Source organism: Corvus moneduloides, chromosome 1 (assembly GCF_009650955.1).
Source record: "Corvus moneduloides isolate bCorMon1 chromosome 1, bCorMon1.pri, whole genome shotgun sequence".
NCBI classification, from domain to species: Eukaryota; Metazoa; Chordata; class Aves; order Passeriformes; family Corvidae; genus Corvus; species Corvus moneduloides.
The window spans coordinates 154,348,177-154,492,355 of record NC_045476.1 but is presented as its reverse complement, the minus strand read 5'-3'; the positions used below and the strand labels follow the sequence as shown (position 1 = coordinate 154,492,355).

At 42.9% G+C, this 144,179-nt stretch overlaps 4 protein-coding genes and 1 long non-coding RNA gene across 6 annotated transcripts in view; 3 read left to right on the top strand and 2 right to left on the bottom strand.

Moving 5' to 3' along the window:
- Nucleotides 1-29,744: 29,744 nt before the first annotated feature.
- FAM91A1 (family with sequence similarity 91 member A1) lies at nucleotides 29,745-57,977 on the bottom strand. 2 transcript variants are annotated; one of them, XM_032132808.1, is made up of 24 exons: nucleotides 57,802-57,977; nucleotides 55,963-56,047; nucleotides 55,121-55,272; nucleotides 54,271-54,328; nucleotides 52,607-52,674; nucleotides 51,276-51,389; nucleotides 49,297-49,387; nucleotides 46,901-46,963; nucleotides 45,707-45,813; nucleotides 44,912-44,950; nucleotides 44,695-44,807; nucleotides 43,671-43,789; nucleotides 43,137-43,249; nucleotides 42,853-42,939; nucleotides 42,297-42,429; nucleotides 41,458-41,606; nucleotides 40,865-40,999; nucleotides 38,618-38,731; nucleotides 37,622-37,694; nucleotides 36,248-36,397; nucleotides 35,661-35,768; nucleotides 35,281-35,404; nucleotides 34,165-34,234; nucleotides 29,745-32,843 (listed from the first exon to the last, which is right to left on the bottom strand). In XM_032132808.1, exons 1-24 carry the CDS (start codon nucleotides 57,871-57,873, stop codon nucleotides 32,667-32,669), a joined length of 2,514 nt encoding a protein of 837 aa, XP_031988699.1. In that variant the 5' UTR covers nucleotides 57,874-57,977; the 3' UTR covers nucleotides 29,745-32,666. The 2 variants fall into 2 exon arrangements, with proteins under 2 accessions (XP_031988699.1, XP_031988710.1); XM_032132819.1 differs by lacking the exon at nucleotides 57,802-57,977 and adding an exon at nucleotides 56,344-57,493.
- A 6,171-nt stretch (nucleotides 57,978-64,148) lies between these two features.
- ANXA13 (annexin A13) lies at nucleotides 64,149-89,507 on the top strand. Its single transcript, XM_032132797.1, has 11 exons — nucleotides 64,149-64,233; nucleotides 78,454-78,532; nucleotides 80,800-80,894; nucleotides 82,586-82,756; nucleotides 83,320-83,353; nucleotides 83,434-83,513; nucleotides 84,688-84,756; nucleotides 84,942-85,043; nucleotides 86,966-87,041; nucleotides 87,872-87,984; nucleotides 89,171-89,507. The coding sequence occupies exons 1-11, from the start codon at nucleotides 64,219-64,221 to the stop codon at nucleotides 89,288-89,290; spliced, it is 954 nt and encodes a 317-aa protein (XP_031988688.1). The 5' UTR covers nucleotides 64,149-64,218; the 3' UTR covers nucleotides 89,291-89,507.
- A 5,903-nt stretch (nucleotides 89,508-95,410) lies between these two features.
- KLHL38 (kelch like family member 38) lies at nucleotides 95,411-105,207 on the top strand. The gene is made up of 4 exons (XM_032132774.1): nucleotides 95,411-95,608; nucleotides 96,157-97,634; nucleotides 99,026-99,131; nucleotides 100,647-105,207. The coding sequence occupies exons 2-4, from the start codon at nucleotides 96,285-96,287 to the stop codon at nucleotides 100,931-100,933; spliced, it is 1,743 nt and encodes a 580-aa protein (XP_031988665.1). The 5' UTR covers nucleotides 95,411-95,608; nucleotides 96,157-96,284; the 3' UTR covers nucleotides 100,934-105,207.
- Nucleotides 100,212-122,854, bottom strand: LOC116455224. Its single transcript, XR_004244346.1, has 3 exons — nucleotides 122,731-122,854; nucleotides 113,650-113,819; nucleotides 100,212-100,289 (listed from the first exon to the last, which is right to left on the bottom strand). It is a non-coding gene; the product is annotated as an uncharacterized LOC116455224 (long non-coding RNA).
- Nucleotides 122,855-131,898: 9,044 nt separating this feature from the next.
- Nucleotides 131,899-144,179, top strand: part of FBXO32 (F-box protein 32) — a 24,148-nt gene continuing 11,867 nt past the window's right edge. Inside the window, exons 1-4 of the mRNA XM_032132762.1 lie at nucleotides 131,899-132,283; nucleotides 135,284-135,396; nucleotides 137,101-137,150; nucleotides 137,820-137,912. Of these exons, the coding sequence (XP_031988653.1) occupies nucleotides 132,168-132,283; nucleotides 135,284-135,396; nucleotides 137,101-137,150; nucleotides 137,820-137,912 (372 nt within the window). The 5' untranslated portion in view covers nucleotides 131,899-132,167. The remainder of the gene's footprint in view (nucleotides 132,284-135,283; nucleotides 135,397-137,100; nucleotides 137,151-137,819; nucleotides 137,913-144,179) is intronic.

Below are 144,179 nucleotides of genomic sequence, written 5' to 3'. Positions count from 1 at the left end.
TCACATGCATAGACCCTCCCTCCAGACTTACCAGTCCAGACTTTTTTCCCCAATGTACAATTATCCCAACAAAATCTATGGGAGTTTGGCCAAGATATCAGAGTGGATAGGCACAAGAAAAATCTTGCTTAGTTTAGTTCCTCCTACAGTTCAGAGTTATTGCTCCCTATATGTCCCAGACATACAAAAAAAACTGTTCTCAATTATGAGGACGGTAACAACCTGCTCAGAGAGTCTGTGCGAACTCTGTCCTGGCAGATTTTCAAAACCTGGTTGGACAAAGCCTTGGGCAACCTGGTCTGTACTCATGAATCTCTCTCCTCTGAGCAGGAGGTTGAACTAGAGCCCACCTAAGGGCCCTTGCTCAATTCTCCTGTGATCCTGTCCTGTGATCCTATATTCTGACACTGGGATGGTTGTGCAGGCATATCCAGATTTACAGCATGGGTTGAGGATGAAATCTACTCCCCATAGAGATGTTGGTCATACATCTTCTCTGAATTACAGCTTATGCAGCTGCTATATGGGAATCATTCTAGTTTCTTATTTCCCTGGGGCATTTGCAGGCATAGTATAACATTTTAAAATTATTCATATGGAAAATGATGTTCTACAGTGTCACAGCAGTAGACCAATGCAACGTTTCCATTAGTGCTTGAAGTGATGTAAGTGTAGACTTTGGGACAAAGCACAGGCATAGTTTAGGCAATATCTTGCTTCACCTAATTAAACTAACTGAACATCAACCTACTGACCAAATACAGAGGGTGTTAACTAGCTCATCATTTCATGTGTCATATAAAAAAACATACATATGCTATGCTGTGCTCCATGGTTCTGCCTCTTCCATGTATTAAAAAATGCATTAAATTAATAAAGAATAAAGAAACTGCTGTAATTAATAAGCACAAAAAGAGGGGACCTGTCTCACTGAGCAGTCCATTGCATATGCAGTCATTTTTCTACTCAGTGCAGTATCTCCGCAATTCATTTCTAAGTGTTGCCAAAGAGTAGTGTTGAAGAGTAAATGAGGAAGAAGAGAAAAGCCTGACTACTTGGCAAGAGGAATGTCTTAAACCATGAAGGTTAATTCAGGTCTTTCCAAACAGGAACTGCTCTCTATCTTAGTTAAGAACAGATTATGATAGATGGAAACAGTAAAGGGCATCAACATTTATTACTATTTTCTAAATTGATTTTTTAGGGCTTATGGCTGTTTTAGCACTTGGCTACTCACACAGATGCTCTCAGTGCTAAGGAAAACTCACAGGGACACATTCATATCCCATAGTGTAGACATTTGTCATTGATAGCTTTTCACATGGCAATCTGAGTCAATTTAACAGCTCTGTGCTGTTGAGAAGGGATGGGGGCATCACTCCAATTTACCAGTCCCCTCTTTGCTCTCAGCCATCTTTCTGATGCATATGTTATGCCAACTATAGCAACACTCCTCTGAGACAGTTTATCAACCAGAAAGCAGTGGACAGTTTGGAACTGTCTTCCAGGAGGAACCAGAGAGTCTGGAGCCCAGGAGGAAAGGAGGGAGAGCCATCATGCGGTTGGGAACAGGAGAAAGGACAGCAGGGAAGATAGAGCCATCAGGGTGGCTCAGATCCTGGTGAAACCACCATCTTAAGCGCTTTTTCTCCACTCACATGTTCCCTTGTGTGGCCTATGAAGGTGTCAGGTGAGCAGTTTCTTCATTCCTTCACCCAATTATATGTTTATCCTGACAAAGTAGTTCTAGCAGCTTTCTGAGGAAGGCTCTAGGTATGTTTAGGTGAATGCTCATCAGGACAGCAATAGGAAAAAGGAGAGGACCCAATCTTCAAAATAAGGATGCAAACGAAGCACTGCGGCTCAACAGAGGCAACCGGTGCCATCTGCAGTGCTTCAGGACATCCTGCTTGGTCTCCAGTCACTACTCCAGAAATAGGTGGGTGTCCTATAGATCCTGTGTTATACTTACCAACCCTTCTGTGTGGCTGGCCTCCATGACATCTCTAATGGCACAAGATGCCTGTTTTTATACAGTTCCAATTTGTCTTGTGACACAGCACTTTAGGAGCACTGAGTGTGATGCACTAGTTTTTGGCAGGTAATGCTGCAGGCCTCAGTTTTGAAAACTGAATAAAATAAAATAAAATAAAATAAAAGATGGAAACTCAATTATTTTAAAGGTAATTCCAAGCTATACTGGGTGATCTCAATCAGTCCAGCTCCCACACTCAAGAAAGTTTGTCTTTCATGGTGCAGAGCTCTTTCACTTCATAATTACTTCAGGCATTTTTCTGAGGCACAGTTAGTTCAGTGGATATTATAGCTGCCATTGATCATTACTTTACAGAATTGATGTCGTTTCCTTCACATTTAGGATACCGACCTTAAGGTGACAGAATCATCTCTCGTGTTGACAGACATCCATCAGGTATCAGCTGTCCTCAGTTCAGCAGTCCAGGGTGCTTTCTAATGTGCCTGTCCAGAGGAGGCCAGCAAAGCTGTGCCTCACTGCTCTGCATGAACTGGAAAGGGCCTATATGACATTAAGTGACATTAATCTCACCCTCAGTATTTTTATTTCTCTAATTCCCTCAAAGATGCCAGTCTCCTGGCTCTGTGGGAGACCACTGATGGCTCTATTGCACAGGGGGCACAGGGGAGTTACTATGAATTAGTATTTAAAGTGGACAAATTCAACTGCATTCATCTCTGTGTAGAGATGTGCTCTGAACTGCTATGACAGTAATTCAATTTAGTTTCCTTAAGTTTGGAAATGAAATAAATGAAAGTGAAATGAGGGACACTTCAGTGCCCTGGAGGAGGTCACCCAGAATTGCTGTGAGGTCTGTCTGATCTGCTTGAACACCATGGGGGCAGGGGAGGGTGCAAAATGTAACCGTGAGCTGAAAAGCAGTGACTGTAGTGAAGGTTTGCTGTCTGCAGGAAGGAAAGGAAGAGGAAAAATGTGTCAATACCAGGCTTTTAGTCTGCTGATATCTTAGGGTTAATACGTCCTCACAGAAATAGCAGGGTACCTTGTAGCACAGTCTTTGCAATGAGAGATAATGATTGATACCATTGGAAATCCAAAGTGGGGCTCCTCTTGTCCTCAGACTGTGGGATTTGGGTTGGTATTAATTGACACTAAAACCTCAAGAAGAACACGTGAACTTTTTTTTTCTCAACAGCTATCCAATGATTGAACGTAGAAAAATTTGCCATGTTTCAGTAGTGGGAGAAAAGTGAAATCAGGTCTGTCTGGACCCATCTCCAGCAATGCACTGCTCTTTGGAGAGACCTCCCTGGCCAAGGGATTACATAAACCTGGGCACTTTCCTGCTTCCCAGGAAGCTGTCTTCTAGAAACACCATGACTCATAAATGTTTACCCACCAATATCCCCACCTCTAACAAGGCAATTTGGTTGGGAGTTTAGCTGAGAGCAGCCACAAGGTGTGGCTGGTTGTCATTATATGGTTATCCTAATTAGTTTGAACAGTGTCATTATACCTGCAAGAGAGGGTTTGGGTAATGCAACGTAGTGCATTGAAGTGCTGAGCAGGATCCCCGTCTGGGTAAAGCACATTGCTGGACAGAAATGGGAAAACAGGCAATGAGGAAAAGGGCTCCACCCAGGCAGATGCAAAGCTGCCAGAGGTCTTAGACACGTCAGAAAGAAAGTACAAATAAAGACAAATTAAGAGGTTCATTTTGAATATTCATTCAGGCATTTAATTACAAGTACATTTTATTTATGCAGTGGCCATGTCCAGGAGTCCCTTTTGTGGATGAAGCATCTATCATTTCTTCATTTTGTGACAAAAAGGATTATGCCACTCTACACACCTAGTTTTACACTCTGTGCAGTCTAACACGGTGTGCAGTTCTCCCAAAAGAAGACAATAGAACGTCTCAGGGGACAGAGGAGAGTGACTGAGGTCACCAAGGGCATGGGGTGCCTTCCAGACAAATTACAGCTTGGACACTGATGCTTGGAAAAGGCAAATTGTGAGAAATGAGACAACTCTTAAAAAGATTAATTTATTGAAAACAGAAAAATTGAAAAATTACAGAAATTAGAAAAATATAAAAATTTGGGATCCTATGGCTCACTAGATGGTATGCCCCAGGAGCGCAGGGATTTGAGATCTTCTGGCTGAGACAGCACTAGACCTCAGGTAGAGAAAAAGAACTTGCAGTGCTGGGTTGACTTTAAAAAAATTACTAAAAGCCCCTTAAAAGGGGTAAGGCTTTGAATGCCCCAGCACCGACGTCTCCCACAGCTGGTCTGGAGAGAGCAAGAGGGGAAAAAGAGACCCCTCCTCTCCGCTTCATCCTTTTCATAGTTTTTGCTCCGCCCCCAGTCCGCCCCCAGTCTGCCCACAGCCCACCCCTTCGGTCCAAAGCAATTGGTGCTTTCCCTTTGATGGATCATCTCCGTCCACCAATGGCTCATTGTTGTCCGGGGGGGGGGGGGGGGGTATCAGTTGAGATAAGGGAATACAATGCCTTCATTAAAATTCAGGTGTTCAGGTTGCCATGGAGCTTGCCTGCAGAGTAATGGCCGTGGCTAAAAATAGCTGCTTGCTATTAGACTGGGTGGGGGTTTTTTTTGGCCTTGGAATCAGAAAGCAAGTGAAAACACCTACAAAAAAAGTATTAAAATACATCCAACACATCTCAAAACACTTGTAAAAGTATACAGTAAACACAGGAAAGGTAGCTCTTATGGTGTACCAGTGGTTTGAAGTTTGAAAAGGGCAAGTTTGTGATTTTTTAACTGGGAAGGGTGCAACTCTCTTAATAAATTACTTTAAACAAATGAAAACACTGATAATGGAACTGGATTTTTGTACCCGGGCTGATGGGTTAATTTTAAGATTCAATTTAAAAATAATTAACTCAAAATTAATTAATTAAAGCACTTAATATGCAAAGACCAAGCACAAATGGGGATTTCATGTATGACACAAATGGGTGGGATACTTTAGGGCTTCTAAAATCATCAGTGGAATGGCAAAGATGAGCCCAAAACACTTACAGTTTATCACTGAAGAAGCGTTTTGCATGACACATTGCTACAATGTGGAACAGATGAAGCCATTCAGCTGCTGCTACTTAGCACATGACCATGTAACATTGAGATATCAGAAGAAATTAAGGGTAAAGCTACTCCATTCAGAGCACAGAGTACAAGGTTCTCAAATACAGTTGGTTTTCAAATAAAAGGTTTTTTTAAAATTCACAATTAATAGATCATCTATTTGGCTTCTCTAGCAGTTCATGCTTCTTGGAAAAATTTGCTGAGTTTTCGTGAAAAAATCCAGTCCTGAAAAGGTGGTTATTGATGTAGAAGAATTGGAATAGACATGCACAGCTACTATAAAAAAAATTTCCATGCTCTGAAATGGAAGAAGAGTTCTCATGTAAATGAACTACAAGCTGCCATAAAAGTTTGATGGCCCCTTTCTCTCTGCTTTCAGAACAGGAACCCCCTGAGGCACTCAGATAAAATTTTATGCTGCCAACCAAAGCTGGTGTGAAGTCTGGAGCATATCAGGGAGGCTTTGGCCCATCCCTGGCCAGCCCCAGCCTGGGCAAAGAGTAAGCCTGTGACATCCTCTCCTGGAATGGCTTGTGCTGGAAGTTGCTCAGGCATGAGGCCTCCTGGAGGTCCAAGCCTTCCCTGCTTTTCTCTGAATTAGTTAATAGAGACAGCAGCAAGAGAAATATCTGCTGGGAAATGGAGGCAGGACACACTCCTAAGAAACCCTGATAAGGGAGACAAACCCCCCCCCAGAGATGGATTTTCTGGGTCTGCAGCACCTGAATTGGGAGGAGTCTCTCTTTCATTTTACTTCATTTATCAGCTTACCCCATCTTAAAACAATCTATTTCCCCGTTTAGCCACCAATCTAATAAAAAAGGTGCAAAATGAAGACAGTCAGGCACAAGCCAACTCCAACATAAAAGGAGGATCTTGAATCTGCTGTCAAATTTCTTACTTTTCTATTGCTGTTTCCTCTCTGCTTTCCTCTCAGAAGCGAGTTGTGCTGGAAATCACACAGTTTGCTAGGTCATAACCGAGCTAATGTGGATGACAGAGGTGAGATTCATCTCTCCTAACTCTACATGTCTGCAGACTAAATGTTGATGTGTGAAATAGTCACCTAGAACATCTTGGTCAGTGGAAGTAAAGAAACATTTTGAGACTTATCCAACCTAACACATTCTGGAGAGGTCATGCAGGTGTGGACATCCAGCCAGGGAACCCCCGAGTTCTCCTGTCAGGTTCAGGTTTAACATTTGCAGCCGTGGCCCAGGAAAGAGGGTGGAATAAATGACCCAAAAGTCCTTCCCAGTAATCTGGTACTGAGATTACACTCAATGGCATAACAAGAAGACATAGTTAATAACTAATGTCATGACAGGAGTAGCTTCTGTTCAATACCCTCCTCAAGCTCAAAACATCAGGCCACCCTAGTCTTACAACCAGCAAGGTCCCCACACCATATTAGCTGGCATTTCCCAAGAACTCTGCAATGTTTGTTTCCGGTATCAAGTAGAAAGGACATCACACAAATACACACCAGATTGACCTGTCCTGCAGTGTGATCACTGACACCTTGTTTGCCTGCTCCACAGGCAAAGCTTCAGCCATGTCCTTCACTTAGTCTGTCTTAACAAAATCAAAAGCAGCTTACAAAGGCTTGTATCTGGATCCCCCAATGCTTTAAATGAGCACCTTTTATTGGTTTGAAGGTAACATACAAAAAGCCATCTCTGCTCCGTATACATCCCTTTCTCCCTTTTACATATAGTATGAAGAGATTGAGATTTACACAGATTTATCCCATGTGAATCAAATAAAATTCTCTTCATTTATATAATTACAGCTTCCCATGCGGCTCAGTTATAGATGCTTCAGGTTCCCTCTGTGATACAATTCTGTATAAACCATTCAAACAGTTGTATGTTCACAACCATAATTAAAAACGTGGTAAAGTTGGTTTGCTTCCTTCCTCAGATGTGCTGCATTAGAAAAGGGAAAGAGTGTTTTTTTAATATGTGCACTTCTTAGTATTTCATACAGATATGCTCTGTTGGTTTATTTAATCCACAACAAGCTTATTCATTTAAATTGAATCTGAAATCCTGTGGGTGACATTTTCATGCCCGTATGTCAGCAGATGTCATTTTGGGATTGTTTCTTTCACTTCAACAGAAACAACTTTATACAGAATTTTCTCAGCAGTGTCCATAATTCAAATTCCACCTCTAAGCAAGCTTCCAAGCCTCAGTGGCTTGTCATATGCATCAGAGTGTGTTCTGTGCTTTAAAACCTCACACAGTATTACCCACAGCAACCTTCCATTCCCCTCTCCAAAATTTATCATGTTATTGTCTTCTGTTGACCCTGAACCTAATTTTCTACAAGCAAGTTACTTTAAAGCTAACATTGCCCACAGAATTATTTGTATACCTTCTCCCCTTCTGCAAGACCAAGTAGTTACTGCATCCATAACATCACGTTTCTTTATTTTGTTTAGACCTTATTCTATAGCATAGGCTTGATAAGGCAAAGACAGCTATACTTTTGAAATGATTTTCACTTGGGTGTGATTCAGACCAAGCCACTGGTCACATGATTTTTTTTTTATTTCCCAATTTCTGCATTAAACAGATTTCATTTCTTCTATAGGCACCTGTGAAACATTCACTTCTCCTTGTAAAGTTTGATTGCCATAAATTCTGATTTTACCATCTTTATATTTTTTTCTCTTTGTGTATAGCTATGGAGAATAGTTATTGCCAATGCCTTGCACAGCTCCCCCATTACTGTTCCAGCCTCAGCTTTGTGAGCATTGCTTGGAGAATGCATTTTTATCAATTTATGGACACCTGCCCACAAATTTCCATAATAGACGTGGGGTTTCTAAGCACATCTGCTGCTAATGGATTTGGAATTGCTCCATGTATTTTATCTGTATTGCTTTGCCTTCAAAATACTAGTGGTATAATTTGTAAAGCAGTTTTCATATTATCTCCTTATTTAATTTTCTTCTGTGATGTCTCAAACCAGGATGAGACCAGAATGGTGATGTCTTCGTATGGCTCTGCTTCAAAGCTGCATGCAGGTCTTAAAAAAGAGATCACAGCAGCAACAGGCAGCAGTCTCTCTTCCTGAACCCTTGCAGACCAGCTCCAGAAACCAAAATAGAGCAGAGGGCCAGTTGCAGACACGGACTGTCTGAAGAGCAGCCTCCAGTACAGGCACCACAGACCCTAAAAAGCCCAGTCACCCAAACACTGTAACTCAGCCTCAAAAATATTTCCCAATACTGTTGATAAACACTTTTCAGGTGTGGCCTCGTTTACCAATATGAGGTGCCACTCTCCCCCTCATTTGATTTTATAAGGAGGCAAAGGCCCCTCCATGAAGAACTCTGCCCATGTACTGACTGTCCTGGGCCAGGAAACACCAACTCTGACTCTTGAGCATCTCACCTAACAAGCTTTCCAAATGATTGTGTTAACTTTTGGGCACAGTTAACACCTTCACAAATAGCCACACTCGCACTTCCAAATATCTGATAACCTGGCCCTGATTTAGGCATCCCAGATGGTGTTCAGCTCTCATTAGTTCTTGCAAACCACTCAGTCAGTATTAGCTTAATTCAGTTAAAGAAAATGACAAACAAATGTCACACTTTCTGATATCAAACCAACAAGCTGGAAGTGGTTTTTTTTACTTAGTGGGTAGGGCACAAGATCATTACATGAACAGGAAAAATGCTACACATTTTTCACAAGTATTTCCATGACTGGGTTTATCTTGATTTTGTAATTATTTTTGTAATTATCTTGATTTTTGTAATCAGTCAAGATCTAACCAAGTATTGTAGTCTCCTTTTGCATCTTTTATTGTGTGTGGGTTTGGCTTTTTTTTTAAATAGCCTGAGCTGTTGGAATAATATCACCTGAGAATTTCAGCCTTTTCTTAAATACTCCTCTCCACCTCTAGTATGATTTGGCTGCAAAGTAAAACCCATCCACCTGTCCACCAAAACCACCTACAGGCTGAGAAATCAAGGAATAACTCCAAATCTTATCTGTTGGGGCACTCCATTCCAGATGGTCTGCAGTTTTTAATGTTCCCACATATCATGCAAATCAGTCTTAAGAGATCAGAGAATTTGACACAATTATTGTAAATTATTTAGGCATAGTAGATATCAAATGGCCAGCCAGGCACAAGTATAAAATTGGGCTATAACATGGAGTTCTGCCAAGTTGGTTGGTGTGTCAACACCCCTGTACACAGTGTGTTTGGACCAGGTGAGTCAATATTGAACAAGGAGCTAAATTTGAGGAAGTATCTTGTTATTTCAGTGCCACTTTTATGAGAATTTTCCTTGTGCTTTTGTCAAATGTGTGTTTACCTAGTCAGGATTTCAGGTGCAACTTCAGAATGGAATATGCAAAGCCAGGATGGTGGTTTCTCTGACTCTGAGAACCCACTTTCCTTATCAGGGCACAGAGGAGATGGCAAGGCTGGCAAACATGACCCAAGAGAGTCACCCTTGTGGATCTCACCGGCCTTGTCCCTGGTGGGTACCTCCTGGCTCCATGTTTGCACTTCATATCTTTTTCCTTGGTCACGCAAACCTCTTTCTCAGAGAGAGGCTGCTGTTGGCCAAACACAAGTATTTTATATCTCCCTGAACTGCCTCAGCAACTGCTAAGTAGTTGAGAGTGTCTCAGTTTCAGCAAGAGTGACAACTCCTTAAAGACCCCACTCAAAATCTGGGTGCCACCCTCTTAACACCTATTCAGACCCGTGCAGAGGAATAGTTCCTGCCCCCAAAAAATTAAAAACCTGAGCAAACAAGGTCTGCTTCTGTAAGTGCACTGCCCTATAAATAGATCCTGAGGCATAGCCTTCTCTTCATTGACTTTACTTTTCACATCATTTTCATATAACTCAAGTATAAAACTGATTTACAGAATGAGAAAATGGAAACAAAAATTGAGCTCAATAAAATAGGAGGTGGGTAAGGTCACACAGATTGAGCCCAGAGCACTCAACTCCCACTTTAGAGAATGAATGAGGCAGCCCAGAGCTCCATACTGAGCTGTAGAAGAAAGCAGAGTCACGTAGAGATGCCAGAAGCATCAGTGTGCCCCCAAGGCAGGAAGTTCAGCAGGGCCCTGCTGAGCCCTTGGAGGTGCCAGCAAGGGACAGTCAGCCCAGGCTGTGATCCATGGACGGTGGGACCAAGGTGAAGGAGAGACTGCCCCTCTGCTTTGCATTACCCAAAACCTGTCCCAAGGGACCCTGAGCCTTTATAGGGGTAATTGTAATAACCAGACTCCTGTTCATTCACACCCTGCATGCTTTTGTTCTCTCAGCTGGTGATGGTGGTCTTTAATCACCTGCACAGGTCTGGCTGAAACGTGGGTCCAAGTTCTTTTTGTGGCAGCACTTTCTCCCTACCAAAACTTCAAAGAATGGACAAGAGCATTTTGGTCCTAGGACTTTAATCAAGAGTTTTAAACCCAAACCAAGGGCTAAAAGGAGCTTGAATATGGATACACTATTCCATCCCTCTCCAAACACCAAGTACACAGTCTGATTGCAGGATAATGTGATTTCACAGTGCAAGTTTGGCATCTTCATTAAGATCACATCCTCAAACTGTACTAAAAATACAGTAAGCATGAAAGGCAAAGGTAAAAGTAGATGATGCTTTTTATACAAATAACTTCTATGCTCATTTTGTATCACTCTCTCAGACATTCAGGGCAACATTCCACTGGGCTCCATCTGACGGAGGCGGGAAAACATAGCTGCTGCCTCAAATCACGCATGACCCAGCAAAGAAGAAAGGATATGAGAGATGAGGCATCTCCCTAAGTTCCCAGTGATTTGACTCATTGTTTATCAGGAGGGTTTGATTTGTTAATGGGAGGCAATATGTCTCCATTGAATTGTCTTCCCGCACCAAACACATGCTGCAAGAATTATAGCCCTGGTTAAACAAGGAGGCACACACAAAGCTGCATCGCTTCGTGACAGTTATTCTGCCGAAAATTAAGTTAGGGATAATAGTTGATATTCTGAAGTGCCATAAGTCACAGCAGAAATGCCCAGTTACTGAACACACCAACACTGCCAGGATCAACACAAAAACAGCCCAACCTCCTCACAGCACCAGCTCTGGTGAGTAAGGCAGAAAAGCCAAATACTTACCTTTCTGATTTGGAAGCACATTTGTTTGCCTGCAAAGAGACTGCTTTATTTTAAATAGGAAAAATCCACTACACTGGGGACCTGGAAGCTAGATAAAATAAGCATCTAGGAATATAAATAAGAAAAAACAGACAGAAAGGAGATAAGCTTTTTTGTCATTCATCTCAATAAACGTGAATTAAGATTTTTTTTTTCCAAGACGTGTAATTCAGTTTTGTGAGAGGTACTGTGTAGGCTGATAAGCCACACTTTTCAATATGAATTTAGATATTAATATAATTGAAAGATAACAGAAATTTCAGATGTAATAAAATTTAATTAGTACAAAACAAATCCAAGCAGCACTGTGAAACCCATAAAATTAGAAATGCAGCTGTCCGTCACCTGTGATATAACTTACTTACATCAGCATTTGAGCTCATATAGCCTTTGCTTTTTTGCAAAATCTCTGTAAAACACAGACCTGGATTGCTGTCATACAGGGGTTTATATCCAGGGGTAGTATATCAAACCACTCACACCCAGGAACTGGGAATACTTAAGAAATTTATAGCTGCACCCAAAAGCCTGCTTCTTCTTGTTGCATGCCTCCTTTTAAAATAACTAGCTGATCCTTCATGAAAAAAAATTGTGTACCTAAAAACACTATCACATTTACAAAAAAAAAATCTGCATTTTTTTTGAGATGTAGAAAATTTAACAAAATGAACTTCAGATGGAACTGTTTTGGGTGAAAATTACTGCAGATGGAATAGAGGAAAATTCAGGATCTGTGAGATTTCTCTGAAAAGAGCCACTTGCAGGAATTTCTGAGTGCAAAAGTGAGCAACTGCACTTCGGAGTCATAGACTTGCAGACCTCGGTATCTGAAGGAATCTGCAAGAAAGTCTGCAAGGAAAATGCCAGACTTTGTTTTAACTCCTCTGCCTTCTCCACAGCTACCGTGGTTTATGAAAGATTTAGCAAAGTTCATTTACCTGTCATGTTTTCACCCAAACACAGAACAGAATTGGAGGGAAGAAAGCTTGATGCTTTTTTGCAAAGGATAACCAAGATCCTTTGTCACTTATTTTTTCTCTTTCCAGGTAAAGAACCCTTGGCAAGCAGAGCCCAGAGCCCATCTGCTCTCTCCCTTTCCCCTCAAAAGCTGCAGCAGCAGAACCCCCATCCCATTTCTTAGAGATCCATTTCCACCATAGCTACCGAAACTCAGCTGCAGCAGCAGGAACACACAGAGCTCTGACCACATGCTGCAAATAATGTCATATCTTTATCTATTCATTATATATATATATATATACATATATATATAAATATGTAGTTCCAGCTCCCCTGTCATGGATAGTGATATCTTCCACTAGAACAGGTTGCTCAAAGCCCCATCCAGCCTGGCCTTGAACACTTCCAGGGATGGGGCAGCCACAACTTCTCTGGACAGCCTGCTCCAGGGCCTCACCACCCTCACAGTAAACATGAAATGACATTTATTTCCAAAATCCCTGGGCATTTCTCCTGAACTGCTTGTATAGCAATTGAAACTTTCCATGATAAAGTCTTCCACTCAACAGCTACTAAGGTATTTCCTTAAAAAATTCCATTAAAATGTGGGAAAAGCCAGGTTAAGTCATTGTCTGATAGAAATTCAACAAGGAGGTTAGTCTTCTACATCCTAACTGGATGTGTTAACCGTGATACTATGAATTTAGGAAAAATGAAAAGAGACAGGAAACATGAGTCTTCGTCTCTCCTGAACCTGTTCTTCGGCATTATATAAAGCATCTCCCCTATTTGATGTGGAAGCAGGGAGAGGCTCTTTGAGCCAGTGTGCCCACAGTACAACCTGAAACTGCTCCAGCCACGGGTCCCCTGCCCTCGGCTGGGCTGGGTCCGGGCGGGGTCTCAGAGCCAGCAGACAAACATGTTCTCCAAATAGACCAAAACAGAAAATAAACAGACCTCGGGTCTCTGCCAAGCCCAGCCCTCGGGTGCTAGGCTGCCGCGGCGCAGGATCGCCCCGCCCTGGGGCAGCCCAGGAGGCGCGGTGGCAGCAGAGCACATGAACAGGCACTCGGGGGCTGAGTGCAGAGCAAATGCAAGACTTTGAGGGATCATGTCAGCGTTCCGTATTTTATTTCCAAGTCAGCTACCCTCAAGAACAGTTTGCCTGTAAGAACGATGAAATCATCTTTAATTTCTTCTGATAGCTGTTGCCAAGTTGCTGGAGCTTTCCCACTGCACAATTCTAGTCCCCCTTCACTAGCACAATTCTGCAGATGTATTTCACTACAGGCTGTTCCTATAAAGCAAACCCTTTGCTTGGAAAACCTTGAGCCATTGCCCGCCCAGTTCTCTTTCCAGATTTACTTCAGCTTCTGTTACCTGGTCTCTTGCAGGTTTAAAAAGTGCAGCGGATTTATAAGACAAATTCAGGCTTGAATCCTGGCAGCCAGTGCCTGAATAACTCAGGACTACAAAGGTCCCTATAGATACAGGTCAGAGGAGCTGAAGCCAGACCTTGTATTTCTTTTATCTGTCTGGTTATACTGCAATGATGGCAGCAGCAAATTCAACAATATTTGTGAGAACTTCTACCCTAATTCAAGTGTACAACAGGAATAAAATTCCTATTTTGGCTGACAGTGGGATAAATCTCTACTGCAACCAGCACTAGGGACAGGTATGTGGATCTTGGTAGTGTCCCTGCCTGTGGCAGGGATCTGGAACTAGATGATCTTTAAGGTCCCTTCCAACCCAAACCACTCTGAAATCCTATGATTTCAAAACATCCCATCATTTTGTCCTCTAACTTACAATGACAAATCCTTAGTGTCAACAACAGCAGTGCAGGGCACATTCCCAAAAACATCCAATTTAACCAACTATTTGCCAGAAAAGCAGGACATTGTGCATTTTGTGAGTCTGTTTAGAAATACTCTCTGCCAAAGAGCCATTCCAAACTACACAAAACCAGCTGTATTTGAAACTACCCTATGTAGGAATTTGCATGGTATTTTCGGAGCTAATCTGGTGCATTGAAAGCCAAGACCCTTCGGACACTTCACCTCTTTTACTGTCACAGATCAGATAAGGTGGGTTGCTCCTGGGGAACTTGCTATTGTGGTAACCATACTGGCTTTGGAGTGTTTCAGCAATCTTGGATTCAGCACAATTAAGAAATAAACAAGTTTTTCACTGCACTCCATTGTGATGATACAGATCTCCACTCTTTTCCTCTAAACAAAAGGAACTTTTTGACCACCACAATGCCATCCATAACACTGATGTGATGGTGAAGCTGATGAGTTAGTCCTAAGGGGGTGGTAGGGACGACTGTAATTAGGACATCCCTTCATTTCTGTCCTTCTATTTTCATCCAGCTCTTTACTTCTTATTCTGAAGTACTATTGTTTCAGGTATCAGCCACACAGACACAGCACTGCTGCTCAGCAAGGCAAGAAAACTGAGGCATTACACAGAGTTAAAACCTTTTTGCCCTTTACATCTCTCTAACAGATAAACCTATTGACATAGTTACAACCCCACTGCAGCACTTTGCCATCCACAGGGTACACACAGCAGCCTTGCAGCTGTCTCATGTTGTGTCGCCGACCAAAAGGAGAGGAGCAGTTTGGTTCAGCTGGTGAAGTGAAGAATATAACCTTGGTCAGTTTGGAATCGAATCAAACACCTGTTTTAGTATGATTCCGCCCCCTCCCCCCCCCCCCCAAGTTCAAACATAGGCAAAGTATCTCACAATGGCATACATTTAGATTAAATCTGCAAACAGTTCAGCAAAAAAAAAGCCTATTTCATCTGCATTTCTTTAACAGGCAAATTTTTTGTCAAAAAAAAGTCATTCAAATAGAGTGCCTCAGCTCCAATCTTCAGCTTTAACTGACTTGTTTGCATCAGTAAAGAAATGGGGTGATCCTTCAGCCTGAAGTTTTAAAAAATGCTATGATTCTTTCAGAGATGATCATAAACAACTACATCCCCCTGTAGATACATACTTTGATATTAGTGTGAGCATTTTTTTCCTTGCTTAGATAAAAATGTTTCATCAATTTTCTGTTTACTTTTGGTTTATACCTGATACAGGAAAAATCAACTCCATTTCTCCAGAAAATACCACTTATCTGTATTATTTGAAGCAAGTGATAAAAACAAATTAGAGCTTGGTGCAGGCATGAATCTTTTTGCCATCCTGTTCCTTGCACAGGACTGCAGATTGGTTTGCAAATTTTTTAATCAAGTGAGAGTGAAATCTCGAGATAAACTTGAGCAGCAGAACACAGACAATTAATATTTTTCCCTACTGCCTGCATTCACCCCAAAGAAGAGCTGCCAAAAGCCAGGCCTGTGGAGGACACTTGTGAGAGGTATGCAGCACAGCAGAAGGATATGTAGGGTATGGGTGCTGCATTTCTCCCTCCATATCTGGCCCGGAAGTTGCAAAAACTATTCTAGTCTTCAGAGTTTGAGATGACAGGCTGCAGAAGTGAAATTCTACCTTTTTCAGAATAAATATGGTATGATCAAAGGAAGACCTTCAAGTGATTTTTGTTTCCTGGAGCTCCCAGCACACTGAAATGAAACTTCTGATACTCCTAAGCACAAACTGTCTACTGTATTTTTCCTTAAAAAAAATTTCAGCCATAAATACCAAGGCAGGGAACTTTGCAGAGAGGAAGCTGTTCTGGTTTGGTCAAATTTAGAAATATATCCTCTGAGAGAAGGCACAACCACCCCTCCCCCACCAGGTTTGGGAAAAATAAATTTTCCTCGAAGGAAAGTGAAAGAGATAAAAACTGTTTATTTAACAAACACACAGAAAAAGGAAAATAATGCTAAATAATAAAATTTCTCTATGGAAAAAAAACCTGGGAAAGTGTTCAAGTCCTCCCTTTGGTCTCCTCAGAGCTGGGGCTTGGCCCAGGGCCAGGCCCTCTGTGCCCAGTGGAAAGTCCTCCCCATGTGTTCTGATATTTAAGCAGTCCAGTGGGAAAGGGAGAAAATCTGAAATTCCAGGAAAGGAAAAAAAATTCAACTCTCAGTCTCTCTCCAGAGAAAAAGAAACTGAACAACTGGCCAAAAGCTGACTGGAAAAAAACCCCTCAAGCCGAGTGCTTCCTCGCTTCCCTGCTGCAGCTGGAAAAAAAAGTCCCTATCTCTGTGTGACCTTGAACAAGCTGCAAACTGCTTTGAGAAAGTTTTGCTCAGTTTTTCCTTCCTCCTCTCAGGCTCAGTTTAAAGGCATAGAAAGGCACAAGAAATAATTTCTGGGCATAGGGCAGCGATATGGGATACACATCATAAAGTCACCCCAAGACAGAAGCACAGTTAAAAATACAGACCAGATGATGCAAGTACATGATGCTGTCCCATCCACTGCTCTTTCTCACCTGAGGATGCTAAAAAAACCCCCAAAGGGCATCAAATACAACACTAGCAAGAGGCCATGAACATCTTGGCCAATAAAATATTTGTGTGTTTTGCTCCAAAACCCACCAGAGAAGTTGGTTTCCCCTTGGCTTTGCCCAAGGCAGGCAGCAGCCTAGGCTCACTGCAGATTTGCTGCTGTTTGTGGCAGGTGAGGGCTGAACTGAGCTCAAAGCAGGAGCCACAAAACAGCATGTGGCATTCCCCTGAGAGGAATACTCAACACAGGACATTCTTTCTTACAGAGGAGCAGTCTCAGGCCCTGCCTGTACCGGGGAAGAGAAAGAACAGCCCCATCCCAGCGGGAAAGCCTCCTGGCTGCCACCTCTGTTCCCTGCCAGACACCCTGTCATCCCCTACACCTCACTTCTGATGGCACATGAAATCTGGGAAGCTGTGTGCTTTCCTCTCTGGCCACAGCATGAAACACCCTACATCAGCCTGACAGCCCAGCCTGAGGATGTTTTAATTACAGTTTCCAGGGCTGAGCTCTCAGTGACAAAGCATAGCGCTGCCATGGCTCAGCTCACACTGTGAGCAGGGTTTAACAGAACCGTCATGATGGATTTTGGTTCCAACATCATCACTCAAGACACGACACATAGGTAGTTAAATATAAGCAGAAAACCTCCATGCTGAAAATGGCTTTTCTCACCTTAGCACTCAGTGGCAGCAAATATAAAAGTATCACTGTTGCCAACAGACCATCGACTGCAACTCAGGTTCACAAATATATTTCTAGGTTTTCAGCACTGAGTATCTGCTTCAAACACATAAGAAACCACAGTTTGCAATTGCAAATCAATAAATTTCTATAGATTGAAAAGTTTGCGTCTAACTTTAAAATATTATTTGGATTTTTAAAATTTACTTTGTTCAAAATACAAAAACTGCATTATTCTTTAAATTTTCATCTCAGGTACTCGCCTTTCTGGAAAAAGTGAGCGTCACATTCAAATGATCTGTAAAACTAACAACAGCTCTTCCAGAGTCTAATTCAGTGATTTTTCAACCTCTTCAGAGCAGATAACCAAAATCCATTTACAGAAATCCCAGCACCCTGTACAAATCTTGAATACTTCGTAGAGGACTACAACACCAGCATCAGGGCAGTAGGTGTTAGGCAGGGATTAAATGCCAGGAAAGACAGTCACTTAAATAAAACTCTTTTAGCAGCCAGATACTAAACCCTCCAATCCTTTCTGCATTACATTCTCAGAGGTGCAACTCTATCCAGAACTGCTAACGCAACTAATATCAGTTAATGTTCCTGTGCGTAAAATAAACATACGAGCCATAACAAGTCCCTGTCTACAACACTCTAATAGGTTTTAAACGTATAAATTGTTATAGTATGGCTATGCTTCATATGTATTTGGGTTGAATTTTATTTCCCATTAGTCTTCTACCAGGATAGTCTGATAAAAATATCCAGTTGAGTGCAGGGCAGCTGGTTCACAAAATCATACTAGGAAGTTAAAAGCAACTATTAAATATGACAGCAAAAATGCCATGAAGCTCAGCTAAAGTCTGCAGGCACTGTGGTAAACTTTGAAAATACAATGTTCAGTGTAACAGCCTCAGACCCATATTCAGATGAGTGTTTCAGATCTGCTTCATGCTTTGAGCATTCATACAGCTCTTCATCCTGGAGAGTCCCAGCTCAGTTTTGGTAACCTCCTTGTTGCCTTCCTGAGTGCTTTCAACCAATTCCATGCAAAAGCTCAAAGGGTGTCTCCCTGACCTGCCATTTTAGGAATATCACACAGACATATTTGCAATTACTCACTTGTTTCTTCCAGGCATAATCGCATGGTTTATGCCATTACAGTCCCTCTTGGTAAAATGCCCACTTGTGTATTTTGCTGCTGAACCATAATAAATTGTTATAATAATAATTTTAATTGACTGTGCAAGATATTTAAAGAATTAGTGAGAGAAAGTTCTGGGGAACATGGGGAAGAAAAGGTTGTCTTTAAAAGTGTCCTGGGTTGCAGTGTATTCTATTACCATCCCCATCAGCTGTTGAAATCAGGTGGGGCAGTGTTTCCTTGCCTCCTCCCCCCAGACTGTCTTTCTGTTAATGGCCCATCATTGTCCTGCCACCTGACTCAGAGATAACTCCCTCCGGACTATCTTCTGTTAATGAGCCTAATCAACACTTGGCCTCATGACTCATTACCCCATTGTGAGATGCTCCACCCAGAGGGAGGAACCAAGCATCCCATCGTGGATATAATCTGAGGCTGAACACCAGAGACACTGGCTTCCCATTGGATTTCCAGAGGACAGGAGCTACACAGCCACCATTGGACTTCCTGAGGAAGAGCAGACTCTTTTACTACAGGATCACCGCTTCAGAGGACTGCAGCCACTATTCTACCAGGCTGCTACCACCACCCTGCCTAACAGGGTGTCAGGTTGTACCTTGACTCTGTCAGTTTGACAGTGTTTTCTTTTACCTTTTTTTTCCCCTTTTCTTTAATTTCCATTAAATCATTATTCTGACTTGGTTCCTCCCACTGGTTTGTTTTCAAACTAGTACAAAAAGTCAGTTCTCCTTTTCTTAAAATAATTTGTTTTCTTTGAAGTTAAGAGAAGAAGGATCTGAACTGTGGATTGATGTTTTGTAGCCTTTGCCTTTGCAATACAATTAACCATTTTTTATTGCTGAAAATTTCAGAAAGTTTTCTTGCTGCATAATTGATGCCACAGATAAAAAGGACTTGGGTGTTTCCTTCTGCAGTCATGTAACTATGCTTGATTCTCATCTTTGTGTTTTAGAAAACCTACTTGTTTCCCATAATCTGAGCATAAACTGCTGATTCTACAGTCAAAGACAAAAATCCCTTAGCATAAAGGTTTTTTTAATATTTTACGACTTTTTTCAGGTTGGGAAGACTCATGCTGGCTGGACATGTAAGTGCTGCATGTCTGATAGCATGTGGAGCAACGACCACTTTGGCCAAATTTAGTCACTTCATGAGAATCATATGCCTTGAAACAAGGCAGAGCCTAGAACAGAAAGTTGTGCTTTTTCCACAGTGTTACCAGATTAAGATTGTAATTAGCTGCAGCTCATTCATTAACACCTCTTTTTGTCTTTGCTCTTCAGGATTTCAGTGTAGGAGTTTAAATCAGCTTATCAAGTGGGACAAGGATGATTTGTTGCTATGAATTTCTATGCCTGAAATCTCTCTCTTAACAGCATCAGACAGAAACAGACAATGTGGATCCCGTGGGAGGGTGTCTGACAGGGTGATAAGGTAGGAGGCTTTTCACTCACAGACTCACCTGAGAGCATTTCCTCCTGACGCACTTGGCAGGGGAACACATCAGAGACGGGAGAGAGGGCACAGAAGAAAGGAACACATATGTGGCACTATATACACACGATGCACAGACACACACACAGCTTTCCAGAACTATCCATTAGACTCCTAGGTTTCAGTAGAAGCAGGCAACATTACATGGGAGCTCTTCACACCAAAGACAAAGGTGTCTCTGCCATGCAGGATGCAGAACAACTTTCCAGTACCTTTCTGGGCAATAACGTTAAAAGTTCAGTCAAGTTTGCATATCTACAGTATATTCATTCCTTTGAGACTTGGTGCTTTTTAGACACAGCCCAGTACAGAGGCAGGGCAAAGCTTGGACACCTCTGACTCATCTCCCTCCATTCACCCACAGCTGACCTTCTGCTGACTCGAGCTCTGGCAGCAGCCCAGGGAAGGGGTAAGTCAAGGGGAAAAGGTCTCCCTCAATTCTAGAACAGCAATGCGCTGTTCTGCAGGTACCATGCAAACATCACACTGTCAGCTGTAAAATCTCTCTGACTTTGTTATAACTCCTTAAAAATGCCACCTTCATGGGTGAAGTATATTTTTTAAAAATTTTGAGTAAGAAGGCTTATCGCAAAGTCACTGGTGGCCTAACTATTTTTATTTAAAAATAAAAAGGCATAATGCAATCACAGTCATTGTCTTCTATCCCACTTAGAGCAAAGATAAGCCTGCAGCAAAATAACTTGATACACAGCATTGTTCTGTAACTTTTGGAGCTAGGAGCTCTATTTCTAAATATTAATAAGATATCCCAAACCACAGAACACCTTCATCCATTTTCATTTGGTTTAAGCATTTTGTCCTTCCCTCAAAATACCAGTCCTGTCCTGAGCCTGCTCCCCACATCACCCATTCACAGGCAGCCTCACACAGCCTGAGAAGCCACTGAGCACTGAAGCCCCAAGCCCACGTGTGACAGACACACCAGGACAATGAGTTAACAGAGGGTGCCTGTGCTGTTGTAATAAAAAAGCCTAGAACTGCTAACGTGACTAAATACAGTGAAATTAGTTCTTCCTGAGCCTAACCTGTACCTCAGCAATGCAGATGAACTGTTGGCAGAAAGGGATAACCTTTTCTCACAGCTATAATTAGCATGACACCTTCATAATTACATGGGAATTTAGATGTGTTTGAAGAAAGAGATAAAAAGTCTGCTGGGATCCTGTTGACTGAACTTGTTATCCACAGAAGTGTTAGCATCTGGATCAGGGTTGGGCATAGACAGCTACAGGCAGTGGTATGGAATTCCAGAGCATGCTTCCTGCTCTGTACGTGTGAGACTGGGGACATCCCAGGGACAGACATGAACAAACTCCTCCAATTTCTAAATAGTCAAAGCCAACTATTTGTTTCTTTTCTTTTCTTTCATGCCACTGTAGCTCACAGTTAACACGACAGATGCAGAAAAATGAGGGTAATGAGCTATAGCTTGAGCATCCAGACTTCTGGGTTCCCTTCCACAATCATCACTGGGCTGTGCAGGGATACATGAGAGTGCAATGCAGTTTGGGGTGGCAAAATGAGAAAGCACCTGCAAAGGGCTGTGCTTGCTTGTTGCATCCACAGTGTTGGGATGGTTTATCAGTCACGCAACACAAGAGAAGCTGAACAGCAGGGTGCAAGATCACTGCAGTCAGGGGCTGGCTGTCCCTAACCCCAGGTAGTCCTGAGGAGCTCTGTGTTAAGTGTATTAGATACTTATTAAATAGGTCAGGGTGCTAAGGCATGCTGCTAAGGCCTCCAGCCCAGCCTTGCCAAAGTCCTCTGATGGAAAGAAATTGAACCTGGCATTTCCCCAGCAAAGACCTAGCCCAGATTAAGCTAGTGGCTTTCTTGCAGCTTAACCCTGGCAGAAGGGAGGTCAGTGCAGCTGGCCCATGGGACCAGCTGTGCTGAAGCATCCCCAGGATAGCAAGCACAGAACCAGTCCAGCCAGGCTCCCTCTGCTGCACTTGCAGAACCAGAAATGCTCTTACAGCACCCATCTCCTCTGTGAGAGCTTTTGCAGAGGTGATGACAGTAAGTCCTCACGGCCTCCAGCGAGGCCAGTGATGCTGCATTTGCACCTCTCTGACAAAAAAGAGGCAGAGAAACAGCTTGAAAAGGGCAGCAGGAGCTGGCAGCAGTGCTTAATGTCAGGAGTTGAGCTCCTGTGTCCTGTTGTTCTTTACCTCTGAACATAGAAGGGAGCAAAGAGGGGCTGTGAAAGATGTCACTGCTTCTCACTCAGTCCTCCACCTTTTCAGTGCTTTTTTAAAAAGACCAAGACAAAGAAATTAAAATATATTTGGTGATGACATCTTTCTTCCCAAAAATAATAGGCATGAATTTCCACAGCCTTTTCAAATGATCCAGTGCAAGGAAATTTACTCTTGGATCATTTTCCATAGTTGCTTCAAAGCATACGTTTCCAAAGGCAGCACCGTAGCCTCCCCCTACCCACTGCATGAAAAAGTAAATCTACTCTGGGGACAACATTTTATTTTTCTGCAGAGCAGTAAGTCAGCAAAGGAATCTAATTCACCCCCAGTATAAAACACCAGTGCCAATCTTTCACATCAGGGCAGGTAAAAATTGCACAACATTCCCCAAATGCAAATTTTGACCATTTTGTTGAGGGAAGACATGCTAAGGCTGTAATTGCTTTATAGTCCCAGATAATTCAAGAAAGCACTTTCCTGGACTGACTTCTGAAGCCAGGGGACCTTTAGGTATGTGGTTACAGGATCATGGCAAGGAGATGATAGATATATATCCTTACAGGGGACATTTTAAATATATATAAAAACCATGCTCAGAATTGGGATACACAAATTCTGCTGGGAGCTCAATGAAACCCAAGAGGAAACCTTTCCATCTCCCTGCTGTTGGCACGTGTCAGGTGTCAGAGAAGCGAAGACATCAAACTGGCTCACTGGAGCTGCTATAAAAAGCCAAAACCCTCAGGAAACATTCCCAAGTGGGAAGTGATATCCAGTATTACTTCAGTGTTGTATGCCATTCACTCCCTCCTCTTTTAAACATTTTTTAAGAGAAAATACTATAAAAACTGAAGGAAGAGGAACACTCCATGGAGCAGCTTTCCACAGTGAGCAAACTGCAGGGTGTCCAACCTCCACATAGGTCCCTGGGGCAGAAATTTACTGAGGAAAACAGGATGGAAGGCAGGAAGGGCTGGTGGTATCCCATTTTATCTGCTACAGTGGGGATTCTGTAACACAATGTATCAAACAAGGAGGCCATGGAAAAGAAATATATATGGACGGATTCTTGATAGATGTTTCAGAGATGTTTATTTCTCCAGCCGCATGGCCGGGGCTCTGCTGAGGAACTGCTCAATCCCGGGACCCGAGGGTCCTTGCCCACGCAGGGGAACACAAAAAAACCAATGGGGAGCGAGGCTGACCAGGGGCAGGGAAACCCCGTGCCTCCCCCCCCAGGGCCCCTCTCCCAGGGCCACATGGCAGGGGGAAGGGACCCCGACGTTTATCCACGTTTATCTGCAAAAGTCCAAACTAGTTTGGAGGTAGGAGCCTGGCTTTGCAAAATCTTTTTTCTTTTTTTTCCAAGCCAAGCCTGACCCTGGAGGATAGCTACAGTTTTTACCAGACATGCATGAGATTAAAAACACCCTTGATAGGTAAGCTCATCTGATAACTTCTTTGAAGCACTTGAACATTTTCTGTAATTTTTTCCTTCATGTGCATGTAAAGTGGGATTGGCAGTTTGAAGCTTGCTATTAATTTAGCTCCAGTTTTAAACCTGAGGGACCATAATGTATGACAAAGCAAAATTTAAGGATTTGAAACCTATAAGAAGACGTGAAGACAGAGGAAGGGGCAAGAAATGCTCCAGTAGAGCGACCAGCAGCTCAGGTATGGCAGTGTAACACCCCACAGGGACACCTAATCCCAGGTTAAAAATAACCCTATTTCAGACTGACATCTCCTCTTTCAAGAATAATTACCCTCTTCCTGAGATGCCATTCAATTCCCTGCTCCAGAAAAATGAAAACTTTGTAGTGATTATGATTGGAAAGATTTATTTCAGAGACACAACAATTAAAAAGGGTCCACAGAATTAAAAATAAGCTTGCTGCATTTTTTCCATGCATATAACCCCCCTTCTAACACTTTGCAAGGCTTCTGACAACATCAATCTTTTAATTTTTGTTGTGCACAGAACAATCTTTTCAAATGTAATGGCTACATAAGCTCTGCAGCTCTGAAAGCCTCTGTTCTCAGTGCACACCTTCAGGAGACACCTTTCTTCTTACAGAGACGCTACAGCTCTTTCAAGAGTCCTCTCTGCTGGTTATTTAACACACCAGTGGCCACAGCTGCCCAGGGGCCCAGCTGTCCCTTCCAGCCATGGGACCCCTGCACAGACCTTTCTGAGGCTATCTGAGATGACAAGACCCCAAGATGCTCAGGAGCAGTTTGGGACACATTTGCTGTCCATCTCTTCTTGTCAAGCAGGGTAAAGGCCCTGTGAGTGAGAAGGGGAGGTGAGCAGTGAGGCACAGGCAGGAGCCTCAGCTGACAAGACACAGCTCAACTCTGTCGTGGGGAAAAACCCTTCCCAAAGAGCTGTTATGTGCTGTAATACCAACACAGAGCAAGTCATGGGTTTGACAGCAGGGCCAGAGGAAATGGAGTGGAAAGATCTGCAAAAGCAGTGTTGGCCCACCAGTCCTGGCACAGAATGCAGCAGCAACAGCAGTAAAATTCCTGCAAGTCTCCTCAGTTGTGTGGTACCATCAATTTCTACTCTTCATTTCCTGCAATGCTGCTAAGAGCCCAGAGGTACCCCAGCATCAGGCTCCTTTCTTTGAATCATCTCACCAGTGCTGCTAACTGATCTCAGCACAAACTAGCTGATCTCAGGAGATTTTTTCCATCATGACAATACTTCAGCAGACCACATAGTGTTTAATCAAACTACGCTTATCATCTAAATATTTTAAGAAATCCACCTAAAGCTGTTCTCTACTGAAGCAAATGAAAATCTATTACGAACACTAAAAATTCTTGTGGTTTTTTACTAATAAGATCCTTGCACTAAGAATAATTTCTTCCCATCTCTCTCCTTCCCTCCTCCCACAAAATATTATGTGACTGTTAGCACACAAAAAAGCAAAGCATAAACAGGGGACACCCGTCTACAAATTACTTAAGGTAATCCATCAGGCTGTGGCACCAGCTTGGGTTTGGAACAAGCCAGCCAACCCCCACCCCACTGCAAGGGCAGCAAGGAGTCCAGCCTTATTTTTGCTAATGTGGGATGGTCCAAAGGAGTCAGACATTGCTGACGTGGTCCAGGGGTCCCTTTTAAGCACAGAGGGAGCGATGGTGTTCACCCAGTGGGTGTACAAACACCAACTGCAAAAACACACAGCTGTTGGCAGCTGGGCTCTGGGCGCTATACAATTGTCATTCCTGGGAAAAGGCAATTGGCCAGGTGGGGATACAGCTCAGGCTGCCAGGCACAGCACACTAGCACTTGCTGGGGTCCTCAGTGGGCAGTGAGGGCCCACTGCCAGCACACAGCAGGGGCCACATCAGCCCTGGGGCACTTGCAAAGATGAAGGAAAGCAAGACAAAGAAAAACCCAAGCCAAGAGCTGCAGTCAGAAATTTAAACCTCCACACTGAGCTCATCCACTCTGGAGATGGAGATGCAGATGAATAGAGATAGGAAGGGAGAGGGTCTTTTTAGAAAAACAAAAGTATTTTTCTAAAAATCAAGAGCTCCTGGGTAGCTGCTCTTGACTCTTACCCTAGGAGAATCAGACACAACAGCACTTCTCTGCAATAGATTAGTATCATTTTTTAAATGCAAGGCTGCTCCCTGTAGGACTGGAGAAGTCCTGCCTGCTGTTAGGAACATTTTAAAGCCCAGTCAGGCAGCAACTGGTGCTCTTCCAGTATCAGCAGCACACTGGTCCCACTGGCTGGGAGTTAAAAATCAGTTTATGAAAAAAGCAATAGATTGTTTTGCATCCTAAGAAAGCAGTAGCTGGATTTTCCCCTTGATAAACAAAGCAGCTGTTCTGCCGAACTCAGAGCTAGGACTATAAACAATTCTCCTACATGGAATGCTGATTATTTTTTTTCTAATTGCTGGCTTCAGAGTTTCATTCCATAATATGCAGCTATTTATATGAATTATACTAGTTACAGCAAAGATGATCATACTGCTTCAGAGTAATGGCACACCTGTTTCAAAGCAGGGACTGAGTACCCTGCAGACATGTCTCTGCTGCAGGGAAAAGGATCCATTGCACACATCCAGGCATATCAGGCCCATGTAGTTCCCTTTCAGCAAATCAGCATTTTCTATGCAGGACTGCTTGTAGAAGTTGGCTTGGGCACTTCATGTATTCATGCAGCTTCATGGGTCTATTTTGTAGCCAAGACCAAACTCTTCACTACTGCTGGCTTTGCACGAGGCTGGTTGCCTTTGCCCAACTCACCTCACTGAAAACAAGTTTAGTGACCTCTTCAGGAGCTCCTGGCTTCACCAACTCAATCTTCAGGTTTGACTTAGATAATTTAATTATTTCAATGCATAAGCTCAAGTATAAAGATAGTCTCCAAACTGTCTTGTCCAGAGGAACAGGCTCTATTTTATCTTGTTTCACTCCCACCTCAAGGCACCTTCACCTCCTGTACAGGCATCCTCAAGACAAGTGCAGAACACTTGAATTATATAGATCCTGCCATCTGTTCAGTAATGGATCTCAGATGCATCTGTGCTGAAGATTAGAGATAAAAATGGAGTATCACCTTCCCTCTTCTGAAATATTATCACATGTGCTACCATGGATAAACCTTCAGTTTTGTCACTGACATCCATTCAATCCCCTCAAAACATATTCTGCATAGTTGTGACATCAGCTCTCTAGGAAGAGGGCAAGAAGTGTTGGTCTAATGAAGAATATGAGCCAACAAAATCACACTCCTTAGCCAAAGAAACTAATACTTTAGAAACTGCCGTATGGAAATTCAGCTAATAATACTTTCTTGGACTGCCTTGGAAACAAGTGTCAAGGAAAAGAGCTCCTTAGTTAATTCATGAGGTCAGAAATTCAGAGACAGCCTAGACAAAATGCTAACCAGGATCAATACAGAGCAAGAAAAGCACAGAATGCTACAAAACTGAACTTCAGCAGTCTTCTAAATACTAACCCCAAATCTCTTTCTGAATCAAGTGGCTATGCTGATATCATCAGACTTGCCAGGCTGCTGAGAGAGTACCAAGTTCAAGAGAGAGGGTGCTCCATGCCTATTTTCTTCCTATGCATTAAAAAGAAGGTTTAAATTAACTCTTTCATCCTCCCAACCACAATTATAAAATAAATGTTCTGTAAGCAGCACTAAACCATGTTTCTCCTCCTTCTTCCAAGGTGTTTCAGACCCAAGTTCTCCATGTTGCTCAGACACTTGAGTCACACACATTTACTCATAACTGAATGACCCTTCCAGAGCTGGACTCCAGTGCTCCAGGAAGGCTGGGTTCAAGTATGCCTGCCCTTGTTGGATTTACAGCAGGTGAACAAACATGAATGTGAACCAGCTGCTTGTAAGTCCTATACCTCACACTGAGGTTCATGACTGCTTCAAAAGTCAGAACTCTGCCAACCTGGAGCTAATGCTTAACCTAAGAGATGCTGTCACATATGGCAGAGCACATTACAGCTGGTGAATGTCATTTGTTTCAATATTTTCCAAAGGCTTAGTCCTATTGTTTAGATAGTTTTATAAATAGCTATATGATATTCTGTATGTAGCATTTTAACCAAGTCAATTTTCTGAAGCCTCTTTATCGAGTAAGGAGAGCTGTGCCAGTTAATTATATAAAACTTTGCCTAAATAGTATTCACTAGCAAAGAACATCCACTTGAATACTTTTAATTTAAAAAACCAACCAACCCCTCCAAAAATCCACTGTTTTTTCCTGCTACTCCTGTTGCTGGAAGTCAGGAAAATAGCAAGAGACGTGCTGACACCTACAGGACACTTGTGTGTCTAGAAAAGTCCTACTACATCACTCACACTGTGGTACAGTTAAACAAGCAGATGGCTTCAGAGTACACAGCTACTCAATCAGAATTAATTTACAAATGACTGGAGTAATACTTCATACACTTTTTCAACACTTTAATACATCTTGTGAACATACAATCCAGGCCAATTCATGCTGATTTTTTGAAGCTCAGAAACCTCAAAAAATAAGCTATCAGAGTACTTTCCAATTCTGTTTATACTCCCTACTTCCCTGTCTGCTCACAGCCTTGGCACTTACCATTTTTGTGTCTAGATTATTTCCCTTTTTTTTTGGCAGGGGTGAGTAAGGAATGGTCCCTGAGCACAGGTAATTAAAAGATGTATTTCCATTTCTTTATTCTGTTAACAGCAAGCTCTATGACATAAGTCAGAAAGATGCTTCCCCCTTCTCCCAACACTTTTTCTAGACTATTATCCTTCTCCTCTCCTAGTCATTAGTTTCTTCTCATTTCCATTTTTCCCTAGCTGAATGTAATAATTTAATGTATCAAAGGTGTCACAAACTAATGCCTCCGTCAGTGTGATACTTTCAATTCACTTCTGTGCAATTCTGCACAATCAAGGACAAAGGAGTTTGCACAGAGGAGTCCTGTGCAGCCCTAAAGCCTGTGTAGCTGAGGGCAGAGACTCAGGTTGCGACAACCTGAGGCCATTGTGCCACCTCACTCAACTCTGTGTGTACCAGATGGAACCCTGAGCTCAGCACCTCACTGCAGCTCCACAAGGACTCCATGTTTCCAGGCCCAGCTCCATTCCTATACCCTGCCCAGCCCCAACCTGCCCTCACCAGGAGGACCATTTCCAAAAGATATCTTTCATACCAAGTAGCTCCTAAGAAAGCAATCTTGATTATCAAAGTAATCCAAAGCCATTTCCAAGAAGCGTTAAGAAGCTTGGCTTTGTTCCAGGGGACTGGGGGGAGGATTAACACTAGCTTCAAGTGCTGAACAATAAAACCAGATACATTTCTTTGTGGTGCAAAAGGAGCCTTGAGCTCTATCACGATGACAAAGTTAGAGACACGCATCAGGAGTTTTCCAGTGGAACAAATGGTGAAGAGGAAAAACATAGAAAAAGGTAGTTACATACACATTCTCAATAAATCCAGGCCAGAATAAAGGAAGGTTTAAGCACAAGGAGGAGGTTATTTGGTTTCTTTCAACATCTAGGTCTGTATTTCTTTTTTCATATTGACGCCAGATTCATTACAGTTATACTGCTAAAACGAATCCCCACCCTGCATGATCTTACATAAAGAATTTTGGTCTCATTTCTTTCAAGTTCCTAGTAAAAAACTGTCCATAGCCAAAGCAAACAGGTAAGACACCACATGCACAAGTGCCTTCAAATACCCAGCATCCAAAACTCCAGGTTTAGATTGTGGCTGGAGGAGATGCAGCATACACAATGCTCTTATCCTTCCTCTTCTCCTCACAGGTTAAGTACTTGGGATGGGAAAGACCACACTAGAAGAGAGGGCTTCCACTGATTAAACTGCATCTCTGCAGAACTGCTGGTGTACTGGGAAAAAGATACTTCAATGACATTTGGTGGGCTTGAGCACTACGGTGACAGAGAGACATTCTAGAGCTGTGCCCAAGAATAAAAGTACTGCATGAGAAGGATGCTGCACATGGTTTGACCTACACCACAGTTTATTTGTAAACATTTGTTACATGTGCCAATAATTTAACTGAACACAGACTTTGTACAATTCAATGTGTAATATTAACAATGTCACACTAGAGGAGCACAACTGTATTCAGTTACAGTTGTACTTAAAACTTCCAAAATACAAACTATTTGAAACACTGAAGAAAGTAAGAGAAAATTTGAGAACAATGAAGGAAAAGAAAAAAGTGCAATAAGTCATGATCAAAAAAACTGAAAACAAATGTAACACACTTCTTAGCTGGCTCCTGAACATCTTCAGGTATATCCATCTAGCTTCAGTACTACTTGGGTTGTGCCAGAGCATGAAGCCAAGCTGTCTTCTGCAAGTTAAAAATCTTGCTGAAACAGAAACTTAAAACAGCTTCACAATATGTAATGCACGTGATTTTCCCCACAGTCAATAAAACTACCTGAAGAAATTGATTTAATTTGTCTTTATTTGCAAAACAATATAAAATAGATTCTTTTGGTATGAAGATCTTTGAGACCTGTTGGGTGTTTACACTGTATTTAAAACAAAAGTCACATAGTTTGAAGCCTGTTGACCATCTCAAGCACTGGTGCTGTACTAGTGTCAGGAATTTCAATAGACTTCTTTGGTTGCAATTTATTCAGTAAACATCAGATATGCAGATTTGAATATTTAAGCTCCTAAACTAGTGTTGAAGCCCCTAAATTAGGGTGGCTTGAGTTCTAAGAAACTGCAACACATCTGGAATTCTCACCATTAACTGTAAGATTTATGGGTATTAACCAACTCTGAGGAACAGGCTACTTTTATTTAGAAACTTTACTTTAGACAACCTAATAACAAAGGATATCCTTCACTCAGCAACACTGAAGAATATGCAGTGAGAACAGTAAGTTTTCGTCTATTTTCAAACTTTTATACAACTTGCACTATCATCACTTTACATACTAGTATGGATAGTGCATGGCAAAATTCAATACAACATAGCAAACTAGCTCACCTACTGCAGCTCACAGTAGCACTTAAAGTAACATCTATAGCCCTGAAAGTGTAAGTCATCACCTCCTACTAAGTTCCTCCACAGTGCCAGGTACTGGCCTAATCTCCACATAACAGTTCTCACAGTAAAGGTTTTCTCAGCTATTTCTAGCAGATTGACATCCAATTCCTCTTTAATTTACTTTGGAGGAAATAAGGCAACTTAAAAACTGCTATGGAGAATATGCATGTCCAGTACAAAAAGTCACTGTAGTGTAAATGATCAACTTTATATGGATAATGTAACTGTGACATATGCAGAGTGCTACTAAGCTCAGCTGCTGCCGGTAAAATTCCAGAAAAAAACAGATGTAAGAAAGCAGCACTGAGCAAACTGAAGAACTATAGACTTTCAGTTTCTTACAGCACAAGTCCTACTCTTACACTTCAGGAATGCACGTGAAGCCAATGAAAAAGAATGGGATCTTCACAGTTGGAAATTAAGTCACTGCTTTATCCTATCATGGTACATTTGTCCTCTTCAAGCTTTTGACGTGTTTTTTTCATGCAGAACAGGACACAAACCCAAATGTTGCCATTTTTCTCCTTGCTGCTGTTCAGCACCATCTGTGCCACAGATCCTTGAGCTATTACGTGTAGCAGGATAGTAATGACAGGATGATAAAGTCTCACTTTTAGTTATGACTATTTAAAACAAGGCAGTTCTAGTAAAGAAGGGAGCTAGCAGAGAAGTCTTAACACACTGCATCGCTTGTTCTCCTCATGTGCTGAACGGGACAAACATTTTAAAGCTGGCAGTAAGTTGTTAATACCTAATATAAACAAAAGTAAAATCATGCTACATAAAGTCATCCCCTACAAATAAAGCCAGAACATTATTTAGATGAAACAGCTTACTGTTAATTTTTGTCATGATCAACAGCTAATAGTTCAAGGAACACAGATTCACTGAAGTTTCTGTCTTCACATCCTCTGCTGTTATCTTCCTTTGCTAATGACTGATGTGAAAAATCAAGACCTCTGTTCTTTCAAACATTAATCAACAGGACAGAATTAGTTATCTACCTTAAATTCAATTTATAACAACAGAAGTTTGCCCACAGGAATCATCACCAGCTTCAAATTACAGCAAAAGACTCCCAGTGGGATCAAATCTCAGACACTCCTGGTTTCACACCAAGAGGAGGATGAATCAATTATCATTAAGAACTCTGCGAACAGAGATAACCACCTCAAATCTTCCACAATTCCATACCTCCACCAAATACTGACAGGGGTGGAAGTGAACCACTCATCAGCAGTGGCCTTAGGTCATCAGCAGGACACTGAGTCTGCCCTAACTCAGCCTCCTCCTTCCATTGTACTGATTGGTCAAGGCCCCAGCATTAAGCTGAACTACAGAATTCAACAATCCTTAATGCCCCATATCATCATGATACTTTTATTTAATCAGTTGGTATCACTGAGCTTTCAGAGGAAGAATCAAATCTCTTACCTTTATACAGAAAGATTTTCAGTAATACAGTACAAAACTAAACAGAATTTATGTCTGAGTAACGAACATAGAAAACTACTATTGCAATTTTGTGGTGACAGCATAGAAATTTAACAATCATCAGAAAGCCTAGAAAGGGCATGTTTAGTTATAAAAGAAAGATTGTCTCAAGATAAAAATAGTGCTGACAGCTAAAAAGCTCTCTGTTGCAGCAAGATATGCAGTAATGAGTAACAAGTTCTAGACAGTTTAAGTACTTCCCCAATACTGCAACACAACACATTTTTGTAACACTACTTTTACATGGGTTATGCTTGCAGCAGCAGTACACTTCTTAGTGGTTGGCACTAGGAATTAACCGTAATAGGAGAAAGGCATTTAGTGATCAATGCACAAAACCTCTATTTGACTTGTTCCTTAGGTGTGGTTGAAAAAAACTGAGGAAGGGGCCCATCCATTCCATTCAGATAATACACCTTCCTTGAACATGAGATTCTTGGCAGGAAGAGGAACACCCATATCTGCAGAAATCGGCTGCAGAAGTGAACTTGAAGAACCAGCATCATGGAGCTGATCCAGCGTTGAAATACCTTCCTAAAAGCAAAAAGAAGAAAACCGTGTCTTCAAAGCAAAGAATATGACAGATTAATCTAATCTGCAAATACACTTTGAGTTTCTGAAGTGTGTTACTATAATCCAATAAATACCAAATAATTATGAAGTAAAAACAGAATAAACAAAATTAAATAAGCATACAGATGCCTCAGCTGCATCTGTGCATGCATAATTTGCCTTCCAACAAACCTCTAAGGAAAACTGGGACTTAAAACTGAAGACCTAGAAAAAATAAATGGAAATCTCTAAAATCTTCAGGACAGCTATCAGACTGCTATTTATCCTCTACCATGCTAAGATGGATACATGTATTTGGAGGCAATTACTTGACCATATGCTGAAGGTATTATTTCTCAGAAGTTTGGTTTTCTCATATTAAAACTCTCATCAGCACTTTTTTTTTCCCCCTTTCTACAGTCATCATGTAGAAAAGTGTATCTCAGAGATAACATCTAACACATTAGGACAGGAGTCACTTGAGACAGACAGTTGGTTTCAGGGCTTCAAACCTACTGGGAATCTCCAACATTCTCATCAAGAGACAGTTTCAGGATCACAGCGTCCATAACACTACCTGGTTAAATAACCTGCAAATTCATTATCTTATTGAAAACCCAGAGTTTTAGAGAAAAGTATCGTAAGACAGAGCAGCTAAGCAGATCCCATGTTACACATGCACATGGCTTGCTTCCATGCAGAATTAAGAGCAGGCTGCAGACCTGGCATTCCTCTTTGCTTACTACACAAGATCCCTATTTCCTACCTACACTCTTAAACAATCCTTCCAAGGTATGTCGTTTTATGTATTTATACTCATTGAACACTAAGGTCTAGAGGATCTTAGGACAAGTACAAAAATGAAATCCATGTTAATATATTTTTGTTTCTAAGGAAACACATTGACTTGAGAGGCAGATAAAATTAGCATCTCCCTGGTTAGCAGTAAATCTCTCCAACATATCCAAGCAGCCACCACATAACCAGCAGAGTAGGCTGTGTTACAGCAGGAGGAGTGAAGGACAACTCTGCTGAGCAAGTGTCCTAAAAAACAATGAAAATAATTACGCACCAGGAGCAACCACAGAGTTGATACAAGTATTAAGTGAGGCTAGAGAAGGGATAGAGAAGTACTTGCTTTGTCCTTCAAGTAGCACTTGAGTGCTTAATACTGGTACCATTTGAAGAAAAGACAAATAAAACAAACCACGGATGTTTCCATACACCCAAGAAAGGCAAGAGGGCAGAAAGGGATGACAGACCATACAGAATGATTAACATCTGGATTATTATTGCTTCTTACCTGGAATGAATGAACAAAATTAAGGACCTGAAGAGACAGCTTTCTACTGGAATGTAGGAGTTTTTGAAGGCTGGAAAAAACAAAAGAAAAGAAGCTATGGTCAAGGAACACAATTTTTCACTAGTAAAGTACCCATGTAGTAACTTGCTCACAAATAACTCCAGTAGTATCTAACATCATGTGACCAAGTTAAAAGCTTTCACACATAAAGCTTGATAATACGGTAATCACTGAAGAGGTGCTTGACTCATCTGCTCGAGTCTAGTCAGGTAAAAGCTATTTTCCACACTATTTATACTAAGTAAAATGAAACTATTGCAATTGAAAAATATTATTTTATGTAAGATACTAATATATTAGACTCATTCTTATATAGGACAGTCTGGTAACATGACTTTTATTAAATATATTAGTGACACACTGTTACAAGCAGGTCAACTACTGTAAGAACCTTAAGCTTATTTTCAAGCACCCTTACTTTTGATTTCCAGAATCATGCCTTAGGGGAAAAAAAAAAGCCACAAAAAATAATCCATAAAAACCCCCAATTCCCCACAAAACAAGAGAAACAAACCCCAAAACCCCATTGTTGAAAGAATAATCTTTCATAAAGAAAAGCTGCAGTAAAAAGCATTAGATAGCTGGATCATAAACTGTGACTAAACTTATCAAGTATGATACCAACAGTAAAGAAAATTTCTGTAAGAGCTAAATGCATTTTGCATCAAAGCATTACCAGCAAGCTTCCCTCCTCCACTACAGAACAATTAGGAGGAGGAAAAAAAGCCTGTGCTAGGCTAGGAAGGGAAAATGAGTAGGAAGGCACCCAAATTTACTTTTTTCCTGATCTGCTCATAGACAGTTTACAACAAAGAATTAATTTTTGCATTACAGAAACTATAAAAAAAGCCTAATCTTTATCTTACCACAACTAAGGACTACTTGTACTTATCTATGAGCCAAAAAACAACTCCCTTACACATCAGAATTACCTACTCTATAAACATAGCTCAGTTCTGCTTTATAGTCATGTAGTTGTAGGTATCTCTTCTTACAGAAGCTCCAGACATAATACACACTACCTGTTAAAGCTGCAGCCAATAAATTACAGCTCACCTTTCTTTTCTACATAATCCATGAGTAGCAATTTTTCTGCAGACTTTCTGATTCAACTCAGAGCTGAAAAGTGGAATGCCAAAGCATAATTCCAGGGGAACCCATTCCAGTTCAGTTGTGGGTACTACAGAAAAACAAGAGATAACTGAAGTGTTAGGGAAAAAAAGGCAAGAAAGCTCATTGGGGGGTCAACAGTCTTAGATCTGGATCCAGTAGACAGTTCATGCTTTTTGAAGACAGGTCATTTACTGAACTGCTCAAATATATAAGGGAATCTGAAGAGGAATTTAGCATTGGACTTGCTGCAGAGAATAATCAATGAATTCAGATCCCTAAAAACAAGGTAAATGTTTAATACAAGCCGTTTGTCATGTTTTTACCTTCAAGGCTTTGCTTGATTGCAGAATCCATTGAGGGTTCTTCTATTACCATCTCAAATGATTCTGTGCTCCCATTTACATCAGATCCTGATGCTAGTTCAGTCTCTCCTAAAGGCAAAGTAATTCTTACATAAACACAAACATGAATGTAAGTTTGGTTGCCTCTGCCCAAGGACTATAAAGCTATAAAACTGGAAGAAGGGATAGAGAGAAACATAGGGCCTGACTCATTTTGGGACTGAAGAGTTATTTAGGGATCCTCAACACTTATGAAAGATTAAGTTCTGGCATATAAAAATGACACAATTTGTTTGTAATATTTAAAAAAGTATTTTTTCCCTTCACTGACTGTTCTAGTTCAGCCATTTATCAATCTCTATTTGGTATTTCTGAGCTAGTCTCAAAGAAGAATTGGGAAGTAAGCCTACTGCCAATAGATTTACACTCAAAATGGGTTCCTATCTGTGTTGGATAGTATTTTGTAGAGTTATAAATCAAAGAATTTAAGCTTATGTTCACCTTTGCTCAAGTAACTGTATGTGAAATTAAGGGGACACAGACAAAAAAGACAATTATTGGTAACAAACCTCTTCCATCAGAAGCATCACTCAGCTTTCTGTTAGCACGTTGACTTGAAGGATTCAACATTGTGACATAGCCACAAAAATGCTGCAAGTCCACTTTGTTTCTCAGTATTTTTAAAGCCGTATGAATGCCCATGTTCACACGAGAGAAGGCTAAGGAGGAAACAAAACATACTCCAGCTTACAAGAGGTCTCCCCCATAACCATGTGGTTCCTCTCTAGGCCAGGTTAAGTTTTTTATTTGGATTTTTCCTGCTTGTAATGCTGCATCTTAGTGATCACATTGTTATATATGGGATAACAACAAGCATGACATGGTATTTTATAGTACAGTAATAGAGCAAATGAGAAAGAAAAATGCAAACAGAAGACAATCTCTCCCTCCTACATAGAGATATTCAGACAGCAGAAATGGCAAGGTTCAGCTAGGAATTGGGTGTCCAGCTCTTTCAGTGCCAGAGTCTTTTATGGCAAATTCAATGCAAGATATATGCTTCACATCTGAAATTCTGAAGAATTAGAATACAGCATTAGAGCTTAACAACAGATTTTAACACTGAGCTGTTCATGTCAGGACTTGAGAGATTCGAACTTCAGGGTTTCTTCCACTGATACTAAATGAAAAACCAGACATGTCAGAGAGTACAAACATAAAAGTAACAAATTTTGAACCTAGTAAAAACTAAATGAGGAAGTTAATTTTATTTCTAATTGTGCCAGACTTTTCTAAGTGGTAGCTTAAAAAATTTTAGATTTTGTATCTGGAAATTCACACTTTTATGGCAGCTCTCACTTGGAGAGGTTATGGCCTCAACTTTGCAAAGCTTCTGTCCTACTCATCAAGGAGTTTTGGGAAGATGTTAATTCCTGCCTTTCAAAATCAGTTGAGCTAGGCAGACTTTGAAGGCATAGATTTTGCTAGCAAAACTTTTCCTGGGGAAGAAACCTCCTGGTAGTAGGTTCCTGGTGCTAATAATCAAGGTTTGTTCAGTTATGTTTTCACCTAACAGTCAAGAAATGCTCAATGTAATATATGGAAGAATTATTTATGCAGTTAATAAATATGCTAGTTAATAAGTAAGTAGGCACAAAGAAAGATTTAGAGGTATTTGTGGAAGTTACTTCTTTACATCTGTGTTAGGAGGGAAGAGAGGCCAGAAAACAGATTCTAATTAGGTCAGAGAAGATACAAAGGGGAAGGTGATACCTCTAAGCTCAGAACAGACTTGTCAACCATTTAAAACTTACCATTTTCTCATATGACTCATAAGATCAACAAAATTTGTTTTAAAAGGATTATTACAACCTTACTGCACAAGGTGATGTGCAATAGATGTGTAATGTAATGTAGAAATTACACAGAAGATGATCAGTTACCTCCCTGTTGCTCAGCTTCATCAAAAGGGAAAGGTATGTGCATTGTTTCTCCCATTCCATGCATGCCATGCCCCTGAACATCAAGAAATTAAATTAGGAACAGAAAAAATACTCATCAGCTTAGCTCAGTCTCACTTGTGCTCCCTTTTAAGGAGTACCAGCCAAGTTGATGAAACAAACAAATGGAGGTATTTATGCATTAAAGGTCTTCCTTAGCAGAAACAACTGAAGTACCCCACCTATCCCCTTAAAATGCATGTGGTAAACGCAGTGAGGCTAAGTTTCACTGAAGAGGAGCAATTTTTCTCTCCAATTACTGGCTACAAAAGTATTTTCTAAAGGCTGAGCACTTCTGGAGCAAAAGGGAGCTTCCACCCCTGCATACAGAACATTTTTCAGCAGTCACAGGCTGCTTATAAGTTGGCCTTTGAGACTGTGCAATTTTATGTTTGTAACAATATTAAAACATCTGTTTATTTAAATGATTAATTCAAAGACTATTTCAGCTGAACCAAAGAAATTGTCGAGGAAGCCATTTTACTTCTCCCAAATAGAAAAGTTCAACCTATTCTGCTGTTTATGATAAACAGCATGTTTTGTTCATACTTTACTGTAAGAGCCTAAATACCAAGCAGTCTGAAAAGGCGCATTTCTTCAGTAACAGTTCATAATACCGGTTGGTTACCTTGTGTCACTGCTGTCTAAAAAGCTTGTGGGCCCCTTGCTTTCATTCCAGTTTACTATCTCCCCTACTTTAGCTACCAAAACTTGTTATGCTTGCCCACAAAACAGTAACACATACATAATGTGAATTCTGTCCAAAACCCGTGTCTTAACCACCACTGAATCACAGCAGCACTGCCCACAGAAGTTAAACATATTTTTCAGCTCTTGGCAAAAGTGCAGCTCTTCTACATTGTTAATAGCCTCTACCATGTAACAGCTTAACTCAAAAAATTATGCAGGTTTTCATCATTTATACAGAGCACTCTGTACCTGAATTAGAACAGCAGAATGTGTTAAAGCATCATTCAACATTGTGAGCACATTTGAAGTAGGAACTACTCCTGGGTCATGACCCCAAGATGTTATTAGTAAGCGATCATAACCCTGGAAGAGAGAAATTCAAAGTGTTTATTGTAGTAATGAATTATCTAAGCACATTAAGTGAAATACAAGAGTTAAGCATCAGTATATTGTTACAACTAGGAAGTTACCATAGGTAACATACAGCTCTACAGTCTTGTACTTGGAACCAAGGATCACTCATGTTTGTACTCCTGGTAAAGACAGAAGTTTGCCAACCTCAAAGTTAAGATGCTATTCTGGACAGGAAGTATCTGCCACCAAGTCCTGTAGAGCTACATGGCCATTGCAGCAGCCTTCTAGCAAACCGGAGATGAATATAATCCCACATAAATTTCAAGGAAAATATAAGATGGATAAACTAACACTCCCAGCAATGAACAAAGATAAATCAACCCCTAAAACACCTATCAAGGGCAGGGTGGGAAACAGGAAGACAAAACCACTAATTAATTTCCTAGTGTCTCAGTTTTCAAGATTCAATTCCACTGCATCTCCATAAGATTTCTAGAAACCTCTTGACAGTTCCCTAAGAAAATGACATTACAAAACAGCAGCAGGAGAGAGCACTCATATTCCCACAGAGGAAAAAAGTCCAGACTGGGAGATCATTTAGTTCAAGAAAATCTGTCCTATCAGCACATTGAGATTCATGCAATACTGAAGTTTTCCAAGGCTACCACACTGAATGCTTTTTTACTAATAAAAGTGCACAATCCATACATGTACTGGTGGTTTAAACTAATGACAGACTAGGGTTTGAAGCAAAGTCATCACCAATATCCTTACAAAATGCCTTCTGCTCTAGAAGACTTGATTCACTTAATCCTATGTGATCTTACAGTAAATCTTAGAAATGGAGGTATGTACAAAATTTTTGAAATCATAAAGGGAAGGGACACATGAAAGGTTTGAGGAATGGAATCTACAAATCCTAGTGCTAGAGAGGACTGCTGATGTAGGTACACCAAAGAATGCAGTCCCTCTCTGAATATCTCAATACCTTTCTAATATATTTAGCTCCTCAAGAATCTACAAGATGAAAAAAATGAGATGAAAACTGTAGAGGCCTCTCTGCAATTATAAACTTGAACAATACTATTTTGTAAATTCCACTGTAAGCAGCAAAACCCAAACACTGCTAAATGCCCATGGCATTTCAAATCAAAGTCAATGGATGCAAAGGTTTTCTGGTTTGGGCAAGTTTAGAAGTTGTCATGGCCAGTTCCACCTACATTTGTCTACTATACAGAATATCCAGCAGTGTTCCTTTGTGGTACATTTGTCTTTATTAGCATCTCAGAGACAGAATGGCAGAAGGCAGCATCTGAAATTTTTCAGGCAGAAGTTGATCACCTGTGCTGTTTTCTGGGACTCCTTGCCAAAGCACTGTATGGACACTAAAAAGTTAGGTGGATTCAAGGCTGGAAGGAATTGAGGAAATCAGCTCATCAGTGCAGAACCAAGAATTTGAGTCACAATCTCTGTGTACAGAGAATCACATGCAGCTCAGGGAGTTCCAAACCAGAACATGCAGGAGAGTGGAAAGGTCTTACAAGGACGTATTACTTAATGTGCTGCTACCCCCTGCTTCCAGACACTGCTACAAGCCAGCCTACGGGGCCAGGAAGACCTTTTTTCCAACCTAATGCAACTTCTATTAAATTATTCCATCACTTAAATTGCAGGGAGAATTACAGCCAATAACTCCAAAGTCTCCAGCATAGATTTGGACAAACTGGAAGTGATCATGATAGCTATCTTCTAAACAGGCAGAATTATGTGTAGAAGTGACGTTTCTTGCACAATACTAAAAAAAAAGCACAATATACTAGGTCTCCATCTTTTCACACTGCTCTTCTACATCTTTGTAGCACTCTCTGTGGATGGGCTAACAAACCTCAATTCTTAAGACTGCATACCACATTTTACACCGGACTTGAAAGGGGTGGCATTAAATATACTGGAGTCTCATTCTGACAGAGACATATATAGCATTCCTTTTTCACGACCTTGAAAGAAAACAAACCAAGATGCTACATAAAACTAGCTTCTAGAAAAGGAACATCATCTACAATGAATTGTACCTCTGACTTCAACCGTTATCGCTTTGAAACACTTGGAGAAGAAGGGAGAATAAATCCATGCGCAGACTACCTGAAAAACATCTGGAAGTTTTCGAAGACGTGTTCCTTTAGAGAGCAACAGGGAGGGTGGTCCTTGTCCAGTTATATGGTATATATACAGTTTGAACCAAACTGAACTGACTTCTGGTATTGCAGGCCCAATATGCTGAAGAGAGATTATTCAAGAAATTAGAAATAACTTCATATTGCAACCATCATACATACAGATTTAATTTAAGAAGCAACAGTTTTAAAGAAATAGAAATCCAGTTTTTCAGCACTGAAGTACAAATGTATTACTCTCTACTGACTATATTCTAGGTACTTAGTCCAGTGATACAAGACTCTTCACAGAAAGGTGACAGTATTTTCTATTAATCCAAATTCAAGAACTAAAATGTCTGTCACTGACACTAATTTGAACAGAAAAACTGTTAATAAGTTAAACAAACTTAATTTACTAAATATTCACGTTTCCTCAACTTAACATTTTTTATTAGATTAATTACAGTGATATTCTACACGCTAATAATTTGGCCACTTTAAAAGAGACCTCTAACAAATGTATCCAAAAAAGCTATTAGGAAGGGGGAGGGAGGGACAAATCCCTCAGCATTTTTTCACCTGGGGTGTACAGCTGCTAATAGGTCGAATTTCATTGGTGAGCGGTGCCATGGAAACCAGCAGAGTGTAATTTTTGTTGAGAACTCTGCTGCAGGTAGCTGGATCCAAACCGAGCAAACTCTCACATCGTAACAAGTCCAAGGGGAACCCTATGTTCAAAATACAAGATTCTTAAATTATCACTTAAAATGGAACATACAAACACAAACCATGATTTTAGATTTTCCATTCTCTGCTAAGCCATTAGTGCAGTATTTTCCACAATGAAGTTTTAAACAATTGGGGTGAATTTTAATAAATCGGCACAAAATTTTAGCAATTCTAGGCATACAGGGTTGTCTGAGACTGAACTAGTTTCTCACCAACTAACTGAACCCAGGAAATAAACACAGAGGTACTGAGGAAGTTACCCAAGTTAAAAAAAAAAACCACCACTAAAAAATTATCCCCATTAGAAGAATATACATTCATTTTCATGGCTTGAAAAATATTTCTTTGACAGAACAGCTGTGAATTACTCCTCTGAAAAAACTACTCCTCTATATGGCTTTCAGAGGCATGTGATTTGAAACAATCTCTTTCTCAAGTTCAGCTTGTCTTGCCTTCATTACGCTTTAATCTCTTGCTCTGGATCTTAAGTGCAAGCCTTGTTAACCAAATCCGTCATTCAACAAGCAAACCCAATAACACAGTCTCAAAGGATGATGAAAAATATTCCAAAATATTTTTAAGCAAGTAGGATACTGACTGCTTTCTACAAAAGCAGCAAGGGCAGAAAGCTGAGTCTATGGCAGATAAATAAACCAACTAAGAAGGATTTCTGAAAGTGCTCACAGTACCATTATTTGGCTGATCAGGCTGCACAGCTTGTGACCCCAGGTCTTTGTTATGCCGCAGAAACAGGATCGTGTTTCTTAGTGTGAGGGCGTGATCAAAGTATCGTTGTGCTTCCCCTTCCCCTGTGCTTTGAACCTAAACAAGAAACAAAATAAATGCATACAAGTGGCAGGTTGTTTACATAAGCATTAATTACACTAAAGGAAAGATGAACAAATTAGAATTCTAAAGCTTTGTAATTGAGTAATAACCCTGCAGCTTATATCCAAAGGTGATCTACAGCAACTATTAAATGAAAAGCAGGTCTTGGCCATGCTAGTGGAACAGTCAAAAAGTACACAAAGACAATATCTATATATCAGAACCATGATTCAGTCTTTAGGTAAAAGGATTGAAGTGTCCAGTCATCCTGACTGGTATGAAATGATACAGCAATTGACAGCACTGCTCCTACATAATTCTACAGTTGTCCTTCTAGATTTATCTTTGAAGGTGGAGTTGGACCCTTTAACACTTCAAGTGCTGAAAAAGCATTTTGCCCAACATGTAACAACTTACCTTTTCCAGCTCCACCAAGAAGCTGTCAAGACTCTCATCTGACAGTTTCCCAACTTCAAACATTGTGACTGCATGACTTTTCAAGTTCTGGAACAACAGAACAAAACTGTCTTCTTTGAGAAGAGAATGGGCAAGTAAAAGTTATATTAAGCAAACTACTTAAAAATAATAGAGATTTTTTTAATATTTATTTTTTAAATAAAGCTGTATTATATTGATGTCAGAGTAATTTAAAGCTCTACATATTTATTCTTGGCATAATACATCAAACAATTTGGACATACTGGTGAGAGATTCCCCATCATTAGAAAGGCTGTAAGGGTAGAATCAAACAGGAAGGCAATGCGCTTTGTGTGTCCACTGGACAGGTTCAGGCTGCTCACGCTGGCTGTTTCAGCTAATAGAAAACAAAAAGGAAGTAGATGATCACATCTGTTTCATTTAAAAACAGTATCATCAAGTTTAATTAAATCTAATAACAAAGAAAAAAATACGTTAGTTATCACCATACCAAGTAAAACAAAATTCCCTCCTTACTATTAAACTACTGATTAACTTAATTCAGAAGCTGGTATCTTTGCATCAATTTATATCCACAATACAGATCAGTCTCAGTCTCACCTTCAGAAAAAAGCTATTTAGCTAAAGACTATTAAACCAAGAAGTAGATACCACCTCCCCCACTGAATAGTCCATATGACAAAAGGATCTATATAGTCTGTGTTTAACTTATTTCTAGACCTCTTTACAGCCTGTGCCACTCTATAAACATAAAAATAATTGATCCTAATGTATTAAAATTTACTATTAGTGCTAACCTGGATCATCTTGACTGTTGGTATCTGTATCTGTGGCTGATGACCCAGCTTCCTGTATAGGACTTCTGTTTTCCCCACTGTCCCAGGAAAGCAGCATCTTCTGAGGATCCAAAGTACTCCTATCAATGTGAATTAAAATCCACATCTATTGGTCACTGCAGCACCAGAGAAGTATCTCTGCCTTCCAGTGCTAGTAGTCCATGCACAGGCATACCCAACACATGCCTTTCAGTATGTCTAAGCCCTAAATCAGCCAAGCTTAATAACCCTCAGGGTCCTGCTTTAGCTTCAGCAGAAAGGTTTATTGGAGGGTTGAAAATATCAGATTGTGAAAAGACCTGAAAAATCAAACCACCATAATTGAAGAATCCAATGGAAAAAATCTAATCCACTTTGTTCTCACAGTCTGAAGAAGCATTAAAGAAAACAGGCATAGCAGTAAATTTTAAATGGCTTAGCAGATATTGAACTAAAAGCACCTGACAATTCTTAACTAATCCAATTTGGCATTTCAGCTTGGAGAACTCTTTGTTGACTGGTATTATCTGCCCTTTCCTGGGAGTGGTATCGATGCACAGGTATGTGAGAATGTCACTGACAGAATTGCAATGGTTCCTTACACCAAACAAGCGATCTTTATGCACATATTCACTGCCAGCAGTGCCAAGAGCCACAGCCTCTCTAATAGCACACTGACAGCTGTTATTTCTAGCCCCAGGAGTGTAAAACAAATGCACATTCATCTGCTGAAAAAGTAAGCAACTAGGTACCCAAAGGTGAAAAAGCCAGCACTAAGTAACAGCACCAAATGGAGTACTCTGAATTTACAGTCTGAATTACCATTCCTCATCCTCAGATTAACATGCGGATCAAGCGTTCTTGTCATTATACGCATTAGAAAGCCAAATGAGATTTGTTATTGCAGAAGTCAAAGAAAGCAACCAATAGCTTTAAAATCAGATGTTGGTTCTAAGTTTTCCCTTCAATGAGAAAAATAAGCCTAAGAAAGAGTAAAGACACTTACTTCAGTCTGTTTACCGAAGGAACATTCTTCCACGATGGATGAAGATTATCCAGGTTTATTACTTGGCCTTTCTTATGAGCAAAGCCTAACCGACAATACATGGACACAGCATTCTGCAGGAACATACATACAGAGTAAGGAACTGCTGTATGAAACCAAGGTTGCAAGACAGTGAACTTTCTGTATCCAGTTAAACAAATGCATTGCATACACATACCTTTACTAAAGATAAGTCAATCTCTAACACATTTGCCAGCTAATAAAAAAAAAAAAAAAGATGAGATGAGTCAGCAATACAGTATTAACAGGGCACGTAATTCACTTTTTGGTGGGCTTTGGCACCTTTTTGTTGGTCTTACATCTAAACCCAGCCTGTACTATTAGAAGAAATTTTGTCTGCATCAAATACGATGAAAAAAGAGCACAAAACCTCATAATTGTCCCACTTGAAAGCATGCAAAAGAAATATGAGGCTATCTTCAACTTTGTAATTTCTAGGCTAACCATGTATGTATCGTTTTAGGTTAGTCACGTATGTCACAAGACACACGAAGAGAGAAACAAATCCTGGATACATTTAATGGGTATTTTTCAGATATTTATTCACCAAGTTTTGAGAAGACCTTATGAAAACATATTTCTCAAACTATGCTTACGCAAAAGCTACATTCCTACTTTAAGCCAACACCCTGTGTGCTTTCACTGCAAAAGAAAAAAATTACTTGAACTTTTTTATTTCACATTAGCAAAACAGACTTTGTTCCAGTTCTAACTCATACAAAAGCCTACTTTAGCCACCTCTGTGTAAATTCATTCCAGCTAATGGAATTGTTTCACTGAACTGAAGGTACTCCTTCAAGCTTATAAAAGCTACAGGTTGGATCTTAAGCCTGGCAATATGTCTAAATAAAATCACTGTATATCAATCAGAATCCTTAAGTGTTTTTAGCAGTGTGCTTTGGGCCATTTTCAAGTATTTCTATCGTCCTGACACAGGGTAAGTTTTACTTACCTCTGCCACATTAGTATGTTCATCTATTGAAACAAATATCTTGTACAGGAGTGTTTCAAAGTAATCACCTTGCACTCTGTTCATCACAAAACCTTCCAGTGGTGGCACTGAAATAAGAATCACTTTCAAAATTACAATTTGGTAACTTATTTATTGAACTGAAACTGTACTAAAACAGAGAAATGAGTTTACACTTCAGTTTTCATGGTACCTGCAATTTTGAGGATTTCCCAGGCACAAAGAATAAAAACCTGAAGATAGTATGAGGTATTAAAAATTCCTCCATGCCTTAAGAAAGTAATGCCTGTCAATATGTTTTCTTATAGACACTAAAGTCACTCTAACTGGCATCAAAGCCTTGCACTCTCCAGCTCATCAACTACAGATAATTTCCAGTGTCCAGCCAATAAAATGATTTTGTAATGTGGATGGAGACTAAATCACTACTGTGATTGGAGTAGGACACAAAAAACCCCACACCACCAACATACTCCAGAACTGAGACTTCCAAAGCAATTATCTAAGCAGTAAGTCTCCTGTATTTAGAAGACTTTCACTTAAATGATCTCTATACAGCAATGCCAGGTACTTTTGCATGACCATGTTCCGAACAATGTATGCCTTTGCAGATTATAGTGAATTCAGAAACCCCTGAGAGCTATCACGGCATAACAAGCTGTTCAAAGGGCAGCCCACATGCTGTGCTAGTTTAAGCTCCTACACAGTCCCCAGACACAATCCATGACTAATTGAGATGACAATACCCATGAAGAATAGAACTGGTATCTATTAAAACCTTACATCTGTCTGGAAAGAAGTCAAAAACCCATGTATGTTTGGTAAGCTAGCTACAATTCTCCATGCTATTCTTCCTTTTCATTACAAACTTCTGGGAAGGTACTTATTAATTCATGCCATGACTCTCATAAAAGAATCTCATCTTACCTAAATATATGTTCAATATAACCTAAGAATTCAAGTTGAAATAAATTCTATACACAATAAAAACAATGTTTTAATAGGGTTGAAAACATTTAGTCAGGAAAAAGTTTCACAACTCAAGTGTTTTGTTTGAGGACACACATGGACACAGACAAGCAGCTTCCAAGACAGAGAATTACATGAAACAATTGAAAGGACACCTGAAAGGAAACTGAGTAAACATAGGTATAATAACATTAAATATTTACTCACCTGCTATACAGCTGTCATCAGATATTGGTACATCAAGGTAAATAAATCCTTTGTTATACAAACCTTTATAAATAAAAGGACACCATTTTAGGAAAAAAAAAAAAAAAGCATTTTCCAAAGTACTGAAGATAGAGAGCAGACTTCCCCATCAGCCAATTCAGATTTTAAAGTAATTTTTTCTAATAGCCTCCCCAGTAGGATACTCCTTTGCAATGCACAGGTCAATAAACCACACCTAATACCAACCAGGTGTTACCCTAAACCAGAGTTCCTCACTCATAGCCTGATGCAGCATGCTTGGAACTCTACAAGTACTTCCAGGACAGCACAGCAAAATGACCACAAATCAAAGCAACTCCATTTAAAAAAAATGAGCACATCTTTTCCTAAATGTTAACGTAGTTTTCACCATCATCACTGTACTGTCAAGAAGCGTGGTTTTTATCCTGAATTGGCTTTGTCAGCTGAGGATGCTGGCTACATTTGGCTACTCGGGCCAGAACTCACCCACTTGGTAGCAAGGATACAAACTAAAACACAGTTCTGGTGGTCTCACACATTCTTGCCACACATCCTCACAGAAAGTGTTTATACAACTGCAAAAGTAAATTCTGGTGCATTTCAGCACCACGCATTAGCAAAGCTGCAGCAGATACAGACAGACACTGCATACAACAAGGACAACAATATGGTAAACATTTAAACTGCACTTTCCCCGGCTTGAAACTGATTTGAGCACTAACCATCTCAACTCAACTGCAGACAGAAAAGATAAATCAGTAAGAAGATTTTAAGAAATGGAAAAAAGATTACAGTATGGTTATCTTTAGAGTCTGAGGTTTGTAACAGGGATCATATAATGTTCTGAGCTGGAAGGGACTCATCACGACCATGGAGTCCAACTCCTGGCTCTGCACAGCACACCCCAAGAATCACGCCATGTGCCTGAAAGCATTGTTTAAATGTTTCTTGAACATTAGCTATACTTTAATGGCAAGGCATAAAGCTGAACTGCACAGCATAAGTAAACCAAATTTATTGTCCATGGTTCCTTTGGTGTTACCCAAGATCAGTCCATCTACACCACATTCACGATGGTGCCGGTGAAGTTACCAACAGCCCTCAGGTGAAGTGCTACTGAAAACCTGAAGTGGAACTGTCAGGATGTTTCATGAACACACAGAGCTCACCTACAGTAGGCTCACCTACACCTCAGCCTATACATCTATAGTATATTTAGTTAAATTACCACCCTCAATCAGATCTTAAATAAAATGTCTGCATTAACCCACCAACTCACTTGGATTCACGCTGATTCACTGTTCAGCACTGGCAGTAACACACTCAGCTTTGCAAAATGATGTGTATGAACAAAACAGTTTTAATGGGTCAGGATGACATTACAGATCATCAACATGCTGAGTGTGCTCTACACTGTCTCTCCTCAAGATTCATTTCTTACAATTGATACAACCTTATCTACACACCTGAAATGTACTGGTTGCAGCATAGTTTGGACTCAGCAGTCCTCTTTGCCCTGAAAATATGATCCTTCTCACAGTCTCATTACTTTAATTGTCTGCACATTCTTTTTCCACACATTAGATCCTTCTAAACCTACTAAACCTGAGCTGTAACACTCTCCACAAACAACAGCAGGCCATTTATACAGAAGGATTGTGAAGTGGTCTTGGAATTCAAATTTTATCAAGCCCTATACTGTTTCAGATCTCCTCAAGAGCATGAATTTCATCTACTTCACTTTTTTAATTGTTTTGTTCTTCTCAGTAACAGGCAACGAAATTCTGCCTCAATTTCTTATTAAAAACTACAGTGGCAGGTTTGAGTGCTTGTAGTAAGCCAAACCCTTACAGACAAGACTTTTCAAGGACGATTTTGTCGGTGAATTTTCATTCCCTGATTTGCCTATACCTACTACTTGTTATGCTAAAATGAGAAGCCAGTAACAGCTGCAGATTTCTGTGAAACAAGACAACCGCATTTTATTGTATTAAAATAGTAGAAAAAGCTAAAAAACTCTCCTTTGAAAAGCAAGAAGTGCACTTTAATTACTCAGGATTACCAACTCTAACATTTTTAATTTTAGTTTCTCTTGTTCTCATCTACATTCTCTTCCCCCACAATCTTTACTGAAGGTTTCTAACAAAAGAATTTGTTGACTCAAACAGTTACAGAATAATAACAGAGCTGCTAATTGTTCACCATTAAACAATTTACAAGATCTAGACTGCAGTCTGTACAAGCTTTTGAATATTTTCCTCCAGCTCTCCTTTATGCCTCAGCTGTTTACATCGCCTTTATTCCTAGTTTCCAGACACTCCTCTCAGAATTTCCTAAGCAAAATCTAAAATCAGAAATGCTCATTAAAAACTTACTGTGAACTACATTGAAGTCTAATGAACCAGCAAGTTGAGGACCTGAATCAATTATCTTATCAATAGCAGACTTCTCTGATGTAGTACAAATCTAGGTTAAAAGAAAAAAAAAATCACATTAGTTTCTTGTAGAAATGAGTCTATGCAACTTAGTATCATTCAAAAAACTCCCAAACACTTAAGCCTCAAATCAGTCACAAGTAATATAAAAGTATAGGGAGTAACCCACATTCCTAACCAAAATATTTGCACAGAAGAATTTAATGCAGTTCCAGTTAAAAGTCTCCAAATTTTTTAGCTTGTCCCCACATGAAATTATGCATGCTCTAGGAAAGGAAATTTATTGCACAAGAATTTGGCAAGTGAAGTCCACAGTATAACAGATTTGCTCTTTAAAACTTCCAAACTGAGTATTCAGCCACACAACTGGAATCATTCTAGAAAGAGGTCCATTACAATATCAAAGTAGCTTCAAGTTAATTACCCTGGGTTGGTGGGATGTCAGAATATGAGTAGCCTAAGATATTTCAAAAAAGAAAATCCATCACTGCTTTAAATATGTTCTAATCTAAACAAAAACTTCTAGAGAAGAAAATAAATCCAGATCAAATTACTGTAAAAAAACCACCTGTGAGAAATGAAAGCTGAATGAAGATGAAACATTAAGTCATCTCACAAGCTTTTTATGTGCAAACAATGAAAAACTAAGCAGACAAAAAGAACAGAAACAATGAAAATATGCAACAAATCCACTGCCATTCTGTGCTGCAGTGCAAGTGGCAGTGGCCACTGCAGCAGACCATTCAGAGGACTGCTGGACAGGCCTCCAGAACACAGAGGTCTGATTCTCACCCCACGGTTAGTGAGTTCCCATGTTCCAAGTGGTTCTTAGTTTACATGTTTTAAGTTTATTGGTTCAGGAGTTCTCCACCCAGTTTTATGTATAAGTTTATGTTTATGTATTTCCAAGAGTTGCTTATGTATTAGTTCTGGAAAGTTCTCCCTTCTTCGATGCCCCATTGGTCTACTCATGTAATTCCCTCCCCTAAATTATCCCTGTTATCTCCTCCTCCTCAGTCGATCCCCATTGCAACCAGTTTTCCTTCTGAAAATTTCTGCAGTGGTACAGTCCATTTGAGATAGTAATAAAGAGCATTTCACATGCACAGATATTCATTTACCTTTATAAAAACTGATCTGTATAAACTAATAAAATAAAAATAATAAAAATAATTTTTAAATGTGCTCTTCCCTTTGTTCCACCCCCGTATAAAATGCTGTGCTTTCCCCTTTTTCCTGGTCTTTGTCCCTGGATTTTCCACCAGCAATAAACCAGCTGGAACCTACACAGAGACCCCTCTCTGATCCTTTGCCTCTGACGATGCATTTACACCACCTTTGTTTGGGGCACACTCCTTGCTGCAGCTGACAGCTTTCCCTGCTTGCTGGAGCTGACAGCTTTCCCTACAAGCTGCAGCCAGCCCCTGCCTGTTGCAGCTGACAGCTTTCCCTGCTTGCTGCAGCTGACCCCTGGCTGCAGCAGCAGAAGCCAAGGACATCTGCAGCTGGACGCTGTGCTGCCTCGGGCAGTCCCAACAGTGTCAATTCTGATACTAACTACAGTGAAGTTGAAGATTCAGTCAAAACTGACCTGTCAGGGCTTAAATATGAAATTTGAGAAAACTTATTTTGTTCCTTGTTCCCTACAAAACATATGACTGTGCATATAAGTTACCACAGACTGATTAATGCAAAACCACCTCTACACTGTACATAGTGCAGAAAGTACAAAGGGGAGAGAGGGCAGAACATGACAAAGAAAACATCACAATTTCCTTTAGTTCCAATCTCTATTTCCATAAGAGAGTTGCTGCAAATCTTTAACATAATCTTTGTCTATTTCACACAAAAGAAAGCCTCTGCTTTCATGGACTATCAGTATTCACCCAGATTTAGAGATGCAATCCATACTACTCTACCTTGATGTCATCCTCAGTGATGTAACCAGCCTGCACGACCCACCACGCTTCTATAGAGATCTCTACAGGCTTCACGGGTAACAGATCATGGGCAGTTTTCCTTCTGAAAAATTTCTGCAGTGGTACAGTCCATTTGAGATAGTAATAAAGAGCATTTCACATGCACAGATATTCATTTACCTTTATAAAAACTGATCTGTATAAACATCCATTTTTAAGTACATTATATTCACAGACTGGAGACACACATACTATACTGTTAGTGTTGTCATTTAGCAGAAGTTTCCTCTCTCAGATCACATGGAAATAGAATGGAAAAATAAAATTTACATCTGATATTGTTAAACCTTCCCATAAGCTCATCCATATTTTAAGTGTTGCTAATTAAAATCCACACTATTCCACTGTATTAGGATCAAGTCCAAATTTAAACAATTTGTGACATTTTTTAATTTGAACAGGTAAGAGAGCACAAGTATAGAAATAGGGTATTCTAAAGAAGTTCAGTGACTTCAAAAAACACATTTTAGGAACATATTTCATTTACTTAAAGGGACAAAGTAAAACTTTCTCGATAAGCACAGTGCTAAAATATACAGTGAATGTCAGTCCAAGAAAGAAAAACTGGAGGATACTGTTTATTTACAGACCTAAACAGTTTCTCTTCCATTGCACAACCATTACTTTTTGGTTCACTATCAGGTGCATATTTCGGTAAGCTCACTTTCAGTTAAAGGACTGTGAAGCTACTGCAAGAGCACTTCTGAGTTCCCTGAAGAAAGGAAGGAACTGTTGCAAACTAAAGGCCCTGCTTCTATCAACTGCCATCACAACATTTTCCACGTGTGCTGTTCACATCCAAGGATGTCTGTGCACTCATTAGCATTGTCTTAGAGACAAACTTACACACTGCAAGGATTTACACCTAGATGGAAGACTGCTCCACAATAAACTGTGATCTCAACTGCACACATAGGAACATGGAAAAATTCTTTCAGAACCAGCATCATTATTCCCCGCTTATAGTGGCCAGGAGACATTATTTATCTGGTATTCTAAAGTACAGCTCCAAAAATATAAGATTTATAAAAATGAAAAAGTAGTAATTAATACATATGCCTTTACTATACTTTGATTTTAAACTAAAAAGATCTTTACTAACATGAGGAAATGTAATGTAATTAACAATACACTACATCATACTCAATTAGCCACACTATTAAACTGACCAGGGCCAGGAAATTATTCCATTCTGCATTTCCTATGAAATAATATGGGAGAGAGGGAGGGAAGGGTAAGGGAAAGGGAGAGAAAATTAAAGACAAACTTACTTTTGAAGACCTACATTCGTTCATTAGATCAATATACTGGTTTCTTCCTATGCCAAGAAGTCTTAGACCTGAAAAATAAGTAAGGTTTTATTTCTCTTAAGACAGGTTTAAGCTGAAGATATATTAAACATTCTTCAAAAAATCAGACCTACTTCTATAATAACCTTTTTAGTTACTCTTACCCAAAATTAAAGGACAGTTAGAGGAGCTAAATTCATTCCATATCCCCATTCATTCACTGGGTACAGGTTACGTAAAAAAAACAACAAAAAAGAAATCCCCTATCACTCCAGTCACAGGGTAGCAGGGAATAATCCAACCCTTCTCTCCTACACTCCCATCAACAACTTCAGATTAATAATGATAGTTTTTCTTTCCCCTAACAAAGCCCATGCCATGCATTGGATTAGAACTCTAAGAATTAGACACAAAGGGCCACTTAATCTCCTAAGGAAGATAATCAAGAATCACTTGAATTAAACTGAATCAAAATTTAATTCTATAATCTCTAGCCTTCAACCATTAAAGACCCTGAACAGATAGTAGAAAAGTATTCATTAGTTTTAAACCATATTCTGTCTCAGCTTTAACTGCAGCTTTCTAATTCAACACTAGATTTATGAAAAAATGTAATTAAGGAAGTTTAAGTCAATTATACTGCAGTCACTAACCTGCAGCTGTGGTAAGTTAACAGAATTGTTGGGGGGGGGGGGGGAGCAGAAATCAAACAAAAACAGGAAAGCCTTTCCCTTCTTCATACTCCTGACTAATACTAGATTTCCAACAAGCGAAACTGTGCTGAGGAAAGCTCTTCATCATCTGTTTCCCTGCTGTGAAAATTACACAGAGGCTAACTAGTAGTTAACTGACAATATCCTTCTAAAACCAAAACCAACTGTTTTCAACAGCTGCAGGTTACTCCTCACCTCTCTACACACTGTCCTTAAAAAGAACTGCATGAATGTATACCAAAGGCAAGAAATTAAGTGTTACTATAGGTAACTGTTCAGTGGCTGGTTTGATTAATACCCTCCTGGTGCCATCAGTTTACATTTTGCTCTGTAAGACTTCTCATTATTGATCTTACTCAGTTCTCCTATACCAGGTTCAAGGTTGTCGCTTTCCTAATCTCCCCATCCCATACCAAGAGTGGTGTAATAGATAAAACATCTGGCACATCTGATATGTCACAAAATACCAGAGCCTCTCCCCTCTCTTCTCTGGTACATCATCCCTCAATCCACATTGATGCCAATTCACAGGAGTGTCAGCAGCCTCTCAGTGTCCTGCTGAAGTCTTCTGCCCAACGCATGCCCCAAAAAGCACACTAGCTCAGTTTGCTGATGTACACGAGCTGGAAGTGCAGGCAAACAGGAACGCACAACAAGCAAGGACAGAGGCAAGGTTTTGTACCATGCCTAGCTGTGCTCAAACCAGCCCAATTCCAGTCCTGCCTGTACAGACAGAACTCTGTATGAAGAGGACACACTCCTTAAGTGTTAAAAAAAAAATCACTATTTATAAAGTTTAAAAATCACTATTTAAATGCTTTTACACCTTCATTCACGTGCTCATATTCAAGCAAACAGATGCCCCAAACCCTTTTTCAGAAGCTCCTTATTTGTAACTCACTAAAAGCAGGAATTAATCTAGGTAATACTTACAGTCAGCAGCAGTGAAGTTGGGTAAAGAATCATAGCTTTTTTCACTGTTCATTATATCCTTAAAAAGAAAATAAAACTTGTAAGTTGCAAGAAGAAAGTCATTGTTTCAGAGAAGCAGGTCCAAAATTCTGCCTGTCCTTTTTACTTTAAGAATGAAATTAATTTTAAACAGATCTATAAAAGCCAGTTCCCTTATCAAACTTGACAATTATTGACTAATCATTACACAGGAAGTTAAACACATAAAAAGTGAGACTTATGTTTAATATAAGTTTTGTAAAGAAAAATGTTGGCTGAAAGACTAATAAACAAAATCCTGTATCTCTCTTCACAAAAACAAACCAGCACACAGAATCGCCAACAGTAATAACAGAATAAATAAACAACTAATCCATTATGTCTGCAATCACTGTACACAAAATAAAATAAAAGCACTTCAAATATCCAACAAAAACAAAAGAAGGTTGCCAGAGTGCTGACAGAAAACAGAACCATCTTTGTTCTCATAAAAACAGATCTGCTTCAGGCTTCTCAAAAAGTTTCCAGTATGGTTAAAATGAGGTATTTCTTTTACAATTTGAAGTGAAGACACAAATGTCAAACATCAAAAGAGAGAGTCTGGTCTCAGAGCGAGTCCCATCCCAGAAACACATGACAAAAGTCCAGCTCTTGAAAGGTTAATGAGGCAGAAGAGAAAACACTGCAGGTAAAAGCACTTCTCCAGAAACCTTCCTTGCAGGCCTACACAAAACCAAACAAACTACCTGACACTGCCTCGTACACATTACTGGGCCATTACCGACATCTCCAGACAGAGAACAACACCCTCCCACCACAGTTCTGCACTCACCTCCATTATGCCTGTGTAATAGGAAAATGGTGTTACCCTCAGACCTTTTACCATGATGTCAGACAAATGATATGGGTACAGCATGAGATGATCTCGACTGTATTTTAACAGATCTTCATAATATTTACGTTCATCTTTCTTGACATGCTTAACTACAAGGGGAGAAAAAGTTACAATGTTCTATGACATTCAACTTTTTTAAAAAGTGTTACAACAAAGGATTAAAAATAGCAGAATGGCAATTGCAGAAAACTACAAGCAAAATAAAGTAGTGGTGCAAGGAATTCAGCATCCAAGAATTACTACATATGATACAAGTCGCCTCAGAGACTTTAAGGAGCAGATTTATCTAAAAGATTGCCAGGAAGTGGCCCATTGAGACAGAGCTCGTGCACGCTGTAGAAAGTTACCTTTCAATTAGTGAAATTATTATCTGCTTTGGGAAGACAGATTCAGTCAATGTAAACTAAATTGAAAATCTGCAAACAAGTCATAGCCAAAAGCTCCTGTGAGTCAGGGTAACTGTCTGCATCTCACCTAGTGACAGGCTTCACTAGTCAAATCCTCTCTTAACATCTCTTAATTACTTCAAAAATGGCAGCAGAACTACAGTAGGAATTCAGTTCCACCTGCCAATGCAGTAACCTTCAAGAGTGCTTTGCTAGAAAAGTTGCCATATGGACTCAGAAGCGAAGATTTTTCATGATCTTTTATTATTTAAAAGCATTTATTTTCAAGGAAAGAAGGAAGGACCTTCTTGTTTTTGCCGCTTTACAGTAAAGACAAGCTTCCACACAGAAGACTGGGGCAGGAATCAGAAGTTACTTTTCTTCTTTACTCACCTAAGTTATTGCGGTATCGCAACTGATTGCGGATGCTGTAGAGTACGACTTGCCTTTCATATTCCCTCTGGGAGTTTCCAAGACCCTTGAAAACATAAAGGCCTTTTAACTGACTTGCACAACCCCCCACCTTTTAGTTAAACCACTGCAAAGTGTCTTACGAGGAAACATGTGCAGGCAGTTGTCATTGCTCAGGGAGTCTCCCAGTTGAACAGTGACAATATCTTTAGTCTCTCTCTGAGTTCAAAATACCTTTAAATAGGTCTCTACATAGGATGCATATTTAAGCAATCATTTTTAGATTTTTTTTTCCTAATACCACTCTGATAAAAAGGGAGCATCTGATTTTCAAATCAAAGACATGATTAATCAAACATTTACCAAGCATTCAGTGCCTTTCAGCCTTGAGAAATTACTCAGAATTCGTGTAGCACAAACCAAGCATGGTGAATTAGGTGAAGCTTTAGTTGCTGTACCTAAGAAACTTTTAACACACACAAAGAAAAAAAAAAAAAGTGGAACAGCTCAAGTTGCAGCTTTGCGGAAGTAAAACTATCAAGTGATCCTAGATCACAAGATTAAGGAACAAGCACAGCACATTACTTGACTATCATGAAAGACGATAAAAAGAGAACTTTGGTTCATGCTTCAGATGCCTTATTTCAAAAACTGTCCCTTCAATATTCCCCATATTACTCTTTTATATCTGCAACAAGTGATCTGGGTTGTTTGTTTTTTTTCTTCCCTCTCTTGGTTCCTTCACTGATGCTTGTATTAAGAGATCCCTTTAAAAAAAAGTACTTTTCTGCATATATGGGAAAAACGAGAAAGTCGCACACAAACTGCAGAATCAGGTATCAGAAAAGCAACACCTGATATCACAGACAGGGTCTGGAATTGATTAAATACCCAAAGAGAGAGCCCAGTATTTGCTCAAAGGACAAAAATATTAAGGACTATACTAACACTAAAGTAGACAAAACAGTATTCCAGAAGTTACACTAAAGTAAATAATGCAATAAATACTGGTATATTTTCTATCCTGAATCACAAAGACAACAATATGGCACTCAGCTGGACAGGTAAAGAGAAATCATCCTTCATTCTCCTCTTACTGCTCCTGGAATCTCAAACTCAAGAAACTACATTACTCGTGGCCTGCAGCCACTACTCATCCTCTCCACCCTTCCTCTGTGCAAGAGCAGGAATTGTTCGACAGCATCTGCTTTAAAGCAGTGTAAGACTTTGGAACAAGAACCTCCTCTCAACTCCACACAATACCTCCCCTCTGCTATCACACGCCCATTAAATCCAGGCAATCAAAATTTCATGAGGTTTTCTTTTCCATGAGCCACTTGCAGCACGCAATTCTCTGGCTACCGAAACACGGGGCTGCACAAGCCTCCGAGGGCACCTGCCCTGGTCCGGCTCCCATCACTCACGGGTGGCATAAGGGACACCCGACTCAGCAGTTTTACACTTGCACAAGCTGAGCAAGGACCCCACATCTTCCTCTGGCCATTGGGACCCCAAGGCACCCCGATTCACCCCTCTCCTCACTGACGCCACACACCCCCACACTCCCCGCTTCTCACACACAGAACACAGACCGCTTTCCTATCCCCTTCTCCCCAGAGACACCACGCACACAGAGCCGCCCTTTCCCCACAGAGGGGCCGTGCACACCCCATATCCCCCTGTCCCCACAGAGAACCCCACGTCCCCTCGCCGGCACCCCACGGCCCCCGTGGGCCCCCCAGCCTTGCGCCGGGGCAGGCAGGGCCGAGTACCCCGTGTTCCCCCGCCGCTTTCCCGGGCCGGGAGCCCGGCAGCCCGCACCTGCCTGACGCTGGCGGGCAGCCGGGCCCAGGGGTAGTTGTGCCGGATGTGGAACTCCACGTCGATGTTCATGGCGAGCAGGCCGAGCCGCGGGCCCCGCCGCCGGGAGGCGCTCCGGCCCGCGAAGGAGCCGCTGCGGCCCGGGGCCGCCCCGCACTGCCCTGCCCTGCCCTCCGCCCGCCGCCTCCCGCCGGCGCCGCTGCCCCGGCCCGCCCCGGAAGCGCCGCGCACGCAGTTCCGCAGGCGGGGCGGGCGCTCGGCGCGGCGGGGACGGGAGCCTTGGGCCGCGGCGCTGGTGCCTCGGCAAGGCGATCGCTCACCTTGGCTGCGGCCCCCGACCGCCGGCTGACACTGACCGGGAACAGAGCCAAGCCTGAAATGCCTCTGTTGCCTGCTTGGTTCGGTTTGACAGCAGTGTCCTCCTAGTGCAGATCAGGTTACACCCGGACAGACGCGAGTGGCTGCTCAGATCAAGGGCTGCAGGGGCACAAACGAGTGTTCCACGGCAGGGAATCACAGGATCAATTAGGTTGGAAAAGACCTCCACGATCATCGAGTCCAACCTGTGACAGAACGCCACGGTGTCAAATAGAATATGGCACGGAGTGCCATATCCAGTTTTTCTTTAAACACCTCAGGGACGGTGACTCCACCACCTCCCTGGGCAGCCCGTTCCAGTGTGGAAGGGAACGGACTGAATGAGGGAGATCATTGCGTTGAGCCGTGGCCCTGGGCTATCCAGCTGAGTGTGCCCCGGTGTGCACAGCAAGGACTGAGAGCCAGCAGCCCTGAGTGCCAGCAGCATCCCATCCTGTGTGTACCCCCTGCCCGGCGTCCCGAGCAGGTGGAGAGTGTCACCAAGGACGCTGCTTCAAGTAAAACAGCAGCAGGTACCCCTCCGGATCTTAGGATAAAATTTTGCCTGTGTCGAAATCAGTGCAAAGCATTTTCTTACTCTTGGGGAATTACTGATGTGGGAAGGGCTCTCTACTTTTAACACTATGAAACATTTTAGTGAATAATTTTATGTATAAGAAGAAAACAAACAAGTGAGGTCCTGATCCCTCGTGCCATTCATTTTTCAAGGGTGTTTCCTGCATGCCCACTAATAACCTTGGAGCAGTGGTGACAGCTGAAAGGGGACCAACAGCAGCAGAAAGAAACTCAGTGTTCTGCTATGTTTGAGTAAGTCCTTAGAGAACTACAGACCCAGTCCCCCTCCTTCAGTATCACTGGCATGTTCAGGATCCCACTTATGTGTACCTGCAGAGACACGAAATTTCAGCCCATGGACATGCCCCACAGTACCAACACAGAGTTCCCCGCAGTAAGGAGCAGCTCACATGACTTCCAGAATCTATGATAAGGCCTCCCTGCTCATACCGCAGACAGGATTCAGTCCAGGAACAGTCACAGCCTGCAAATCTGACCTCATCCCTCAATTCTTTTAACACCAGTCACTGGGTTTCTTAAGAGCCCTTTTCTGTCACACCCCACAATGGTTTATAAATAAGCTATGAAAAGACATTAATAAAAAACGTGGTTTACCTTGCCCATTGCCACGTAAACCAGATGGTACAAGTCGTTGGCTGGTACTGTTTGCTTTTGATGCTAGTGATTAAGACACACCTCTAAATAGGGCAGGACAATTTTTTTCTTGGATGGTTCTCAGGTAAATTTTCTTGTTAGAGGCACCAGTTCCTGAATAATATTTTGTGAGAATCCACAAGCTAAAAATTCAGATGCTCAGAATAATAGTAATGTAGGTAGTATTCCTATTCTGTTAACATAATTAGTATTATATAATAATATTGCTATCATCTGCCTCAGACTTTTCAGTTTTAGGACTGGCAAAAGAGAAGAAAAAGCAAGAAAATTACAAAGAAACTATTGACACAGAGTAGATCTTCAAAAAGACAGCGTAACTGAGCAGACCTGTGATTAGAAGTGAACAGTGAAAGTACTTGACGTCTAACAGGATTTTAATTTAATACCAGAAAGGGTACCATACAAAAAAATTGTTCTGTTTATTAATGAGTTTGAGAATTTGCAGACAATTGATTCAAATTCACTTTCTAAATGAAGGTCACAGATAAACCAGTCTGAACTCCTGCATCTTCAATGGAGGTCTTTGAAGTTATAATCACATTGGTTTAAATCATGTATGTAAAATAAAGTGAGTATGGAGGATCACACTGCTGAGTTTTTTTTCCAAACCTTAGGCTGTCATTATAACCACATGCACTCCCTCCCAGCTCTGCTCCTGAGGATGGAGATAGATAGATAGATAGATAGATATGAGTATAATGTTGTGCAGTTTACAGTTTCTCCAGCTGACCCTTCAGGCAGTTGCAACAATGAGCAGATTGAGCAGATTTATCCTGGAACATGGGCACTACGTGTAGCCTTCTCCAGTTGTTTATGACTTTCCTTGACCTCATATGAAATCAACCCTGGTTCAGAGATTTCTGTTCCTAGTTTGATGCTTAATAGACTTGTATCTGACTATATATAATGACTATTCTCTTTTTTTTTTAATCCTAGTCAGGTTGGTGTACATGACTGCTTACTTAAAGGCATTAATTTCTGGCAGGAATAATCTAATTGATAAATATTTTTCTTACTACACCTCCTGTCTTTTCTTCCTATAGAGAAAATTTGCTTCTCGAGTTTTAATACATTTGCTTCCAGTTATTCTCAGCAGCCTTCATTCTGCTTCATTACCTGCTCAAAAGACATTACTTATTTGTTAACTGACTTTTCTAAAGTCTGCTTTTCTCCTTACTGCAAGTCTTTTGGTTTTTTTCTTGCAACGAGATAACTCCATTACACTTTCAAACAAACTACCTTCAATTTCTGGATTTTCAACCAGTTCCTCCTTGTTTAAAAACAGAAGTAGCATTTTGGCATCCTCTAGTCACTTCCTCTATTTCTTGACACAGAAATTGATTTCCAGTGTGCTCAGCAAACTTGATGGGCTGGTGGGGACCTGCCAGTAAAATGCAGTGCTCTGAAAGAGCAAGCTGAGCTGAATTGGTACAGCTCTCCTCTGAACTGAGCAACTGCACTGAGATCCCCTACTCACATTGCTTCTGGTCCTGGCTGGCCTGACCAGCTCATGCCACCTTCACCAGCATTTGAAGAACATTTGCTCTCCAAGATGACTTTTGTCTCTTTCTCATGACTGATTTGTGCAGCACCCCTGAGCCGCTTTTTCAAATTGGCAGCTGTTGATCAGATCTCAAGATTAAATAGTTCCCAGGGAATTTTTCTTAAGAAATAGTGGTTTTTTGCATATCCAGTGGCTTCCTTCAAGGACACTGGAGACAATTTAATTGTAAATGCCTGGTTTTAGCCAAGTTTGTTGATTGGCTGAATTTTTTATTAAGGACTTCCACTCCAGTTTTCAAGCCCTTAAATTCCTCTTTAAAGGGAACACATGAAAGCATCAGTCATTCTGGCAGCTTATCCCTGTTAGCGAATGTCTTGGTAAACTTTTGAGAATCTCTTGGTCCCTGATAGTGCGTCATCAGTCTCTGGTCAACCTTGTTCCCCCATTTTGACTTATCTGAATAAATCTCTAAATACTGTTAAGAGTTCTTGTGCTGTCTTTCTTTCTGAAAATTCTCAGTCTCACTCAGGTTCACCAGAGATTTGCAGAGTTGAACAGGAGTGCCAAACACTACTACCACTGTAAAAGCCATTTCATAGCTCATGCCAATGCTATGGTCAAGGTTGGTGAAGGTATTCATTCTGTTGACTCTGATGTAATCCACAAGCTGTGTTTCTGTCACACAGAAATCCAGGTGCCTTCTCCAGGGGAAGTTCTGCATCTTCTTGCAGACAGACAAAGCACCATCCCACTGCCCATCCATGAGGACACACTGCTACCACAAATACCCTCTGCAAAAAGCTCAGTTTCACTTAGTTCTTACCTGTTACCACTTTGGTGCTTCACTATTTCGCTTACTTCAGTAGACTGAAGATTTTCATTGCCTCTTCCATTTAGCCTCAGTTAAGACCCATCAGCTGTAAACAATTCTGTGGTTACCTTTAGAACAAAGACTAGCTTGGGGGTTGCCAGCAATGATCTCCAGAGTAGCAGTGTTATCAGTCCAGTTCCACGCTGCAGCATGGTGTTTCCTACCTGGGAAAATACTTCATCTCCTTTTCACCTTTCTGAATTCTCAGACTGCCCCTGTGTCATTGCCTGGGTTATGTCATCTATAGGAGTATGGTCCTCAGATCTTCTGCAGGGTGTCAGTCCTGTTATTTACAAATCTAAAAAGTACCATACAATCCTTAACTCCTGTTAACTGTACAAACTTTTAAAGTCCCAGAACATAAGCTAAGTCAACCAAATTGATCAGTGAGAGTAACATATAGTTTCCCTACTGATAGCCTACTTGCATGTTTAGATAGACCATTTACGTGCACAGCATGGTATAGTAGGGCTCAATCAGGTGCTTGTTCTAAATCCTTAGTTGCACCTTCAGGATTGCTGTATTTTACTCACAACCAGTGAAAGCAGTAGGAATGCCAGTCTGTATTTGAGCTTAGGAGTGCCCCTTATCTCATGCTTGGTTTCCAGAGAAGCCCTGCAGTTGCTTTCCCTCTAACTATAGTATTTTCTGTGATATCGGTTGGGATGGCTTTATTCACAAAAATATCCTGAAAGAAGTGAGTAGCTCCCAGATCATTAAAGGCCTTGATGATGCATTTGAGATAGTATGTCACTACAAATCATTGAATTCTGAACAATTTTTTTCATATTCACATTTGATTTTTGCATTGCTTGTGTTTGAACACCATGATCAAAGCTGATCTTTTAAGTGTGTTTGAATGATGGGAAGGTCTTTGCACCTATCGATCTATTTAAAACCTAGAATAATTTCTCCATAACACAGTGGTTTTCTTTTTCGCTTTACAGAATCACGTAGATTTTTCCCCCTGAACTACTATAAATTCAAGTGTATTTGTTTTGGTTTCTTATTTTTCTCTGGGTATCTTGTGTAAGGTCTAAAGGAGTACTTTGGGTGGCTGTCAGAGGTCCACCAAGCTGCACTCCTGCTCCCCATCCTCAAAAGGACAAGGGGAAAGAATAAGGCAAAAAAAACTCATGGGTTGAGATAAAGACAGTGAGGATATTCACCAATTACTGTCATGGGCAAAACTGGTTTGACTTAGGGAAATTAGTTTATTGCCAATTAAAAATGGAGTAGGATAGTGAGAAGAAAAGACAAAACTAAAAACACCTTCTTGATCCTGCCCTTCTTCCTAGGCTCAACCTCACTCCTTCATTCCCAACTGGTCACCTCCTTTCCCCAAGTGGTGCAGAGAATGGGCAGCAGTGGTTTCAGTCAGTCCATAATACTTTATCTCTGCTGCTGCTTCCTCCTCAGGGTCTCAGGTCCTGCAGAAAACCTGTGTCTGCATGAGCTCCACTCCACAGGCTATCATTCCTGCCAGGAGCCTGCTCCACCATCAGCTCTCCATGACCTGCAGCTGCCCCCAGGGCACATCCACCTGCTCCCATGTGGGGTCCCCCACAGGCTGCGGGTGGATCCCTGCTCCCCCATGGACCTCCATGGGCTGCAGGGGCACAGCTGCAGGGAGGCTGCAGGGAAATCTCTGCTCTGGCACCTGGAGCACCTCCTGCCCCTCCTTCTCCACTGGCCTGGGTGTCTGCAGGACTGTTTAATTTCACTTTTTTCTCATTCCTTTCTCACAGTTGCTGCTCAGTAATTTTTACCCTTTGTTAAATATATTATCACAGAGGCACCACCAGCATCATTGATGGGGCTCACCTTTGTCCTGGGGAGGGTTCATTTTAGAGTCAGCTAGCACTGGCTCTGTCCAGCATGGGGGCAGCCCCATGTCTCTTTTCACAAAGGACACCCCTGAAATCCCCCGTCTAGCAAAACCTGATCACATAAACCAAATTGAAGCAGTGAGATTCTGCTCAAAATGTTTTGTAGGAGCTGAGGGTCCCCAGTGGCTTATTAGATATCATTAAATTCCATAAAATCTGATATAAACCCTTCAAAGGAGGTATCTTTCTCTCTAATATGTTTGGAAAGGTCATGTTGGGTGCTACAATATTTCTGTGTTTTAAATCATTGTAATATCAATTAGATAAATCAGTATGTATAATATTGAGGTTTACATTGTGAAATCCTGATTTCCCTTAGAAAAAACAGTCAGCTCCATGAAACAACAGGATGTGATATTAGATAGTAGGGATAATAAAGCCACCGTGCAATAATGAATACACCCCACCTTGCGATGACTAGAATTTAAATAATGTCAGAAGTTATTGATTAACGTGGGGTTAGGTAGTATTTAGCTATTCCAACTGGATGCTTGTTTTATTGAAGAGCAGAAGAGTTGCACCTTCCACATTCAGGCTAAGCAAAAATGGGCAGTTCACATGTAAGTAGTTACTTAATTTGGATTGTCAAGAATGCAATTATTTCCTGGTTTTATTTTTGTCAATTTTCACTTTGTATGGCATTAATATAGCTGCAAGTGAAGATTTAAACTCAAAATCTACTTTGTGGGGGAAACTTGTATGCAGCTGGTAACATTGCGTCACTACAGTACATGAATAATGAAATTATTACTGCAACACACAAGTCCTGCATGTTTTAATGCTCTTTGTGGCTTAAAGAGGGCAACACTTTCATTTTGAGAAAAATAAATGATGCACAGGATGTCCTGGGAAAACTAATTTTAGTTAGTTTAGCAAATTTGTGTTGGAACATTCTGAACACTAAAATAATTCCCTAAAGATATATGAAAAACTTCCTGTCTCAAAGGCCAATACTTTCAAAATTTGGCTGTTTATCACAGAACAATAGGGACAGGAGTAATCTCAAAGTGTAGTGCTCCCAGAAGTTAAAATCCAGGTGTCGGGATTTACTGCATCAAATTACCGTATGACTTTTGACTGAGACAATTTTTACTAACATTTGCATTTCTGCATGAAGACATTTAACCTCAAAATGACCTGATTGTCAAAAGCTTTTGTGTGACAGCTGTGAATGATTGGTTCCGGTGCAAGTTAGGTGGCTTGTGCTGAAGAAGCTGCGGGTCTTAGCTCCAATTTTGAAACTAGTGGATAAAAGCAATATTTATTCAGCAGTGAATTTTCTTGAATGCTGAGAACCTGCAGTTTCACAGTATGGATCAGTAGAAGATAGCCTGCTTGCTGATACAGGCTAAAGTGACATTCGTTTCTGTAAGAGTTATATTATCATGTAACTATTTTTTAAATCCAAATTCAGCAAGGCCTGGAGGCATGCCAAGGTTCTGATGCTTTTGGACCAGCTCCTGAGGACATTTTCTTTGGCAGACTGAGCAAGACACCCCATACCATTTGCACAAAGTTCCAGCTAGAGATCCAAGGAGCTTTTTGTCTCCCTGTGAATGGAAGGATGGTCCCATCTCAACACCATCTCTTTGCAGACTGGCTTTTTGCCTAAGGGGAGAGGAGTGAGCAGTTCAGCAACACTGCCTGTATCCAGCAATCCTACCTTTGCACAGGAAACAAGGCCAAAAAGGCTCCTGCTGCACAGAACACACACACATAGGGTGGTCAACAGGCATCTCCTGAGGGTCTTGGCCTTTCAGTGGACAATGCATGGAATGAAGTGAACTGTGAACAGACTCCATTCAGGTTTAAACTGTCCAGATGGGGTGTATCTATGGCAGGAGTGATCACAGCACTGCATCTCAGGCAGGTTTAGCAGGTGGACTCCATGCTGGACTAGGTAGTCTGGATGTGGATGCAGTACACCCCAGTTGTGCTGTAGGCTACAGTGGAAATAGGGGTGGGTGATCCCATGTTGGAAGAGAATCCCATCATTCAGCCCAGACTCATCTGAATTGCATCTTTCTGCTGTTCCTAGAAAGCTGCAGGTAATATTGGAGAAATGGCTGTATATGTGTCAGAGAATAGCTTCTGGAAGAGCAGAAAATAAAATAGAAGTTCTTACCAGAGCATTTCAGCTGCAGTTTGCTGTTTCTCCTAATCTCATGTTTTGTAACAGCAGGCTCATGAGTGTCTTATATATTGTGTTTTTTAAACCTCCAGAGCCAGTCTTACAAACTCACTGAGGATATATGGAAACCAGCCGTAGGGGCTACGAGGTTGTCAGCAGATGAGCCAGTAAGCACTTATTTTGTGGAGGATGAAAGGGGCACTGTGGTGCTGCAGCACCTCTTGCTGTGGTTTATGGTGGCTTTGGGAGGCACTGCAATGCACAGAGGCAGCTTCTCTTTTGTGGTCAATACTGGCACTAGAAAGCTGGGTAAAAATGGGTTGTCTCATTCTGTTGAATAATACAACAACAGAATTTTGTCTGCTTTGAAATTTCAGAAGTTGATTTTTTTTAATAGCTTCTGCTGGGAGAAATATAAAAATAATCATCTATATCAAATGATGTATTTTATTTGGTCAAATGACTTTAGGTTTTAAAACTTCTTTTTTAACTGTCATAATTAAATGGAGTTTTCGTTGAAAGCTAACAATTCTTCAGTGAAAAGGTTCCACTATGTGAATGTTAAAATGGAACTTTTCAGCTGTATCAGAATGTCTCATTTTAAAATGGAGCTTTCATCAAAATCTATATCTTCCTGAACATGTTAGTTTGAACAAAAGCATAAAATTTTACTGAAAAAAATACTTTCAGCAAAAATTTACCAACCAACACTAGGGTACCTTTCTCTCAGAAACTGAGCTCCCAATTAAGAGCTGCACCTGATGCAACATTACAACTCCAAATCTGCATATTTTCATGTGCTTTTTGCTCTCTGAAATCAGTCCAGAACTCTTTCCTACAATCAAACAATGTTTTTAACTGCATATCCTTAGCGATTTAAAGTCTCTTAATTATTTTCTATGTTTGCAGTCTTGCGTCAAGCTTATCTGTACATCTGATGTCCTTAATATTAACACAAATAGCGTCAATCCGCCTTAAAATCTAGATAGCTGCTTTGCTACAAGGAAGATGCTTTCGGGACAATTTGGGAATAGCAGCAATGGTTTTCATTCTATGATTTGAAAAGTTTGATGGATTTTTACTTATGTGAAATTGTGTAATTTTTTTAATCTTCTGTCTCTCAAAAATCCATGAAGACTGTTTATGCGTTACTCTGTGGTGTTTGTGAGTTTAATTAATCTTGGAGTTGGGTGAGTTCTTTGGTTAATTCAAATTTTTTGAGATTCTCTGCAACATCCTTGAGTTTCGTCTTGTCATTGCAAAGCAGACTAAACCTTCTTCCAGGGAGGACTCTATAGTCTAAGAAGGGGATGGCAGGTTGTTGTGGGCCATATGGTTTGACAACTTGAAGGTAAAAAAGTAAGTATAACTTGGAGAACATATCTGCCCGCGGAGTCCTCTGGGGCATAAGCTCACAAAACTCACAAGGACTTCTGTGTTGCCTATGAACATTACTGTCCTTGTAGAAATGTTTCCCTAGTACAAGTATTACCACGGCGTGATTTTATTATCTCATCACAAAGCTCAACAATTGCTCTTTGTTGCTTCCCCTGGCAGACCAGTGTTCAGGGACAGTCGATTCTTGTTCAGTCCCTGGCCATAAGCCCACAGTCAACAGATGACAGAAATAACTTCTTGTTTAGCCACCCACCACTGGGGAAGAGCTGTGGCAGATTCTTCTCATTTCCATGGTCCCTTATTATCCAAGATATTTGCTGTTCCTTTTAGGTCTGAGGCTGCCCTGTGAGTGCTGCTGTAGTAGGTGTTAACAAGCATCTACCCATGAAAAAATTATGATGCATTTGTGACAAAAAAATAGAATCCATCTGAAATATCAAAGAGTTGCTACATTTATGTTTTACATGATGTAAATATGTCAAGCAGTTATGTTGTACAAAAACATAAAAAAATCTCAAGTATCTGCACTCTAATGCTCTTCTTTGCATACAACAGTTTTAACATACTCTACCAAGTTCTGTTGTTACTGTTAAAGAAATTTTTGTCACTCGACTCTCATCTCCATTAGGTGGGTCATTGGCACAAGTCAGTTATGGTATCTGGTAGCTCAAGCTTAGGTGTCTCAAAGGAGGGACCCCGAGCAAAGAAACCCCTTGGCAATTAAACCCTCACAATCTAAATTTCCCATCCCTCATGCAACACTCCAGACCAATGGTAATACTAGGGGTCTTCTCCCTCTTTATTGGTTCACTGTTTTGTTACCAAAACAGTTTGTGGTCATCTTCGCATCCCCTGAGGTTGGCTTTGGTGGGAGTTTTGGTCAGTTCTGTATTCCATGTTGGAATATGGTTGTTACAATTCATATACCACAATCTGTGGGCTGTCCACTCTAGCCATTAACTTTTAAGTAATATTTAAGCTGCTAGCTTTGCCTATTCTATTACTAATGTTCTGGTTGTTCACATTTCACTACAATCTATCTTTATTGTTCCTAATTATCAGATTATTAGCTCCAGGTTTCTCTGTAATCCATTTTGACTTACACAACACAGCCATATGCTTCAGATAAAGTTCAATTTGTAGCCCCACAATTCTAACTACTTAAGCAAGAACTTAGCTACTTTCAAATACTATAAAATTTTCAACAGTTGCTATCCAGAAAATGACTCTGCCTTTATTGTTAACTGTGACTAGTGTAGCAGCAGTAGACTGATTACTGCTGCTTTAGGTGACTCAGCTGACCTGAGAGTATCTTGAAACTTCCTCTACCTCTTTCCTGTGCCATGCAAAGGTGTTAGACACACAAACCTCCAAGTTCCATAGGCACAGTTGGTTTGTTGGACACTAAACATGCACATCTGTATAGTAACAGCACTTCTATGTGTCTGTGAATGTATAGATGGTGTTTAGATAATGTGTCTTGCAGAGATGTATTTTAGAAACAATGAAGGGACCGAGGGGTGAAGCATGTCATCTTGGGGCTTCCCTGATGAGGTGCAACATCCTTCAAGTCCTTCTCCTTTTAAATAATTGAGCTTTAAAATACATGCAAGAGTCAGTATGATGTTCCCAAAGATTGTGCCCATGTATTTGAGCCCTGTGTAGGTGTTCTGAAGTCATGCTAGCTTTCATGCTGGCATACACAAGAATTTAGTTCAGTTCCATCAAGGTTAACTCATCACAAGTCTTAGTGGAGGTAATGAGTGTCAAATTTTTAATAAGACGTAAGAACACTTGAGTTAAAAATCTGGCATCTCAGCTGAAAAAAGAGGCAAAATATGCTGTTTTCCAAGTGTCTTCCAACCAGGTATTATGGTCAATAAAACAAAAGGAGTCTGCCCCCATCATAAAAAAGAATTATTGCCAACTTGAAATACTAGATTTATCTGTGGTGAATAAAGCCATTTGTTTGCATTTTTTATGGCTACCATTTGCAAGATAAGTAATCAAAGGAAGTGATGTGAGACATGACTCATGTCTAACCACAGGCATGGTGTCTTTGAAGATTTCTAGCATCCTTTTCTGCCTGGGCTTCAGCAGCCCCACCAGGTGAGTTAGGTCCTTGTCAGCCCCACGTCCTCTCTGCCAGCCCCACACAGGTGCTGGGTGATCTCACACATCTCAGAGGTGTCTGTATTTAAGCATCTGGATTGAGCCCTCTAGAAATAAAAGCTGCAGTTTTGCAACTTTGGCATTCCCACTGCATGATGCCCTGGTAGCTAACTGATTTTAAAAGTACTCTGTGTTGAGGTGTTCCATCAGCCACAAAAATTTTTGAAAACATTAAAACTGGACAGTATAAAATTCAGATATGAGAGAATCATCCCAAACTTACATTTTTCTCTTAATCATGGGTTTCTTTGTTATGGTGGTGAGCATGAATAAATAGGATAAAAAATTAAACACGAGGTATTATTAGATGATATATTAACAGCTACTAGAAACAAGAGGGACATTGTAGGAGAAAGATGGTTTTAATTTTGCAGTTTAAATAACTGTCAGAGCAATTATCTTCACTATTGCCACTTGTTTTTAAAAGGAAGAAGTAAATGTGACTAATTCTATTAGGATCTTGTTGTCACTGCACGTTTAGTCCCAGATGTAGAAAATAAGGTCTGCATCTCTCAATTTGGAAAGAGTAACAGAGTCATTGCTGACACTGACCGTGCTGTAATTATGCCTCCCTTGATGGGAGAGACTTTTTAGAGTCTTTGCCAGGAGTCTGAGAGATGGACGGGACTTCTGTATTTTCTCGGTCTTCAGGTCGTTTATTATATCTTATCAGTAATTCACATGCCGAAGCAGAGCATGAAGCAGAGCAAAATACAAAAGGCAAATGCAGGAAAGCTCAAGGCTTTTAAAAGGTAAATTAACCAATGGTCACTAAAAGAGTACATTATTTTTACTTTTCTACCAATTATCTAGTCACGCAGTCAGGAACTGCGGAATTCTTTATCCAATCATCCCAAACTACTTCTACTGCAGAATATGGAGGAGTAGAAGAAGAAGGTCTGGAGAACAACAATCCTCCATTCTGAAGTTTTTTGCTTTTATCTATTTACTATATCAGCAAACCCAAATCCTCTAAATTTTTCACCCTGTGACAATCTTACATAATACTCTATCACCTAGTTCACACCAGTGTAGATTCTAATTCTTCCCAGAGGGTAGGCAATTTTCTCCAAGGACGAAGGTCAAAAACAGTGTTGTCCAGTGGGGTAGAACCCTTCAAAACAGGCAGAGAAATATTCTCTGCACTCTGGGTTCCTACAATTGCAAAGGCTGTTGACTAATCCATAAAACTTACATGTATTGTATTATCCAGTATAGAATTCATATAGAAGTTGTTTTGATTCTGATAGCAACAAACCATCAGGAACAAGCTAGCTGACAGTGTGTGTTGCTGTCATGCAGCTGTTAGACATAAAACAGCCACAAGGATTCGGGAGAGTCACAGCCTGGGTGGCAGATGGCAGATGGCATTTGGAGACATTGATACCATTCTCTGAGCAGGCAAGGAGGCAGATGGCAATTTTTCAGCTGCATATTGTGGCTGACTTAGAAAAATGCTCAAAGAAACAAAAATGAGAAGTATGTTTTACAAAATAGGAGAAGAAGGAACCTTACGGACAAAAGGATGTTGTCTTAAGGTTGCACTTGCCAATAGATTTGTCAAAAAGGTGTTTGTCAACCCCACCTTCTTATTACCACAGCACAAACCCCAGTGCCTGCTGATACAGCCCTGCTACCAACACACCACAGCTGTTTGCTTCTGTTTGTTTTTAGATGTTAGTGTCCATCTACTCTGACCTGTGTGTAAAAGCCTTTACCTTTCTCATAAATTCATACCTGAATAACTGAGCCCCATTATTTCAACTTTACTGAGAAGAACTTGCGGAAGAATCCCTTACTTTGGTGGAAGGATGATAGGAGATAGTGAATGCATCATCCGCTAATGACAAGATATCCGTGCCCTGAGTGGCCTTTCCCAGGTAGATGAGACCTGACCTTGCCTACCAGTAATTGCTCTTTGTTTCTTTTTCTTATCCATTATATTAAAGAGCTCTAATATTTGGAAGTTTTTCTCATGGGAGTACCTACACATTGCAATGAAATGGGTTTTATCTGCTTTTTTGCCCTTTCTGATTGGTGGTCTTGAGCTTTCTCAGCAGGTCAGCATTTTATCCCCCAGGAATGTTTGCAGTCCCATGTCAAGCTGGACAAGAATAGGGCTGTGGTGGTGTCCCAGGGCCTTGCTGCCACAGAAAGCAGCCACAGGTCACCAGGTACCAATGCCAGCTTGCCCTCATCTATCCATCCATCCATCCATCCATCCATCCATCCATCCATCCATCCATCCCATGGCAAGCTGGAGGCTCCTGATGGAGGGGCGATCTGCCTGCTGGCTCTGAGAGCTCTCCCATGCACAGCTCTGAGATGTGTGATATGTGGCTCCAGGCTCTTTGCCATGGGTGAGGGAGGTGTGTTTCTTGTTGGGCAGGTTGGATGTTACCACTGAAATGGTTTGTCCTCATCTCTGTTGGTGTTCATTCCAGTCTCAGCTGCGTCATTAATTGACATGAACAGTAAGATACATTTTCTATTAGGAATGCATAGGTTTAAAATAAGGTGACACTATTTTTATATAAGAATAATAAACCCTATCTAGCGGTAGGAGGCTCTGGCTATTATTGTTATAGAATCATAGGATAGTTTGAGTTGGTTATGCTCATGTCTTCTGCTGTTATCCAGAAAGTTGACCCAATCCAGAGGGGCCTAAGGTAGCATTGCAACAAGGTGAAAAAAATCATTATGACTGGCAATGTCTGTTTTAGTAAGTCAAACTAGGGGTGAAGCACAAACGTAGCATCATGTTTTCAGTCTGTCTTTGGAAGTAGATCAGGATAAAAATGCAGCAGCCTACTCCTATGTTTGTTCTTGTGTTTTATTCTCAACAGACGGAAATACTTGAGATGAGGGATGAGGTTTGGGCTGTCATTAAGACTACTTTGGCTGGGAGTTCAGAGGTTCTTCTGATAACAGGATGTTATCCTGACAATGTGATGTACTAGAAGGTTTCAATCACAAGATCTAAGAACACGTCCCTTTTTTTTCCTAATCATTACTGTTAGTCTAGTTAACCTTGGATTCCAGTTGCATTATAGCTCATTAAAGACTTCTGCCAAGATAAATAATTAATCTTGAGTAATATGTATGTTTATAAAAAATTAATCATGTAGGTGCTGCTTTGCCAAAAGCTGTCTCCTGTGATCCAAGTGTATTAGATACAGTTTAACCAATGAGATGCACACCCCGGTCCTGTTGTTTGTTATGCTAACAAGGTGACTGGATGGTTTGGAATATTTCCTGGTAGACAGAGAAAATAAATTTTCTTCTCCACACAAAAGATAAAGACAGGAATCATAGAACTGGAAGGCACCTTGAGATGACAACTCACTTATCCATTGCCTACCACAATAATTAAATATATGTGAAGAGTAAGAGGCTCTGCCCAAACCAGTCCTGACAGCTCTCTCAGTGCTGAGCTGGATAAATGGTTCATTAGCTGGAGACTGGGCTCCCCAAAGGTCTTTGAACTGGTGGCTCAGTGACAGTGCATTGTGAGAACTGAGAAATCTCAACAGGTTCTATAGCTTCCTATCTGGAATGGGTTTTCAATTGTTTTGACTTGTTTGTTTGTTTTTCCGGTATTCCTGTCCTCACCTTTGGGACATTATGGATTGTTTGGGACTTGGCTTCCCAAAGAAACAGGATGCAAGATGCTGCAATATGTATCTGTTATCCTAGCTAAAAACGTTTGAACCCACCAGACAACTTTAGATGAATTTACCAGTAGGGTGCTAATCTCAAAATTATTAGTGCCTGTTATGTTTCTTGGAAATCTTGAGAAGAGAGGGACTATATTAGAAATCCCCCAAACAAAAGACTGAGGCATGAACTCAAGCCTTATAAGACACCAGAGAATCCACACAGTGTTGGGCCATTGTGCTTGTGCCCATCACAGGAATTGTTTCAGCTGCAGTAGGCAGTAGAGGAACCAAAATCAGGCAGACAGGAGCTGTAAATCTCTGGGAAATCAGGCAGAGAGGTTGCTGGTGCTCACCTGCTTGATAGAAAGGAAAGCTCAGATTGCTGCACATGGAACTAGTTTATGTCATTCTTTTTAAAACCTCGTTTTTCTTGAATGCATTTTTGTCAACATAATTAAATGTGTGTAGAATAAGAAAATGGGTGGGAAAACTCTGGCACGATTGAGTAGCCCACCTCCAGTATCCACTGGTAATGTTCTCAGGTATGTGAGACATCCACATCAGGTTGATGGGTGCAGGCCCATGGGAGACCACTGATGTCTGACAGGCATCAGGCAGCTTACCCTGGGACATGTCTAACAGCACCAGAGACCTATGTTTAGACAACTAAACGCTGCCCCAAATTTTATTCCTGACCCCACTCAAGTGCATGAGTTAATGCTGTAAAGAGCATGGCTTGGTCAGTCTGCCCTTTCTGTGTACTACCACTTTGAGATTTAATTTTTATTTCTGTTAAACCAAAGAAAAATGAAAACAGCAGCCAAAAAAGAAGCTTGAAGTTAGACATCGACTAAATAAAGCATATAAATTGGACCTGGCAGAAATGAAGACTGGGGTAGGCACTTAGCATGCTTGGATCAATCCAACTCTTTTTAGAGCTCTGCCTACAGCTACTAGAGCTGCATCTCATCTGCTCTGGTCAGCAACCACACTCCTGCTGGCTCTTCCTACTGATTTTCTTTAAGGGTCTGTGCCTGCATTTATCTCTATACATCATCAGCATCAATCTCTGTTAGAGCTGCAGCGGTGACCAGCACCCCGAACAGCTGCTCTTTTCATTGTTCTGACAGTACTCCTTCATAAACCTGTTCCTGAGTAGGCTTGTGGCATCTGCATGAGATGATAGAAATGGAAAAATAGCTGTGAGTGCTCAAGCTGTATTATGAGGTGTTTTCAGGGAGGGCTCTCTTTTGCAATACAGGAAACTACCTGGCATGTTCATGGTAGTATGTCTTCTGTTCTTGTCTAATGACTGATGAGCACTTTGTTTCTACTGCAAGCTTAATTGTCTTTAGCCTGAGGAAGATACTAGATTTGTTCAGGAGTGTCTGCAATGTATTGCAGCAAGAGCTCTTGTTCCCCCACCCCATCACATCCTTCTTGGTTGGCTGACCTTTTTGTTAAACTGTTTATTTGTGCTCCATAAGGGCTCCACATGCTGAAACATCAAAGAAAAATCTACAAAGCTTCTCTAAGCATTGCAGATCAACTATAAACTCATCTTACGGCTCCCTAAAGTCAGATGTAATTTATAGTAGGAAAAACTACTTTGTGTGCTTGAAAGCAAGTTAGAACAAAGCAAGTTAGTTTTAGATCTGTTATAAACTGTCCAATTTAATATAAATAAATCTGTGACAATTTTAGTCAAAGCTGCAAGGGAAACAGATTATTGTCTAAAACATGCTTGAGTGAGACAAAAACTATTCAGGATAAGAGAAAACAAGTCAACACAGGCTGTAAATACAGCTATTCTGGAAGTGAAAAGAATATTCTTTACCATCAGAACTCTGGTCACATTAATTAATATAGAACTATTGGAGAGAAATGAGAAGAAAATTAAACAAATGAGTGGATGGAGCTGGACCAGTTTGTGAAAGCAAGTTCCCTCACACCGTATGTCCAACTTCAAAGCTGTTTGCAGTCTGTCCACCTGATATTTCAGACTCCACATCATGCTATCACCAAATTAGCTAGAACACTTGTAAGTCAGTAACTAACCAAATCTAAGGTCCTAACTCTAAAAAAAGAACTATATTAAAGTGGTTCTACCCATACTTTTAGAAGAAAAATGACTACAAGTTACAAATGGTATTAAACATCAATTGATTTTGCCATGTATCCCTTACAGGAAAATCCACCTGTCAAAATCCACAGGGTAAGGAGTACAGCTCTGAAACAGCTCTACCTCTCCTGCACTGGGAAGCTATGTCAGCGGGAAGGTCAAGGATGGGACTCAGCAAGTAGTGAATTATTTTTCTCAGATGACCCAGGAGGTGGTCTTGACAGTCACTTACCCATAGTGTCAGATTTCTCTCTATAAAGCTGATGCTAGTATTACACACAGTACTATAGGAATGGTATCCCCCAGGCACATCATTTAATGTTTTGCAATGATTTATTTGAAGATGGAGGCTTTAGCAGAGCTGACTCAATAAATTCCTCTGGTGCTTTAAAACAAACATGTCCTGAACATCGAAACAGGCCTTCCTTCCTTTCTGCATGATTTTTCCCTTGAAAATAAGTCTTTCTGTATTTATGTCTTTATGAATAATCATAAATCTACAATGCTATTTCCGTTTCTGGTGGTACCATTTTCCTGCCTATTGCACCTGTGCTACACACAAACACAACACCTACAATACAAGTTGTACCTAGGAATTAGGGGCTCACTAAACCTGAGGATAACTGACCAGCCATCAAGGCAGGAGAGAGAAAACCACTCTCTCAATGCCCTGCCATGACCTTACCATGATCAGGTGCACCTGCAGTAGGGTTGGGGCAGTGGGAGCTGCAGAAGCAGCAGCACGAGCATGATAAGGGCAATTCCCACAGCCCAGCACTGCTGGTGGGCAAGGCAAAGCAAAGAACAACCCAGCTCCTGCCTTTGTGTGTTTGTGCAGGTGTTTCTGTCCAGGCTGAATGTCTGAAAAGTGGGAGAGAATCCCAGATGAAGCCTTTTTCTTCTTCATTTCTCACCACTGCACCTTCTGTCCCAGGTCAGGAGGCAGTGAATGTGAAGCAACAGTTCTCAGCTCTTATTGCTGCAGGGAATCTGAGAGTCTATAAATTAGAATAGCACTTGGATAACTGCAAAGTAGTCAAATGTCTACATTTGATATGTTAGCACTTTTCTCTGTATTTTGTGCTACAGAATTTTCCCCTTTTTTCTGATTTTTCAGCTGCTTCTTTGGTCTTTTTTGGTTTACTTTGCAAACAACTCTAGAATAACTTCAGTATTGGCTGCCTAACACAGTCAGCAAGATCAACCATAAGCATACCAAAAGTACTGAGCCAAAATAATGGTATTTCCCTGGAGCCTTCTCTTCTCCATGCTGAACAACGCCAGCTCTCTCAGCCTGTCAGTAGATTTCCTTTGTACACAATGCCATCTAAGGAGATGCCATAATAGAAAACTGTGAATGGAATTAATTTCAAATAGTTATCAGTGCATCTGCTTTCTAACTTTGTTTTTTCCTTTCCATTTTGACCAAAACTCCTGGGAAATTTGAATACTGTTAAATAAAATCTCTCACTAGAAAATATTACTTACTTATATGCAACTATTTCTACCTTGTTTGAAAGGCTCTCACTTGTGTGTGAGCATACAGTAAGATACATCTTTAAAAGCAACATTTGTGATAATGATGGCAATCAAAGTGTTACCTTGTGCTGTAGAGATGAAGCAAAGTTATTGCATTGTTACAGTACCTTACTAATTGTTATGGTTGTAAAAATTTTCAGTTTCAGCTACCATTAGCAGTAGGTTGTATTCTAGCTGCTAACTGCATTGAAAAAGCCAGGTACCTAACTGGCTTCAGTCAATCACGAAGGTACATTGGTAAAGCAGTGTAGGGACTGGATTTGGGTTTTTCTCCTTGAGAACTGACCCTTTGCCTTTTGACAGACGACCCCTTTAGCCAGAGTTGCAGCTCTTTCACCAGAACTAGTAGATGACAGCATGAAACTTTTGGAGTATACCAGCAAACAGACTTTCAGGTTGTAACTGTACTTGTAAATAAAACATGTTCTCTGGACAGATGGCTACATAGCAGAGCACAGCCCACAGCCACGTGGCTAAATTCTCTTTACTCCACAAGCAGAATGATGTCGTGCCTAATGTCTTTCAGGAGTGATCCCTGCCCTGTGCAATCCCCAGAGACCAGGAGGTTAATCAGCCATTTAACCTCTTTGGCTCCTCAGCAGGCTGGTGGCATTTTCAGAAGGGCTTCAAAGCAGACTGCCATGCCCTGCAGTATCATAACTCTTAATTAACAGTGGTGGTGCCAGTGCCTGGCAGCCCTGCAAGCAAGAAGCCCGATCCACATGTTGCTATTTGAGTGGAAATGCCAAAGCACTGCCAGTGCCCACTTAGACCCCTGAGTCCATGGTGTGCATACTGACTTGTGTGCATACTGACTTGACTTCGGAGCCCAGGACCTATTTTCTACTACTGTTTTGGAGTTTGGGCATTTAAAATATCTGATTAATCATATAAAGGGAGCTGAAATTGTTGCTGTCATTGTGGTCTCAAACAATTCTACCCTTTTCTGAGAAACAGCAGAATGAAGGGTGTACCAGAATTTCAGCCCCTGTGACTCACAGCTTGTCAGATTAGGAGCAGACATGGTTTTCTGTTTACATTGATATGTCAGGCTGTAAACTGCTGCTGTGGATGTGGACTTTGAGTTATTATCCTGTCCCTGTAAATTTAGCTCAAGGTAGCCACATTTTTGCCAAATTAAAAAAAATAAACGAAAAACTTCCCCAGCAAAAACAAAAGCCCCCAGATTTATCACATTATATATCTCCAATTATCTTGTTTGCATGAATGCATCAATACAAGAAAGGGTTTTGGGACAAGTTTTTATTCAGATGATTGTGATTTTAAGCTCCCAGTACTTACAACTGTACTGCAGAGATAGGTCCTGCTTCTGATAAGGTGTTTGTATTGGCCTGTTGTTAAAGTGGTACAAACCAATAATATTTGATCTGACAGGAAGATGCCTGGTATGAAGTTATTACCTTTAAATTATTTGAATAAGCCAGAACTGGCAGAACAAAGTTATATATCATGTTATACGGTCATGTGTGTCATGTGGTGACATGTTATGTATAGTGACATACACATATATAAATATGGTGACAAAGTTATATAGACCACTCTGTTTTTTATGTGGTGACAGCTATTTGTGGATCCATTCCAGGAGCCCTAGGGATAGATACAGTATTTCAGCAAAGCTCAGCCTGAACTTCAAGGTTTAGATGGTGGGAACAAAGATCAAGCAAGAACCTGCCCCAAACTGCTGTCATTCTAATGCAAAATTGTTTCCCATGTGTCTGTTGTGCCTCTGTCTTCCCAGTCAATCCACAAACACCACCATCACGGCTTTGATGCAGAGCGAGACGCCAAGAAAATACACAGTGCCTGCAAAGGAGCAGGTAAGAAAAATTTTGTAGATTTTTGGATTTTGTACAAAGGGCAGATCAATATTATAAAGAGCATATACATGAACTTAGGCAAACCAATTGTTCCAACTAGTTTTAGGTAATCTTTATGCTTTCTGTCACGTACTGACTCAAAGAACATTCACACCCATGAAGATAAATGGGAAGGGAAGCCAGCTTGTTCCTCAAAGACTGGTAAGATCTAGTTTGTTAACTGCATGGCTCCAGAGGATGATGGTAAATATGATATTTGTTCCCTATGATAGGAACATCAAGCTGCCAAGACTAATTTGACAGTCACAGGGTCCAGGTAGTCAGGTCAGATTAAGGTCATGGTTATATATCCTTTCTCAGGCCTCCAGAGACCAGTAAAGAACATCATCACCTCCATATTTCACCAGATCCCACTGCAGCTCCATCAGCTGAAAGGAATTTACAGTGATTTCAACATTCATCAGTGATTTTTAACTGAAAATACTGTCCCTCCCCATCTTCTGAGGTAGTTTGAAGTAAGCTGCCTGACTGCACTGACGTGAGTGAGGAATGCATAGTGTTTCATGGGATCCTAAGGTCCATGGAGGTGACAATGTTCCGTAGAGGAAGAACATCCAGGCAGCACACAAGATCAGTAAGTTATTAATTCACTCCAGGTATTTGCACAGTTAATATGTATTTAAGCATTTCTTCCTGGTATAGCAATGACATTCAGAATCAGCTAGTTAAGTGTTGAATTTCAGGAACTGTTCCTGTCCTATCAAATGAGCCCCCTCAAAACAACAGTTCCCCAGAGGACTCTTCTACTGAAAGTTTAGCCCAACATTATCAAATAGGAATATAATTCCTTTCAAACTTGGACCATGCCTTCTGCCTCTGATCTAAGCAGGAAGAACTGGACAAGATGCCCTAAAGTTGTCCTGCATGTACCTGATAGTGATATGAGGGATGAAAGCACATCAGCTGTTGCTGAATGCCAATATAATTTGTATCTTTATCCTTTGTGCTGGTTGCTACTCAAAAATCCTTGTTTGTTCCTGCTCCTAAAAGCATGAGATGAGGCACAGCACAAATCCCAGGGATGGCAACACAAATGCATCAGATGGCAGAGCACACGGACAGCATGAGGCAGTGACCACCAGCAGGATGTGCAGGCCTCAGCAGGCCTGGCATATGTCATGATGCCTTTGGTCTGCCATCTAAACCCTTGATATGCTATGGGCATTTGGGCAGTGCCCATCACATGCTGGGTCATATGTCTGTCCTGGCTCACATTCTCAATTTCAATACCCATCTTGAAGAAATAATGCCTGAGTCAAGCTGCTGGCCCTGAGATGGAAGTGCACCAGGACACCTGTGTTAATGCAATAGCTGCCCTATTGTGTCTTTTGTACATCCAGGTAACATCACTGAGGTCCTGTCTCTTTTTAGCCATAACAAATGCCTTCCAGCAGCTCTGTTTTGTGCAAACATCTGTTTATGTGCAAACATCTGTTTATATGACTGAGGGCAAGAAAAGTACAAGAGCAAGGTCACTGCCTTTAGTAAGCCTCTTCAACCCATTGCCTAAGTTAGAGCTCAAAGCTGACTAAGGGCTTTTCTCCTGGAGGGGGGCTGCATGTTCAGCTTCCCTCTGTGATGGGCAGCACAGCAGCTGCACCTCCCTGGGCATCCCACGCTCCCACATCACTCTGATCTCTGCATCGGCAGAGACTGAAACCATCCAGGCTGGTTCTAGCTCCTCTTCCTGACTCCATTTAGCAAAACTAAAACCAATTTTTTACAGGCTGTACATCCAGGCATTGAGTTAATGAAGCTGATTCAAACACATCCTAGCCTGCCCCAGCCTCTTGTCCCACTGCCCTCATTCTGTTGTGCCAGCACAGCATTCACACACGTAATAAACTGGATCTGGTGGCTGATGCCTTGGGACTACTCAAACAAGCATTGTCACCAAAAACGTGTACGTCAGCCTATGGGCACTGGCATAACCCTGATTTTAGGAGCAGTGTCTGACCTTCTCAAACAGAAGACTCAATTTCCCTGATATGAACAGCATGAGATGGTGAACTTTTATTTTATGGCCTGAACATTGTAGCTGACTGCAGTTAAAATTATCCTCAAAAGAATCTTAGATGCTACAAGTCCTAAAGGTGGAACCACTGGGGATATATGTACAGGAATTATTTTCTCTTTAGAGGTCACATTTTCTTTCCTCTGCATTAGATTCCTGATTATATAATCCCTATGCACAACTTCTTTTTCAGGAACCAATGAAAAGAAAATTATTGAAGTCTTATCAAGTAGAACATCGGAGCAGAGACAACAAATAAAACAGAAGTACAAGGCTTTGTATAGCAAGGTATTTTGAAATAAGTGGCCTCTCTGTTTCAAACCACTGCCTCTGAAAATACAGCCTACAGGCCTCTGCTTTTGAAAATATCAAGGGCATAGTGGACTTAAGGGGGACAGCAGTTACTTTCTGATTCAGCTATTTATTTTATCTCCTAAAATACCGATTATATTTCTAACTTTAGGCCTCAGAGTCTTCTTGAAGTCAGCCGTAACCAGATCAGAGCATTTTAATCAAAGCTGGAAGAGCTAGAAAATAATTCATAACTGAAAGTATTTCAGCTTGTGTTCATCTTCAGCACATTCAGAAAAATAAGTTAATATAAAAGGGAAATTTTAAGTCAGAGTCCAGATGTAAATTCAGAGGAACTATTTGATCTTGCACAACTATATTTTTATTGAGTTTAATAGAAGTAATATTGATTTCTCCCAGTGATGAAGTAGAACATGTTGCAAAACTAAGAAGTTTCATTGGGCACTTGATTTCTGCAGGAGGAAGCATAAACTGCTGTAATGATTCTGTGTGTAAGAAAAATGTTATTTTAGTAAACAGCTGAATCCTGCAGACCTTATTATTAAATTGGTATTTTCTTAGTGTCTGCTTGCTCATTAATCAGCGTCAATAAGAAAGTCAGCACTGAAGATGAATGAAAGCCTTCTATATGTAAAATTTACAGCAAGCATGATCTAGATTTTGGTTACATAAATACTGTAGATTTTGTTCTATAATGAGGGTTAATAAAAATAGGCATTAGAAATTATCAAATGCTGTGAGACATCATGGTGACATCAGCTCATAGCAACCCTTCTTGCTTGCCTGGGCAGCCTGAACCTCTCGGGAAGGAGGCATGAGTGGTACCATCTCACACTCCTGCTGCTCCAGGAACTTGCAGCATTCATGGTGTGTGTGTTGACACTGCTCCAACACCAATGGCAGCCTCTGACCTGAGTAGTTGAGTGTTCACGTGTGGTTGTGTGAGGAGGAACTTGAGAACAATAGACTTAGAGCTGGACTTCTCATTCAGTGTTCTGAACTTGTCAAGTGCTTCCTATATTGCAGGAAATGTTGACTGCAGATAGGACTTCAAATACATCCTCAGCAGGCATCCTCAAGGTTAGCTAGCATGCACTAGCCAGCTCTTCTGCAGGGTCTTAGTAAATTTTTAATTAAGTAGATCACATCAAAGAAGGTTGCTTTTTTTCATCTCTCTGTGCATGTGTGTGTTTGTGTGTATGTAAAAAAACCTGCTGTTTGCTTGGCACAAAAGCACCTTGCAGAAATCTGCTGCTTTTTCCAGTAAGTCTGTTTTAACCAAAACTAACAGAGAAGGTTCTTAGTTTGATCCCCTGTGTGGCAGCTCTCTCAAAGCAGGAAGCTTCTGCATTTTGTTTCAGAGTAAACTCCTGTTAAGCTTTTCAAAACACTAGTTTGCATTTGTTTACTCATGTAAGAATCATAACTGGACTGATACTGGCTGGTATTTGAAGATGGGACAATCATTTCAGTCAATCTAAAACCAAAATTTTTAGGGAAATTATTTTGAAAAAGAAAAGCCTGTGTATTTTAAGGCCTTTTAAAAAATGTTTTGTCACTTTTTGGTACAGAAGGAGCTTTTAAATCATTAGATTTCCTGAAACAAATTAAGAAATCCTCTAATCTCACCTCAGCTTTTGCACTAACCCTCATGACTGTCCCCACAGGAGATGGAAGAGGACCTGAAGGGAGACCTGAGTGGGAATTTTGAAAAGGCTGTTCTGGCTTTGCTGGACCTGCCCTGCGAGTACGAGGCCCGAGAGCTTCGGAAGGCGATGAAGGGTGCTGGGACAGATGAGCCACTCCTGATTGAGATTCTCTGCACACGAAACAATAAGGTTGGGACACCATCTGTGACCTTCCCTAGGCAGCAGGGCAAAGAGCTCACCAAGAGCATCCCTGGGAGGAGGAGGAGGGATCAGACCAGCTTCCATGGCTGAAGTGCCTCTTGCCAGTGTTTGCAGCAATACGATTGCCATACTAGAGCTGAAACTCTAAAAGGATTTAAGACCAATATAATTCACATTCCTTCCTTTATCTTACTCGAGGCAACATTGGTGAGAAAAATCCCTGGATACATGTTAGAGGCAGCTTTGGCACTGCTCTGATGGTTCAGAGGTACAGGAGCACAACCCTAGTGAAAAAAAACATTAGCTCTTGCCTAAATGCAGGGAAAACCAGAAGGACACCTGCACGAGTCACGCACCCCTCAAAGTGCTGTCCTCAGTGGGGGACTGGGAATTCATGGCTTCTCCCACCCCTCTGGTTGCTACGCCTCATACAGTACAGGCATGGTGCTGACTTGTTGGTGTTTTGTCTACTCATTTATTTAATAATTAATAAGATTTCTTTTTTTTTTTTTACTTGATTATTACTTTATTTATTTTTTTTGTTTTCCTAGGAAATTGTAAACATAAAGGAGGCCTACAAACGTTGTAAGTAGTTTTGTCTTTCAAACACCTTCATTTAAATCCTTTCTCACTGGTTGAACTCTCACAGATTTTTTTCTTCCCAGTGTTTGATAGGGATCTAGAATCTGATGTTAAAAGTGACACCAGTGGCTCCCTACAGAAGATATTAGTCATGGTGCTAGAGGTAAGGCTGGGGACTTTCCTCTTATGCAGCTGCCTGACAGAGATATTTCCTTTTTTCCCCTGAGTAATCATAATAAGTATTGGCTGGTATTTATAATACTGCAGTTATGATATGTAAAATAATAATGAGGTAATTACAGTAAACAAAAGGCATTCTTCAGTATAGGAGCCTTTCGTATCTATGGCTTTTTAATATGTACAATTTTAGTTTATGAAGCCAGAGATAATTTTATAAATATTGATACTTTGAAAATAACAGGATTGTTTCACTGTTATTTATACCATGGTAAAGGCTAGAATACTCATTCGAGGTCATGGCCCCATTATTCTGAATTTTGCCCAAAACCAGGAAATCTTACTTCCATCTCAGGTAAGCATTTTAGAATTCAGATAGATACAGAACAACTATGAAAGAGATTGCTGTTATGTTAGTTTTTCATTCATAAAAAAAGCGTGTTTTCCATTAGAACAGACTTTATTTTAAACCCCTTTCATGAAATAAAGCAGAAAATCAATATTGTCATAAAGATACATTATAACTAACAAAAATAGGAGCCCATCTAGAAATGCAGTGTGGTGGCCAGTCTGATCTGACAACCCTGGGAAATGAAAAGACTGAATAAATACAAGAAGCTTTAAAGACATAACAGTCACATGGCTAAATGCATCACAGTTAAGATTCTCATTCTGGGAAGCATTGATACAGCTCTCTTCAACCTCTTGTATATTTTCAGGAGTGGCAAATACTTTTTTTTTTCACAGATCAGTCCTTCATAGTTTCTCCCAGGGGTGACAATGTTGGTGAATGCTCAGAGTATGTAGGTTAGTCAAGAAAACATTTCACAGTTACCAGGGCATATCCAGCACCGTGAAAACCATCAGCACTTCAGTGCAGGTACTGGGAACCTTCCTGCTCCAGAGGCATCAGCGTTGCAATCTCGTTAGGGCCCCAGCACACAGCACGTAAGGCTGGGGGATAAGCCCTACGCAGAGGGTTCACGTCTGAAGGCAGCGAACCCAGGGGCTGCGGTGAACCCGAGTCCCACCGTGCCCATCACCGGGCTCGTGTCAGCAGATGGCAGCAAAACTCCAACCAAAATATCTGCCAGGGCCACGAGCTGAAATGTAACCAGCACCTGGTCTGGTGTTTTTTACGGTTATCTCCTTTTCTGCAGGCAACCCGAGATGAGACCCAACAGGTCAATGCAGAGCTTGCAGAGCAAGATGCCTCAGATCTGTATAAAGTAAGTGCAATTGTGCACAAATCCTTTTTCCCCCGTGCTGCGCAGCAAGGGCTGCCTCGGGGGGACTAAACACACCAACCAAGGGGTGCAGGGGCTGGAGCTTGGTGAATCGAGGGCTCTGGCTGACTTCGTGTCTCTAGTGTGTATAAACAAGTGCTTCCAAGGAATAACATGTGATTTTGAAGGCAGGAGAAGGCCGCTGGGGAACAGAGGAGCTGGCTTTCAATGTGGTCCTAGCAAAGAGAAGCTATAGCCAGCTGAGAGCTACTTTCCAAGCCTATGAGAAGGTGAGTTACTATCTTCTGCAATGTGGGTTGCATAGGCCCTGACATATAGGTGCAGACATATAATGATCTGAAGAGCCTTTTCCACCCTAAATGATTCTATGTAGTGGACAAGCCTTTATCTGCCATTTTATAACTTCTTGAATGCTTTAAGAATCTTGCAAAACATACTTCTACAACTGTATCCTGAGCTTACAGGATAGGTGTTTTACAGGAGAAGCTGTATCTCTGCCAGTGAAGGACCCATTCCCCTTCATAACCTACACAATATTCAGTCAAATAAATGTCACAATGTCTGTTCCTTCCCACAGCTGCACAGCAGTAGGTACCCCTCCTCCTGCAGCAAAGGGACAGGTTCACAAATGCCTGCCCTGAAGGAAGGATTTGCTTTTCTGGTCTTTTCCCCTCCTTCTCCTAAATAGAGCCTGGCAAAGTATCTCCTCCTGTTCCCCCCACTTCACACGCTCATATTGGCTGAGGAGAAGCTTATCTCCAGCCTTTCCTCTCTGCCCACACTGGGCAGATGGCCTGTGCAGGTGCTTTGCTGTGCTTTCCCCTGTCTCCAAACATAAGGCAAAGCAGGCAGCAGGATCCTGGCTGTTTAGCACTTCTCCCTGTGTCACCAGCAGGGACATTTTACTCATGCTTGGACCTGAACCTGACCTGATATGGAGATGTCTTGCTTGGAAATTACCTCAGAAAGTCAAAGCAATGGGAGATCCAAGGTCCTTCTCCTGGCAGCAAAGTGGCTCAGCAGTGACATTTATTCTCAGGAAAGGGTTCCCCTCCAGCCTCTGGCTCACAGTCCTGAACTCTTGAGTTCATCAGAAAACTGTAGCCTTAGGCACTGAAGATGAAAAGAGCTCCAGTCAAAGCCAGATTTCAGTGTCAGCATAATAAGGAACCAATAGTTAGAAAAAAGTTTGCAGCTTAATCCAAGTTTTGGGTTGTTGCTGGCAGGAGAACAAACCCAGTCACAAACTGGATACTCTCTCCCTTGCAGTGGCCCAAACCCTAGGGGTTCAGTTAAATGCTCCAATAGCCAAGCTACCTTGGCTTTTTGATTCCTAAAGCCAAGCAGATCGGGTTGCCCAAACCAATCCACCACATCGTGCCTGGCTGCACTCGAAGTAGGCCAAGATTAGAGCCCAAATCTTGCAAAGATGCCCTTCTCTTCAGCTGGAGATATATATAGGGCAAGAGCTAAACCAGGTTGGTAGTTTGCAGAACTTAAGCCCTAAAGCCTCACATGGTGCCCTTGCTGCCTTGTACATACCGTTTCCCAGCTCTGACCTAAAAGTCAGAGTCTTGAATCATGCAGGGACATCCTGATAGGCAAAGCAGAGCAAAGTAAAAGCCTTTGAGATTCCTGAAGTTCAAAAAAGTCAGGATAAACTCTGTTTTGAAGAGACAAGTCTGCTTCTCCCCTTCCCTACAGAATAATACAAAAACTTTGGGACAACTGCGGTGCTTGTAAACTTTGCCTGGGAAGCCAAAGACAATAAGTAACAAAACTTCATAGAGTTGGTAAAGTTCCAAAAATTATCTCATTTGTGTGGGAGCCATCCAGAGCCTTTGATAGAGGGGATAGAGAAAGGTCAGTTTCTCCCAACCAGGGGTCACTCAAGAAGAAGCTGCAGCTTCTTTGTCCTAAAGCTGTCAGATACCTGGGACTGCATAATGTAGCTTATCCATCTCTTAACCACTGTGCCTTACCTGGCTGCATAGACCTTCTCTTGGTGCCAGTGGATCTGTGAGCACTTACACCGGAGGAGAACTTCACTTGCCCTCAAATTACTCTGTTGGAAAGGCTCTAAAGGATCTGGATTGACCTTTTGCCATTGGATCCCGAGTCTGATGCTGGTTTGGACAGTGGGAAGACATGTACAGACAGAAGCTCTTATGGCTCCTTTTTGTTCCCATAGGTGTGTGGGAAGGACATAGAAGAATCCATTAAAAGTGAAACATCTGGAGATCTGGAGAAGGCTTATCTGACTCTAGGTAAAAAGCAATTGTTTCAAGACCTTCCTTTTCTAGTTCTTGCCAGTGCCTGACATTGGTTGTTGGGGGTCTGTGTACAGCCTGGCAACAGCCATCAAGATACCCCTAAACTGAGCTGACATATCTGCCAGAAAAAAAAGAGAGTTTTCAGTAGTGATTAGGACTCATAGGTTTTAAAAATGAAACTTGCTAGACACAGCTCCTTTCCACACAGCTAAATTATTTGCCCTCTAACACAGGGTGGCCACCTCCAAGCTGGCGCTGGGACCATGGCTGGTGATAACTTCTAGCAGATGCTTGGGCATCATGAGAAGTGTGCTAGCCAGCCACCACAAAAATGTACAGGGTCCTTGACAGCAATTTAGCACTAGGGTTGACTTTGACTGGTATTTACGCCTGTGCCCTGTCTCTGGTTATCTTACTGGTATTGCTGTTATCCATCTGGATCTAGGCTCTCCCAGATCTTCCTCCTGTGATCTGCAGAATGAGCAGCTACCTCAAGAATAGACGGGCAAGAGGAACCCCATAGGGGCAAATGCTCATTCTCATTCATGTAATTTTCATTGTGGAATGGCAGAGTACTCAGTGCTGGTAATCTCACTGTGTAACACACTTTCCTTGTGGAAAAATGTACATCCCCATTCAGACTCCAAGATTTCTCCTTGCATACTGACAGCAGATCAGTCTTGGAATAAAACCCCTGCCATCTCATATGTCTAAGCATAAACACTGGAGTTTCCTTTTCTTTCTTACTTATTTAATTCTGCTTGAAGTTGTATCACAAACTGCAAATGTACAAGTGTAATGAGGCTTCTTACTGTTTTCTTTAGTCAGCTGTGCCAAAGACTGCCCAGGTTACTTTGCCACACTTCTGCACAAGTCGATGAAAGGAGCTGGGACTGATGAAGAGACCTTGATTCGCATCCTTGTGACCAGGGCTGAGGTAGGGTACCCTGTGTCCTGTAATGCCTCACATCAGCTCTGGGAGAAATACAAATGTAGAGGGTATGGAGTGAGTCCTGATAGATCATGTGCTCCGCAAACCGTTTTCAGCCCAGTGACATCAGTGGTCACACTCTGCTTCTGTACCCAGGCAACTCTAATTTTGATATTGCATCTATTTCTGTTTTCAAAGGAACTAAACCAGGAAGCATGCAGGCAATTTCAAGTGGAGTCAACTGTACCTGGTTAAAACCAACCCATGGGGAGGTCTGGCCCCAGTAGGATGTGTAAAAGTAATTCCTAGTTAATTAATGATAAAGCAGCAGTTCCCATTTTGAGAATTGCTTATAAACATATGTTGCCAATTTTCTCGGATTCCAGCTGGGAAAAACAGATAGGGAGGAGAAAAGAAAAATAAAACGCCAAAGGAGTTAATTGTCATTTTAAGGAGCACAAAATTTCACAAGACATTTGAGATATTTAAGCACAGTCTTTAAATCTTCCTTCTAAGCTGTGTAGGTTGTAACCCCATGGCTGTTTCAACTAACACAGAGGAGGAGCTTTTCATAGGGGTGAGGAAAGCATATTTCTCTATGATCCACAGTGTGAAAAATTAGGCTCCAGGGTATTCTCTCTATTAAGACACAGTCCAGTCATTATAACATTTAAAACCCACAGTGATAAAGATCAGACCTGTGCTTTAGGTGTCTTTTCACAAGAAAGCTCAAGACAAGGAGTTTATTTCTCCCCCTGCCTAGTAACCAGAAAATTACCTCTATGGGTGGAACAAAACACTTTTGGCCATTCTCCTAGGAAGTGCCTCTTTCCCTGTTTGCCACCATGGGATGACCTCAGGAGTTCACAGCTACCTGTGTGAGTTTTTCCAGTACCAAGGCTGTGCTGGCACAGCATCACTGGGCAGAAATTCTCCCAGCCACCTGGCATAGCTTTCCATGCAGGTCCTCTTCACAGTTAGCATCCCCTCACCACCATCTGACATGGGCTTACCTCAAATCTGAATGTCAAGCTGAAAGTCCTCCAAGGTTTTTAGACCTCCAGCATTGTCTTCTTCTACTCCCACTGGGTGTGGTGGTCCTTGAATCAGACCCCAGGGGCGCTGGTAGGAGCAGGGCATATTACTCAGAACATTCACCACTCTTCTAAAGAGGCTCTTGGTGTCTCCTCAGAGCGACCTGCCAGCAATAAAGGAGAAGTTCCAGCAAATGTACAAGAAGCCGTTAGCTGAAGCTGTCCGATCTGACACCTCTGGGGACTTCAGAAAGTTGCTGCTGGCAATTTTGCACTAAAAACACATCAAGAATGAAGAGGCATGCTGAGCAACCATCTCTTGATTAGTTTCCAAAAAAGCATCCAAAAAATGTGGCATTAGCACAAAGAAAAAAATCCAATTTATTTTCTTTCCAGCTGGGAAATATGTTGCCAAGTAATGTTGGACAGGAGGTTTATGTTGTGGCTATCTTGCCAAATGCCCTTAAGCAATAAAGACATGTTGAAAAAACTAGATCTAAATTGACCTCTTTGTGTTTGCATATGTGGAGGAATCTTCTGGCATTGTTTCTTCTGGGTAGATTTTCTGTCTTTCTCTCATTCTGAAGATTATCCCTGTTCTTTCCTCAATTCAGTGAATGTCATGTCATGCCGTTAGAGTCCTGCCAAGAGAAAATGGATAGTAATTTCTTCTCAGCTCATTATCACAGCTCTTTAAACAACCTGAGGGCTGTGAATTAATGATTTAAGTCAGGCCCTGATTAAAATCCTGCTGTCAACAGGGACGGCCAGAGTGATTTCCCTATCTGTGAGTTGCCCTCTCAGCACAGTCACCTCCTAAGTTACCCCATGAAGGAGATAAGGACTTGCAGTCCCCACCAGCACCACCTCCTGGGATATGGTGCAGGAGCATAGCAGGGGAAAAGGTGGGTCTTTTGTGAGGTAGATCTGTCAGGCAGGGAAATGCTGTTCCCAAAGAGGAAGACATGGGCCTCAGGACAGCTGCATGGTCTTCATCCTGGGATGTTTCCAAGACCTGACTGAATAAAACTCTGTGCAGCCTTGTCTGATCTCATGGCTCACCCTGCCTTGAGCAGGAGCTTGAATTAGAGACCACTGGAGGTCACCTCCTCCCTGAATTACCCTAAGATCTTATAATCATATGAGAGAAGATGTAGATGAAAAATAATATAACAGAACCTGACAAGTAAGAAGAGGAGAGTGAAGAATTTATGTCAAGGAGATGGGTTCATGAGTGTTTCTCTCTGTCTGGCCCCTTCCCCCTTTTGAGTACACCACCACTCTGCATGATGATGTCTCTTTCAGGCCCTCTGAGGTGTGTTGACTGATGGCATCAAATTCCCATTGAAAACAGTATTTCTGAAGAACTGGACCTGTGTTTCCCCTCTTGGATCAATGTGACAGCAGTAGCACCTGGCCATCTAGTTATAAGATGGGGCAAGATAAATGGGAGATGGGAAAGATGTGTGGCTTTTAAGAACAATCATTGGTGTCTCACACAGGTGTAATAGGATGTTCTGACATTTTAAAGGCCTGATACTTCTTTGGCAACATTTCTAGCCACCTAAAAATATCAGGGGCAGATCCTGAATGCTTTTATCACGGATATTTTAATGTTCAGACCCAGCAAGAACAGAGCAATGTAGGATCTAAGTATCTTCTTGTTGCCGTTGCCATGGGTCTCTTGTAACCAGAGACTATAGGACGGATAGATGAAGAATCTACTTTGGTGTTCAGTGATAGAGTGATATTTTATCCCCCAGCACACTGTATGCTCAGACCAAGATAAGCTGGCAGGTACCCATTCTCAAATTATGTAGTTCGAAGAAAAAGCCAGCGGGTGTCTGAAATACACATGAAGTAGCTGGTTTAGGCAAAGGATTTGTTTTAAAATATTCCAACAAGAGTTCCCAAAGCTGTATAAGTGGTTTCTGAGAAACCTCTAGAAGCTCAGCACTCCTTAAACCAGCTACATCCTTATTTAATGTGAAGCACATAGCTTTGGCAGCCAAATTTATTTTTGCCTGAAGACTGTTTTAATTAACGCTAGTAGGTCATTCTGACTAAAGAAGAGTGCAATTGCTTTCATCTTAATCTTTCACTCTTTAATTAGAGATTGGCCTGAAACCAAGCCAGGAGCCCACACATCTTCACACCCACATATACTGGGCCAAAGTCATTATTGAATTACATGCTGTACCTCTCTATCTGTACACAATGCAAACAGTGACTCTTGGGAAGTTGCTCTGTGACTCCGATGCTGTAAAAATTGTCCCCGTGCCTCTATAAGTTTAGATCAGGGATTCAAGACCAGTATCTACAGATGTAGCCTGTTACCCTTGCCTACAAAATCAGAACCAAATCCAGATAAGTATCATACCAATGTGAATGGCAGCTGTGGCAATAGCACTCAGGGAAATCATGTTTGCTGAGCAGCTAAATAGAAAATTAATAATGTAATATTTACAGAGGAATGAGAGAGAAGTATCATAAGGATATCTGGACTTAAAAGAATAGGAAGAAGATCACATAGCTGACAACTAGCAGTAGCAGAAAGAAAGACTTTTCTGTGGGCAAGAGACAACATTCACAAATTGCAACAAAGGAAATTCCTATCAGACATATGGAAACAGATTGTCCAGAGAGGTTGTGAAATCTGCATCCTTCAAGATTTCAAAAGTTCAACTGGACAAGTCCCTGAGCAACCTAATGTTCTCCCAGCCTGGGCTGGGCTGTCACCCCAACCAGCCACCACTGGTGCTTGGGGCATCTTCCCATCCTCTCCACGGCATCTGATTAATTATGATCCCTATAACTGTCTCTTTATACAATGAGGAATGTTAATCTTGGGTTTTGTTCCCTCTCCCAGTTTTATTAAGACCATAATAAGGGATATTTTTTCTTGTCCCCTATCAATTTAGACTGAAAACTTGGGTAAAGGGATGAGCTGTCTCTTGATTACTGTGGGGGCTGGTAGTCATTGAGACAGCGCACGTAACACTGAATAAGCTCGGTGAAGTCTCTGCCTTGAACAGTCCTTTTTCTTTATCCATATTTGTTCATTTTCACCTGAATTGTAATAGGATCAGTGTATGAGTTTTAGAAGTTGTCTGACATCACCACTCTGTGCACCTGCCTGCTGGCTGGTCAGATTACAGCTTTTTTCCGCTCTGTTGCTTAGTGCATGATAATAGACATTTCATCATCCCATTGCATTAAAACATAGTAAGAGCTGCTCTGGATCAGATCAAAAGTTCAATCACCATAATTTCAAAACCAAATGATCCCAAACAGTAAAGGAGAAAGAGCAGAAGGAGCAGAGTGAGTATATAGCATTGCAACAACATGTTCGTTCTTTGGTAGATGCTTCTATTTTCTAGAAGTTGGCCACAGATGGAGTTTGTACAGCAGCAATTGTAGAGAGTCACAGTTTTAACAGCCCCCAATGGCTCCAGCCCATCAAGGGCTATGGGGCACCTGCAGCATCACATCCCACAGTGCTGCTGGGTCACATACCCTGTGAATGAGCTCACTCTCCCATTTGTACGTGGTATTCAGACAAGACCATTATCTGTGCAAGATCTCACTCCCATGGTAATACAGTATTTTGTGTTCCCAAAAAAACCACTCAGGTCTGGTTCAGTCAATAGCATACCTCCCTAGAAAACCTGCCCCAAGAACTCATTTAGAAACAGATTTTATCTGACAATTTAGACTGTCCCACAGCAGAAACAGCTCTACTCTCTCAGCAAGGCTCATGTCCCCTCCCCCTGACCCACTACAGTGGGGCCATACAGGACGTACTGTCTTTGGTATGAAAAGTGATTTCTGGTCTATTTATAAAGAAAATCCCAACTAAGCAGTGCTGATGTGCCCACTTGCTTGTAGATGTGTCTGAAGCCATAATCTCTGGGAAAAAATATGAAGAGAGTTTTAAAGCAGGCAGCAGGAGCTTCATTGCTCAGAAGCCCTGGCCTCAAATTGGCAGGGACCTGTGTGGGGATTCAGCAAGGGGCAACACCACCCTCCCCACCCCTTCAGAGCAATAAGCTATTTAAACAGCACACTCTGTACTCTGGGTTAGCAGGAATTTGTGTAACTGCACGAAGCCATCAAGCCTGGGATCTTCTAAATAAATGCCACATTTATCAGTATCTGAAGCACAAGAACATCCCACCTAGCCTTCCCCAACCCCATAAAGCACTGTAATTATTGAAGTCAGATAGCATCATTTGTTTCTTTAAGGGTTAAAAGAATAATCCACAGTTGCTGCCAGGACGAGGCCGAACTAAACGGGCAACAAAGAGTTACCAGCCAGAAGAGAGATATAAAGCTAAATCAATCATCAGAATGGACTGCAACAAGAGCATATACATACAGAGCAAGAAAGAAAGCAAGAGGGCGTTTTGTTTGGGTAGCTAATGTTCCCTGGACGAGGAGAGAGAGAAATTCTCCTTTGGGTTTTTAATGCCACTCTAAATATTTATAGCAAGATCATGTCCAGCTGGTGAGGCAGTGGCGGCAAGGAATAGGGAGGGAGGGTACATTTTCCCCAGCACACCAACATCGTTCTCTGGGTCATTTCTTTACTTGAGAAGAGGGAAGAGGCTGTAGATTGCCATGTTTACCCTCAGAGTGACTCATCTGCAAGAGCCAAGTCCAGTGGCTCCTGCTCTTCCCCTCCCTCACCTCGCCTCATACCCATGCATGCACACACACACAGATTGTGTGGGCAGCCTCCAAAAAGCTATGCCAGCCTGAATCCACCCTGTCTTTAACATGGGGCTGGGCCTTCAGGGTTTTGACTGGCCTTCAGGCATTTCACTACGTTGTTACACTGCACTGAAAAGCCTCTTGGAAAGGCCATGTACAGCATGCCCGTGATGCAAAACTGCCATTTTTAGAGGAACAGGCTGCCCACATCCCTGTGATCTGCTGCACCGTGGATGCAGGGGCAGGAACATATGGAGGACTGCAAACACCAGCATGGCATGGGAGTTGACATAAAGGCACTGTGGCTCCCAATGATTTTTGCTCATCTGCCTTGCTGTGACTAAATGCAGGCATGACTCACCCGTGAGCTTTGGCTTTGAAAATATGAGAAGGACTTTTGCTTTAACCTTGTGTTTTCCTGTCATAGTGAGGCTTAGAAACTACATTTTTTGATTCAACCCCACCCTAGAACAAAGGGAGAAATCTCAGCAGAGATGAGGAGCCCAGTCCAGTTACCTAGACAAGGGCAGCGAATTCTATTTCTCTTGAAACACCCAGGAACTTGGCATAGAGCTGGGACACATCACACTGGACCCGCTGGAGACCCCGGCAGGGAACCAGCTGGGGTTCTGGAGCATCCTCCACTGCCACAAGGCATTTGACTGATCGCAGCCCTGAGGATGGATTTAGGCCCATCATCATAGATGCCTACCATGGGAGGGTTAGATGTGGGCACCTACATGTGATTGACACAGCTGAGCACCTGTGGACACCCAGCAGTGCCTGGAGGACTGTTCACCTGCCCAAATACATGTTGCACATACTGGTGACCTGAATTACTTGGCAGACTTAGTTGTATTGACTAGACCTCACTGGCTGCAAAAGGAGCTTGGACACCTTGTTCATTTGCAGGCATCAGCGGTCAGCCACCCCACTGAAGCGTGTGGCCTGGGGAGCTCTGTGCCACCCTGGGAATTGCCACTCTGGAACCTTGGTTTCCAGCATGCTGTGCTCACTGCAGCAACCTGCTCCAGTCCTCCCACCTGTAACACTGAGCTTCCTCAAGCCATCTGATTGAGAAGTTCTTTGCTAGGGGTTTCAGAGAGCTGAGGTCCTTAGACAAAAGGCCACAACCTGGTGTTTTCTATATGAAATACCAAGCAGCATCATAACGATAAACTGCTCCAAGAGTGAGCTTCACTTTCTGCTTGGTGAAGGTAGTTGGGCTTTCCCTGCCCGGCTTGGAGTACTGCTGCATGCAGGGGTCCCAGTGCCTCAGCATCTCCCACCAGACTGCAACAGGCTGATGCTCCATAAGGTGGAGACACGGTCCATCCCACCGGAGGCCCTGGAAGCCCTTCTCTCTCCGCCTTTCTCCATGAAACGACGGTGACAGCATAGTGCGAGGCATTGCAGACTGTTTACAGGCTTCTAGAGTTCCCAGGCACTTTAGGACAGGGTCCTGCCGCTGTTTCCAAGTGGACAGCCAGGACTTTTATAAGTGAACTTTCTTCTCCGTGTCTATTTATTATATGTAAACATTTGCCAGAAAAACACCGCTCGGGCATGCTCAGAACCAGCCAGGTCATTGCAAAAGGCAGCGGCGGCGTCACATGTGATAAGAGCGCGGAGCCCGTGTGCGCCTATTCTTAGCGCTGGAATGTACACAATGCCCCGCGCCCGCCGCTCCTGCGCACAGCGCCCGGCAGCGGCAGCGCTGGCTGCGGCATAAACACGGCCAGAAGTCACCCTCTATGAATCACCTACCTACTGAAAGAAACCTCCCGTGGGTTTATAGGTTTTTGTCCAGGCTCTAGCTGTGGAAAAACTCAGCAGAGAATAAACGACTGAGAGTAAGTGCATGCAGTGAAGGACAGCAGAAGGTAAACGTTTCTACCCTTCGGTTCCACTGCAGGTTGAGCAGTTAAGCCATGACCGTAGATACTCATCATATTGTTCTGCCTGGCACTTAATTTAGTCATTGTGTGTCTGATTAACATAAAAAAACCACAGCTAAGCAGAGTTAATAAATAACTTTTAATGCAGATTCCCAGTCTCTAGGGTTCTGTTCGCCCTGCTGCAGAGTTCAGCTCTGCCAGATTTGCATTCTTTGAGAGTGACTAACCCTGGAGGAAAGAAGCACAAGCTACTAAACTGCTAATACTTTAAAATAGTGAATAAATGTCTAAGTGCGTTTATTCAACATGATTAAAATGGACAAACCAATTGCTTCAGCCATCCAGCTTTAATCCAAAATCAGTGAGATAACTTCAGTGCTTTTGCTTCTTGCCAGGGACACAGGCAGTGCTGACCTCAGAGCTGCAACCTATCTGATAATTTTATGAAAATTTTAAAGGGTCTTAGCGACCTTTTGGCTTCTTTATTATTTTCCCACTGTGCTTAACCCATGTTCCATTTTTATGTGTAATAGTGAACGGATATTTACAGCAACATCAAAGTCCCGATTTGTTCCCTTGGAGCTGGATATTTCAATAAAAGCTGCTAAGAATTTGGGTTTTTTTCTGCCAAGTCCAGAATTCATCTCTCTCTTATTTTGCAATGGAAGAGGGATCCACTGAAGAGTTTCTCTTCAAAGACCAGGACTTCTCCTCTGAACTGCTGAGGCAGCTGAATGCTCTGCGGCAGAGCAGGATGCTAACTGATGTTACCCTCTGCTCTGGGGGCTTTGAAATCCCCTGCCACCGAAATGTGCTGGCTTCCAGCAGTCCATACTTCAAGGCAATGTTCTGTAACAACTTCAGGGAGAGTCACCAGCCTAAAGTCATTCTGAAGGGCATCAACGCTGATATTTTGGATCAGATTATCCTTTATGTTTACACAGGGGAGATTCTTATATCCACTGAGAACGTCTTGTGTCTCTTGGAGACTGCATCCATGCTGCAGTACACTAAGCTGTTTGAGGCCTGCTCTACCTACCTCCAAGACAAGCTGACTCCTGACAACTGTCTGAGCATGATCAGACTGGCAAAAGTCTTGAATTGCCAAAGCCTGAATAAGAAAGCCAAGGCTATGGCTTTGCAATGCTTTCCTGTGGTGGCCTCTTCTGAGGACCTGAAGGACCTCTGTCCCATGGAGCTCATTGATTACCTTGGGGATGATGAACTCTGTGGGGAGGAGGAGCAGGTCTTTGAGGCACTGATGGTCTGGATCCGTCATGACCTTCAGGCACGACAAGGCTACATCCAAGAGTTGTTCAAGAAGGTCCGACTTCAGTATGTCCATCCAACTTTCCTCTTCCATTTCATTGCTAATGACTCACTCGTTCAGTCCTCACCCACTTGCAGGAGCATCCTGGAGTCAGCCCGGAGACACATGTTTTCCTTGTACAGCACCAACACGCCTGACATCAAACCCATGATGCATGTTCCTCGCAGGTACTCCAACCAAGAGTTCCTCATCATCATTGGTGGCAGGAAGGACAGCCAGCAGACAACAAGGGATGTCCTGCTATATGATGACAAGACGAACCAATGGCTGAGCCTGGCCAAACTTCCCATGCGCCTGTACAAAGCCTCTGCAGTGAGTTTACACAGCAATATTTTTGTGCTCGGAGGGATGCCTGTTAGCAATAAGAAAAGCCTGGTCAGTGGTAATATTTACATTTACTCCCTCAAACTCAATCAGTGGAGGTTGATTGAGCACATGTTAGTTCCACGTTACTCCCACAGAAGCTTGGCATATAAAAATTATATTTTATCATTTGGTGGAATTGGTGAAAACCAGGAAATCCTGAATTCTGTGGAAAGATATGATAGTGTCTACAACACCTGTGAGAGCATGGCAAACATGCCTGTTGCTGTTCTTCACCCTGCTGTTGCTGCCAAAGATCAGAGGGTTTACCTCTTTGGGGGAGAAGATATTATGCAAAACCCTGTTCGGCTTATCCAGGTAATGGTCAGTCCTGCTTGTTGTAGGCAATTTCTTCTAAGGTATTTATTCAGCAGTCCATCACCTCCATGAGGAAATCAAACCACTCAAAAAACTTCCTTTTGTGTTGCAGCAAGAGGCAGGACGAATAGATCCATGGCCTCAGGGAGCATTGCAGCTCTTCCATTTTCCCCTTCTGAATGTTTTTCAGGCAGCAGCCCTGAGGCACTGCTTTGGGTGTCAGTCAGCTGTGCCATTGCTGGGCACTAGGGCCAGGGTGGCTGCAATACCATGGCAGGCAGCAGCAGCTCCCCTGCCTGGCTTCATGCCTGTAGCCAATCTCACCAAAATCAGTGCTTTGCACTTGGCGCTGAGCTGGGGTCTCAGCCATGCACCTGCTCGCTCGCAGCAAACGCAAACGCTCGCGATCGTTAGAGCGATTAGATACTCACTCATCAAAGGGCCAGAACTTAAACTGACAGTCATTTTGTGTAAACAGTTGTGTTAAAAATGTGGCTCCTGCCACATGTTGCTGGCTCTCCGCCTGCTTTCAGCCGTTACACTCTATTAGGAGAAAAAAATACATTAAATATTTTCTTATCTGATTTGATGCTTTAGCAACATTGTAACGTTTCTTTTTCCCATGACTATTTTTCACTGTTCGAGGTGCTTTAGCTAAGAAGGATCATTAAGGCTAAGATGGCAACCAGGACATGAGCAATGCTTTGTGGTTATAATGATACTTCATTATCAGGGGGAAGGAAGTGTATTTATCAGTTAGTGGGGAGATGCCCTGGCGATATTTGCTATATTAGGAAGCAGATAACATGACATAAAAGTTTGTGTCACCCAGATGCAGGTGATTGAATGATCATCATCTAGCAACTGCTCTTTTTCTCACATAAATCGATGACTTAGATACCACTCTTAAGTCCCTTTGCCAGTCTGAGTGCATACCAGCCACCAGAATAAATATAGCAGCTGGGCAAACATGGTGGCTGCCAGCAGAGCTAGGTGAAATTGAGGTTTGTTTGCCCAGGAAATTGCTAAGGCTAATAAGGAATACACAGAATAAATGGAAAATGAAATGAACCAGCTTGGCCTTTGGGAGAACAAGTTACAGTGATTTAATGGCCACGCAAAGATTTAAAGCCAAGAAGCTTGCATATGGCAGATGCACTGCTTTAGTGCTTGTGCTAGCATCTCCTGAGCAGACAAGCTTGGGGAACCAGAATGCTTTCCAAGGGGACATATTAGGAAAAAAAGTGGGTACATGCTCAGATTTCCAGCAGTTTGAGCCAGAGGATTGTATTTATTAAGGCAAAATAAAGCCCAGAAGTTCGTCTGTAATTACAGATGTCAGATAAAATGCAATATAAACAGCTGTGTGAGTATCTTAATTTTTTCGTCAGGTTTACCATGTCTCCAGGAATACGTGGTTTCGTATGGAGACCAGAGTAGTGAAGAATGTCTGTGCACCGGCTGTCGTTATTGGAGACCAGATTATCATCGTAGGTGGTAAGGGCTCTGTTTCACCTTCCCTCTCCCTCCCCCTGCCCAGATCCTGTGCATTTTCACAGCCTTCCTGTTTGGAGGGCTCCCTCAAAAAGCACCTGGAGCTTTGGAAGGAAAGGAGGAGTGTGCCCACCCTCCATACACTTCTCTCATGGAGTCTCTTTGTGATTAAAGTAGAGATAGTTCTCCATGAGGCACTTTCTTACTCCAAGTAGCAAGACCTGGGTGGAGGAAACTGAGGAAAAGCCAATGCAAGTTACTGCTCTGCAGAAGGGAGGAAGCCAAGAGTATGGGAGTCCTGCGCCTCACCTGCTGACTCACAGCCTGGTCCTCCCTGTCTGCTCTTCTTGGAACAATAGAAAGCAGAGTTACCACAAGGCCGTGGATGGCTTGTCAGGATGGGTGGGCTATAGGTCTATGATGTGTTGGTTGGTCTTTTAGCTGCCTCCTGGGGGTAATTGTGAAATGTCCCAAAAGGAGTGTGAAACATTTGGAAAGAGGAAACTTCTCAGTGTCTTTTTCAACCTGAGGACCAGCCTCTGCCCATGGCAGTTGGGTGTATCATATCATTGATAATTTGGCACTCTACAGTCATTAATGCTGCTTCCCTGACCACAGACTGGCAGGAGGAAGCACGTGTTGAATTATTTAAGGAAAAATGAGACACATAGTGTCTGTAGCAAAGCAGAGGATTGAACCCAAACTGCACAGGACTTCAACATGGTGTCACCCCTCAGGGAGAGGCCACTGCTACCCTTTGCAGTGAGAACAGGGGAGAGCTGAGCCCAGAGGTCTGAGACTGTCAGGCTGCTATGTGGTAGACTGCCCTGACCTCAGACCGCACTCATGTTTCTCTACTTGCTACTCCTGGGTACCAAGCTTCCACACCTCCCCTGCTCCAGGGCAATGGCCCTTTTACCAGCCCTTACCTCTCAGCCGATACGAGGTTATATCACCGCTCAGAGGAAGAGCTGTCCACTGGGTCACTGGCATGGTGGCCAGCACAGATGTGGTGCTGAGGACTTTAGGAGTGGAGTGAGCACTGCTGGCACTATGCTGTTGCATACCCAGCTCCAGTCAGCAGACAGCTACAACTCCAACCCAACAAGGCCCATCCCATGTGCTGTTGGTTTCTGTATTTCCAAGTGAAGCTCTAGGAGTCTGTTTGGTAAAAAGAAATATTTTCAGATGTTTGAAGGCACCTGCAGGTAACTGCAAACTTCGACCGTGTTTGACAGGTTGGTTGCCTGATCCAATGGGTTTTATGGTGTTAATTGAGCCTTGGCTGCCAGGGTGCTACGAGACAGGATGAAGACAAACAGTAAAGGAGGATAGACAGACAGGCATTCCTGTGACACATCATTGCCTCCTAGTTTAGATATCTTAATTCTTCCAAATTATGTACTAGTATAATAGGTTTTATTGAAGACCAGCAGGAAATATATTATTATTATTCTTTCTATTGGCCATAAGCACTTAATTCCCATCTGTCTCTTCCACCTCTGGCTTTGCATTCAGGGTACACCCGGAGAATAATTGCTTATGATACAAAAGGGAACAAGTTTGTTAAATGTGCAGACATGAAGGACAGACGAATGCATCATGGGGCCACTGTCATCAAGGACAAGCTGTATGTCACGGGAGGACGATGTCTCACCTCAGACAATGTCATCCAGGACCTGGATTCCTTGGACTGCTATGATCCAGAGACAGACACGTGGACACCAAAGGGAAAACTGCCACACAAACTCTTTGACCATGGGTGCCTTACACTCCAGTGTGTGCCCTGTTCTAACCTTCTCTAAATGACTTTTGGTACTTCCTTGATATTTTGTCCCTTTCTTCCCAGAAAGGAGCCACCTCACTCTGCAGAGAGCACATGGGGAATCTTCATGGGGTCATGCAAACTCCTGCCCTTGAAGGCACCAAGGGCGTTAGTCCTTCCCAGACCCTGTGCCAGAAAGGTCATGAGCTTTGTGCTCACGCTGTATTCACCTGGCTGATATTGCATGTGGTGCTGCTGAGTCCAGTGTGGAGGCCTTACCCAGCATCTCAAGAGGAAACAGGAAAATGATACTGGGTAAGAACCCAGTGTGGGATTTGTCCTGGTACAGACTTTAAAATGAAAAGTGAATGGGGATGCTGGTATCTCCAGGGAAAGTAAGATCTTTGTTGTCACACAAACTCAGCTGCCTGCCACAGCCCTTTGCTGCTCATTGCTGACTGAACTTTCCATTTCCAGTGATGGGAGTGTTTACAATAGGAAGCACCAAGCTCCAGTCTTGTAGCCAGCCCAGGAGCAGCTTCCTGAGTTCACTATGGTAATCAGCTCATAAGAAATAAAAATTTAATGTTCCTAACAGCAAATTAGAAATTGGCAAAAGACTGATGCTTTGATCTGAACTCTCATATTGCAACAAGATACAGATTTGACTTCTCTGAGCTAACACTATTCCACAGTGCAGGGAAGATTTTTGTTCCATCTGCCTGCCTTCTGAAGGAGCAGGAGAAGACAGGATGGAAATTAAGATTGTCTGCATCTTCTTTTTCGAGGGATCTTGTTTTGCAGGGATCTTACCTTTCCTTTTGCATGAGGAATAGCAGTGGGGTTAGTTAGGATGACTTTGGCTGATGGAATTCCTGAAATCTGGAATAGCGGAGAGGACACATGGAGGAAAGGGGATGTAAAAGAGAAGAGGTATTTGGGAGGAACAGTTTCTTTTTCCCCTTCTCCTCTCTCCAAACCACTGGAAAAAAGCCCATGAGACAAAGCCAGTGACAGGAAGCCAGCTTTCCAAGAAGAGCAAGTCTAAATCTGCCACTTGGCAAAACAGCTCTGGCTCCACCAATATTTTTGTGGGGTTCTGCCACTAAGTGCATACTTCTAAAGGGAGGGGATTAATCATCAGACACTGAGCAGGCTGTGAACTGCTGTTAGGTCACTGGGCTTGGTAAGATTGCTCATATAGCAAGCAGCTTTACAGAGAGCACTGATGACCACCATCTGGAGAAAGGATGGCAGAAACAACACCTCTTTTCCTTCATATTTGAAAGAAAGTGGGACTTTTCAAAGACAGGACGGCATGAGGAAACCACGCTCAACCTTTCTCTTCAAAAAGGCTGCACAGCTGTGTGGTCACAGGTCACCACCACATTGCAGAAAACCAGCTCCAGACACTAAGATGCCCTCTCATAAATGGAGCAGGAGTGTGACAGAAATAGTTAACAAAGTGGAAGGCTGAAAGGAAGTATTTGGTATCATCTGCTGGTTTAACAATGCAAAATAAAAGGGCTATTATTGTTTGCATGAGCTTTGTGTTCAGGAGTCCCCATTGTTCCCTCCCGTTGTTGATAAAGGGAATTGTTTTTGCACCAGTGGGTATTGCCAGGGTTTCCTTCTAAGAATCTGAGTAAACCTGCAAAAAATGAGTGGGAACTCAAACTCCTCTCCCAGCTCAGAAGCCTTTGGCTAGACTTCTCTTCTGTCTTTCAGTTTCTATCATCATCTCCTCCCTGTGCAAAGCAGAACTAAATCATGGCACTTGCCAAATTGAGCTGGAGCAGTGATTCATCCTGCTTCCTCACAGACCAGCTCCAGCTCTCTGGAGAAAGAAGCCTTGTCATGGCCAATTATGGAAAGTCTGCCCCAGGGAGATGTTTATTCCTAAGCCTGCAGTGCTGCCTTCCCAAACTCCTTCCTGTTGTGACCCCACTCAGCTCCAAGCTCCGGGAGACGCCAGTTGCTGCCATGCATTTTAGCTGACACGGATCCTTGCCAGGCTCGTGACTGTACCCAAAACTGAGGGAAAAAAAAGGTGACTTGAGAGCATAATCCCATGTTTGCAAACCACTGCCACAGTCATTGGTTTATGCTTGGAAGCAAACTTCTTTTTTTTAATTCCCGTATCATGTAACCAATGATTTTCTCTGTGTTCATGTGGGACCAAGCAGTATCTTGCACAGCTGTAGCTGGGCAGGAAATGGGGAGTGCAAAAAAGAGGCAGGGTTGCAGCAGAATTGACCATCTTTCCCCCATCTCTTGAGGAGTCCTCACTTCACCCCCAAATCCATGAAGATGCCAAGGGCTATGGCCAGCTCTGCTCTGGCTGCAACCCTGTGCTCCTTCCCTTCACAAACTTCTCACCTCATGCCCATAATTCAAGGAATTTGGGATTGCTGGGCAGTAAATTCAAAACCTGGTTTCTAATAGGCTTCTGTCTTGTGGTCAGTTTTGATACAAACTCTGACAAAGCTTTTGGGGCCCTTTGAAGAAGAAGGGTTGAAATCAGAAAACAATGTTGACCCTTTCCAAGACAGACAAGGGATAGCAAAGTTACTCAGTCACGGGTAGGGAGCAGCACACGCAGCTACAGGATGGGGTATGCAGCTCTGAGTGGGTGCTAGGGGGAGAGGGGATGTTGCTTTTCTAATCAAGGTGCTGACTGCCACCTGGCCCACCTAGACCAGTACCTAATACCATCCTCACTGCTTTACAGTTGTAAAAACACTGCTAGCAAAGGTTGGCCAAGGTACCTCTTTCTCCAGTGTCAGGAGGGGAATTTTCGTAGCAGGATCTGCAAGGTTTTCACTCCCTGATACACTTTTACATGCTTTTTCAGAGGTCTCATCATCTAAATATTCAAGTATTTGATTACTCATTTAGATGGGAATCCCCCATGGGAGAGCAGCAAGTTACTTCACAAATACAATGATGGCTCCATGAAAAGGTGGGAATTTGTTGCTTTTCATTTAATAACCATGGAAGCCACAGAAAAGAGGATTTTTAAAAAGATTTGTTGATTGACAATCAACTTCTAGAAGGGTTGAGCACCTGCTGCATTTTGTCAAATCAGGGAATGCTCTAAAAGCTCTTCACCTCCAAGGCCGTATTCTCAGGTGTCCTGACAGCCACTAGATCATGGAGACCGTAGGACCACATGGCTGAAAGCAGCCTGCTCCACAGGACAGTGGGTTACCCAGTCCCTCATGGTACTTGTCCAAAACACTGAAAATCTCCCATGAGAGATGCTCTGGTCCTTCCCCAAGTAGCATACTTGAGGTGTTATTGGCCTCAGAGCTTTTAATACTATTTATCTTCTTTGCTGTACCTTCTGCCACAGAGATAAAGGGCTATTGATTAAGCTTTTAGATACCATATATTTTTTACATCTTTAAAGTTTATTAGGATGTTTCAAAGTCTGTAGACTAAACAAACACAGCCCTTTCAATCTTTCCTCATAAGTCATGTTTTCTAGACCTCTGATCATTTTTGTTGCTCTCCTCTGGACAATTTTCAGTTTCTTCGTTGGTGGTTTTTTATTTATTTAAATGCAGAACCATGGCTCAGCCTTGCAGTGCTGAGAAGGGCAGTAAACCCTTTCTGCATCTTACCTACAGCATTCCTAGTCTCAGAGCCCAGAAGGATTTTGCTTTTCACAGCAGCAGCACATTACTGACTGGGGTTCAGCTGTCCTCACAGTTAAGGAATGTTTGCAAGTTTGGGCAAGGTCACATGGAAAGACTGCAGGACATCCAGAATCTCCCAGGGTTATTCCCTAACTCCATCTTTGCTTTGGCTCATCAGAATTCCAAGTCAGAACCTGTTGAAAACAATGTCTCTCCATGGCTTCAACAAGGGGCTTGGGATCTGGCCCTAATTATTGTGTTCTCAGCTGGGTTCATCACTAATTCTATTAATTTTAACAGCAAATATTTAATGTCTAAGTCATTTTTTTTATACTAGGGGAAAAGTTTCAGGCCAAAAAAGAAAAGGAAGAGAGATTGCACTTTATTTTCAACTTTCTTCCCCTTGCCTTGCTGCAAACCCAGAGCTGAGTCCTGCTCTACAGGCAGCCTGTGGCGGCAGCTTTGCTTTGATCTCAGCAAAGAGTCGTAGGTTAAGCCTGTGTTTTTTCACTGTAACCGTTTATCAAACAATGCAATCCTTTCCAAGAGCAGCCTTTTTCTTCTGCAGTAATATGTTTATAATTATAATGCATTTCCTGCTTCTTTTTGATTAAACACACCTGACAAAGTAGGAAAGATGTCAATGTATAAATAAATGGGCACACTGAGTTCATTGCTTTGTCAGTCCTCTTTTTCCAAATGCCAAGGAGTTCATTGCGAGGTGAATCCTCTAGCTGAGAAGGAAACAATTGGGTAGAGCATATATGAATAGCGTACAGGGTAATTTATCCCTGGCATTGTTCCTTAGCCTGACCTGAGAGCCATTAATAATTGACAGCAGCAAAAACAATCCCTTTTTAAAAATATAAACATCCATACTTTTTTTCCAGCTGCTTGAAAGCTGCCCCACAGAAGTTGAAGTCCTATTCCCCATGGCACAATGAGCATGAATTCCTCAGTGCAAGGTTGCACCAGCAAAGGAGCTGAGATCTGCTAATTAGTGAACTGCTAATAATGTTTTCAGTGGCTAAATCCAATGAGTTTGCCCACAGTGCAAATGAAGCAGAGTTCATATGGACAAACTGGTGTCTCGGGCTGCTGGTGCCACCAATGTCCACAAGGCTCCTCAGGGTTTGTGTTGGAGCCCTGAGAGATTGATCTGGCCTCTTCTGTTTATTGATGTTTCCAAAATAGTAGCAGAGCAGTGAGGAGCCCAACTGCTCTGTCACTCGGCAGGTCACCCACTGGCTCCAGCTGCCGCCTGTCACTTCTCTCCCCAGGGCTCTTTGTTTGCCTGCACTTCTTTCATGTTGCAAGAGCCCTTTCCCAGAAAAGCAAGCAGCAGCCCATCTTGAGCAGCCCTGGGCCAACAGGCACATGTGTCACGGCTGCTTTAAACACAAGGCATCCCCACAGCTGTTAGAGACTTTTGGCTTAAGAGTCAGGGGTGAGCCATGAGATAAAACATTGCTCGAGGTGGGAAAAGGTGGAAGAATCTGGTCCACTTCTTCATCTGGTGAGGAAGATGCTTGTAACCAACCTCCTCTATCTAATCTTCCCATCTAGTTCTCTGAAGTTTGTTTCTTGACCAGGCTGTGCCTTCTGATGTATAAGCAATGTCCCACCACCCCTCCCTGAAGCAGGCATGCTGGGACAAGGACAAAGGCATGTCTGCTTCCTCAGATCCCCCAGTGCCACATCTGTAATGACATCCCCTGAGTTTTGCCCTGATCTTGGCACATTGCTGAGTTTTCTCTTTGCTCTCGGATACCTTCCTGGGCTCTGCAGTTGCCCTGAACTGACATTTGGAAGTGGCAATGACCACCCAGAGCACCAGGATGTTACACCAAGGACCCTCAAGTCCAAATTTTCAAACTGATGGGATGCTTCTGGTCTGGAAAATCAGCCCAAATCAATCTGAGCCTCAGAGCAGAACCCTGGCACCTCTCTGTAAGACCTGGGGGACTGTAGGGGAATGTATTCAGCCCTGAGGAGCAGAGAACAAACTTCATGGAGAGTGCTGCAATGTCAAACTTGGCTACAAAGCTTCAGTGCTGGGAAAGGGCAGTGTTTTATCCAGATCAGCAGCAAGCCCTGGAATTAATAGGCTTGATTAAACCATTTTGATGTGCATGGTATGTGGAGATAAGGGCCCAGTTCCCTAGGGTTTCCAGTGAAAATTAGATGTTAACATAATAGTACGTGACATTCCCTGACAGGGGTAAGGAACACTGCTGGAAGACAAGAGACAAGTACAGACCAAGGGGGAAAAGAGGCACCTATTCAGAGAGCAAAGTTATCATGAACTTGCTGGATCTGTTTCAGTGCTGAAATGACGTGGACCCTGGCACCAGGCAGATTGAAAGCAAGGGATCTATGCCTGCTTTGTGTTGTTATGACACATGTATTTCCCTGAAAATGACATTAAAGTGTACCAGAGGCTCAAATATTTTTCTGTTTATCTATTCCCTGGGTAGGATCTTAGAGACAGCCTGAGCACTGCAGAATATGGCCTCTGTCAGGTAAACTTTGCCTCTGGCATGAGGACCATCAGCAAATGTGAAATGGGAAGCCAGGGTGTCAGGGCATACACGACTATTGCCCACAGCCGCCTGGCAGGGCTGCATCCCTTGGAGACACACAAAGGGATGAGCCACAGGAGGACACTCCCCTGCCATGCACTGAGGTTTGCCAGAAAGGAAGCAGATGGCATAGGATGATTCCTCCCCATCGTATTGACCCTGGGTTCATCGTGTGCAGAAACAAGGAAAGGCTCCTCACCGCCCAGGCTGTGTCAACAGTGCCTCGATGTGTTTCAGGCCACATTTCAGCCCTGGCACTCCCTGGCAGTGGAACTTGCAGCTGAATTACCCATTAATTCACGGTGTGGACTAACCCATGTGTGTGCACATAGAGCCATGGCATCCCACAGAGAAGACTCCCAGCAACTTAACTGAGTGCCAGCTCAAACCTTGACCAAGGAGGAAAGCAGAGAGGTCCTATGGGTGTTCTTCAAGATGCTGTGATATTTAATGGATAATTCAGACCTTTTTAAAAGAAGGAAGTCTTTGGGCTTGGTAGGTTCTGACTGAAGGCTTCTGGCTGAGAGATCCTTTTTAGAGCCTACAAGAGTTGCCTGCATATAATAACTTGGAGCAAATGTCAGTAAATAGAGCCTGTTTCTTCTTCCAGGGGGCTCTGGAAATTTTCTCAGGAGAAAAGTAGCAACATGCAGTGAAAGAAGTGGTGCAGGTAAACTGAACTAAAAATGGCAGGGAAGCCAAAAGCATGTTCACCTTTCTAACCTTGAGCATATGTTTTTTATGGCATGAAATGTGACATGCACAGTCAATCATGGATATCAAGCTGAGATTCTGTTATTTGTGATGGCAGCATAAAGTACACAGGCCCTCACTCCAAAGGGCTAATGAGAAACTGGGAGCTGAGGACTCAGATGGCCCTCAGAGCATCATCAGCTGGAGTTTCAAAGCATCCAGCTCATTCATTAGGCAAGAGTAACACCTTATGCCATAACCTGGATAACTGAAGTAGAAGTAAAATAAAATAAAATAAAATAAAATAAAATAAAATAAAATTCAGCTCTTTCCTGTGCTCCCTGGTCCACAGAACAGCACACAAATATGATCAATCAAGTGCCAAGGCCCAGGACTTTCTGGAAACTTGGGCAAAACTGGCTGCACCAACCTCTTCTATCCCCAGGTGCCTCAAAGCCAGAAGGGAACCATTACCCTTCACCTAGGAGAAGAGTTTTTTCCCCTAATTTTCCATAGCAAGATTTTTCCCTTCCTCAGGAAAGGTAGCAGAAGGGTTGGGACAACTCTAGGAATAGGCACACATCTGGGAAATTGGATCCCTTATGCTTTTAAAAACAAGTGTTTGATAGAGTAAGGACAGAACACTCAGACAGCTCAGGGAACTCTGATTTCCAGGAACAAGCTATAAAAGCCATTTAGATTGTCTGAAAATACTTTGACATTTCCCTTTCATATCTCCAAAGCAATTTCAAAGGTAAGATAATAGGCAGTGCAGACCAGTCTTCCTAGGACTGCCACCAGTGAAGGGAAATGCAAGTGGGGAAATGATTACATGGATCAATAGGATTTTGCCTTTATCATATTTGTTTGACTCTAGAACACATTTTCCTGTACTGATTTGTGGCTGATCTACTGCAAATACATGGATTTTCATGTATGTACAACATACTGATTTGCGGCTGCAGGATGTTGGTGAGCTCAGCTTGATCAGGAGAAAATCCCTGCCCCGGTTTTAGTAGAAACCTTCAGACACACTGATACTGCCAGGCTCAGTGGGATATGGCACTTGCAAACAGCATGAGTCATTTGCCCTGGAGCTGTAAGAGCAGAGAAGATATGAAGATCTAGATCAAATTGGTGAATCTGCAGCATCTGACACAGTTTAAGAGGTTAAGCCTATTTATAGACAAATGAGGGTAATTTTCATAGCTGAAGGGATTGTATTTTTTTTTTTCAATAAATTCATAATAAACCCTTGGGAGGAGAATACTGAGATCTGTACACAGATAACTCTTTGGAGATGAGAGGAAGTTTGTCCAAGACGAGGATGGAATTGAAGCAGTCTGTAACTCAAGACTGCATTATCCTCTCCCTGGATTAAGTTTTGCTTTCAGAACAGTACAAAGCATCCCTGTGGAGCCAGATCTTGATCTCCCTGCCTGGTGCATAGGTGGAACCCACACAAATACATTCAAAGGGGGAAACTGGGAGAGACAGAATGGATTTGCATCCACCAGGAAATAAATAGCTTCTTTTCAGAGGAATTTCTGTTATCACTTCTTCTCTTACTTCTTCTTTAGTCAAATATAATGTTGATTATTAAAAGGGGACAGCATTTTGCCCTTTTAGTGACATGAAATTAAGTAAACATTCTTGAACTGACAAATTGTAAACTACTAGCCTTACAGTTCTATGGTAGATCACACCCCCTCTCATTCTGGTCATGTCATTTGCCTGTGGATTATGTCTTGCAGCAGAATCAGCTCAAAGCCTGCTTTGAATTGTGCCTAAATTCTGGCTCCAGGAAACCCTCTTGGTTATCAGTAATGGCAAAAATGAGAGTTAGTTTGCTAGTGAGTAGCAGCAGTGCAGTTACGTGGCATCACCAGTAAGTGAGAAAGGATGGGACTTGCTGAGTGATTGTGGGTAAAACATTGTTTCTTTCATGTCTCCAATGCCACGTCATTAAAATAACGATACCAACCCCATAAGGGCATTTCAAATGAATCTGCTAAAGCCTAAAAAAACAATGCCTTTTGTGAATTGCCAAAGATTGCTTTTGTACAATCTTTCTGCAGCTACTTGCTCTTTAGGAAGTAACCACACCTATAGAAACACTGCTCTTATATTAATATAATTATGATCTTAAATGAATGGGCAATCATCTGGATAAGCACAAAGACTTATGAAAAGAATATGGGACTGATTTTCACTAAGGTTACCCACCCTCCTCAAAAAAAAAAAAAAAAAAACCAACCCACAAGGAAAGATAAATAGGGCTGAAGTGATGAAGTTAGCCCCCATCTCCTTTTCCTAAAATAGAGGTATTTTAACACTGCTTTCCATAGACATCAAGGATGTATTGACTATGGACTTATAGACCCATGAGAAAAGCAGGACCTTATGAAGAGGACACAAACACCAGCAGGATTTGCAGGTGGATTGGGCCCATGGACTAGTGATGCTTTCACTTCAGCAAAGGCTCTCTTGCTTGGAGGCAATCTCCCAAGTAAGCTTGAAGATTTGAAAATCATCCCTTTGAGGTCATCTGAAATATTTTACTAAATTCAGGATAATGATGTAAGGATATATGGAGCACTCCATGCACTCAATTAATTCCCAAGTCTTCAGTTTCAAATCATGCCAAAACATAGCATTTCTGTAATATGCATTTCTACATCTCAAGTCTGTAGAACCAGGTCCTTGCTTGTCTTCCTGGAAAAATCAAATTTCTCTGTTCTTTCAATATTTTTACACCAGCCTTTCTGAGATGCCTTTTTGTAACATCCCCTCAGCATCTGTTTTATTTTAAAAGGGTAAAAATGCATTGAAGTCTCACACATTCTTGCTAATCTCAAGGTTCTCCAATTATGTTATTTGTATTAATCCATTCCCTTTTTTGTTAGGTTTTGGGTTTGGTTTTTTTTTTTTTAGTTTAAATTTCATATACTCAGTGGCAAGGACAGAGACCTACAGGGTGTGTTGTTTTTAAAACCATTTTATTTTGTCTGCTCTGTGATGAAAACATCTCTGCAAATGTAGGATTGCAAGGATGTTTGGGCACCTGCCATCACTCTATTAACTTTAAGCTGATCCTAGGAACTGGCAGTACTTGACTATCCGGTTCCCAAGTAGCATTTGTGAACTGAAGGAGTCCTTCAATCTTGTCTTCCAAGTATGATTCCTTGGGTGCCTGCACTCACCATCTGTCTTGGTAAGCTCAACTCATCCTGAAATCTTACAGTTAACATGAGACATCTTCATTCTTTGGCCTCTGCATGTGTGTCTCAGTACAAAAGAGGACATGGTGTGAAGATGCCCAAGCTGGCAACTCAGGAGACTCAACAGCATAAACTTCGTCAGCACTTGTGCAAGTCAGAGTTCCTACTTTATGCCCTGCAGCTTGGTCTGGCAGTAGATGGGTCAAATGCTTCAAAGCAGCCTTGTAGCATTGGTTAAGTCTCCCAGGACTAGCACAGGGCTCCCTGGATCTTCTAGTTTTTCACACCTTCCCAAAAGCAGCTCCACTCAGTGTGCTTCAAGCAAGGCTAGCAAATCAATCAGCTGCCTTTGAAAACTCTAGCCTTGGTCTTTGTGACCAGATCCCCTTGATAGCAGCACTGCCTGGAGTGAGCAAAGAGCTTTTCTTGTTTTCCTCAGTCAGAATTTAAGCAAACTTTTGCTGACCTCTTCATTTTGGCTATTTGATTTCAATGGGAAATGGACTGCACAGGGAACTTGGACCTCAGGCCTTGTATATTTTCTCTAATATTTTTTTATGTTCACTAAAAAACATTTACTAATATATTAAGCTAATGTTTCTCTACAGAGGGTCACACACAGTTCAGCATGCATCTTTCATCCAAAGATTTCTCCAGGTCTCTAGTGTTAAGTTTTTCTAAACAGGTCGGCTATTTACTTGCTGTTACTGAAGGGAACAAGCAGAGTCCTTCTAGCTGACATCTAAAATAATGAAAGGAAAACCATATGTAAACCATACTTTCTGGAAATAAACTAACCCTTCTACATTTACAGGGTCGGGGGAGTACGAGTGACCCCACATATCCCCATGTGACTGCCCAAGTTTCTACATAGCAGGAGAAAACAGGTCACACAGATGTAGTTACAGAAGTTGAAATGGGGATGCAGGGAAGATGAGGAAACACTGCCAGATTTAGAGTAACAGGTGGTTCCTCTGTGGCATCCACAAAGAACGAGTGGTGCTGGGTGCTGAGTGCAACCTCTGCCGAGACGCCTGCACAACACGGGGTGGAAAAGTGTCTGCAGGGATGGGCCACCATGGAAAATAAACAGAGGAACTGGCACATATAGCATCAGCCCTTTCCTATAATTGGTCCTGCAAGGAACTTTGGAGAAACCTGACCCTGTGATAAAGACTGTACCTTAGGGCTTTGGAAAAATGGGACTTAGGCACCTGCTGCCCAGACTATGTCTGACTATCAACAAACAGCTTGGCCACGATGCATGGATCCCAGCGAGTGCTTAAATACCTTCACAGACGTGGGTGTTGCTGTCTCAGTTCTCCTGTTTCCTTTCCATGCTGAGCAGAAAATAGCTGGTCTCTACTTCGCATGTTGGAGAAGACAAACGCACTCTGCTGTGTCAAATGCTATTTGAAATGAGGTTTGTATCTTAGGGGCCCACTCCACTCAGAAGAAATAACCCATTCCCATTTCCAGCCCAGCAGAGGCACCTCATGTGACCCTGCAAGTTTCTGCCCAGCAGAGGACAGGTCACATAGAGACAGTGACAGAAATCCAAGCAGAGATCTGTGATACGGAGATTATCAAGCCCCAGCAGCTAGGGGAGTGAACTCACAGCAGTCAAGAAGAAAACAGTTAGCTCAAGGTTTGAAACACAGTCTCTGGGGAAGCTCAGAAGAACTTCTCATAGGCATTTCAGTGTCTCATATGGACACTGAACTGGGTTCCCCACCATTCTACCCCTCCTGTGAGCACTGGCATGTAAAGTAAACATGAAATGCTATAGTCATCATTTACCTCCAATTAATGTTCTTAATCCTGTCCAAGAGAAAGAAGATCTGTATTTTAACATCCTAAGCTTACAAGATTACACTGCTGCCATGTGCCCAGGGTTTTCAAAAGGTGCAGCCAGACCCTCCCTAGTCCCACTGACCTTTTCCCATTGATGACTAACATCAGGCCTGCCTGTACGAGCAGAGACCAAACTAGTGCAGAGTGGCAGTTCCTTGGCAGGGACTTTGTTCACTTTCAGTGCCGCATTTAATAACTTTGGGTGGCACTTATTGGAATACATTTTCCAGCAAGTGGCATGCCAAAGCTTTGATGAAATCAGGCCTTCTGTCTGATGTCAATCACCTACCCTTTGCCAGTTCAAAAGTGCTATCCAGGCTGGAAAGGCAAGTCCTAAGGAGTGCTTCAGCCCAGAACACACAGCTAAACCTGGCCTAGCAATATGCCGTGGTAAAAAGAAGTCATAGTCCACAGCCTTCAACCTGTTCTTCTACACTTTGTGTTGAACTGCAGACTCACCAAACTACTGGAGGTACTTCCAAGTGTCTTCCTATCTGTTTTATGGGAAATCTTTCATGGACACTGGAGCTGGAATGTGCGCAGGCATGGGTATCTACTGCAGGCATGGGTATCTACTGAGGGGCATCCAACTTGAAGTGCATCCACCACCTTATTTTGCAGACATTACATAGTCTTTACAATAGATTGACCCAAACAGCTGATTACAAAAATGTGAAAATATGTTATGGTGTGGGCAAAGCTGAGTTTCAGATTATGGCCCAAGGCTATCCTTGCTAAATATGCAAGAGTAGACATTGTTCTCACCTTAGATTAGGTTATACTTTCAGTTCTTGTTGTTCCCTGGTGTCAATAGGACGTATGTTCTCTGGCATCTGCATCAGGCCCCTTTGCACCAGTCCCTGATGGCTGCAGAGCTGCAAATTCTGCTTGTGGGTGGTGACTTTGCCTCCTGATCTTTTGTTTTCAAAATGCAGCTGCAGAGGAGAGGAACACGGCATCATTATTGCTATGAAAGGTCTTTTCATCCCCTGTGGTTTCCGGGTTAGAGCTGTGTTGGCTGAGGATTCCTCCCCCAGGGTGGAGGAGTAATGGAAACACAGCCTAAAACAGGATCAGGAGGGAGATGTGAAAATGAGCACAAATTTACAGTGTATGAGTCAGTGCCACAAGGAATCTCTATCCCATAAGTCAAGATCACACCTCCTCTTGGTACAGCAGAGCTGTTCCCACACAAGGAGAAAGCATCCTGTGGTGTTCAGCATCTTAAAAAGGACTTATGTCCTGACTGAAAGTTTAATAGTGGGAAAATATTTTCAGGTCAGTAAAATTGCAATTTCAGAGAAAGGTAAGAAAAGCAAGCATGAGAAGCTGCATTCATTAGCTGCTGTAAAATAATATAGACCAGGCACTGAGGCCAAATCCTCTGCATCTGCAAATCAACAAAGCCTCACTGATGCTAAACTGATGCTGAACTGATTAGTCCTGCCGATGAGCTGGCCTTTGTCATCAAAACCAGTTCTTGTTCTGTAAGGGGTCCCTCATAGGTTATTATATTTTAAAATTGTCATTAACAGCCTCACTTCAGATTGTTCAGAGGAATCAAACTATGGCTCTAGCCCAAGGAGTAGGCAACATGGGCTGAGAAATACCCAAAACAACAGGTCCACTGTTGAGTGTCTCCAGACTCCCTGGCCCTATAAATCCACAGTCCGTGGCAGACTGGGGCTGTCGGTGGCTGGAGCTCCACCCTGAGCCTGTGGGTTCTCCAAGGCAGATACCAAGTCCTTCAGAGTTGGAAGAATTTGTCCCCCAAGGAAAGAGCCAAGGCCCAACAGAGAAAGACCTTCTCCTTTTAGGTAAGTGTGAACAGGGCAAAGCAGAGTGAAGCCCTAAGAGCAGGACCAGGATTGAGCCCAGGCAGGATTAGGAGGTTGATGCTCCAGGCAGCCATGAGGCAGACAAGACAAGCTGCAGTCTGCTCTGAGCTAAAGGTCCAAGGGACTGGCACAACGGCGGTGAAGAAGCACTGTAAAAAGAGTTATTTCTATTGCTGTGTATGTCTTGAGGACCAAACACTTAACTGAAGCAGAAATGGGGTGTAAGAGGGCAGGTCAGAGCAGAGAAACAGTGGGTGGGACAGCTGGTGGGACTGCTACATAGACCTGACCACTGGGCCATCCATCCCGACATCCTGCTTGACACCCACCCATGGCTTCTCCGATGGGCCACACCAGTGGCCAGAGAGCAGCCTCATGCCGCACTGCCTGCTCACCTGTCACATGCAGGCAGAGCAATGCACTGGCTGTGCAGCAACAGTGCCGAGCCTGCCCCCAGGCAACCTCGAAGCCCAGGGAGGCACCTCGCATTCTTCTGCCATGAAGCTGCTCATCCGGCCGAACCCAGCTGCCTGCCTCAACCCTCCCACCAGCAGCTCTCCTGGGACGTGCAGGAGGAGCTCTTCCAGGAGAGAAGGTGCTCACAGAGGTGGTGGACAGGTGGTGTCATTCCCCATCTGTGGGCAGATGGTTTTGGGACAACTGCTTCCAAGGAATTGCAAGATGAGGATGACTCATGCCCAAGCATCTACCAGCCTGGGAGACACCCCAAGAAACCCAGGACAGGGGAGCCCCAGGACTCAGCCCAGGACAGCAGCCTGGACCATACCTGTGCCCTTGGCACCCACTTCCCAACCAGTTCCTCACAGATGTCCATGAAGATGTGCACCTGCACAGGCAGAGGGGACACTTGTCACCCGCTGGATCAGTAGGACATGGCCAAAGGCAGGCCCTGAGCCACAGAGTATCCACTCTCCATGTCTCCTGTTCTGGGGGGGCTGTGGCACTGTATTATGAAAGCCTGTGTGTAATTTCTCAAGTAGCTGGTCTTTGCTGCACTCAGTTTATAAGTGCAATGCCTTTTTTCCTATTCGTTGGACTGAAAAAATGCTGCTGGCAGGTTCAGGATGTTCCCAAATAAAAATCATGTTTCCAAGGGCATATGAACATCTTCCTCTCTTCCATGAATTTACATGGCTAGAACCTGGTGAACTGCTCACAAGGCACTAGGAGGAGCAGGATCGGGTCATCCTCTGGAATCCATCCTGGCTTATTTGAAAGCAGATGCTGTTTCAAATACAAACTGCTGAGTAGAAGATGCCATTTGTCACTCTTGGGAGCAGATCTTCACTGTAGAGGCCCCCATCTGATTTGCACTAGATTGCCTCATAATGTGCAGGTGATTTATGCTATTCTTCAACTATGAATTATATTTACATCCACTCTACGGTCTCTTTATATTGCTAAAGTGTAGTAATGTGACCATAGGGTAAGAGATAGTGATAATTTGTCTACAAGAAGAAATTAATCAGAATAAATGTGTGCATGAAGAAGAATCTTTTTTATCTTGGAAAATATTCTGTCTGGTTTCCTCCTGTGAAAAAAACTACTCACAACACAGATTTGATCTGCAGGCGTTGTTTCCCGTGACCCAAACATCACAGATATGTGCTACATCTTCCTCTGAAATGGGGTCAGAAATTATGAATCTCTTCTGTAACTAACATAATTTTTATTCAGCGTATTTATCCAAAGATCCCAATCAGAGAGTAAAAAAGCAATCTAAATTGTGAATGAGGATAAATTTGTCATGCTTGCTTTTTTTTCATTTGCTTTTCCAGCATCTGGAGAACATATCTCTTCCTATTCTAAGCTATTTTTCCAGGGTGATTTTACTTACAGTCAAAAATGAGCATTGTGAAACCAACTGTTAAATTTAGATCTTCAGGCTGTTTTCATCAGAACAAAAACACAGGGATTTGTAGCTGTCAGCTTCCCTAAAACTGATTCATACAGAATGACCAAATCCTGAGCTCAGTTAACTTAAGGTGGTTTCTTGTGATACCGGAGACATAGGCATGAAACCAAGGTGTCTTTGGACCTTAGGATGGGGGATCTTTTGACTATTTCAGGAATGACCAGACTGGGAGAGGTAGCTGGGAGAGAGCCACTTCAGTGGTTTCTCACTGCTAGCTTCCTGCTGAAACTTTTGAAAGAGGAAAACAACATTTCTGGTTTCTCATTTTTCTTTCTATTTTAGGATATTACTTTGGCTACAGTTGAAGCTTTCTGGCTTTGAGAGCCAAATTCTACCATTAGATCAGCAGGGCATTTTATCTGTGAGGGAATGAAAAATGTCTGGAACATATAATAGAGGACCAGCAGGATTCTTCTGTACTCCAAATACTGGTCCCAGTCAATCTATGCCAGTTTTGTACTGGGCATAATGTTATATCTTCTTTGAGAGGGGAAAGTTCTAGTGCTACCTGCACCAGTAAAACACACACCATGTTTGCCTGTAATAGGGGCTAAGCCCTCCCATGAACTGTCTGATGGCTTTTACGACCAGATTGCTTAATATGCTAAATTACAGACAATTACCTTATTATTCTGGATAGAGTATTTTTGTCCACATGTCAGGGAGATGAATGCTGTATATAAAACAATGCCTCTGAAGTTCACAGCAGTGTTTTCTGAGAAAAGATGTCCTTCTGGTTCACTGGTAAAAGCAATGTCTTTCCAGAAGAACAAATCAACCAGTTACTAGATAAGCTCCTGCTTTCAAAACTGCACTTTAGTCTTGGAATTTAGTCCAAGAACTACATTCTAGGCCAAAAATCTGGTATCTGCCACTTGAGTTTTTGTCCTACTCTGTTAGTCCAGCAAACCAGAAGAATGGTCTGACTGGTACAGTTTACTTGCAGGAATCAGTTGCACCCCTTAAAACTTTTATGTGCAGACTCATTTTTTTGTTGTTTTGAATGTCCTTTACATCAGGTTAGTTTGTCCCAGCCCTATAGGTCATGTCTGTGTGGCTTTTTTAGGGAAAAAACCTACAGCTTGCTACCAGACTGACTGCTGCTGATAGCCTGTACAATAAAGTAAATTTACAATAAAGTAAATTAAAACCGTGAATGTAGTTGTTCAGAAAATTAGGTTTACATGCAAAGAGGCATAATTCCAATGCTACCTTTTAGTATCCCTGTTAAACATTATGGAACCTGTTGTTAATGCATTCTATGCTGCCAACTGTATGAGCCATTTCACTGGTTAGGACCAAAATCCCCAGGAAGCACCGGAGTTGTCCTCACAGAGAAGGAAAATGATATGTTATGAGAGTTATTGATGCTGGTGCACCACAGAAGACTTTCAGTGGCTCAGAAGAACAGCCCATAGAAAAGGATAGAAAAGCAGAGAAACAAAACCCCTGCTTCCTGGGGCACACTGAGGTAACATCACAATAGTAGCAACCTCAGTGTTTCTAAACCCAGAGGTTCCCTGGAAAACAGGAACTTAATGAAAAATGTCATACAGTTGAATTTAACCTTTTCCTGGTGGAAATGTTGCAGCCAGACATTTTGCCTGCTGAGAGAATGCCCCTTTTCCTTTTTCCTTTCTATTGTTAATGATGGAAACATTTAGGCACATTGTATAGACAGCACATAGGCTACAGATGGAGGAAAGAGAAAATCTGGGAGATGATGTCCTCTTCTGCCCTTTGTGATACCCGTGCCTGGGGAACAGGGGGATATTTTTGGAATATTATTTTAAAAAGCAGGGAGGGGCTATCAGGTTTCGTTTCATCTGTTGGTTCTGATCTGTGGTGCCAATCATGCTACAATTTTAAATTACAAAATTAAGTCCTATGTGGCGAGGAGCAAAAAAAAAAGAGACAATGCCCTTCTTCACAGCTGCGGTGTACCTGTGGTGATCTGTGCTTTCACCACTAAGCCCACATTACTGCAATTACTCTCTGCCCCGGACTTACTGATGTGAAGCCTATTATGTTGGCTTAGTCAGACAGATCAGTGCAGGAATGCTCTGCTCTCCATACCTCAGCCCCTGCCAGGACAGAAAATGGGTTCCCCTTTCTAGAGGGACTGTAGTTTTTCTAACACAAAATGGCAAAAAAATGGCAAAAATTCATGGCATAATTGACATCATCTAAATCCTCAAGTCTTTATCCAAGGCTCCCTCAGGAAGATCCATCCAGACCCCATACACCTCAGTAAAGAAGGATCAACACAGAGCACAAATTACCCCCCCACGCATTCCCCTCCTCTCTGGGAATAGCATCCATCCGTGCTTTGCATTTTGTCCCTTCTTTACAGACTACAAATCTTTCAGCCATTTTGGTTTTACACCAACTTCTGCTGAAACAGCTGATGATTGTACAGCGTGACCACGTGGGGAAGATGGCCCAGAGATGCACAGAGCATATCTGTTTACATCCAGATAAGGCTGGGTATTGGGATGGAGAATGGCTTTGAAGGTCCATCAAGATAAGGGAGTTGAGTGGTATCCCGAGTTGACTTTTCTTGAGAAATACATTTGACTGTAAACTTGCACAAATCCCAGTGCTGGGGAAGGGTGAAAAGGGATCAACTGTTCTCATGGTATCAGACATTCTTTAAGCTTTCAGCTACAGTGAAACCACACCAGAAGATAAGGTGGCTTCCTATTCTGATGACATGAATGCTTTGGGGCTGATCTTGGGTCTGAAGATTTTAAGTTGAATTTACCTTGCCTTTCTTTCTTCAACTTAAATGCTCTGTTCCAAAGACAGCAAGGAGGCTTGCTCCAAAGACATTGTGAAATTAGTTTTATGGGAAAAGTAATACATTTACATTCTGGCTTGCAGGGTTGTATATTGTCTACACTGCTACAATGATCTAATTTAGCTGGAGGAGTTAGACTCCAAAATGATGACAAAGGCTGTTTCTGCACAGACTAAACAGTTAACAGCTTTGTACAAGGTAAGCAGCAGTGCCTGGGAACAGGGGGGAAAAAACTGGGTTCAAGCAGCTTAAGGTAGCTGTCTTGTGATGTATCTTTGCATATCAAATCGCTCAGAGAGATCTGAAACTTCAGCTGTTTAATCAGCTGTCACCTCTTCAAGGTTTCCTAATTCTCCTACGCTACACACACTGCCTTGGATGACACGTATTTTCCACAGACACATGACAAGAGCTCCGTCAGGGCCCATGTGTCTGTCATGACCCTCCCACACCAGAGCTAATGTCCTTCCCGTGATGGATATCGATATATACATACATGCAACACATCCCCGTCCAGAAAAGTTTTCCAGGCTTTTTCTCCATTAAGCTAACCTCAGTTGTATTATCTGAAATTAATTTTGCTGCAGTTCTTGCCAGATATTCAACCAAAAGATGAATGCTATAAGCAATTACATGAACTTCATGTTCAGTGGAATAGCTGATCATTGAACTTGGATCCAGAAGCATTTCCCCTCCCCGTGCTCCAGTTGGTGAACTTACAGTGGTCACGCTTTAAAAATCAGCATACACTGCACAGTGCTCAGCACCCTCCAATACATTGCACAATATCTTCTGGGAAATCTTTTTTCTTGACCACCAACTCTGCCTCCAGGCAGCTGAGTTGGTGGAAGAGGATGGCAGCCATCAGCAAAAACCCTCATTTGAACCACCACAGAGTTTCAAGCTAGAGTACTCTTTAGGGACACACAAATTTAAGATCAAAACCTCCTGCAGTGATATCAGTGGGAAAGATGCCAACAGCAGCTGCAGATGCCAAATTAGCTGTTCTGCAGCAGAAGAGGACACTGTTTTGCACTCTCAGATACAGATACTGTGTCCCACCTAGCCTGGGCAAATGCCTGGTGAGCTAGAGCAGGAGAACCTTAAAATTAAAAGCAAACTTACAAGGACTCACCTTTTTTGATGCAATATGTGTGGGAAATCGCATTAGAGAATATAGCTCTGAAAAAAAGCAACTCCTGCTTCCAGGAACCTGTAACCTAAAGAATAAGCTGGGACAGACTCAGTTGATAAATTTGTTCTTGAAGTTAATTCCTGAAATTTAAGAATTTCTTGCCTGTGAGCTGAGTCAGGATAACTGTCCTAAGAGCTGACTTCTGACTCCAGTTGAACCAAGGTAATCTGACCAAGTGGGAGGTCTACACCAGCACTATGCAGCTGGTGCATACAAGAAGCACAGCATTCCTCCAGCTCTCCTTGTGCCCAGGGACTTGTTAAAGCCAGGCAATTTTGCATCTTGGCTATCATAAAACAGAAGAAAAGTCCTCTCCTGGTCCAGGTGATGCATTTTGGGTCAGAGGAACAAAATTTTCTCCTCAACTGGCCTTTAATTGTAATGTGGAAGCTCACATATCTTACCATGAGCCAAGAAAGAATGACAGGTAACTTTTTTCCCTTTAGGATTGATTTGCAATGGCTGGGTAGAGCACCTAACTGCTTCTGCAGAGCTCAGAGGCTCTTACCGTGCAGCAGCTCTTGCCAATAAAAAACCAAAATCAATGTTCCAGCTATGCAGGTGGCCTGTTTGGACTTCTGAATTATGAACCCACTGAGTTTGCTGAGTTATTCAGAGTCCCGCAGTCCTGTATCACAATTTTATTATGGCTAGGATTAATAATTTTTTCCATCAAGCCCATCCTATGTGAACCCCTGCAGAATATAAAGGGGCCTTTTGTGACCTTGAAGTATTATCATGGCTTATTCCTCAACCTTTGTGAAAGGAATCTGTGACACTTTAAAAAATGCTTCTTCCCATCACTCAAGTGTTGAGATGAGCAACTCAGCATGAAGCTATATAATTCTAGCAAGAGACAGAAGTTGTCTTCTGAATGGGAAGACTCTCAAAGCAGCAGGTCTTTTTATTTCCTGCAGTTTTAATGATATTTTCAAATTTAAAAAACAAGCCACTCAATATGTATTTATAAAGGTAGATCTGGTACTACTTAGATCTTCCTTCTATTTTAGAGGGAGAAGACTGCCTCTTTCTCAGCTAAGTCTTGGAAAAGATTTTGCAGCCAAATAAATACTTAGCCTGAATTCATTCCTCCTGTTGCAGGTATCAGTGTTGTGCCCTTTCTTTGCAGCTAACAGCTCTGGCCTGATGAAAAACATCTTGCAGAGAATCTCTCTTGGGCTACCTCTGGGTTGCCTCCCCTTTTCCAGCGTCTTCTAGGAGCTGGGTTCCCATTGCGTGCAGAAAAATGAAGAGCTCTCAAAAATGCAGTAGGCACCCATCATCATTTCAGCACAGTGTGTGCTGAAAAATCCATCCTTGTAATAACAGTGATGCTGCTGTGACTACTTGGCACTTTTCTCTGCAAATCCACTTGCTTCCTGGAAAAATCAGGCACGCTCAACTCCATGCCTGGCCAAGAAAGTCCAGATGCTTTATTGCTTCATTCTCATGCTGTGTTTAGATTTTTAATGCTTTCATGTGAAAACACGTGGGAACCCTAAGTTGATACTCTATTTATTTCTTCTGTAAAGTCACTTCTTGTTGCGAGAGTTAAAGGTTACAAGGAGTGAATGGCTGTTGACTCCAGGGGTTACTCTTACAAAGCAAACCAACACTGATTTTTATTTCTGTTTGTCTGACACTTGCAGAACACTACACACCATGTAAACATCACAAGGCACTGAAGGGGAAGTTAAAAGAAAGGGTTGACCACTACAGTTATGTCTGCACACAGCACAAAGAAGAACAAAATAAGTATTTAAAACTGTTGTTGCTGAGCCATAAAGTCTTTGCCTCTACTGGAGTAATACCAAGTCTGAGAGAGATGAAGCCAAAGACCATAAGTTATGTCTTCAGGGCCTACTGGAAGGGGAAAACTCAGATGTGTAGTGGGCCTTCAGCAGGAGGTCTGATAAGAAAAGTTCAGTTTTCATGCAATTGTTCATAAAAAAAGAAAAGTGTTATTAAAATATCTTACTTGTATATATTCAGATTAAGAGTGCTGGCATTAAGGTTGCCTGTGGGCAGTGATAGGCAGAGCAAGGGAAAGGAGGCAGCCTAGTATGATGTCTCCTACCTGCTCCTCTGAAAGGTCCTGGGCATGAGAGGTGGCAGCTGTGCCCTTCTAAGCACGGCTGAGTAGTGAAGGGAAGAGTCTGTCACCTGTTCCAGGACACCTAAATCCCCGCAGTCCTGGTTCTCAAAATTATGCATAAGCTTCTTCATAACAAAAAGGCCTGATACACTGGCATCTTTCCCTGAGATTGCCAGTGCCAAGTATTCAAGGACCACTATGTAGCCTTAAAAAACAAAATATTCCTATTTGATTGTCTTCTTAACCAAAACACGGGGTAATTTGCATTTTCTGAGTCATGGGAGCATGCTTGGAAGTTACTTTGTATCTTCTCTGCAGTTGTCAGGGCTCCAAATGTGCATTCTGGATTTAAACTGAAAACTGAGCTTCTCACCCCAAAACTATGCTCCAGATATTGGTGCTGTCAAGAGAAAGCCAGCTATCCCAAGGCTTACGATAAAAATCAGAAAGCCAGCAACTCTCCTTCCAGCAAAGCATTCTTTGTGGCTACGAATAGCCAGCTGAATCTCAGCTATGTGGCTTTAGAGACAGAAATTAGTACCCTCAGCTGCACAACAAACATTAACTATATCAACTCAAGAAGGTGACTCCACCAGTGTCCCTGGTCACTGGCACCCATGCTGCCCCAAGGGGCAGCCCAAAAGAGGGCAGTGATACAGAAAACAAAGCTGAAAGAGTGGTGGTGCTTCTAAGTCATAGATGTGAGGGATAAAGAATAGATGGCCTTGGGTAGAAAATGGCAAGAAGACCAGTGATTACAATACTGGTCCTGGTCTGAGTTCAAGCACATGGGCCAAGTGGCCCTATTCAATTAAAGATGTATTTGGGAGAGGTCCCACATGAAGCTGCAGTGCTATTCCTGGACACACTCTGGGTGAGCTAGGCTGGCAAGGAATGTGTGCTTCAGGAATGCAGCTGGACAGGCTGTGTTTAGGAAAAGTTGTGTATCCTACCAACAGGGTGGAGGATCGGAACTCTCTAATAACCACGCTCCTCTCTCCACAGGGGTATTTACACAGCAAATCACCCTGCTGCCCCTTGCAACAAGCTCCCGTGGCTGCGCTGAGCACTGGCCACCCTTGAGATCCAGCCACCATGGAACAGCTTTATACATCCCTGTCAGGCAGGGATGCTCACTGTGTCCCACTGACACTACCAGGGTGATGTTGAGGCAAGCAAAATGTAGAGCAACCCAGGCTGGAACTTCCTGCAGAAATTGAGGTGAGCATCCAGAGAAACTCCTGTGGGGTCTTCATTGAGGCTGAGCAGTTAAGCTCTGGCTTTCATGGAAAGCACCTGCTGGTGTGGGAGAGGGCTTCCTCACACGTGGAAAAATGAGCTGTTCTGTAAAACAGGTAGTTCCAGGCTAGAAACATGTAAGGGACAAGAGGGTCAGCTAAGGGGCACCTTCAAAGCCAGCCAGGAACAACTCAGGCTGCTTCCCCCACACTGTTTGCTGTAGCATGACCATGAAATGTGCACTTGCACAGTGAGAGAAACAGCTCTTTTCAGAGCCCATGAGTGAGGGTAGATGTGCTGTGTGGTCCAACAGCAAGGGGTTACCTTCAGATTTTCTCCCTCATCATGTTGAATGGAGGCCTGGAGCGGGCAGCCTGCCTGATAGGCAGGGCTGTAATGCCCTGGCACCTTCCCAGACCTCGCCTGGGGCCACCTCTCACCTTCAGAAACTGCCCTGCCCAGGGATAACTTCACACTATGGAAACAGCTGCTTTCTGCAGGCTGCTGGAGGGACAGAAGGGTGGAAATTTCACACTCCATTCCCTCCATCTGTGTTCCTACCTTCCCTTCCAGGGACATCTGTCCTCTGCAGCAGGCTTGCCCTTGGATTGCACCATCTTTCCACCTCGGAAGGCTCCAAATCACTTTAAGAGACAGGAAAATGAAGATGCAACAAGGCTGCAAAAGGGAGCACTTGACATTAACCACCTCCCTGCAACAGGCATCCAGAGAATACAAGCAGTTGGGGGGAAAAATGGAGAATTTGGGTCACCAAATTCAGTGCCCTGAGGCTGTGGGCAACCAGGCAGCGATGCTTGTTACATGGGGGCCACAAAAGGCACAGATAACACCGCAGCACCAAGAACAAACTTCAGACTTATTGTAAGAGCCACAGCCATGATCTGCCACAGACAGGACAGAAGAGATGAAAAGCATGTCCACTGTTTGAGGTCCCCAGGATAATTACAGGAGGTCACTGATTATTCTAGATGAGCCATTACCTGCACTACAAAGCCAGACCAAGCCAACCCCACTGCTGACTTGATCTTTGCAGGTGTGATACCCTCAAGCTTAGTGCCTTTCGGTGCCTTCTACTTTCCCCAGCACTGGCAGTGCAGGACACACATTGCTGTGGACCTTGGGGAGGCCCTGATGCTGATCCAGCTCTTGGCTTGGTTTGTTGCTGTCCCACAGCGAAACCTGCATCCTGCAGGACTGTTCCCACAGCCGGTTCAGACGCTGCTGGCCTCTTGCCCACTGTAGCTCTGTACTCCATATCTTCTGCATTGTGGAACTGAATGTCCAGTACTAACAGCTCCTGACTGCAAAATCCTGGGCTTAATGCGGTGGGGAGGGGGTGGAGACACCCTTTCACATGGAAAATATATATTTTCTATGAAATCATATCCCAAAGCCTGTTGTCAGCTACGCTGTGCACAGTTTACTATAGGCAAGAAATAATTCCCAGATATACTGCCAATTTGACAAGATACAAGTCCCTTGGGCTGCTCCTCTTCTCAGCTGGTTTGCTGACATGATTTTACTGCCAGCCTCCTGCCTCCTTTAGATCTACCTACTGCACGGGGAAGAGGGAGGATGGGCAGGCCCATTGCATGTGACGAACGTGGAAGTTGGCTCACAGACAACACCCCACTGTTTGTCTTTTGTGCATGGGGAACTGCCAGTACTATTGTGGCTTTCCCCTCTCTATTGTCTGTTCTGAGCACATCACCTCGTGTTTACGGGTACATTTCTGTGAACCAAGGTTTTTACTTCTCCTAAATACTTTTTATTTTCATACCAAACCCACTTGCAGGTATTTGCCCAGGAAACTATTCCTCTCCTTCTGGTTTCCAAGGAGCTGCTGCTCAGCACTGCTCCCATTTCAGTGTGAAGCAGGCTTCTCCCCCCTAAGATCAGGTAACTCACCCAAGGTACAGCAGCAGCTGGCTGCCCTTGGGGCCAGTGTCCTGGCTTAAGTCCGCACTAGTGATTAACACAAAGGGCCCTCTCACCACAACATCAGCAGCCAAGATCCCATCCAGACGGTTAAAATTTTAAACTCAGACTTTCAAAGTCAACAAAGAAAAAGTTTGGCATTCTGACTTTGCCCAGAGCTGCCTCCCTCAGCCTTTCAGCATCCTTTACTGGGTGTTCTTGTACTGCCAGACCCTGGGAGTGAGTCACTGGAGGATGGACCCAGTGACTCCTCGACCTCATCTGACACTGGAACCTGCTTTCAAAGGTGAGTCATGGCCCAGCACCACCCCATGAGCTGCACAACTTGCCTGGAGAGGAGAGGCTGGCTTCTGCACATTCTTGCATGCCAGCTACCTCCTTGATGAGGACATAAGGTCTAATGGTCACAGGACGGGCAGGCAGGAACTGCAGTGATTTCATCACAGCTGTGACCTGATTCACCCTTCATCACATCATTTACTCTGCCTTCCTGTGGAGCGAGAGTCATAAGACTTGCCTGCCTGGTATGAGGATTAATTCCCACCAGCTAATGCTCTGAAGATGAGAAGAACAGCAGACATCACCAGGTGCTGCTGTTGCTGTTAGGCCTGTGCTCAGCCCAGGCTTGGGTGATGCTCAGATCAAGATTCCATGGTGAGAAGCATTTATGCCATTGGTGTCTGTGTGACATCCCTCTCCTGGAAGGATCCCAAAGGGATTCACTGTTGGGTGCCTCAAGGGATCCAGATCTACCAGGTACTCTCCAGGAGGATACTGGGCAGGGGCATGAGAGTCCCCTACCATGCCCAGGGACAAAGCAGGGGTAGAGCAACAGAATTTTTTGAAAGATAAAGCTCCATAGGACACCTCTGAGCATCCAGAGAGCCCCAGGGTAAAACCAGCCCCCATAAAGCATCCCCGGAGCACACAGGCCACTGAGCCAAGCTTATTTCTGGCATTTGCTCTCAGTCAGTGAGTTGCTACTTTCAGGGAACAGAGGCGTCGTAAAATAAAGCTTGGGCCATACCATGACTCACTGTCCTCAAGGTCAATTGCTGTTCATCATCACTGCATGGCTATCCCAGATGGCAAAACCTCCTGCAGCAGTGTGAGCCACAGCACACTAACTCAGCTGCCAGCATGCCTAGCCGGGAATGACAAGGGCATGGAGGCAACCAGATCTATCTCTCTAAGGAAGTATCTGTCAGCTGGATCATTTTTTAGGTAAGAGGAACGTGTTTGCTCCTGAGGTTTGAGAGCACAGGCTTCCACAGCCAAACATGGATTCCCTACCTCTCTGTATCAGATGGTGAGAGCACATCTGGGATGGCCTGAGTCCTGTATGGGCAGGATCCTTTAAGATGTGGCAAATGAGGGTTTGCTGCCCAGAGTTTGCTCTGAAAGAGTGTTTCTGCCTTTATTCTCATATGGGAAATGCATCCTTTAACGCACACATTGATACTGCAATGACCACGTCAATAATTCTCCCGATGTCCACTTACCTGTGGGAACCCACACGGGTCACAACATCACCCACGGTCCTTCTGCAAACCAATGCTGCCAGGTTTTGTTCTGCACTGCCCAGTGCAGCACCCTTCATCCCCAGCCTCAGTCACCATTTTTGCAACCAGAGCTGATTTCCATGGTTGGCTTTGAGCTGTGGTATCTGCCTGTGCTGACCATGAGTCTACAAAAGTTGAAGTTGAGATACTGCTGGAATAAAGTCCTCACCATCCCTCCATGCAGAGTGGCAGCACCAGGACTGTGTCCACTCCCAGGTGCAACCTGTGGCCACTTTGCAATGTCATCCTGTACCAGCTTGTCCCAAAAACAACAGGGTTTTTTTGAAACTGTGGTGTGGTGAATTCCCCCTGGCTCCAACCAGCACTGGGCAATGGCAGAGCCACCCTGAGCCATTCCATGTGCCCTGAGATAAAACTCATTCCTTGGCATGAGGAGCCCAGCCTTGAAGGGGTTCAAGGTGGGGAAGGTGAGTTGTGTGCTGGACTCCAGGAGGGCGTAAGGGGCTGCTTTGATGTCTGTGCAACACTTGATGTCTACGCACACAGATGCACAGTGGGTAGCTCGTGCAGTTGGCTTCCACAGCTGCCAGCTGTGATGGACATGCTGCAGCAAGGGGCCCACATGAGCCACCATACTGGTGTAGGGTGGGGATGTTCTCCTTTCACAGATAAAGGTGCCTCTTCTAATCTCTCTGCTGCCAATCTCCAGGTCTGTAAACACAGAGCCATGATCGGTTACAGGTGTACCAGCTTTGTGCAAAACAGATGCCGATGCCTCCACCAGTTCCGTTACAAATCCTTGCACCTTCCCGGGCATGCCACGTGGATTTGTTCCTGCTTGCTAACCCCTGCATACCAATCATCTGCGGAGGACTGAGGGCAGAGTTTGAGCACCTGTGGTACCTGCTTAGTAAAGGCCTAAGTAAATAAAGGAAGCTGCTGCCCTGCAATACACCAGCATGGAAGCACGCTGTCAGAAAGGCCCTCAAGAAAGCTGCCCCTCCATGACCTGCTCCTTGCAGACCACTGCTACTGTGCCCAGCAGGAGGAGGAGGAGCAGAGCAGCTCAGCCATGAGAAGATCTATTTTGGCCTGCAGGAAAAAGGTCTGTGCTCTGGAGCAGTATCTCTAATTTCTCTCTGTGCCACCATTTCTACAATGTCAATACCTGCAGTGGGTCCAGCCTGGCCAACCCTGGCTCTGCACCTTCATGTCTGCCCAGTGAGCTTCACTTTGGGTTTTTTTGTTGGTTTTTTTCAGTCATAAAATTTTTTACTGTTGATTCAGGCTGAACTACAGTGCCAGTGGTGACAGCTTTCCTGCCACAGCATGTTAAAATCTCCAAAGGTTTTAAGACACCACCTGCTCGGTTGAACCTGTGGCTCTCACTGGCTCATGGTCTGACACAGTGCTTTTAGTTAGCAGTCAACCTCCTGTTGCAGCCCACTGGCAGCTCCCTGGCTGCTCACAAGGGCTGATGGTGTTTGTGGGTTATCATGACAGATCACAATGGCTTTTAAAAGAGATGGGAGAAGTGAAACCCTGCATCTGCCTTCCCTAGCACTCATTTCTCTTTTCATTCCTTTCTATAGACCAGGCCAAACTGTGCTTCAGAGTTGCCAAGCGATCCACATTTTTAATTATGTGTATTTTCAGTGACAATGACACGTGATGGTATTTTCAGTGACATGTATCTGCCTGGCTGAACCCACTGTCATGGTTTCACCCCATCCAGCAACCAAGCCCCAGGCAGCTGTTCAGTCACTCCCCCACCAGCAGGATCAGGGAGAGGACTGGAAGGGTAAAAGCCAGAAAACTTGTGGGCTGAGATAGAGACAGCTTAATAGGAAAAACAAAAGCCATTCACACACGCAAAGTAAAACAAAGAATTAATTCACTGTTTCCAATAGGCAGCCAGGTGCTCAAGCCATCTCCAGGAGAGCCAGAAACGTATTTCCATCACGCAGAACAGTTACTTTAGAAAACAAACACCATCACTCCAAGCCTTTCCCCCTTCCTCCTTCTTCCCCCCACTTTATTTATTGAGCATGATGTCACATGGTCTGGAATACCCCTTTGGGTCACCTGTCCTGGCTGTGTCTCCTCCCAACCTCCCTTGTACCCACAACTTCCTCACCAGTGTGGCCGTAGAAAAATCAGAAACGCCCTTAGCTCTGTGTAAGCCCCTGCTCAGCAATAACAAAAACATCTCCTTATTATCAACCCTGTGTTCAGCACAAATCCAAAACACAGCCCCGGACCAGCCACTGTGAAGGAAATTACCCCAGCCAAAACCAGCACACCCACGCTGCAGGGCAGGACGTGGTGACAAGTGACCCCAGCCATTCAGGGACACATGGGGTGGTCCCTGAATGAACTCATCCCAAGCAGCTCCACTGCTGCAGACCTGGTCCCCTCTGGAGTCTCCTGATGTGTGGAGGGTGGTGTCATCTGCAGTGATGCTGTGGAGAGATGCTTAGGGCATTTAAATTGCAGAAGAAAAAAGCCAAAGATGATTTTGCAGCTCAAAGCACTTTTGCAGCTCAAACAGTATCTCCTGACACTCAAGAAATAGCTGGCACTGCCTGAAAGGGAAGGTGACACCACTTCTCTGTAGGGGTGGATTAGGTGGGCAGAAGGAAGAGACCTCAGTCCCAGGGCTCTCATATATGGATTTTAACTTCCGCATGCACTATGCCTCATCACTGCTCTCAAGCACTTTCCGTACCATGGGGCTGCAAGAACCCTTCAGATATGGCTGCTTTTAGCTGCTGGGTTTTCACTCTTCCTCCCACTGACCCTCTTTAACACCCACACAGGTGAGCCACAGCAGGAGGTGGAGATGGGGTGGCCAGGGGCAGCCAACACTTCTGGAGTGAAGCTTCCAGCAACAGTAGGTGCCCCAGGGAGCTCTCCTGCCTACAGAGCTCCCACTCGCTGCCTTCAGCCCCAGCGGCACTGCATCTGCACCTGCAGCCTTCCCCACACCTCCAGGGCTTGTTTTTATTAGGGTTTTTTTGTCTTTTTGAGGGTAAATACGTAACACGGTCACTTGCGAGCAGCAGATGTTGCTGGAAGCCCCGCGGCGGCGGCAGCACAGACGGAACGGCTGCAAGATGACGGGATTAGGACAGTTTATCCCCCTGGCCCCGCTCGCCACGTCCCTTCAGCCCTCAGCCCCAAGCACAGGCCAGGCGATGCCGGTGGCTGCCTGTCCTGACAGCCACCCACCCCTTCCCGCGAGACTGGAGCTGCTCCCAGACACCCGGAGCACCCCACGCACAGTGTCCCCAAGTAACACTGACTTGGCAAAACCAAAATACACGTATTGAGATACATACACCACAGCACAGGGCAAATACGTCATAATCCTAATACAAAATGTCCTATATTTACAAAATGTGCCATAGCACATTCTTAGCTGGGAAGGTACTCCCTCAGCCTGGGCTTGGATGCAAAAAACCCTGTGTTTTTAATGTTCAGTAAATAACAGTTTTACTAAAAAGTGGCGGTGCATGCACCAAATAAACTATGTGTAAACAGCATTTATATTTCATATATAATACTGTCTTACATATATTTAAATAGCTTTCAATCATACATATTTATTTACAAAATATGAAAATAAATAGCACTGAATGTAAAACCATAGTGCATATAAGCCCACATGAATATGTAAAACATAGATACATAAAATGTTATACATATATGAAATATTACACAATACATACATATAAGGCATACATTTGGAAAACATTCCATATATAATATTTTTTTTTATATTGTTCTCTGTATAGAACCAATATGTAACACTATATTTAGTCTGTATGTTTTCACAAGGTTCTAAATGGATGGCTTTAAAAAGAGGCAGGAGAAATCCTGTGTATGCCTTCCCTAGCCCTTCTTTCTCCCTTCATCCGCTTCTGCAGATCGAACCCAACTGCGCTTCAGAGCTGCCGAGTGATCCTCATTAAAAGCATGACGGTATTTTCAGTGACATGGATCTGCCTGGCTTAACCCACTTTGCAGGGCAGGATTTCGATTCCATGTGTTTCTATAAAGATAATTTTGCAGTACATATATTACATATTACACTGTTATATATTATTATATGATACAATACTGCAACACATAAATACCTAAAACATATTGATAAGCCTATGAAAACACGCCAGCATAAATAGATCATTTGTACCAGTAACTCGAATATGGGACCTATATATGGCACTGAGATACGCATAAAACATTATTTTTACGTTTGTATTCCACCCTCAGTGCTTTCTACACACAGCGCTGACAGTGCCAAGGCCGTCACGCGCAGCCCAAAAGCCCCGCGCCCGCGTGGGGCTCGGGCGCGCGCTCAACCGGGCACGCGCAGCGCCGCCGGCCCCGCCCCCTCCGCCCCGTGGGCGGGGCCTGCCCGATAAACACGGCCACGTGCGGCAGGGGGCGGGGCCGGCCCTCGCTTCCGGCAACACGCGCCCGCCGCCGCCGCATAAATAGCGCGGAGCGGCGCTCGTCGCCACCGCACTGCTCCAGCCGCCGCTCCGGTCACCGCCTTCGTTTGCTCGGCCCCGCTCCGGGTACTGCCCTGATCTACCCCGCACCGCTCCGGGTACTGCCCCGATCTGCCGCACGCCGCTCCAGTCGCCGCCGCCTCCCCCAGTCCCCGTGTTGGTCCCGCTCCGTGCCGTCGCCATGCCGTTCCTGGGGCAGGACTGGCGCTCCCCCGGGCAGAGCTGGGTGAAGACGGCCGACGGCTGGACGCGCTTCATGGACGAGAAGAGCGGCGGCTTCGTGGGCGACATCAGCAGGTACCGGCCGCGGCTCGGTGCGGCCCCGCTGCCGGCGGTGGGGGCGAAGCTGTGAGGGGCGGACGGGGCCCCTGGGGCGGGCTCCGGGGACGCCGCGGTGTCGGCGGAGCGGGGTCGTTGCGCGGGTGACCCGGACCTGCCGGCGGAAGGGCTCGGCGGCTCCTCCGGGGCTAAAGGGAGCCCCGAACGGGGGTCACTGAGCCCCCGGCGGGGACCCCACGTTCCTATGGAGGCTGTTTCTCCCCAGGCGGCCAGGCCGTCCTTACGGCTGTGGAGTGCGGCGAAAAATCGAGGAAAAGATGAAACATTCACCGGCCCAGCGGCCAGAGGGCTTTGCCCCTGGGGGCCCTGGAGGTGGCTGCCCACCCCCCCCCCCCCCCCCTCCCCCCCCCAAAAAAAAAACCAACCTTGCTTGGGACTTGCCGGTCTCGGGCCGGGAAGGATGATGTGTCTGAAGCCATAAATCCTCCTCAGGCCATGAGTAATGTACCTTACGTGCTGCTTGACTAATCTGGCTGCAAAACATCAACAAACCCCCAAGATGGTGCGGGCAGGAAGCTTTTGCAGCGCGTGGGTGTTGTGGGCTCGGGCCAGATCGCTCCTGTCAAAACCAAACTTTTCTCACAGAGCTGCATCTTCTCCTCAACTGTGTGCTACCAGGGGTTGGGGTTGCTGCCACTGGGCCTAGGGATGGGTCGGGATACCCATGACAAAGGGACTTGGAGTAAGCAGGGATTTGCTGTGAGCCACTGCTGAGGTGTTACTGTGCAAGGAGGCTTATGTAGCAGGTATCTCCTGCCCTCTTTCATGCAAGCTGTAAGTAAAAATCGAGTTTAGGTTTGTAATTTGTAAATAGGTAGAAAAATGTCTGGCTGACGGTAGTATGTCGGGAATACTGAATTAAGCATAGTTTATATATCCCTTTTCCCATTTAAAAGCAAGGTGGTGACGTATTGGCCCCGGGCTGAGGTCCTTGCAGTGCCAGGTCCAGGTGCCCAACTGTTCAACCTGTCAAGATGCCCTGGAGAAGTGTGTGGAAACCTGACAGTACATAAACAGGGAAATAATCTGCCTCCTATGCTGGAGTTTGTCCACTGCTGCTGTTATGGTGGTTTCAGATTACAGAGTAATTCAGTAGGAAGTCAACAGGCAAGGGTGTGCTGTTGACATGTGAGATTCAAAGCAGATCCATCTTGTGCTCTTGGGCTCAGATCCTGCCACTGTGTGGGGTGTGTTAACCTGACCCCCTATTGATTTTGTGCAACCATGATAAAACGTGGGCTTGGATATCCCAAAACAGCTTCTTCCTTACTGCCGTATTCCGTTCTCAGGTTTTGGTCCCCATAGCAGAAAGCAGCATGGATGGGGTACGTGAGCAGCTGAGATGTTCTGCTTTCAGGTTTAGGTGGTTCAAAGCAAGCTGCAGCTGGCAGAAGTGTTGAGTTCCCCAAACTGTTGTTTCTGTGAATATTGTCCACCTGCAATGTTGCTGCTCTTCCCCTTCCACAGTGTTGTGGTGGTGCCTTCTCCACAGCTCAGATGCCCTGGAAGGGGGAGCTGAGGGTCATGGTGTTCTGAAACTGGGAGAGGTTTCTTCCACCTCTGGGGCCATGTGCAGGTGCCAAACCAGAACATCCATTTGGATCATGCTAGGGGGGATCTGGGTTCCTCCTGTGGCTGAAACTCTGACTTGGTCACTTGACTTTAGCATATTCTGGTGGTGTGGCCATGCAGACAGCCAGTGAACAGGGGAAACAAGAAGCCTTGTCCTACAGGTTTCATTGCTTTGCATGAGACTCTGCTGAATAGCTGTCAGAGGTGTGCTTGGTATGGTGCTCGTGTTTGGGTTTTGTTTGAGGCTAAGCAGTGTAAACACACAGCCTGTACAGGAAGCCTCCTGGCTGTGTAAGGGTCCTCGTGGCTGTCACAGAGGAAGCTTGCCCAGGGGTGCAAGCAGCAGCAGCATATTTTGGCACCTGTCAGAGCTCCAGGGCTGTCTGAGCCACAGCAGCTGAGGTGCAGTGAGGTGCCTTGGACTCTACTTCGAGTTTAGGCTGCAGACAGCCACATTTCATCCCTTGTGAGCTGCTAGAGCAGTGGGGGCAGCTCTGTTTTGTTCTCCTGCATGCATGGCTTGTCTTCTTCCTGGCACCTGCGAGGCATCCTGCAGCTCTGGGAAGCAGGCTGTGTACTGGGGCCTCTGCTGAGAGCCCCTGGTGGTGCTGCCCTCCCCTGCCGCCCTCAGGGATCTCTGCAGCAGCTCTGTGGCTGCCCAGGGGCTTCTCAGTTTCACATTGTGGCTTGGATCTGCTGATTTGCAGGTCTGCAGAATGTGGGGATGTTGATGTACAGCCTCTTTATAGACAGCCTTTCATTGCTCTTGAAGGAAATAAGGGGTTATAGCTCCCTTCACTAATAATACATTTACAGCAGAGCTCCAGCAGAAGCAGACAATGGCCAGTCTTGGACAAGAGATCCTAGCTGTTAACTTGCATAGTCACTACTATGCAGGGTCTGGAAAACCATCAGATAAGTCTGAGCCCCAGCTAAGCTTTTCCTGTAAGCTTGAAATAGTATTTTGTAGGAACTCTTTTGTTAATAAATATTTTGAGTACATATATATGTCCTCAGGGATGTCTAAATATGTCCTTCCATAGCAGTCTGACTGGCTCAGAGCAGTCTGCTACATACACTAGGAGGATATGGTGTTACTTAAGGATGGAAACAGGTTAAAGAGTGGGAAAGAACATTGCTTAGCAGTGTCCCAGCACTAACTGTGCAATCTGTGTTACCTGCTCCTGTCACAGGTATCTTGGCTAGCCCAGAGTTGAGGTTCCTTTACAAATACCAAACTGTGTGCAGACTACTTCTCAAGGGCAGCCTGCAAGGAGACAGCTTGGAGGCCACAATAAAAACCTGTGTATTTTCTCTCCTTACAGGAAACATGGTGTTCAACAGACTGCAGAAATAAACAGAATCTTTGCTTTGTGTCATTCACAGCTTTTGTAAAAAAGATGACCACAACAAAGAGAATATCTTCAACACCATAAACTATGATGTTGCTGCCAAGAAGAGAAAAAAAGACCTGCTGAATAACAAAGCCAAGACTCAATGTAAGACATCTTTTTGGACTTCTTTTTATATAAAAGTTGCTGCAGAAGAATGGAAAATGCTTCACATCTATTATTTTTGCACACTGCATGAAGAGTTCTAGAGTCTTGAAGGGCTTTGCGCCCATGTTTGACCTAAGTAGAAAACTTGGATACAGTTTAACATGAAGATTTATGCCCCCTTTAGTAATCCCTGTTCTGAGGAGTTGTGCTTGTTGTGTTCAGATTTTTGTCATTTGTTTGTCAGGAGGGTAATTTTTTCCAATGGTACATTCAAGTGAACCAGTTCCAGTTTTTTCCCTCTGTAGACTTCCTTGTGCACAACAGGCTGAATTTATTCTTCCTTCCATATGCATGTTGAGCACTAATCTACATTACTGGAGGCTACAAGCCTGAATGTAAGCTTTGATCCTATCTCTGTATGCGGAGTGCATGAAAAATGAAATAAGATCTCAGCTTGCTCAAAACAATAGAAGGCTTGAAATCTTTCTGTACACACAGCGAGCAGCTGGGGTCTCAGATGGGGCACTGGGGGAGGACCTGGGGGAGCCTGCAGGAACAGCAAGGTCTGCGTTGGCCTGATTGCAAGATAGGTACTGGCTACATGTGAAGGCTACAAATATAAACATATCCAGAGGAAATGAGTTACAATTCCCACACTGCTATTAACTCATTGTGCATCCCCCAGGATTTTGGAAACTGTTGCCAAAAGTTGGCCCCTCAGTGTATTCAGTTCTCTGAACAAACAAATGTTACCATGACAGTTTCTGGCTGGATTCTGCTGTGACCTACCATTAAAAAGGGCTTGATGCAGGATCAGCATGCCTGTAACTGAGACTGGGTCTTTCCTTGGACTTATAGTACCAGGCAGGAGTACATTCCATAGCCTCAGTTCATTAATTTACAGGTTGCTCTAGGAGCTCAATATTTTCCTTATGGAAAGGAGTCCAGCAGGATGGGGAGGAGAATTTGTTTTATACTAGCTGTTAAATTGCCAATGTGTGGTGGAAGTAGGGTCAAAAGCCCATGTGAAAATGGAGTGGGAGAAGGATTGAGCAGCATAACTGCTTACAATACAGGCTCTTCTGCAAACAGAGTTAGTGTGTGCTGGGTATTGGGAAGTTATTTCAGGGAATTGATGGGACAACTCCCATTCTTAGGGAAGGGAGGGGCAATTAGAAATAGGAAAATTTTGGTCCCACATAGTTTTTTCTTTTTTAGCAAGTTAGCTGCAAGCATAAGCATGCTTCTCTGAACCTGACCTCACTGCTGAAAGCTCTCTTACATGCCTGGTGTCTCATGACATTTTTGCTCAACTTCAAATTTGACATATAATCCCAAGCCTGTAACCAAGGTAATAAATAGTTAATAAAATCAATAACAACAAAACCTGTCTGTCAGCCACACTTACTGTCTGGGACCAAAGAAGAGGAGGTGCTATGGTATATCTGTGGCTGGCAGATTAAACATTTACAGTCTTGAGCTGTCAATGAAACAGAAGCCCTTTCTAAGGCTTAGGGCTACAGTCTCAAATGAAGCTGTATAGAAACAAAGCAGCTCAGCAAGTCACTAGATTTGGTTTCAAGTGTGGTGGTGTAAACAAAATAACTTAATTTGTACTAAAAGACAGTGAATGTTATGAGCAGAACAGAGATACAGCTCTCTGAGGTGGAAGATTAATAGAGCAAAATGTCTTTGTCCAAACAGATTTCCACCAGGAGAAGTGGATCTATGTTCACAAGGGAAGCACAAAAGAGGTGAGTGCCTCTATAGGTTCTTTGTTCTCTTTTCTACTGATTTTTACAAGCAGTGGAAGATCCTATGCTGATATAAATCAGCAGAAGCTCTTAAGAGATAAGTGGAAGATCTGGCTTGTGGTTGGAATTTCAGTAATGATTTTAAGCCCCTATCAGGGATCCAGTGCTTGATGTACAAGGCTTTGTACATGTGTTTAAAATATGACTTGTTTGCTTCACTCATTTAGAAAAAACAGCCATTTGCAGGCCAAGCCATAATACTGTTCTTGGCTTTCACCCAGTACAGTCCTAACATGGAAAATCATTGGAATTTATCACAATGGCTTTCTTGCACTCATGGAGAGAAGTGGCTGTATGAGACTGCTCTGAACTCACACTATATATGGAACACCAGGAATGTGTGGCTCATTTTCACACGTAAACTCATGGGTCATGAGCAGAGCTTGGGTCTCTCTTGGGAAACTACCATGACCTACATCGGGCCATGCCCACTCTTGATGTCAGTAAGTGTGGCTCAGCAGGAGCCAGGCCTGCCTCCTCCAGCTGTAAGCTGCTCCCATGGTTTGTACCCATCAGCTTGTTGAATTGAGTTGCCCTGGGTCATGTCTGCCTGGTGCTGTCAGGACTCAAGTCTGCCAAAACATGACCCGGAGTGTTTTTTCTTCTCAGCGCCATGGTTACTGTACCTTGGGAGAAGCCTTCAACCGGCTTGACTTCTCCAGTGCTATCCTGGATTCCAGGCGATTCAACTATGTCGTGAGGGTGAGTCAAAGTCCAGGGTTTATTTTGCTGTGATGCTGGTGGAGATTCTGAACTGAGCACCGGTTGGGTAATGGGAAGCACTGGCAGAGAAGAGATGTCTGAGCATGCAAGTGGGTGTGTTGGGCTTTGCTGTATGAAGTAATTCATGGAAGTTGTGTGTGTGGATAGATGCCCAAAACCTTGTCTTTAGTCTGTTAAAATGCAAAGGGAGAAAAGTGGTGATAATGTAGGTGATGAGCTGTCTTAGCCTAGCATTCCTACTACTTATCAATTGTATCACTCACTTTTGAAACCCAGAAAGCTTGGCTTATAATTCCTGAGCTTTCAGTTCGGCTTCTGAAAAAGAGCATGGGCTCTCTGCAGAGGCCATAGAGCAGTGGAGACCTCTTTGCACAGGAAGTTCCAGTCTGAGGTCTGTGGAGCTTTGTCTCCGTTGAGGTGATACAGGAGAGACTCAGGAGAGCTGAGCATTTTGGGAATGAGGGGATGGGCTAAACCTCTTGGTGGCACTGATCTTAACTTCTCTGTTAAGGATCACTGTTGCTTTTAATCCTTTGTGACTGGCAGTGGTTTCAGTAGGTGAAACATTTGTTTAGTCCTGACACCATTAGGTGGTAGGAAGGAGTCATCAGCCTGAAGTTCCCCGTGCTGTGGCTTTGCGTAATAGGTCAGGGCTTCTCTTTTGGCTCAGGGTCGCCAAGGAGGTGGTTGGGGGACCTACAGGCCTGAGGGCTGTGGATGCTTGTATGTTTATCTGCATGTGATCTGCAAATTGATCTTGAATTTCAGAATGCTTAGCAAGGTTTGGAATTCAATAAACCTGTTATTAACTTGAGGCTGTTTATGAACAGCTCCTTTTCATGTCTTGTGAGCAGCTGACCACTGGTGAGGCAACAGCTGTTCAGGTTTTAGGTTCTGGTGCAAGCAGCAGTGGTATTGCTTTCCCTTTGAGTCAAATATCATGAGAAGTGTTTAAGGAAGAAATTATCTGAGCAAGTTCACCTTGATTTGTTTGCCTAGGTCATCTAGGTGACAAGTCACCTCTGAAAACCTCTGTCACCCTGGGAAGTGTACAGGCATTGGGGGAGATGACCCACTGGCTGTGTAGGAAGGGCAATCACTTGGGTGTCTCATTGCAGGAGTGGTGGCAGGGAGTGGGGATTCTTGGGGAGGCAAAGCAGAATCCAAGTCCATATAGACTCAGGCTGTCCTAGCTCTGCTGATCTTGGAAAAACTTGTTTTCCTGATCGTGCAGAGGTGATCACCAGTGCTGAGGTAGTCCGTGTTTCCTGATACTGGAGATATATATATCTACACACACAGAGCCATGTCATCTTCAGGGGGATTACTGGGGAAGGAACAGTTCATGCCAAGGCCATAACCCTTTAGTCAAATATAAAGAAGGAATGTAAAATAAAACTTGTTTAGTGCTGCAGACATCCCTTTGGCAGACTTACTTATGTCAGTGAAGAACTCCAAAGACCTCTGCTAAGCATGGCCCCGGGTCATGCTGTGCCACGTGATGGGCTTCTGCTGCTGGGCCCAATGTGATGGGTGTCTCATATGGGACTGAAATGGTTGAGCAGAAGTCACACTAAATTTTTTGAAGAGCAAACTTAAATTTCAGTGAAGTCAGTGTGGTCTGGTGGGGGAGCTCAGGCTGACCTTCTTCTCTCTTTTTCTCATGAAGACTTCACACACAGCAGATTTGGGAAGCTTTTATCAAAAACAGTAGTTTTGAAAGCTATGGAAGCTGACATGTATCCTTGTTTCTACAAATTACTTCTCTTCTAGCTTTTAAGAGTAGCTTTCCCCCAGTAGTTTTACAGATACAGCACTACTGAGAAGTATGAAGCTTTCTAATTGAGGTTGACTTGTGGTTTGGCAGTTTAAAGATATTAAACCTGGTACCATGGATCAAATTGTAAAATTGACTTCTTAAAATGAAAGGCTTGTATCAGCCAAGTCTCCAGTGGATAGTAGTTCATAAAGTGCCTTATATGCCAGATTTACTCATGAAAAGCTCTGCCTAGATGTGGATCATGTTTATGGTCCTTTGCAAGTCACAGGCCTCCTAGAGCACACTGATGGGCAATCTGTCACATTGAAAATGCCTTGAATGTTGGCAGGCAAAACATTTTTCCCTTCCTTCCCTCTCCTTGTTCTCTCTAGTTCCACTCATTGCTCTGGGTATCTGATATTAATGTCACACTACTTAACTCATCAAGCAAATGCTTTTCAAGGAGGGCAGTTTGGAACTGGAGGCTAAGAAAAAATATGATGATGTTGCTAGAGGAAGAAAGAGAAACAGCTGCAGGTGCAAAATGGGCTTTCAGGCTTAACATGAACTTACCTTTCTGAATTTCTCTGAACTTAAGTGAACAGTGCTTAAGTGTCTTCAGTGCTTGCTTTCTTGTCACAGAAGTTGTTGCTTTAGATACACCCAAACTAAGTTCTTGGAGTTTCTAATGGTGCACAGATAAAATGGGCACCTCATTCAAGTGGAGTGGAGGAATGAGCTGCAAGAAGCTTGGCAGATATTTTTTGTGGGCAAATACCATCAGCCGGAGCCAGTGAGTCCATGTAACTGGAGCAGAAGAAATTTTCCTCCAACATCAGTCTTGTCTTGATGGTCTGCTGGTACAGCTCTGGAAGTGCCAGGTTATAGATATTGGTGCCATGACTTGGTCCTTGCTGATCCTTCAAATTAGTGCATCTACTCACATGTTACAGAACAATCAGCATTCCCTTTTTAGGGCTAATAAGGAGGTGTGTGATAGACCAGCAACAGTTTGGGTCCTCTGGGTCAGAAGTAGCCCTATTTTCTCTGATCTTAGAGATTTAATGAAAAGACTGGAAGCATTCTGTAAGCATAATTAATGGGAGCAGAGACAAAGGTGCCTGCAGCCCAGAAGTTGTTCATTCTCCTTCAGGAACACTGTGTTCAGATGACAGGTTTTGCAGGCTGCCTCTTTAGAAAGAGATTTCTCATATGATGGTTGTGTAGTCTCAAGGGAAGGTGCTGTTTCTGATCATAAAAGCTTAGGTCAGGTTAAGTTGCCTGGGCACAGCTCTTCTGGAATAACATGATCTAGGTTGTGTGCAGCCTTCTAAAATAGTCTCTTAAATTTCCTTCTTAAGTTTTAATAGCAGTTAGCTCCAGGAGTCCTGGATTTATGCTGTCCTGAAAGAATATCAGCTGGATGCTGTCTCATGGAGATCTGTCAGCACCTGCACTGTAAATCATTATAACTCGCCTTGCTCTTGCTCCACCTGTCAGCTGACAACCAGTGTGACATTTCAGCCACTGAAAGTGAAGGGCTGTGAGAGCAAGGTGGGGCTGGAGGAGGAATTTTTCATTGTGATACTTTCTTACAAGTAGTCCAGATGTGAGGAGTCACATCCCCAACCATCAGGAACTTATGGATCCCCACAGAGTGCAGTCCAGCTTTCATATAGCTGGCTTGAGGTGTTCAGCTGGGAATTCACACTTCAGTAGTTTAAGACCTGTGATTTTAATCACTACAGAGCATTTCTCTTTTTGAGTCAAGGTTGTACTCTCCCGCTCAGCACAGCAGGACTGCTGAGGATTTTTTGGCTCTGTGTGCTGTAAGCCCCAGCAGCGGTTTTTTGGGGTATGGATTGCTTGCATATCCGTGTTGAACCAAGACTGTGGCCAAAGTGCCATCTGGCTGTAGCAGGTCTAAGCAATGCTGCACACAGTAGTCATGGGTGCCCAGCAGTGTTTTCATGGCCTTGAAACGGGGGCCCTAGTTCCCTGCCACATGGCACTGTTCTGTTTGCTATTTTTTATCTTGTGCTTATGGGAAGAGAAGGATCTGCTCTGCTGCTGAAGCTGAGAGGCTTTGTTGCACTGCCTGCTCCAGACTGATGGCTGGTGATTTGAGCAGGAGTCCCACTGCGCTTGGGAAAGGGAGCAGGTTACTGCCCTGCTGTGGAAGATGCTAGCTTTCTGCTAGCTTTGCAGAGGCTCTGGGATAGCCCACTGCATCTCTTGCCTTTTCTCTGTAGTTCTGGCAGACCTCTGATTAGCAAACAAAGTAGGGGCAAGAGTGTGGGAAGGATTTTTTTAGTGGAGCCACCAGGTCACCTTTCTCAACTTCTGAGGAGTTGGAAGAGTGAATTTGGATCTAATACCCTGTTTTCTAGAGGTGTTGCAGACTTCCCAGCTCCAGTTAAAGTCGGCTGGAATGCAATTACTTCGTGTATTGGAAAAGAAGACCTTTTAAAATTGCTCTTAACCTTTCCCTGTGCACTCTCTCCTACCATCTGTCCTTCTCAGTTGAGCGTGGGCTGGACTTAATGCAGCCACATCATGACACACACTTGCAGCTCTCCAGTCTTTTTACCCTACTCAGCATTAACCTGAATTCATCGGTCGGCTTTAGTCTGTATTATGCAAGCAGCAACATTGATTTATTTTTTATACTGCTATAGACCCCAATTTGGGCATCAATTAGCTGAGACCGTACTCAGGGCCTGTGCCAACACTAAAAGACCCCCAATGCACTGGAGCATGTGGGGTACAGATGAACTGTACTGCTTTACCTGGTTTTTTTGTATTGTATGAGCACAGAAGAATAAAATATGGCTTTTGATTTGGAGGACTAGCTAGTTGCTTCAGTCAGTGGTCTCTGGGGACCAGAGTAGCCCTAGAAGTATTCACAACATAGTTTTCATATGGAATTTCATCCTGTGTTTATTGCTGTAGGAGGAGGGAGGTGACACATGATATCTGAACTGGTTCACTGAACATAAATTGAACCTTGATAAACACAGACAGGGCAAATTTGTTCCTTCGGATAAATTAATTTTGTACCAATTTAGCATTCTTCGAGGAACTGAGATTTTTATCCTCGTTCTTCTAAAAGAATGGCCCTGGTGTCTAACTCCTCTGGTATTACATTACATGATGCTTATCACTGCATGCATTTTAGTGTTTTTAGTAATGGGCACAATATTGCTAACACCCAGCCTGGAGGAAGCTGTCTCTGTGCTACTTCCAGAACAGTGCAGTCTGGAGACAGCAGTTGTTTGTGCACAGATAAGCTGATCTGGGTGCATGTGTGGCCAGTGTACAGATGGAGTCTAGCAAATCAATCACTATAATCAAAGGTCTGAAGGCTAAACAGTTTAGGGTAAGCAGAGTATTACAGGCCACTATGGGACATTGGTTGGGTTTTTTTCCTACTTATTCATTCTGTATATAAAAGAATGAGGAAAAGACCTTTTATAAGCTTTTCAAACATCTTGCAAGCTGCCTTATTTTTAGGAGTATTTAGTTATTGTGGTCTCATTTAGCTGATATAGCCAGAAAATCCACTGATGCTTGTGCACCAAATATTACACAGCTCTCCTGCATCTCCTGTTTCCTCCAAACAAGCCAAGAAAACAAGCAGCCTGCCCTTCACAGGAGTTACTGCAGGTCTTTTTTCATCTTGGGTTTTTTTTTTTTTTTGGTCATGTGAGGTGCAAGATATTAATAGAATGTAAACTCAAAGCCATCTGATGGTGGTGTTGGCCTGGATATTAAACAGAAGAAGAGATTGGTCACTCTAGGCGACTTCACTGCTCTTAAGTGGCAGTCACATGCCAGTGCCCCCAGATGAGCAGAGCATGCTGCAGTAATACCTCTCCCTCAGCTCCCACTTCATGGCAAGCTGCCGGTGACTTTTTGGATACATTCCTGTCATTCTTCTAGCAGTGCAAACAGTTCAGCTCATGACTTATCAAGTCTAGTCAAAAGCCATCTTAGTTACTTGACACAAGTAGTTGCACCTTCTCTGGACTCTCTGTGGTGCCAGCAATGGGATACCAGAGCTGTAGATAATAAAGGATTAATAAGCTGGTCATGCGGCAACATGTTGATTGATTTGTAGCATAAAAGGTTTTTCCTTTCCTTTCTAAATTAAAACAGAAGGCTATGTACATCCAAAACAAATGGACTGACACGTGGACAGTCTGTGCATTTATATAATGTTGGGGGAAGGGAGAAAGGCTTGTAAGATCACAGGCCACATGTTGCAGAGCATGATCCATAGGAAACTTCCACAGCTGTTCTTGTGGCACAGAGATGGGGAGCAAAGAGCATCCTTCCCTGTGGAAAATGCTTCCTTTAGCAACTGCAGCCCAAATTCACTGTTCAGCTTGCTCAAGACTCAGGAGGTCAGTGATGGGAAGTAAATTCTAATCGAAATTAAAAGCAAGATTTTCATTAGAGGAGGTTAACAAGTAAACAGGGCAGAC

What these genes read in the sequence shown, in the direction of transcription:
- FAM91A1 (XM_032132808.1), bottom strand. Translation starts at nt 57,873, where the DNA reads ATGAACATCGACGTGGAGTTCCACATCCGGCACAACTACCCCTGGGCC. An exon ending in TGATGACAGCTGTATAGCAG is followed by an intron (nt 45,814 to 46,900) that starts GTGAGTAAATAT and finishes TTCTTATTTCAG; the next exon opens with TGCCACCACTGGAAGGTTTT. An exon ending in GGATTATGTAGAAAAGAAAG is followed by an intron (nt 34,235 to 35,280) that starts GTGAGCTGTAAT and finishes TGTTTTTTCCAG; the next exon opens with CCTTCAAAAACTCCTACATT.
- ANXA13 (XM_032132797.1), top strand. An exon ending in TCTGCACACGAAACAATAAG is followed by an intron (nt 82,757 to 83,319) that starts GTTGGGACACCA and finishes TTGTTTTCCTAG; the next exon opens with GAAATTGTAAACATAAAGGA. An exon ending in GAAGGCTTATCTGACTCTAG is followed by an intron (nt 87,042 to 87,871) that starts GTAAAAAGCAAT and finishes TGTTTTCTTTAG; the next exon opens with TCAGCTGTGCCAAAGACTGC.
- KLHL38 (XM_032132774.1), top strand. Translation starts at nt 96,285, where the DNA reads ATGGAAGAGGGATCCACTGAAGAGTTTCTCTTCAAAGACCAGGACTTC. An exon ending in ACCCTGTTCGGCTTATCCAG is followed by an intron (nt 97,635 to 99,025) that starts GTAATGGTCAGT and finishes TTTTTTCGTCAG; the next exon opens with GTTTACCATGTCTCCAGGAA. An exon ending in CCAGATTATCATCGTAGGTG is followed by an intron (nt 99,132 to 100,646) that starts GTAAGGGCTCTG and finishes CTTTGCATTCAG; the next exon opens with GGTACACCCGGAGAATAATT.